Raw genomic sequence first — 121896 nt, 5'->3', positions numbered from 1 at the left:
GATAGAATTTTCTTTTTAGCCGTAGGCATTCCGCTTTTCTGTTTTTAGAAACAAGAAAAACTAGTAGACAGAAACAGTCCTAGGTACATGGACTATATATTTCACATGCGCAGCATAAAATATTTAATAAAGTTAAGAAGGTGCCTGGAAACCAAGAGAATTCAGTAGACGAAGATAGTGTCAACAACTAAAACAGGAACTATGTACAGGATAGGTTTAAAGTGCTTGGCCATATTTATCAAAAGAAATTTTAAAAAGATATTTTCTTTTTATTATTTTTAGTCCACTTTAATAATGAATACCACTTTATATTTTTCAGTAGCTCATGAATTTTTACCTTTGTGTTAATTCTCATGGCTAACTTGATGAACCTGATTACAAATAAGCAAATTTTAAATGAATAGAGATATTATTTTAGGAATAATAATAACTAACATTTATTGTCTGTTTGCTAAAGTCAGCTCTCTACAGGCAATTTCTCATTTAATTTTCACAACTACCCTAAGACTCAGCTGCTATTGTCACCTCATCTTACATACAAAAAAATTGAGATTTGGAAAAGGTAGTAAGAGCTTTGCTTAACTACAAAGGTAGAAAGTGACAGTCAGGATCTGAACCACTGAAGCTGACTCAAGACCACACCATTCTGAATGGATGGGCTAACTGTATCTCACCTGTTCATGCATATTTTCCAGTATGTCCTTTTTGAAATAGCTATGTCATCTTGAATTCTGCCTTAAGTCTTTCCTCATTTTCTCAATTCTATTCAAGCATCATTTAACTTTATAATTATGCAGGTCCACACCTGTCTGAATGATACACTGACTCATTCATTTAGTTGAAAGGTTGAAACCAAATTGACTTTTAAAAATACCATAGGAACCTAATTGAAAAATTTCATGAATCATCTTAATGAGAAAATGGTAGCAGGATATCAAGTACAGAGAACCTCAGACAATTGCTTTTTGAAAAGTGCTAATCAGCCCGTATTCATCTTGAATGAAAAATGCCTCTCTAGCAAGACACTGTGTGACAACAGTGATTACTGAAGTACTGGGTGTGAGAACCACTGCAGTGGCTTTTAAAGAATTGTTCCTTATCCTTTTCTTCTGTTTGAAGATGATGATTTGTCTATTTATTACTGAGGTGGCCAGTATTCTTTCCAGTATTGGGTACATTAAATATGAAGTTGACTTCGTTATTTGCTAGTTCTTGCTTTTTTTCTTTCTTTCCTTTTCAGCTGTCATTCATTTCCTTCCTTAGTTTGTTCCAAGGTTAGGTTATCTGTTGGGGCTTTCCTGGTAGCTCAGATGGTAAAGAATCTGCCTGCAAGGCAGGAGACCTAGGTTCAACCCCTGGGTTGGGAAGATCCCCGGGAGGAGGAAATGGCAACCCATTCCAGAATTCTTGCCTGGAGAATTCCATGGACAGAGGAACCTGGCGGGCTATACAGTCCATGGAGTTGCAAAGCGTCAGACATCACTGAACAACTAACAGTCATTCACCAGGGTATCTACAGTTGTTTAGGTTGTTGTTTACAGTTGTTGTCTAGGGTATGTTACAGTTGTTTGCCCAGAGCCCACAGCTCAAACCCACAGTTGAAGGTATGTTCTGTGGGTCTTTTAAACCCCTTTTTTACGGAAATCCCTTCTGCCTTGTGAAATTTAAATGTTATATTGCTATGATTTATTCTTTATAAATTTATATTCTGCTTTAGTTATAAACTTCATACATTTTTTACAAAGTGAACATACTTGGAATTTTTTGTTAAGTAGGGTCCCTAAGTCACATAGTCAATACTCAAGTGGTTAGTTCAGACAGTTCATCAAAACTGCTCTCTAGACATCAAGTTCTCCTGAGGCCTTAATGCTTGCTGTTGCCATACACCTTGCATGTCATGAACAGCACACTCACCACCTTAGCCATCTTTTCTCTTGTTTTTTTCTAACACAGAAACCATTTTCTCCATTAGTGTTTTGAGAAACTCAAAGTCTACTCCCAAGTAGCATAAAATATTATTTTTTTCTTCTTTTGTTTTTTTACCATCTGGGATCTCACCAAACCCAAAGACACCCCTGCACAGTGGCCGCAGCGTCCACATTCCAGGGAAGGACTGGCTACATAATTTTTGGAGCCTCGTGCAAAACGAAAATGCAGGGCTGTTTGTTCAACAAAGCAGAAAAAGGTGCTAAGGTATTAAAATATAAAGCTTTTTCTTCCTTCCATAGTTTCTCAGAATGTCATGATGTTTTTAACTGGCTATTTAATATCATTTTAAGTAAATACAAATTTAAAAATTTAAGTTATTCGCATGACTCTTACCATTCACCTTTATATTATGCAATGCCTGTTTAAGGTGCAAATATCAGAGCATTTACCTTCTATGTGAAATCACTGAAATAATATAATTCATATTTAATGGCACAGCTTCTGAGAATGCTTCTGAGGCATCACGAGTCAGACTCAGGAAGGCTGGGAGGAGGAAGAGAAGGTTCATCCAGCATGAAGCAAGCCAAGGGCATGCTCCTTCCAGTATGGGGATGCTTCCAAGGTGAGTGTACAGCTCACAGGTGTCCTGGGCCCCATCCCATGACTCAGGGTACACACGCACCTGCTCATGCTGGCTGCTGGAAAGATGCACCAGGCTTCAGCTGGGGGAGCACCTTGGAGGAGTTCAGACAGGTATTTCTTCCTATAGGCGCGGTACCCCAACCCATAGTGGAAAAGCAACCCTCCTGGTATTGAATGTCAAAACTAAAAAGCTCCCAGTCCTCAGGTTAGGGGCAGGTTCATCTGATCAAGCCATGCCCTTTGGCTGGCTGCCTGCTGAGGCACCATGGCATTGCTAGTCTAGCGCACGATGGCCTCCACCATACTCGGCCCCAAGGCTCTGACCGCTGTGGGTGCACTTCCCCATTCCTACCCATACCTACCCACAGACCCCTGCCAAGGCACTGGACTCTGAAGGCAGCTGCTGCTCAGGGTGGGGAGGGTGAAGCTGGGCAAAGGAGAGGGGGGCCAAGAACTCATCCTGCGGAGTGGGAAGGAGGACTGGTGTGAGCAGAGGCTCCAAGCCCCTGCACCAGCTCCACTGTCTCACTGACCTTATTTACAAAACAAAAATCCAAAGGTAACATTATTAACTTCAAGATGGTGACTGCAGGGCTAAGCATTTTATATAAATTTACTTTCTATGAATTATCTCATCTCATCCTTGTAACATGGGGCATATACAATTTTTAGCTCTAATTTAAGAGATAAGGAACCTGATATAGGGAAGGCAACTTGTCTAAGACCAGGAAATGAAAGAATGGTCTACTGCGATCAGAGTTTATTACAATAATGTATGATCATTTAATACTAGGAAACCTATAAAGCAGATACATTGCATGTGGAGATCAAATTGGAAAAATGTTTAATTATCTCAGTTGAAGCTGAAAGGTATTTGAGGTGATTCAACACTCATTCATTTTTACAAACTCATCCAAATTAAGGAAATAAAGGATAGTTTAACAAGATAAACTATTTCTCTCAGATTGACAGGAAAATATTATGCTTAATTTGAAACATTAGATATAATCCTATTGAAACAGGAAATCAAGATTCCTGCTATTGCTATTAGCATTTTACATTTTTCTGAAAGCTATACTCAATGCAATAATAAAGGAAATAGAAATACGAGCAGTAAGATAAGAATGGCAAAGACAGTTACTGTCATTTGCATATAACATGACTGACCAACAGAAAACTCAAGAGAATCAATAGAAAAAAAATGTCAGAACTACTAGGAGTTAAGTGGCTGAATAAATCAAATTGCTTTTACATATACTGACAGTAATCAGATAGAAAATTAATAGGAAAAATTCCAACTCTTAAAAGCAACAGTAAGTATGCAGTAATCTAGAAACATTAAGTATGCAGAATCTAGAAAAGACCTTATAAGTGTGACTTAGATAGCAAAAGCCATAAATCTTGAGAATAAATAACTGAAATAATTGTTCCTGGATGGGACAAAAGTTTTATAACGGCATAGTGTTCCCGAATCTCAGGAAGTCCTAAGGACCAAGAGAGTTGAGGGTTTAGTTCCAGTCCGAAGGCTGGCAGGCTCAAGAGCCAGTGTTTCAGTTCCAAGGGAGGCAAGCAGGAGGAATTCTGTCTTAATTGGGGGAGAATCAGCCTTTTTTATTCAGACCCTTGACTGATTGGATGATGTCAACTCACACGAGAGAAGCAATATGCTTTACTCAGTCTACTGATTTAAATGTTAATCTCATGCAAAAAGACACCCTCCCAGAAACACCCAGAATACTGTTTGACCAAGTATCTGGGTACTCCATGACCCAGTCAAGATGACACCAAAAAATTTAACATTACACCTTTCTAAGGTGAGTTTTCTGTTGGTCAGTCATGTTATGTGCAAATGATAGTAACTGTCTTTGCCATTCCTATATTATTGTTCATATTTCTATTCCCTTTATTATTGCACTGACTGTAACTTTCAGAAGAATGTAAAATACTAATAGTGATAGCAGGAACCTTTTGATTGTCTCAGTAACTTTTCCTTTTTGTGCATCAATTTGGATAGTCTGTATTTCTCTGCCTTCATGTTTATTCATCCTTTCTTTCAACGTCTCAAATCTTCTATTATGCCCATGCGATGAATTTTTACCGTAAATGTTATCTATTTCAATCCTGGAGTTTCCATTTGGTTATTTTTCATAGTTTTAACTTTACTGTATGTAATTCCCACTTCTCTCATTATGCTCATCCTTTCCTTTAAACCTTTTAATATACTGGGTTCACCAAAAAGTTCTTTTGGGCTTTTCCATAACATCTTACAGAAAACCCAATACTTATAAGAGATTTTAAAGTTCGTATCTACTAACTCAAACATTTGTTTCTGTTGACTGCTTTTTCCCCTGGTTAAGGGTCACATTTTCTTGCTTAGCATATATGATACTTGTTTACTTTACAGTGGATACTATGGATATTTTTTCTTTTACTTTTTTTTTTTGTGTGTGTGTGTGTGAGTATATATACTGTCTTTTTTTTTTTTTAAGATTTATTTGTTAATTTGTTTCTGGCTGTCCTGAGTCTTTGCTGCTGCACACAGGCTTTCTGGAGTTGTGGCGAGCAGATGCTACTTTTCACTGGGGTGCACAGGCTTCTCACTGCAGTGGTTTCTCTTGTAGCACCGGCTCTAGATATGTGGCCTTCAGCAGATGCACTTGGGATCAGCAGTTGTAGCTCACAGGCTCTAGAGTGCTGGCTCAGTAGTCACGGCACGTGTGCTTAGCTGCTCCGCAGCATGTGGCATCTTCCCAGACCAGGAATCAAATCTATGTTCCCTGCATTGGCAAGTGGACTCTTAATCACTAGACCATCGGGGAAGTCCTGTTGTGGATGTTACTGAAAATACGGATTTTTGCTATTTCCCTTTAAAGAGTACTGGATTTTGTTTTGGTGGGTAGTTACTATACTGGCAGATCACCTTGCTCTATTGAGGATTAATTTTAGGTTTTATTGTGGTCTAGAGTAGTCTTACTCCTAAGGCATGTCCTTAATTTAATTCTTGGGTTGTTCAGTGAGGACTTACACACTGGATGATTTGAATGCCCTGTGTGACCTCCAGGAGCTGTTTTCTCATCTCATTTCTTCCATCTTCTGTTTTCTGTTTGGGCTTCATTTCTCTCTGTTGCAATTTGGAAAGTGCTTCCAGGCAGCAAGCCAGAGTGAATGTAGAGGTCACTGCATGAATGTCCTTCCGCTCAAGGATCAAAGCCTTGAAGTATTTGTTGCACAATGCTGTAGTTTCTGACAGAACACTAACTCTAATACCAGTTAATCACAACTGGACCCACAACTCTTGATTGAGTTTTTGATTTAATGCCTGCAGGTTCCCTATCATTCTAGTTTCAAGCACCTGTGAACTTTGTTGCTCTAGCCTGAGATCCTCACCTATGTTCCTGATTATTTCCAGGGAGTCCAATTTAGGCTACGAGCTACCTTAATCTATCTAGTTAATTGGGGCTTGGCTTGTGGATTATTTAAAACTTTACTTTTACTTTTTGGGGGGAGGAGAGTCTAGCTATTGTGGAGAAGTTAACTTCTGAGTCTCTTAAACTTCAAATATTAGGGAGCAAAAACACAAGCATTAACATTATAATCAGAAAAATAACAGAAAGGGACAACAGGTATCTGTATGAATTAGTAGTGTACATATTTATGTGGCAATTAATCACTATGAGAAATTGAGTTATTAGTATAATCTACTCAGCATTTTGTGCTGCTTAATTTATTTCTCAAGTTCAGATACTAGCTAAAGGACACTTTCCATAGACTTGAATCTTTGTAAATTTTAGAAAAACATATTTAAGTTGACAAATGAAGACTGACATTTGGCCATGCTTTAATAGGCTGAACACCAAGCAAATCCTATTCCTTTATTTGTTCATTTTGCAATAAGTCTTGACATCACCTTCTCCACTTTCTTAAATTTGCTTACTTAGCAGGGCACAATGCAGTTCTGATGTGCAATCTGATTTCAAAAGAATCTTTGAGACAGCTAATCTTCTGTACACTCACTGTAATTAAATATTACAGCACAAATGGTACATAAGATACTCACCTTCTTGAGAACCTCTTAGCACCAAAGAGCAACGACATAAAAAAAAGTATAGATTTTCAGCTTGTTTTTGGGGTAGATTTTTCAGCTTGAACTTTTAACTCTTATAGCACCTAGAGCTTGCAAGGAATAAAGCATTATATACCATGGATAGAAATATCTTTATTAGTTGTCTTTCCTTCTGTACTAAACTCTCATTTTACTACATTTTAAAACCTGCTAGAAGATGAATCTCCTTACCATCAAGCTGCCTGCTCCATCCTTGAAAATATGCAATAGGAAACGCTGTACTGAATTAGACTAGTGGTCCAGTTCAGTTGTCTCTGTGGTAAATGTCACCAAAATACATTTTATAAGAGAGTATGGCTGCTATCTTTAACTTTCAAATCCAATAACTGATATCCACTGGCTTTCCTTTATCAATTAATGTCTTTCTCATCCCTACTATCCAAGCTTAAATATGTGGTAGTCCCATAAGTCCACAATCACCATTATACTTTAATTTTTCTTAAAACTATTATTATCTGGTTCAAGAAGAGGTAACTTAACTCTGGATTTGGTAAATAAATCCATCTATCACATGACTTTCATGATTTAGTTTCATTTTTTTTCCAGACTGAGGTCCTAAGTTTTTAAAATGTGCTTTTCTTGAAAAAGTAAACAAAGACATGGTGAAAACATTCAAATAGCTCAATAACAGCTCATTAAATATATGAGCTTATGGCTCCCTTCATTGAATATACCTATGGCTCCATCTTCAAAGGGCCTCCTGAAAAAAACAGTAGCTAGGCTGTGACTGCCAGGTAGGAGAAATCTGACCAGACAAAGAGAAAAAGACCTAGCAATACTGATGGTCAAGGTCCCTCACCTGAAATGACCCCGCCAAAACAGCAGTGAGCAGAACCCATCAACCAAAAACTCATTCCATGCACACAGAGCTTCCAATTTGTTTTAAAATACAAACAAAGCAAAAGACGACCAGAGATTTGAGAAAAACCTTTAATATGAGACACCCAAAACACAGAATAAGGAATGAGGCAATGAAGAGAGAAGAAAACATCAAAGAAATTGAATTAAATAATCAGAGAGAATAAAAGCTATGAATATACAAAACAAAAACAGCAGACAATAAAAAGTAGATTTAGAGAAAAAAAGATCTTTTTCCCTATACGTACATACTTATGATACAAATGAATTTACAAATTAGGTACAGAAACTAATAATAAAATAGAACAACTGTAACAACATACTATGATAACAGTTACATGAATGTGGCCGCTCTCTCTCTCTCTCAAAATATCTTCTTATACAAATTAAATGACTTTTCCATCTTAATTGGGCACTTACCACGCTCTGTAACTTTTGCAGCTTGAGGTGTGACAGTAAAACTGGCATGAATTTCTTTTTCCTTTTTCACAATTTCAGGAACAGAAGATTTGTTGTTAGAATGGTAGATCTTAGCAACCTCAGCAAATGATGTGTATTCCTTATTAAGATGAAAACTTTCACCTCACTTAAAAGAAGCACTGTATAGCTTCTTGGGCTTCCCTGGTGGCTCAGATGGTAAAGAGTCTGCCTGCCATGCAGGAGACCTGAGTTCAACCCCTGGGTCAGAAGATCCCCTGGAGAAGGAAATGGCAACCCACTCCAGTTATTCCTGCCTGGAGAATCCTATGGACAGAGGAGGCTGGCGGGCTATAGTCTATAGTGTCACAAAGGGTTGGACACGGCTGAACAACTAACACATTCACGTTCAAGGCTTCTCTTTAACATATTCTCTTCTAAATTGCTTCTCTTTAACAGAATCTCTTCCGAATTGCCAGCATCACTAATCTTGTGCTTTGGGGCCATTAAGTAAAACAATGGTCACTTGGACTTAAGCACTGTGATACCAAGACAATGGATCTGATAACCAAGGTGGCTACTTAGTGACTAACAGGCAAGAGATGCTGAGCAAAGGGCTGATTCACAATTCAGGAAGGGCATAGTGGGATTTCATCCTGCTACTAAGAATGGCACACAGTTTAAAATTTATGGATTATTTATTTCTGGAATTTTCCATTTAATATTTTTGGGCCCAAGTTGACCACGAGTAACTTAAATCATGGAATGTGAAGCCGTGGATAAAGGAGGACTACTGCAGTTTATTTTGGGAACTGGTAGATTTCTAGGAGTGGAGTTGGTAAGATGATGCCTACAAGATACCAACACTAGTCAAATGGGCTGCTGTAGAGTTGGTATAATTATCTTAAGCCATTTAAATGGCCCACCTACAAAGCAAAGTTGATATTCCATTTACACATAAACTTTCTGAAAGTTTTCCAGTACTGATGATAATTCTATAATGTATGACTCCTATTATGCACTTTGAGAGGTTTTATGACTCTGTGATTTATTTACTTACGAAATGTTGATGAGATTAATTTCTTGGCCTGTACTGATATAGCAGACGGCATAAGATCAGTGGAGGTTTGGTAACCAGCAAAGATTTTCAAACTTTATTTGTGACATTTTTCAGAAAGACGTTATTTAGTCCACAAAAATACATAGAAGCAAAGTACTACATTTCTTGATTTGAGAGCAAGTATATTTATTTTATGATAACGTAAGAATGTAAGACAGGTCACTTTACAGTTATTTTTTATAATAAGAACAATAGACTACAACTTAAGTTAAATGAAATTCTTAGTATGAAATGATTTTTAGAAGACCATAAACCTTTTATCATATAGTCTCCTGTAAACAGTATGATACTAAAATTTTATGAATAGTGTCATCTTTCCAAAGAATAACTTGTAGAAGATACTGAGAACTGCATACATGTACTTAGTACAGTACTATTTTCAAAGCATTTAAAATTTTTTAAATTGATGTAAACAACAGTCCAGTGAGATATTTTTACCTCCCATTTTATAGATGATAAAGTTCAAGAGTGATAACATGGAGAATCACCATAATTTACTACTCTTTCCCATTTTAATTTATTAGAATATTTATTTGCAGTTTAATATTATGCTGCAGTTTTAGATGAATATCATTCTGATAAGCAATAAAGAGTAAAGTTTGCATAGGTAGTATTCCTTGGGAGAATGGCAGAATTATTAATAATCATAAATAATCTTAATGAGCTAATTCAGTTTTAATCTTTATTGATAGGACTGTTTTAAATATCAATTTTTCCATGTATGCAAGGTAACTTAGGTTATAATCAAAGATAAAAATAAGTTGCATTATTTCCATTATTATAATTTTCCATTTGTTCCACAAATTCTTTGCATATTTTCCATTATTTTAGATAGTAAATAATATTGAGGACATTCAACGTAAGGTAAAATAAAGCTGGGCATGTTAAATGAGAAGGTATTTTCATTTAGTCAATCACAACCTTCAAAGCAGGTGGAATTAAATTATACTATATGAAATCCTAAAACTTATGAGTCATATATATTTATATCAATATAATAAATAAGTCAGATAAAGAATGTAAAAAGTCTACCAAATGCACTGTCAATGCTAACAGCATTTTCTTGGAAATAATACCTTCATAAATAGGCTGATGCAGAACTATCAATTTCACATTTAATAACTTACAAAACCAAAGTCAGTATTTCCTATTTTCCTGTGCAAAGCAAGGTAATAGTTGGAGTGTGTGCAATTTATATTTAATACATCCTAGAAAAGAAGATAAATTAACCTATCTTCCACATACAGTATATAAATAAATTAAATCCATTGTTCTATTTTTGTATAGTATCCTTTTATAAACTACACATTTTTAATTGAACAGATTTCCAATAAATAGTGTTGAGTTATTTTCTCCATGTGATATTGAATTTTGTTGTTTTTCAAAAGAAAGTTTTTCTTTTCTTTTTAAAGACATTTTAAAATATAAATTATATTTAAATTATTCATCATTACTGGCTGTTGGGCTCACTTTTCCATATGGTCCTTTCACAAGAAACAAAACATTAACTTCTACCTAATATATACATTAGTCTTCTAAACCATTTTATATTAGTCTTTATAATATTCATTTTGACACTACAGACATATAATAACAATATGCAATAAGTTACAGTGCCATAAGATACTAATTTTATTAGTGTTATTAACATGTACCATGTGCTGTCAGGAGCTGCACCATGTTTAAAACAATAATGGCAAAAAAAAATAATAAAAAAACAATAATTGCAATAACAGTGACTACTGCTACAAAAACGACCACTGTTTTCACCATCAATGTATGACTTTTTCTGAGGAAAAAAATCTACATTTTAAATTTCTTTTCTGTACACATAAAAGAATACCAGATATTCTGTTGACCTTGGTAAATGAACAAAAACTTAAAAAAAAACTTTATGTGATTAAAACAATAATGCTAATTAAGTACTTTTAAAAGTTAAAAGTACGATGTAAACCATCATATTGTACAGTAGCTTAATTTCTACTTGTGTTTCAAAATTATTTCAGTGTAATTAAAAACCTGGTAAGTAATGGAGATCTATTAATGATTCTAAGGGCCCTAAGATAAATCTCAAGGAATATTCACTTTCTGAAAATAAGTTCACAGTCCAAAACCAAAGGGCATATTGTTGCTGTTCATTTTTAAGTTATCTAGGTTCCAGAAGTCATACATTATTCAAAAATGAGGCAAGTTTCTAATAAATTAAAAAAACATTTAAAATACATTCTTATATAGTCACTGGAAGAATCTATACACTTCTGAAGGGAATGAAAAAGTGCAGAGTAAAGCTCAACATAACATACATCTGTAATTAGTAAGAAGATGCATCTTATCTGTCTTATGTTCAAGAACTCAGTTCAAGAAAAAATTATAATGAGCGTTTCACCTTTTCCTTCATTTCTACGAGTTCTGATTTCAGGCCTGTTTCCGCCCTCTGAAATGTCTGCTTCTTGTATTTTCAAGTAGATAATAATCCTTTAAACTCTGCTTTAGCAGTACCTAATTAAAAAAATATGTAATAACATAAAAGTAACATTTATTTAGGATGAAATTTGGACATAATGGCATTAATCAGTTATAATAATAATGACAAGAAACAGTAAGGAACATAATAAAAACACCCAACAGATAATACAAGAATCAGACTTATAAACTATTTCCTTTAACTTAAAAGTTGAATGTTTTACTAATTTATCTAATCCTCAGTCTTACAAAGTTCTAGAATCTATGTAGTCATTTTTAGCTATGCTTCTATATTCTACTACATAGAATCAATGATCTTAATGTGACACTATTTTAAGTTGGTTAGATACACTATCTATAGGAACATATAAATAGTACAATCCTACTGCTTTTTAAAAAAAATGTTTCGTTTAACTTTTTATAATAAGGGCAATATAAAATTCCCAGAGATTAGGAAGACCTGACTTCTATTAGCTCAATCATGACAGTTACCACCTTAGCTAAGTAAATAAGCCTACTTATCACTAAACATGAGTTCCATAAAACATTAGGCTTCAAAGTTTTGCAAAATATTGAATACTACTGTTTTCTTTTAGGGAGACAAATCAATAGTGGCATGTTAAGATCTTAGTCCTGTTTAAGTAATGTATTTAATCATGTTTATTATGGTTGTTTATGTTTCTCATAGTTATTTCTAAATAGCTTTTGGTCTTTTAAGTAACATACACTGATATCCTATGCATATGGACCTCATTGGTAATGATGTTATAGACAAATATAAATGCTTTAAGCTTGAGAAAAATAGAAGAAAACAGATATTTGCAAGCATGTAAATGAGCAAAACTTTCGTTTCCGAGAGCTAATCAGCACTCGCAACTGATCAAAATTTTATAGCTGACTTTTCAAAGAAAAAAGAAAAAAACAAAGAAAAAAGGAAAAACAAATCTCTCATTTTGGAGATCATCAGCAAGTTTAAGGTATTTCTCTGGGTTGATACAAACTGAACAAATCTCCTGTATCTTCCTCAACTATTTCATTTTCTGGTGATAGTGCAGTAAATAATAGCTAAGATGGTTTTGTCATCACATAGAATGAGGTTCAAATCCTGTTTTGCAGCTGAGTAGCAAGTTATCTTGGGTAATTGACTCACCAAGTCTCTATTTTCTCTGCTGTTAAATGGGATTTCTATCTGTAAGGATTAAATGAGATACTACATGTAGAAGAACACCTAGTATAGCGCTAGGCACCCAAAATAACTCTAAAAAAAGTTAGTTGTTATTATTGTAGCAGATGTTTGGACTCATGATTCTAAAAAACAGTAAAAGATATCCCTTAGAAGCTGATGATCCTTGATTATACAAATGCAATCTGGATTCATTCTACTGTACCTGCTCAGATACAAAACTGCAGGTTAAACAGAAAATTTTTCAGTCAAGACACTCCATTAGAATTTCAGCTGGATGAGTATTCCAGTTCATTTTTAGATCACAACTTAATAGTGGCAAACTAATGCTTTGTTGTAACAACTATTCTTGAATTATAGTCCAAAATGAAATCCTTAAAAGACTGACTCTGAAATTTAGTGACCTAAGATTTAAAAAGAAATTATAATTCTATTTCTTTTAGTTATTACCTAAATGTTATAATAGAAAAATAAATGACCCCTTTCTTTCATTGTTACTGAGCAAATTTTGACAAATAGAGGTGTTAACATACTTATCTACTATGAAGTTCCTTCTTCAGACAGGATTTGAAAGTGGGATACTTCTGAACTGTTTTATAACCCTGTGGAACAGAGGATTAAAAGTAAAGTATAAATAAAATATTATGAGGTCATAGATATGCAATAAATAAAGCAAAAATAAAAATGCATAACACCTGAGAGAGGAAGACAGTGTCAGGGGTTTATAGCATATACATAATTTATGTGTTAATTTGATCTTGCTACTCTAAAATATTTGAGGAAAAAAATGATTTTCACTTGACTTGTGCCACCAATGCGAATGTTAACAACTAACCACTAGGTGGCAGTTAAATACACAGTATCTTTATCAAGGCAGTTTGTATTAAAACATTGTCTATGATGAATCTTGATTTTTTGTACATATATTTTTTTCTCTTTTAAAATGTATAATACTCAGAGCTATTCTTACCAAAGAAGGAAGACTGAATATTCTAGCTGAATAGAAAACATTTTTTTTTCTTTTTCTATTTGTGGCATATCAAAATAAATTAAATGTGTAAACATGCACTGATTTATGCACCATTTCACTCTTTAAAATGTATTTTTGAGATAAAAATCATTGAATTTCTTGAAATTACTTTGCAGTGTGAGATGTGAACAGGAATGAACAGTTCAACAAACAAAAAAACACTTTTTACCTGATTTTCCATATAAAAAGTACTGAATATGCAGTGACTTAAGAACCTCATGTTGCCTAGTGGAAATCTGCATCATATAAAATGAGAAATGGTGCTATTTCTTTGTATACTAAAAAGTCTTGAACAACCAGTGTTCAGACTGAAGTAATAAAAATGTTTGGCAACATCTCCCCCCCACCCCAAAATGGGATAAATACATTAAACTAATTGAATATGAAAACAAGTTTTTGAAATTCAAACTGATTTTATATTTAAAAAAGCATGACCTTTTATAACCTCAAATTATTTTTGAAAGTAGGTAGGACTTTATGTTTTACTTTTCAAATATATATCATTTCATGTTTATATACTTTAATATTCATATAAAATTATTTCTGAAACTTAGATGGATTTTTTTTTTTCCAGTTTTTAAAAGGAGAGCAATAGGCTTGAAATGTATAGGTTTACCCGGAATCCTCTATGGAGTCTGTCTTTCATAATTCCAATAAATTCTTTATAGCTTAATTGATCATCTTTGTCAACGTCAAAAATCTTGAAGACCGTGTTTACTAAATGTGGTGAAAGTTTGAGGCCAGTGGCTACATAGACAGCACGCTTAAATTCATCTAGATAAATGACACAGAAAAGGAGTAAACCATTAATATTATTTTTATAATATGTGTTACTAGCAAAGTTAAAATGGAAGTCCCCCCCCAAAAGAAAAACATGGGTCATGATCTTATGTTAAGTAATTCTTTTCATTAATCATCCTATCCTTTAGGGAACAAAAAATTTTTGTGGTTTTGGTTAAAAGGGCCTGGTATCAACCACAGATACTTTAGAGGTTATTAAAGTGAATAAGTTCTCAAGGAACTTACAGTTAAGATGGGAGATGAGACACCTGCCCAAATAATCACTGCACAGGACCATGCAGAAAGCAGAAACAGAGCACCATGGGAATTTGGAAATGTACAGTGAGTGTCCTGTAGTGTGGAGCCGGGGAAGCCTGCCGGTTTGCACATGAGCTGAGCCCGGAATAGAGGACTTCAGCTGGCAGAGATGAGGGAAATGGCAGATGACGACACGGAAGAACAAAGGCGGGGGCGGGGCTGTGGGGATGGACAGGAGCACAACGCACGTTCAGAGCATGCGCAGCCTGGACACACAGAGGCTGGGCCGCTTTGACTTTGAGGCTCTGACTTTGAAGAACCTGTGTGTTCTTCAACAGGCAACTGGGGAACTGAAGAGTTTTCGGTGTGTCAAGAGTTGACAAATCTGTTTTATAGGACGGTTATTCCGTGTGTTGTCCAGGAAACATGGAAGAGGAGAGTGGATAATGGCGGGAGTACCACAGATCTGGCTACAGCAGTAGTTAAATTAAGTGGTAATAAACCTGAATTAAGGTGCTAGAAGTTGCAACAGAAAAAGAAAGGAAAAAAAAAAGGCAGATCTATTCCTAGCTAGCACCTGCCAAGATGTTTTTCATTTCCCAGTTCCACAAAGTAAAAGAGCAGCCTTCCATTCTGAACCAGGTAAGCAGGTACTGACTCTTTTTCTCTTTTTAAGGTTGACTCTCTTCCCTTTTTAAGGGTGATTAGTAGATTTATTGGGCTTCCCTGGTGGCTCAGATGATAAAGAATCTGCCTTCAATGCAAGAGACCTGGATTCGACTCCTGGGGTGGGAAGACAGCACCCGCCCCCCCCCCCCCCCCCCCAGAAGGGAAAGGCTGCCTACTTCAGCATTCTTGCCTGGAGAATTCCATGGACAGAGAAGCCTGGCAGGCTACTACTCGTCCAGATTTATCATGGCAATAAAACACTGGTGTGTTAAGGCAGGGCTCCTAAAGGTTTTGGTTTTAATTTTTGAAAAAAAGGTTTTTTGACTGCACTGCATGTGAGATCCTAGTTCCCCAATCAGGGATCGAACCCATGTCCCCTGCAGTGAAAGCATGGAGCTTAACCACTGGACTGCCAGGGAAGTTCCAAGTTTGGTTTTAAAACACTAAAATGCATTAAGAACATCGAGATCAGTCAAAGGGTGAAATATGACAATTTTTCAGGTTTCTTTTACTCAATGAAAAAGTGAATAAAGCTATGGAAGGGATTCATTGTGTTTTGGAGAGAGAATTGTCATGTGGGGGCTCCAGTGTGCCTTCTCCCTAGAACTTGGTAATAAAATAATGAGACTGTCCTCTGAAATTAAACTGGGGGATTAGCACTTACTAGATATGGCATACATAAAATCACTGTAAAGATATAACCAACAAGTCCTTATATGGCAAGAATATTTAAAAATGATATGACCACAAGGGAAGGGAAAATGGTCACAGAATCCTGGGAAAGGACTTGGCTTGTAAAGCCTCCCTACAGGGAAGGAAGGAGCTGGCCCTGAGGGCAACAGCATTCTGAATTCTAGGGCAGCTGTAGTTTTTGGTAAATTAAATAAAACTGTCATTTTTATATAACATTTTTAAAACTCGGTTAATTTAAGTCCATCTCTAAGAGGTGGCTTTGCTGACAAAATTCGGGTTTCTGAGCCAGCAGAGAGTACGGGTCAAGTCAGTAATATAAACAAATAATATGAATGTCAACCTGTGAGGATGTATGTGGCATGGCTGGCTGGCCCTTCTATAGGGAGACACATACCCCTCCATGTTATTGAACGGCCATGAGGTTTTTTCCTCTTTGAACCTTTACAAACATCACTAGCTTTGCCCCATAATATGCGCTGAAAGGCAATAATAAGTTTAATACCAAAATTTAGAATATTTCCCTAAACTGTGCTTAGGGAAAATGAATTTCTCATTGAAGTATACACCAAACTTTAAGGCAAATGCATGATGAATGTGACAGACATATCTAGTTAATTTGCTGTCAAAGGTTGCTAAAGAATTATGGTTTGCTCAATCACTGGTGAGGAGAATGGGCTTCCGCATGGTGACCAATGAAGACCCACCCTCTGTCCTGTCCTAAAGCACATGGTTATGAGAAGGAGGGAAACTGGAAGAAACAGATCTTAGGGGGAGGGGAAGATGGGAGGGAGCAGAAATAGATGCTTGATAATGTCTGCTAAAACACTAAATGCATTTGTATGTGGAGTTAAAGCTAATTATTTGTAGGCTTGTTATTTTTCCTTATAACTTAACCAAATAATTCCCTTTGTCAGAAGGGATATTTGTCTATTTCACCATTCTTCTATTTTGTTTCAGTTTTAAAAATTATCCTGTTGTTTAAATTCAAGTAAAATATTTCTTAAAATATTACATATATTAAAAACTTTATATATATATATCTACTCATCTCTCTATTATTTTATATATATTTATACATAAATAAATATCTGGAATAAAAAAAAAGAATTATGGTTTGCTTTTAATTTTTGAAAGTTTTATTACTTACCTTGTCCTATAGAACGACTTGCAAAATTATACATATTCAAAGCTATTGCAAAGTCTTCTAGGTTGTTCAAAAACTGGAAAAATGACCTGAATTCATCAAATGTAATGCCCTATATTGGGAAAATACATGTAAATATATTTAGCATTATCAAATTAATTAAAATAAATATCCACACTTACTAGAAATAAATACACTAAGCCTCAGCAATATATCTTCTAAGTAAATATTTCCAGGGTACTTTCTGAAACCTTCTTTCTCCAAATGGAATGTAAAATTCCACTCAATTTTTTCCCATGGGTAATGTTGCTACTATTAGCAATGATAGGTGAAAACACTGTCATATCAGCACAGAGTTTAAAAACATGCTACAATAAAAATAAACTTAAAGTCTCAATTTTATTTCAAGCCTGGATTTTTTAAGCCTTAAAAGTAAATATGATGGTTAAGAAAAAAAAATTTACAAACTTTCTCCTGTACATGTATTCTTTAAATTTGGCATTAGGTCATTAATGCTTTTATAATGACAAGGCAAAATAAAAATGTCCAAAACCCCACAGCACTGTGTTTTTACTTCTTCCTGCTATGATAAGGCAGCTAGCACAGTGGAAGGAGGTGCAATGTACATAGAGCTCAGGAGGCCCAGCACTGGGCTTGGGGTAGAATCATGGACAGGACTCAGTAATGTTATTTACATAAAATAAAATCAGTGCCACTGTTAAAGCTGCAGTTCAACAGGAGAGTTACTTAAAGTAAGCACAATGTATCTCTGACAATACAAATTTGGACATGAAGAGCTGTATTCAATTAATGTGTTCTTCTTAGCAAAATGAACAAAACTGAGAGAGAAAAATAAACTGAGGAAGGAGCAGAGGGCCAAGAGCTCAGGCTTAACAAATTCTGACCTTCCTGCTGGGGCAGCAGCAGAGGGGAAACTTATTATATAAATAACATTTACATAATAGGTAAGTATGTACTAGGTTGGAAGGATAGACCTCATTGAGAAGTAATGTAGCGAGCCATGTGTATATCTGAGAGCTTCAGGGAATGTCTATCTCCTTTTCTAGTCCTCATGACCTTTGGTCCTCTTCATAATATTTACCATTATCTGAAAAGATATCATTTACTAGTTTTCCTTTACTTGTTTGTTGTATCTCTCCAATGAAATGTATTTCCTTGAGAGAAGGATTTTGTTATCTTATTACATTATCTACAGTGGCTAGAATAAGGCCTAAGTAAACAGCAGAATGCTGCTGCTGCTGAGTCACTTCAGTCGTGTCCGACTCTGTGCGGCCCCATAGACGGCAGCCCACCAGGCTCCTCTGTCCACAGGATTCTCTAGGCAAGAATACTGGACTGGGTTGCTATTTTCTTCTCCAAAACAGTAGAATAAAACCTAGTAAATACTATAAATAATAGCTTAATATCTCCTAGACAAATGAGTGGAAATGAAAAAGCATTTTAGAAATGCAAACTGCTACTAAAATACAATTAGTTGTGTTTCTTTTGGAGAGATGGAAATGACAGGAGAAAGGAAAGGCAGAAGTAAGATGTGGCAGGAACAACACTGGCTGAGTTTTGGGTTTGAATCCTTGGTGAGTGTCTTAAGTGCCTGAGAGCCTCAGATTTCCATTTTCTAAAAGAAAGTTGTCAATATTTGGAAGGTTGCTCTAAGGATTGATGAGATAATGCAGAAAAAAAAGAAAAAAGAAAAAAATCAGTGAGAATCACTGCTGGTTCACTTGACATATTTTCCTTTCTCATTGTAATGATTTATTACGTTTAAGATATGATATGCTTAGTCGCTCAGTCATGCCTTGACTCTTTGTGACTCCATGGACTGTAACCCACCAGGCTCCTCTGTCCATGGGATTCTCCAGGCAAAAATACTGGAGTGGGTTGCCTTGTCTTCCTCCAGGGGATCTTCCTGATCCAGAGATCGAACCCAGGTCTGCACTGAAGGTGGATTCCTTACTGTCTGAGCCTCCAGGGAAGTCCAAGAAAACTGTCTGTTTAAGATATCTCTATCAATTAAAAGTTTTCAGAAGCTGAATTTAACTTAAAAGGAAACTTTCTATTTTTTATTTTTTTGGCTATCCTACGTAGCTTGCAAGATCAGAGTCCCTGACCAGGCCATGGCAGTGAAAGCACAGAGTCCTAACCACTGGAATGCCAGGGAATTACCCAAAGAAAGTTTCTTATTTTGAAATAATTTTGTGTAAAAAAAATAGTTACAAAGAGTTCAAATGTAAAACTGTATATGTAAAAAACAGTACAGAGAGTTCCCTACACACTTCACCTTAGAACTGAATTTTTTGAATTATGTATTTTTATAATTTTCCACTGGATAAAAGAGAAAAAGCAGATACCTCAAGGCCCTAAATAATACACCAGTAGCTTGAGAAAATAGTACAGTTTCCAATATTCATTCTTAGGGAAGTGTCTATGAATTGGGAGAAATGTAAAACATTTACATGTTCAACATGTAAAACAGATTAAAAAAAAAAAAACCCTAAGAGATTATATAGACTAATAGTCAAAAACATCAAGTCCTTTTTTCCTCATTCCATGGGGACCTGCAGAAATGTTAGCACCGTCACAGTGTATCCATTTTAAACAAAGTCAAACTGTTTGCAAGTTTTCCTTGGATAGATTAACTTGATCCTTCTACAAACACAAATAGAAGGCAATACATCCCAAACATCCCCTGCTTTAAGAGGTGCTTGTAACACCAGTTCTATTCGGTTGCAGTGATGCATTCAAATACCACTAGATAATGTAACTGCTCAGAACTGCTGACAAAATATGTGCTACTAAACAAACAGACAATCAGTTGTCCCAGGTTCTTAACCATTCATGCCGTCCAAACTCTTTGAAAAACCTCACTTCAACTACTGATAAAATCATTCACTCATCAATAGCTGTCTTCCAGTGACCTTTTATTAAGGGTATTAGGGAAATGAATAAAGTGTGACTGAAATGATGTCAATATAAACTATTTTATATGAGGTGATGTTTACATAGTAGCCAAAGCATATAGCTCAGCAGAATTCTCTTGAAAAATGATATTCATAATGTGAATAAAACAACTGTTGATAACATTAAAGGTTTTCAACATGTCTAAGAAAAATAAGGGTAAAAACAAATTAAAAAATTAATAATTTTTAAAAAAGAAAAATAAGGATATGTACCCAGAATTTTAAATTCATCAATTTTTAAAATTTAGCAGAGCACTTAAGACACATAGGAACAAAGAGTGGAATATATTCAAAGTATGTATGAATCCACAGGGGAGCAGAACTATCAGGACAATATATTTTACAGACCTATAGAATTACAAGCTAATAACATACTGTTAACAAAATAAAAATGAGGATCAGATACCTTTTCTTCAGGTATACTGTAACGCACATTTTCCAAAAATACTGATGTATTTTCCACATTTGTATATCGTAAAAGAATATGAGCAAAGTCTTCTTCACTGATAGTATTCATCCCATTAGAGTAGGAAAGGAATTCTATTTCTAAAACTTCTGTTTGGAGGTTATCCATGAACCTATGACAAAAAATGTATAAGCAATGAATAAGATAAGTGAAGAGTGATAGTAACAGATACTTAGCCTCTGAAGACTTTTGCTCCTTACTCTGTAAAATGGGCATAACAACAATACCTTGCAGGGTAGTGATCAGACTTAAAGGAGTTAATGTGTCCTGCTTAGTATTTACTATCGTAAACACTGTATACATGCTTATTATTACTTACTGTCACTGTGGCTTACTAAGACTAAGGAATTGGTAATATTCTTTCTTCTGAACACATAGGAAATAATCCAGATATCTAGACTTTTTTTTTTTTAATCATTCAGTAACTTCCTACTATATTTATCAATATGACTACTGGTACACAGGCACTGATGGAAGTGGATATTTGTTATAGAGAGTATCTTTAGCTAAAATGAAAGCAGCAAAGAGGTGAGTGTCACTGCATTAGATGACTCCTTTCTGACTTTAGCATGTTAACTTTTTCAATATGAGTATAAAAATTAAGCTCACCTATAAAAATCTTCAAAGTTGAGCTCAGCTTTTCCTTTCTTCCCAAAAAAGTGTACAAGAAGTGTAGTATCTGTTACTAAGTTTGTAATGTCATCAGCACGCTTAAAAAAAAATTACAATTTGAAAGTTAGTTACAGCAAAATAGAATAGGAATATCCAATATCCCCCAAAGAATGTAAATATATTAACATTAGAGTAAAAAGCATAAAGATGTATCAACACATGCCATTACAGTTAACAAGAAGTTCAAAATGTGATAGCAGAATTATAGATGAAATTGATGTTTATCTTCAAAAAGCTTAAAGCTCTGATTATTTAAGAAGTATTCAACCTCACATTGTGATTTGAGTCTTTCAAGGCCCTTTATGTGACAATAAAGATACTAAAGTGTTAGTTACTCAGTTGTGTCTGACTGTTTGCAACCCCATGGACTGTAGCCCACCAGACTCCTCTGTCCATGGGATTCTCCAGGGCAAGAAGACTGGAGTGGGTTGCCATGTGTTCCTCCAGAGGATCTTCTTGACCCAGGGATTGAACCCAAGTCTCCAGTATTGCAGGCAGATTCTGTACTGTCTGTCACCAGGGAAGCCCCTATGTGACACTAGATTAGTATAATTTTTGAGTAGTGCTTAAAAGGCTCTACTACTTTTACCAATAACTTTAGGTTGAGGAGGTAGACTTATATAATGGAAAGAAGACAGGATTTGAAATCAGAAGAGCTGAGCTTACTGACTTTTTTGATCATCGGCTTCCTTACCTGTAAAATGGGAAAAACCCTATCTGTAATAACCATTTTGAGGATAAAACTAGAATGTGAGTGTAAATGAAATATACAAATGTCCTTATTGGTAGTCATAAGATGTTTTGGACAAAAGCATTAAAACCTTTGGAGGGGGAGAAGATATCTCCTGTTAATTACAGACATTCTTCTGTGATTGTGCATAATCAACTCTAGTCAGTTTATTATCCAAGGAACAGCTTAACTTAGTAGGGGGAGGAAATATCAAGATATTGAGAAGCATGCCTAAATGGAGCCTAAGAGTGGAGGCTCAAGCTGATCAGAAGTCAGCAAGAAGGACTAGAGTATCCATCTGCAGGCCAGAGGGATGAGCTGTGGAAGGGGTCAGGATGGCTAAGAAGAGGAGCAGGGGACAGGTTTTAGAACAAGTTGCTATTTCACAAATATGCAGTAGTGTGATAAGCAAAGGAATAATGAACTCAAGAGTCAGATTTCTGAGCTTTAAATCCTGACTTTTTCCCTCATTGGTTAAGTGGCCTCAGGGAAGTTAATCTCATTGAGGATATTATTATCCTCAGGAATAACAACAGTACTAACTCTAAAGGGTTGTTGTGAGGATTAGATAACCCGTGTTAGTCAGCACTATCACTGGCATATTGTAAATGCTCAATAAATATTAGCTATTATTATTCATTTCTGTCAAATCTGTATATTCCAAGAAGTTGAAAAAGGACTAGACAAGACAGGAAATAATGTTGGAACTTAATGCAAAAAAATATTTTTACATGGTACACTCTACTTCTTTTGTGTTATTGAAACCACATATATTATACAGATCTAATGAAATGCCTTACAATGAGAGGATATAGGAACACTAAAAGTTAGTGAACTCAGATAACATAATTACTAATGTTTTCCTCTGGTGTTGTCATGTTCCTGACCTCGAGACATAATACACTGAAATGAGATGGCTTTGTTTCACACAGCTTTTAAATAATGACCTCATTCGGCCAGTTTTTCTCATGCCCATTGAGCAGAGCAAATCTTCATTTACAGTCTTTCATCATCAAAATCTTATTAGACTTAGGTTGCACTTATCCAGATAATCCAGATCCACGGAGGCATAAATAACAGTTGGACATTAGAGAGAAAAATTAGAAAATGGAAATGGTGAAAACCTTTTCCCCTCATTCAGTGAAACACAGTACTGTTGGCAGTCATTGAAAACTATACCAGTGTCCTTGGTATCCTAACAGTGTTATATAACTTAAATCACAGGAGCACTGAGACAAAAATAGACTTTATCCCTTTGATTCTTGTGCTTATTGTTAAAATAAAATGAATTCAGGTGTTTTCATAACAAAGTAAAAAAAGAACCCCATGGGCCATTTACATGAAGAGCCATTATCTAACTCTGTTTTGACTAAAAATTACTTTAAATGACTTCATCAAAAATGAAATACATTAAAAAACCTGCATAAAATAAAAATATGTCAAATTATTAAAGAGCTTTAAGAAATTCTTTCAATGTATTTTTATTGATTATTATGTGATATAATCTTAAAAGCTCTATTCAAGGGCTGGAGGAAACCTTCAAACTCTTGATATGTTAGTGAAGGTTTTAAATAACCTACTAAAACTTATTAAGGGTTAGTAATGTTTAAAGCAAATAAGAAAAAAATCTAAATTTCATCTGTAAAGCTCAAAACAGTTTGTATAATTCCAGTTCTCACAGACTGTATTCAACAGTTGCACAATAGACATATTGTACTATGAATTTATTATCTTATTTTGGTTAGAAAGTGGTATAATTTTTCTGAAAGCGGCATACTCAAATTTTCATTATCACAGGGTTTTTCTATCATTGAAAAAATCTATGGTTAGAAACAGCTCTGAAATAAGTGTATGAGAGGCTAATCTCAAGTTTACCTACATTATGTAAAGAGACCTGCTTTACTCTCAGTATTTACATTTTTAAATATAAAAGAAACAAAGAAATACAAATATATATATATATATATCTAAGCTTTCTTTCTGAACTAATCTGAATCCTGAAATACTGATACTATTAACAATTCAGTGTTACACTGGCATCAGTAATAACTGATAAGGAACTATAATGAGTTGGAATTTACAGCTAATTCTGTTTTCATTCCAATCCCAAAAAACTACCGCACAACTGCACTCATTTCATATGCTAGTAAAGTAATGCTCAAAATTCTCCAAGCCAGGCTTCAGCTATACGTGAACTGTGAACTTCCAGATGTTCAAGCTGGTTTTAGAAAAGGCAGAGGAACCAGAGATCAAATTGCCAACATCCGCTGGATCATCAAAAAAGCAAGAGAGTTTCAGAAAAACATCTATTTCTGCTTTATTGACTATGCCAAAGCCTTTGACTATGTGGATCACAAGAAACTGTGGAAAATTCTGAAAGAGATGGGAATACCAGACCACCTGACCTGCCTCTTGAGAAACCTGTATGCAGGTCAGGAAGCAACAGTTAGAACTGGACATGGAACGACAGACTGGTTCCAAATAGGAAAAGGAGTACGTCAAGGCTGTATATTGTCACCCTCCTTATTTAACTTATATGCAGAGTACATGAGAAACGCTGGGCTGGAAGAAGCACAAGCTGGAATCAAGACTGCTGGGAGAAATATCAATAACCTCAGATTTGCAGATGACACCACCCTTATGGCAGAAAGTGAAGAGGAACTAAAAAGCCTCTAGATGAAAATGAAAGAGGAGAGTGAAAAAGTTGGCTTAAAGCTCAACATTCAGAAAACTAAGTCATGGCATCTGGTCCCATCACTTCATGGGAAATAGATGAGGAAACAGTGGAAAGAGTGTCAGACTTTATTTTTTGGGGCACCAAAATCATTGCAGATGGTGACTGCAGCCATGAAATTAAAAGATGCTTACTCCTTGGAAGGCAGTTATGACCAACCTAGATAGCTTATTAAAAAGCAGAGACTTACTTTGCCAACAAAGGTCTGTCTAGTCAAGGCTATGGTTTTTCCAGTGGTCATGCATGGATGTGAGAGTTGGACTGTGAAGAAAGCTTGAGTGCCAAAAAATTGATGCTTTTGAGCTATGGTGTTGGAGAAAACTCTTGAGAGTTTCTTGGACTGCAAGGAGATTCAACCAGTTCATCCTAAAGATCAGTCCTGGGTGGTCATTGGAAGGACTGACGCTGAAGCTCCAATACTTTGGCCACCTCATGTGAAGAGTTGACTCATTAGAAAAGACCCTGATGCTGGGAGGGATTGGGGGCAGGAGGAGAAGGGGATGGCAGAGGATGAGATGGTTGGATGGCATCACCGACTCAATGGACATGAGTCTGAGTAAACTCCGGGAGTTTGTGATAGACGGGGAGGTCTGGTGTGCTGCGATTCATGGGGTCGCAAAGAGTCAGACACGACTGAGCAACTGAACTGACTGAACTGAATGTTAGGAAGGTAGTAACAGAGATAATCCTCAATAATTATTTTACCTGAAAACACAAGTTTTGTTTTCTTTTCATTTTTCTTCATACTTCCCTCCATCCAATTTATTTTCATGATGTTTTAATTAAATTAGCCGGCTTATAGCTGTGGATTGATTACAGTCAATGGTGTGCTAGTAAACTAGCTTGCAAAGGGGAAAAAAAGCCAGATTTGTGGTGTTTGCCAATGTCTAATACACTCCTATCACGGCCACTTTGAAGGTACCAATGGAATGTCATGGAATGCTGGGTTGGGAAGAGATGTGCTGTAAAAGCCAGCCCCAGCAGAAGTCTGAAAGAGCGATAAACATCTTCAAGAGAGCCTATGCGAATCTTACATATAAGATCTTTGGGTATATGTACGAGCCAACTGGCCTTCTGATATTAAACCTCCCAAGATGTAAATCAAAGCAGATTGTGTTTAGCTGCAAGAATTTCTTTCTAGCAGTTAAATGAGATTAAAGACAGGCTGGAGGCTGAGAGGGGAACAGTCCGTGGTGGCGAGAGAGCAAGACAGAACCGCAAATTTGAAGCTGGGCACAGCTGGCTTGTAGGGACTCTAAGGACTAGTGTCCCCAGTTGCTCTTACTTTTAGGCACTGACTACTATGTGCCTACATAAATGATTACAGAATTAAGCACTTCTAAAATATGTGTAAGTGGAATATCCATTAGCACTTTATGCCCCAAAATAGCTAGAATTTAAAAAGTTGATTTTTAAACATTAATAATTACTAGCCATAATCATCATATTTATATATCACATACAGCCTAAATATAGGGCAAAATGCTTTCGTTTACTTGTTTTAGGATTTTAAAATTGAGCACAAGTGGCAAAATTAGCATTTCTAAGTGTCTACCATGCTCTCGAGATGTCAGTTGAGTAACACTGTATATATGGGTAACAGAAGTGATCCAGTTTACTTCTCTAGATATTTTTAAGTGTAATTTTTAAAAACAAAACTTTAGAAAAAGAAATGAGAAGCCAACTTTAAAGACAAAAAGATAATGAAAAAATACATTTCTTGGTATTTACTGAAAAAGTCCTTTATGATAAGCCAGCCAGTCATCTCTAATAAACTTTTTAAAAATTCTTAATAGAAAACATAGAACAGTATTCAATCTACAACACATAGCCCATCTTTTAAAATGACAAATTCCTATTAACGGGCAAAAAGAGAGTGAGGTGGTAGGAGCCGTCAGCCTGAGTGCAGCAAAAAGGTACATGTCTCTATGGAATTCAAAAACAATAATGAATGATGTAATGGTCGGTCTGCTTTTCATTTTCCATGCACTGGCAGTCCTAACCTATGTCAAGGAAAAATGTTCCTCCCTTCCTGGACCGACTGCTCTTAGCACAATGGCCCCATGCCCACCCTTGGTAAGCTGCTCACTGTGAATAGTGGGAAACTGGATTGTTTAAATCTACTGTAACTCTAAAGCATTAGATGTCTTTTACTAAGTTCATGTAACATTGAAGTTGGTAAGGTTAAAAGAGTCAGTGAAACTATAAACAGTATTTTCAAATTTCCTGAAAGTGATTCTAAAATGAAAAATAATATTTCCTTTTAATTAGGTTGGAAAGTCAAGTTTTCTACAACAAGCAGGTAGATTTAGACAATTAAAGGTGACCTTGCAGCCCCTGCCAGCACAGCTGACATATTCAAACATACCAATTTACATATAGGAATTATTGCTTTCCTGGAGAAAAGGGAAAATACAAAATACATTTTTGGTTTCATCACTGTGACTCTAAAATGAAACAAGGACCAGATTAAGAAAGTGGCACGTGGCACCAGGACCTGGCTGAGGTTCGATTATACCTCTGCGAGGTCTGAGAAGAGTGCTTGGCTTGTGTTACGTCTCAGTGTATCCCAGTAGCTTCTGGAGACGAGTTCCTCAGCGTCTGTTTTAAGTACCTGTGGAAGTTTTTAAGAAGCACAACTGAAATCTAAAGAACAGTCCCAAACAGTGATAATTTATACATCTAAATCTCTTCTAGCCAAACTTGGAAAGAAAACACATTAGCTTACCTTTTTTGTTTTCTGCTGCACACAACAGTATTGTATTACATCGCTGGTAAACCCAGGCCATTTTCAAAGCGGTAATGTACATAACCACCATTCCTAAGTACAATGTGGCTTTGTAAAAAATCACCTCCTTCACTCCCCGGCCCATGCCCTTCTACTGAGACATATATCACTTCTAAGAAAGTATGAAATAAAAATTTTATTCACACCTGTGTGAAGTAAATTCATTTGGAAGAGACTTTGGTAATTTTATAGCAACCTAGGAAAATTTTGCTTAACTTAAAAATGAATTGTTAGCTAGCATATGTTAGTGTATCAAAGAATCAAAATGACCACACCCATACGTTAGAGAAAATTTAGATTAATCCAAAACTTGTCAGAAAGAAGTATGTGAGTTTCAGGCAAACCACTCAGAGCTAACCAAGGATTTGGTAAGTGTGTCTATGGTAAATAGATCAGGTACTTTCTGGTTTAATCCCAAGGACACAGCACCAGCTTCTACCTCAGCACAGGCTAGTCTGAAGGTGATAATCAAGATGAAGAAGTGTTGTCTAATCTTCATATGAACTGTAGAACTTCAAGCTTAACTTGGGCTGTATAAACAAAAGTAATTAAATCTGGTTTCTGTCAGGATTTATCAGGGAAGATTTCACAGATTCTCAGGCTTGGTCTTCTTTGGGTTACTGTGAGAAGAAAATGCTGCATAATGAACTTAGGAGTGAGTGGCTGACGATGAGAGAATTCTCATTTCTTGTGTGTGTTAATTTTCAAAAGTCCAGTGCCCCTAATGAAATTATAAGCATCTGGGAATTATTTCAAAGACCTATATTTTAATTCACTATTATGAACTAGAAAACACTGCCTACTGCCCATATTTTAATAAACTCTTAATAAAATGTTAATAATAAGGTATCATTGAGCAGGAGTCACTTATATAACATAGATGTATTTACTACCATAACAGGAAATATAGTAATATGGCAAGAGAGTGTGCTCATCACCCCCTTCAGTAACTAAATAAGCTTTTACCAAGCAAAATTAGCTGAGTAGAGAGCTAACACACTTCTTTTTCTTTTCCATAGATATAATAGAACTTTGATAAATGGTTACTAGATTAAATACTCTGCCACGTTATCTAAATATTTTGACTGTGGATATATTTTTAAACTGTAACTAGAAAGTTGGTATACAATAAAGAAAAGGATTGTTAAACCAATGAAACTAGAAAATAAGGCTTACTGCACAATTATTAGGAGGATAACAGGAGATTTGTTTTGTGAAGCCAGGCCTCTCCCCTACTTTCAAACACTGGTCACCATCACCCCTCCCAGTCATCATACACAGACTTTGATGACATTAAAAATATTTACAACATATGAAAGGATAAAATTAGTTTGAAAACCTATATTGACATGGATCACTATAGGAAAAAATGTATGTTCTGAGAATAGAAAAGAGAGAGAGGAGGAAGAAAGGAAGGAAAAGAGGAAGAGAGAGAGAAAGGAAGAAGCTAGAGTATGAAGAATTCAGGTACTGGAACCCTAACCCCCAAGGCGATGGCATCATGAGCAGGTGGGGCGTTTGGGAGGTGATTAGGTCATGAGGCCAGAGCCTGCAAGGATGGGATTGGTGCCCTTAGCAAAGAGGCCTGAAAGACCTCCCTTCCCCTTCCACCACCTGAGGACACAGTGAGAAGGTGCCAGGAAGTAGGCCCTCAGCAACTACCACACTGAGGCTGCTGGCTTGCGGACCGTGGACTTCCATAGCTCTCAGAACTATGAAAAAATGATTATTCATCATAAGTCATCCACTTTATGGTATTTTTTATATTGCAGTTCAAAGACAGTAGGAAAGAAGGAAGGAAATAAAATGAGGGAGAATGGAAGGACAGAAGAAAGGAAGAAAAGAGATGGTTAGAGGGAAAAAAAGACTGATTTAGAGATGGGAATATACCACTGTGGGAAGCAGAACAGTGGTGCCCTCAGGTTGTTCATGCCCAGATAGGCAAATAAACTATATATATAGTATATTTGAGAAAGGTTATACCCAGCAATAATGCAAACTAGAGGAAAAAAAAAAAATCCCAAAATAGCAGCCCATAGAATTGGGCAGGAAACTGTCTTTGCTATTAGTGATATTTAAAAACACAGAAAAATAGAAACAAAGAAAAGAAAATTACATCTTTATAATTTGCGCCAATATGACAACTGTGCCCTGAGACACCATAGTCTGAGAACTGTAATTTAAAGTCACACAGGACTGCAGGTCTCTGCAGTGTATCACAGAAATACACCCACACACAAGTCTTCCTGGAAAACACACGCCCTTAACCCAGCCCTGCAAGAATCACCACAGACACATTCCAACAAATACATGCTCATAATATGAGACTGCATGCTTGATAAGTCACTTCAGTCATATCGGACTCTTTGCAACACCATGGACTTGTATGTAGCCTGCCAGGCTCCTCTGTCCATAGGATTCTCCAGGCAAGAATACTGGAGTGGGTTGCCATGCTCTTCCATGAAAGATGACTTGTAAGTCATCACAAGTAGGAACTAGCAGAAAAAAAAGAAACAATAGAACAAGAGCTGCAGATTTCAGATATTGAAATGACAAAATATGGAATACAAAATAAGCTTAATAAATTTAAAGAATATGAAGTTGCATGTGACAGGATTTTTTTTAGGAAAAACAGACTACTGAAAATTATTAGGGTGATCAGAAAAAGTAAAACTTCTAGAAATGAAAAACGAACCACTGAAATTTAACTGAACTGAACTATATACAGCTAGAGAGAAAATCATTAAACTTAAAGGTAATGTGAATAAACTATACAGAATGCAGTGTGAAAATAAATAATGTGGCAAATTAAAGAGGAGTTGACAGACATAAAACATGAATATCTATGAAAGCTCTAGAAAGTCACAGTTGAGAAAATGGGAGAAAGGAAACATTCAGAGAGACACTGGCAGTGAATATTTAAGAAATAATGAAAGCAAACAATCCTCATATTTGAGAAGCCCAATAAATCTCATGATAAATAAAAGCAGAAAGATTGTAAGAAAATTGTAGAATACCAAAGGCAAAGAGAACCTTAAAAGCACCCAGAAAGAAAACAGATTAACTACAAAAGAATAATTAGACCCAGAGCAGACTTCAATTTCAACAATAGAAGCCAGAAGACTAGAATGACATCACAATTTGCGGAGAACAAATGTCAATCTATCTAATAAAATTATCTTTCAAAATAATGGCATGTATACATATATCAAATCATTATACACCTGAAGCTAATATAATATTACATGCAAATTATGTCTCAATTAAAACAAACAAACAAATCCACAGAAATGGAAGAGACTGGTGGTTGCCAGAGGCAAGTGGCTGGAGGTGGGAGGAAACTGGGTGAAGGTGGTAAAAAGGTACAAACTAACAGGAATAAGATAAGTAAGTCTTGGGGATGTAATTAACATACAGCCTGTAACTACAGTTAACAATACTGTACAGTGTACTGGAAGCTGCTAAGACAATACATCTTAGTTTTCATCACAAGGAAAAAAAACTGCAACTATGTGATGGGACAGATGTCAACTAGACTTACTGTGGTGATTATTTTGTGATAAATACATACATCAAATTATATTATACACCATAAACTGATGCCATGTTATATGTCAATTATATCTCAATAAACTGGAAAAAAAAATAAGGGCAGAATAAAGAGATTTCCTGAGAGAGGGTTTTTAAAAAGTTATCAGAAGATCATCACTTGAGGATACACTTTGTGAGTATAAGATTATAAGATTTAAGAAGGGGGAAATTAAAGAGGAAATTACTGAGAAAAGAATAGCAAATATATAAGTAATTTGAAACAAACATGGCTGACACATATTTTAGAAGTCTAACTTGGTGGATTAAAAAAGACAAGGGTAGATAGACGTTGTTTTAAGTACACGTGACAGGAGCAGAAAGAATGGTACTAAAGAAATTTTAAACTCTATTTTTGAGAAAGAGAATAAAGATATGGTCCAATCTAAGACTTTATTATTTTAAGTATATTTACTAAAATTTCAAGAATAACTACATAAAGAAAAGAAATACAGTGAATGTCTTCTAAACTAAAAATAAATCCAGGTAATACAAACAAAGAAAGGAGAAAAAAAAACAGTATATAGAAAGGCTAAAGTAAACCCAAATAGGTTAGTCATCACAGTAATATAAACTGAATTTCCAATTAAAAAGCCCATGTTATCCACCCAGAAAAAAGAAACTGATAAAGTACACAAGATACACTGAAAATAAGACGTATCCAAAATATAAGGAAAAATAAACCAGGCTTCTAGTAACGAGAAGCTAGAAAACAATGCCAATTTTCTCACTGAGAACAACTGAAAAAACTAGACAAAATATAATGTAGATGTATCTTAAAGACATTATCTGCCTTTTGTACTGTATTTTCAGGTACAAAAGCAATGGTGGGTAAAATTTCTGAAGCCTTAGTACAATGACAGTAGTGGGACCAAAGACAAAAGTCATTACATTCTTCAGACACTGTCACATTCTTCAGTTTCATATACTCACATTAAAATAAAACTCACGTAAGGATATACTTGCTAAAGAATAGAAATCATAATTTTGTTAATTTGATCTTTGAGCACACATCTTTTTAACATTCAGTGTGAAGGGAAGCAAGCATAAAGCACTTCTGCTAATGAAGTACTATGGCTGTCTGAGAAAAAACATCCAGGTGGTGATTTGTGTTGCAAGATAAATTAGTCACTTTTTTTATGATCCTTCATTTTTACTTGAAAGAACAACTGATAAGACAAAATATGGTTATTTAGACCTTGGTATATGGGAGACATCTTTTTGGAAAATGAACCCAGTAAGCCTGTTGCTTCAAGGGAAACAACTGATAGTATTTGTTGCCAAAACAATATACTGCAACAGACTGAATACAGAAGCATCTAAGAGAAACCGGCTGTCTTCTATTAAGTCAGATGTTAAAGAGATTTGAAATGACTGTAAAAATACTACTTTCCTCATTACATTTTAAAAGTTATTTTTCATAAAAAATGTTTATGATAACAAGTGAGTTTTTATTATTTTTAAATATACGAATAATTATTTTAAAATTTCTGAGTTTTAATTTCTAATATGGTAAATATAGATAAATATATCCAAAATATGAACAAAACTTCTTTGGGATTCTCAATAATCTTCAACAACGTAAAGGGGTCCTGAGATCAAAACATTTGGGCACTGTTGCTTATAGTAATAAAAATGAATGAACTAGGACCATTCATTAGATTCAATAACGTAAATGAAGCTGACAATCATGAAAATAAGTCAAAAAAGCAAGACACAGAAGAACTCATATAATATGATCTCATTTAATTGTAGATCAAAAGTGGGCAAAACCAAACTGTATCATTTAAGATACATAAAAAGGTTGTAAAATGACAAAGGAGTGACTGACATAAAGGTCATGATTGTGATTATCTTTTCCAGGAGAAGGAGGATTATGACTGGAGATATATGAAGGGGCTTCTTGGGGTATAGTAAAGGTAATGTTTAATTTCTTGATCTATATTATATAGTAAACTTCTATTATTTTTTATTTCATATTTACATTCTATCAGCAGTAAATTTCCAAACTAAAATATGTATTTTTAAAAAATCAAGGAAAGCTTCATCATTACTAGAGGTAAAAATAGATAGTAAAAAACACAAAAAGGGAAAAGTCATATGTTAACAAAAATAAGGGTAGTATATTTGACAACTAAAATAGATTTTTAACACAAACACATTTCTAGAGATCTAGGGATAGTATTTAATCAAAGATTTAATTTGCTAAGATGATTTAAGTGATCTAAATATATTCCTATAGAGGCAATAACAAGGCTTAGAAATATATGAAATAAAACTGGAATTACAGGTAGAAATTCCTATGTGTAATAATAAATTACACATAGGAATGTGTAATTTAACACACTATTTGACCAAACAAGTGGACAAAAAATTAGTAATGATAGAGATTTAAAACACATACTTAATATGTTTGATCATGCATATATTACATCCCTGTACCCCAAGTTGGAGAATACACATTATTTTCAAACAAAGATCATTTATGAATATTGGCATTGTTTTAGTCCATAAAACGAGTTCAATGCATGTTAAAAAATTATATAATAACTGGTACATTTTTGGACTCCAATGAAATTTGGATAATAATGTTTAAAAATTTGTCAAATATAAGGCATGTCAAAGTCATGCCTTGACTTTGCATTAGTGACCTCATGTTTGTATTATTTATTCTTCTGGATGTTTTACATTTCTTTTCATCACCATAGTAAGATAATCAAGAGTTGACTATATAAGAAATATGAAAAGAATTAGGGTTGTTTTGAACAAAAAAGGCTATAATGTAACTATCTTCCAGAATAACAAAGAAGCATGTTCAATCTGTAGGAAGGGATAATCTGTAGGATTCAATCTGTAGGAAGGGATAATCTGACAGAGTAAAGGCAAAATCTACCATAGGAATGATTAAATTTTGGAACTGGCTACTACAGACACCACAGAACCTCCATCTGTAATAGTAAAATCCAGAGGTACTGCATTTCCTGAAGGAACTTATTCCTAAAGGTAGAATCTGAGGTTATAATTAGTTCCATGAACTATACTCAAATTAGATACTTTATCACTCCAGTTGATCTACAGTTCTGGAAACTAGCAGATAATTGCCAGCTAAGTCATAACATTATACTATTATATTTGTATGACATATATCACTGATATTTCATATAAATGTTCAGGCTTTTTTCTAATTTAAATCAATTTTCCTTGTTTGGTTTGGCTGTTTTTCAAAATAATCATTCCTTTCTGAGCAAAAATTTCCTATTAGTTTATACAACTTGAAAAATCATGTAATCCAGTGAAGACTGGATAATAAAATGACATCATGTTACATCACTTTATATGTATTTTATATTCTTAGATGGAAAAAAAAGATGTTTTAAGTAAAAAATATATATATATATGTAACCACAATAAAATGTAAATTACCTTCTTATTAAATAAACAAGCATAATATAAATGAAACATGTAATTTAAATCTGCTTCTCAATATTATTCTCTTAATGTCTAAGTAACTATAATTTGTATATGTGGTTTAAACTAGAACCATATTAGTACCTGTTTCCTTTTAACAATACTACTCTGAAATGTATTATTTTAAAAAAATGCTTGTCTCTTAAATGAAAATTATTATGAGTTTAAAGGAAATATATAAATTGCCACAGTTGGAAAAATGGCTCATGCAATGACATATTAGATTAGAAAAATAAATAACAAAATCATAATTATTATTAACATTTATTAAGCTTCACAGGGCATGTGGCATTAGAATCTCTGAGATTTCCATCTTTCAAATTCTTATATATTTTTGAAATAATTAACAGAGAAATCTTTTTAAAATTTTAAGAGAGCAGTAGGCTTTATTTCATGGAAAACAGTGAATTTTGCAGAAAAATTTTTAAGTATCTTGTAAGGAATCAAAACAACTAGTCAGTCATAAGATTCCCATGGACTTGGCTTGTTTTCCAACCCATTCTAGGTCCATTCCTTGTGACTTAGATAAGATATTTTAGGTTTATTTTATGCTGCATCAGTCTTTAGTGTATACTTGAGTCTCAAAGAGAATTAGTTTTTATAGTATGGAATTTTTATTAAATATCAATTTCAGGAGGCACACAGCTAGAGTCTACACTATAGTGGAACCTTTCAGTAGGACAATACTTAGTAGGTCACTGTAAATTCGAGAGTTTCTCTCAGGTGGATTTGTATAATTTGAGGGATCCAAGTGACTTAAGGACATCAAGGAAAATCAAATGGACTGTGCCTTTTACATTCAGAAGAGACCATGGCCTATTCTCAGTTGTGTAGCAACTGGGCTAATCCACAAGCTATGACTTTCTGGGAGAAAGAAAAGAACAAAAGCGCAGCATGAGAAGAGTACATCTGGAAGATTATTTGCAAGAACTCGCAGCTTTTTCAGGAAAAGACGAGTTTGAAGATCATAATCCTCTTTGAGAAACAACATGATACAGTGATATATTGAACATATCAAGTGCCATCTTATCCAAGACTTTTGTAGAGACTAAAGGCAGTAGGCAGGCATCAAAAGTTTTAGAAAAAAAAAATGGGGAGAAATACTGAGAACTAGCAAAAGTTTATCCATTAATATCTTTGGTTAAAATTAAGAAAAGACTGTACATCAGATGGAGAGATCTAGCTCTCAAAATACCTGTGTCCTGCAGGAGCATAGTCTGAGAATCTGCTCCATAAATTGTATTTAACTCTTCAAATACCACTGAAAAATACAAAAGGTCAATTACTCTACCAGAGTTTTGGGTTCTTGTTCACTCACCTTCACCTTATTTTAATCTAAAGCTAAAGAGAAAAAATTGCTCTGTAAGTTTATAGTTTTCTTATAAATCCAGGAAGGAAATAAAAACTGGGGGCTTGGTTTCACATTATTATATTCAATAAATTCCTAAACAGTCTCGATAGTAGATCTGACTTTATAAAAGAAATAGCATTGTCAAGTATAACAGGTGAGGGCTATTTACATAAAGAACATTTAAAGGGTTGTACATACACTATTAGTAGGAGAATGGTATCCATAAAGTTGAAGACGCTGACATAGAGCACAAAGGGCCAAATGAAGTGTCACATTTCAGAATGAACCCAAGTATAGCAAAAGAAAAAAAAGAAAAAGACGACAAAATAATCAATTAGGAAGGGCAAATCATTATGCTACATTCTCTATAGAGCACGCACACAGTACAAGTGGGATAAATGTTAAAGATGAGTAGCAAAGTTTTTTAAATCTCGTATAATTAAACATTAAGTGAACCTGTGCTCATTTCAACCACTTTTACTATAACTTTTTGATGGAACTACGGTACTCCGAAGTACGCAGCTTTCCTGAGACATGCTTCAGCAATTCCATGTGCGATGAGGGGGCAGACCTCGATGCAGCAGCATGGCAGTGGGGATGGCATGAGACCTATGCTGGAATCCTGCTCAGCGCCTGTCAGTGCCGTGGGCCCAGGCAACTTAATGAACCTATCTGAGATGGTTTTCTCTTCTGTGCAAAGGTGTGAAGACTTACCTGAGAGAAATGTAATGAGGACTAAATGAGAGTAACATGTATAATGGAGATAGTACGGACCTTAGCACATAGTAAGTGTCCCAAGAAATATGCTCATTTCTCTCTTCTGAAGCATAGTTCATTTTGATATGTAAATATTTTAAAATTTAGTCTTGCTTAATTTTTGATTTGGGGATGTACTATTCAGTTTAAAATATTCTACTAATTAAAAGAGAATTTCATGTTTCACAATTAGCTAATCTTTTTGAGTATTTATTATATTTCATACCCTGTTAAGTGGCTACACGGTTTAACTCATTTAACCCCCATAATCATCATATGTGCTCATTACTCCTATTCTAGTACAAATGAAGAAACTGAGGCACAGAAAAATTTAAGGACCTGGTTCAAGGTCACAGAAGTAATGAATGGCAGAGCTAATAGTCAAAACTTGAAAATCTGACTCCTACAATGTCTAACATAATCTATATATTTTCACCATAAGCTAAATTTCAGTTGTTTCAAAACTCAAAAATCTCATCAGTTCAGATATGCATTGTTTAAAATATGACAGCTATTAACAATGTTACCACTAATTATTACTATTATTGTAGAACACAGTAAAAAAATATTTGAAGAGAGCTGTACTGTCCTAGAGTGTTGCTTAGTTCAGAAGCTGAACTAAAGATTATTTCTGGATTGTTTTTAAGAAATAGTTCAGATAGCTAAATTCTATAAGTGAGATTCCAGGAGCATTAATTGAACTCTAAGATAAATATCTCTGGGATACCTATGGAGATAGATCAGTGTGTCTTTAGCAAGCATTTGTTTCCATATAAGTAAGTGATAGAATACTTATAAGTTATTTTTATCTGTTCTTTAAAACAAGTCTCCTTCCCCATGTATTTGCTAGATAATGTTTCACTGATCTACATATGTTCATATAAAATAAGACAATTTATAATTTAGATTTCATAATTCAGATAGACTTTCCCTAAATAGCCCAAGTTAATAAAGTTTTACTGTATTGCCGTTATGAACTTACTTGCATTATATCGTCGGTATTAAATTTACCTCACTGGGACGCAGTGGAACTTTTGTGCTGACACGGTAGCTTTTCCCAATGTGGGTTGTCTGCTATTATTACTCCCTTTCCTCTCCCTTTGTTACTCACTTAGGTATTAGTAAAGGTTACTGATTAGAATAGGATTGTTACTTTATTGGAGATCCATAAGTCTTTCCTGGAATTAGTATAAATAAACAAACAATTAAATCTGTATCCACTGAAACACTATCTACTTTATCACTGAGGTATACCAAAAGATTCATTAACATAATTCAACCTCCTAAATGATATTTTATCAACAACTTGCCTATCCAGTCAATCACTGGCAATCCATCAAAGTTAAAATAATTGTTTACTCTTTTAGTATATTATCAATAGAGAGTGTCTCTACAAGTGTTTTCTATAATTTAGTCTGTCGGGGAGGTTAAAAAAATACTGATAAATATACCATAGTCAAATATTCTGAGAAATAATAAACATTCATAATCCTGATAATCTGCTTTTATTAATATAAATACATACTTTGTAAATCTACTGGGATGAAAATGACACTAATCTGCTACAGATAACCCATGTTTAAAAAAACCTAATATATATGCTTGTAACAGTGAGAAAAATAAAGTGTTGCAACTCTTTGAAGTTAATAATTTGAATTCCAGATAAACCAATTAAACTATTTCAAAGGGCCACTAATTTGCAAATGAAACAATTATCATTTACATACTAACAAAATTCATCATGTTTCTGCTATCTAAGTACCAGAGGAAGAAATATGATACAGTGGGTAAAAGTATAGGTTTTGGAGCTGGCCAGCCATGGGTTCAAATCTTGGCTTTGCCATTTAATAGTTATGGAATTTTGGACAAGATATTAACCTTTCCAAGTGTCAGTTTTCTCATTTATAACTATAGATAATGAGGGAACTGTTTGGTAGATTAAAAGAGAAAATGCATGCAAAGCATCTAATATAATGCCTCATACTAAAGTCTTAGTACCTGTCTGTTATTTTTATTAAGTGAACCTGGGATGTTGTCAGGCTGAAATATTTACTTGGGACAAGCAAAAAGAAAACTAGAAGGAAAATGGAGGGAAATGTTGCTTAACTCTACCTTCAAAATAAAATGAAACAATACTCTTCCCAGAAGAAGAATCTATAATACGTATTTCTATGAATGCAAAGAAATGTATTATTTCCTTGTTTTTGCTTCAACATTCATATTATTATAGTACCACTAAATTTACTCACATGTATAATTAAATCTTTGCAATTCACCTTTAAATTTTTACATGCATAATGATCTGTATTAACCTATTATATGATATACCCTTCAAATCTCATGGATAACAATATGGATGAAAATGATTTAATGAATATGGTTATGGATACAGATGTTTAATATCAATACTTGATATAAATATTGATATCAAAGCATATAAATACTGAAGTTTTTCTACATAAGAACTTTAGAAAGTTTTCAAGAAACAGATCCAAAGTTAAGGCTTTAATTACTATTTCTCAACATGAATAAAACAATTCTTACCTAGAAAACCCACCTGAAACCATTATAAATTATTCTTACCAGCATTGCACGCTTTTCTTCATCTCCTTTAGTTTCTCTCTTTTCATTTTTTTTCCTGAATATTTCCTGAAGCTGAAAAGAAAACCAATCAAAAATCAAACACCTGATAAGGGTTTCTGGGAACCTATCTAACACCCCATGCTAGATAAACTCTAAGAGCAAAGAAAACAATTAGCTTCATTACACCAGGAACATTAAAACTAGTGTGAATACATTTTCTGATACCAGTTTTTTCCCTAAGAAAAAGGAAATAGCGCCTTTGGTCCACCATATAGTTTTACTTTATGATAGTATCTCCTATAGTTTAACTTTATTGCTAAGACACAAAGACATGGAGCCTGTGGCATATACATAAAAAGAGATGAAGCCTACTGAGGAATCAAGGACACTGGACCAGAAGTCAGGGGTCTAGGCTTGAGCCCATCTTCTGTCATAAACCAATTTTATGGATGGGGACAGGTCATCACTGGGCTCCAATTTGCTCATACATGAAATGAAGATGGACTGAATGACCTCTAAGGTCTCTTTCAGGTAATGGTAGGAACATGGGCTCTGCATGTCTAACCTTTTGAGCAAGTTACTCCAATCATTTAAGGCTTGTTTTCCATATGGGGAATATGAATAATTTCTTACCTTAGGGCAATATTTTTTTCTCTAGCTTTAATGAGATATAATTGATAGGTCTTATAAAAATAAATGTTGTGCAGAGTAAACATTACAAGCAATTACTCAGCACGTTGCCTGTCACACAGTAACTTCTCAAGAAATGTTAGCTACTGTTACACATGGGCTTCCCAGGTAGCTCAGTGGTAAAGAACCTGCCTGCCAATGCAGGAGACTCAGGAGACATGGGTTCAATCCCTGGGTTGGGAAGATCCCCTAGAGGAGGATGTGGCAACCCATTCCAGTATTCCTGCTTGGGAAATTTCATTAACAAAGCCTGGTGGGCTACAGTCCATGGGGTCACAGAAGAGTCAGACACAGCAACTGAGCACACACACCCTATTATACATGGCATTATTTCCTGTTTAAAATCCTCTTTTACACATGGAAGCTTAATCCTATCTTTATCTCAGTTTTCTGGTGAGGTCACTGCTCTTGTCTGTGTAATTTGAACAGCTATCTCAATTCTTTTACTTCGCACAGTATGGCTAGAGCTGAAATCCAAAATGTATTCCAAGATATATAATAACAATTTAAAAATACAGTACAAACTGTAAATTATTTTATTAACACATATATTCTATACTCTATCTTAGTGAAAGAGTTTTTCTCTTTAGCAAGCATTATTAATATTCACTTTATAAACAGGCAGGAGGATCACAGATTTTACAAATCTATTTTACAAATCTACAAATAACTCTGCCCAACTCCACCTCTGCTTTTGGGAAGTCTTAGCTGTTTATGTGCATGTGTGCTAAGTCACTTCAGTCGTGTGTGACTCTGTCCGATGCTATGGACTGCAACCTGCCAGACTCCTGTGTCCATGGGATTCTCCAGGCAAGAATACTGGAGTGGGTTGCCATTTCCTCCTCCAGGGGATCTCCCCAACCCAGGGATTGAACCCGAGTCTCTTACATCTCCTGCACTGGCAGGCGGGTTCTTTACCACTAGCACCAGTTTGGAAGCCCTTAGCCATTTACAAGCAACAACGAACAATACAACATTAGTACGGCCACTGCAGAGTAGACCACTCCTTTAAAGGAAGAGCAACTTATTTCAAGAGTGTAGAGTGGAAACAAATTGAAGTTCTACAAGAATGTTTTACCTCCCACCTCCACAAACAGATAAGAGTCCCAAAGACATCTACACAAGCAGCTTCCAATGCACTGAGTTCCAAAAGGTAACCTTTAAGACAGTGGGGTGGAACTTGGCCGTGTTGCTATAGAAAGTCTGTTGGATACTGTTTCGATTATAAGGCCCATTCTGAAAGTCCTAAAGTACAGCTGTACACTATCATGACAGGGCTCCAGTGAACTAAGTCTGCCCATCTTAGGATGTTAGCAACATCTCTCTCTCTACTGCAATGAAACTCCCCACCTCCCCACCATCGCAAGCAGCACTGCAGTGAGGGACCCTTTGTGGGTCCAGCTCCCCAGATGCTCAGGGGCTATACTCAGCCAAGGGCTACATGGAAGCCTTTTGACAGATCCCAGTAGTTAGTTCCCTGCTTCCTTTTGAGCGGCTGCTAATTTGTTCTGGTAAGGATTTCCCTCTCACCTCTTTCCTACCATGGAAAAGAATGGTTTCATAATTTCTCTTCTGTGCTCCAGCCTCTGAAGAAAATACTAAGCTATCTAAGAGGCTTTCCAAGGGACTTTTATTGGCTTGTAACAAAGGAAAAACAGAAAATGAAATGGCTATTTATGTTATTTTCCCCTTCTCTTTTTGCTAAGCAAGTAGAGGTAAATATTGAGTTGCACATAAAGGCTAAAGGAAGACCTTGTTACTGGGAGGAGTAAACTAATGTTAACCTCTGTTTTGGAGAAAATCAGAAAAGGCATTTTGCCACAGACATAGATACAGGATACATGAGTAAAAAGAGAAAAATTCCAGAAGGAGAGGGTGGTTAAGATGAGTGAGTAGCTGATGATGCTGCCAGACCAGCACCAACATGGGACCAGGTAGTTAAGAAAGACTGGAAGACAAATACCAAGAACACGCTTATCAGCCCTTGGTCAAAGACAAGGGAAGGCAATGGGAGAATGGGTTAAGACTGGAATACAAGGCAGCAACTAATGGAAGAGAAAAAAAAAATAATGTAAATCCTTTAAAGAGAAGGAAGGGAAGTTTCATGGTAAAGAGCTGCTTGTGGCTGGATGGCTAATATGACAGGGTCTGGGCGTGTACAACAGCCCAGGCTTGCCTGTCACTCACTCTGTGGAAAATATACATTTCAAGCCTCCAGAATATGAGTAAACAATTATAATCATCTTCATGTGTGTGTGCTCAGTCACTCAGTCATGGCTGACTCTCTTGAGACCCCACGGACTGTAACCCACTAGGTTCCTCTGTCCATGACATTTTTCAGGCAAGAATACCACAGTGAGTTGCCATTTCCTTCTCCGGGGGATCTTCCCACCCAGGGATCAAACCTGTGTCTCCTGCATTGGCAGATGGATTCTGTATTACTGAGCCACCTCAGAAGCCCTATAATCATCTTTATACACTGAATAAATTTATATTTTTATAGTGTAAAAATAATTCAAAATAAAGTACATGAATATAATACATTTTATTAAAGTAAAAGCATAATACTTTTACTCTTTTTCAACAATGTGCTGTGCTTAGTCACTCAGTTGTGTCTGACTCTTTGCGACCCCATGAACTGTAGCCTGCCAGGGTCCTCTGTTCATGGGGATTCTCTAGGCAAGAATATTAGAGTGGGTTGCCATGCCCTCCTGCAGGGGATCTTCCCAACCCAGGGATCAGACCCAAGTCTCTGGCATTGCAGGTGGATTCTTTACTGTTTGGGCCACCAGGGAAGCCGTTTTTCTACAATAGTTATTCTAAATAATGCAAAAACATAAAAAATATAAGTAAGCAATATATGTATTGATAAAATGTAACCAATAATATACATACCACCAAAAACTCCTTTTTATCCACCATCTCATTGCCATCTGTGTCAAACATGTTGAAAGCTATTCTAAACCCTGCATGTGGCTCTGCCAGACAAAAACAGGAAAGTATTTGTGAAATGGAAAAATGTTTTCAAAGTTCAAAATCCACATTAGTTGTAAACAATTCATATTCTGTGCAGAAATACTGTAACCAAGAAATTAAAAGCAACATGTTACTATTAGTTAAATATAATAAAAACTATAAGTAAGTATATATACTTCTGCTTTATATATTAGCACACTTAGTAACACAGTTGATAATATACTTGAAATCTACTTGTGTGATACTTGCTGCATATCATTGACAGTAAAATCTGATTACCTTCCTTCCAAAAATAAATATTTCTTTCTTATCCAAAGTCTGTCAGTTTGTTTGAAAGGAAAATATCATCTCAGTACATTTGAAATATTTTTAATATGTCAGTTAGTTAGAGCAGAAGAAAAAAAAAATGCAACACAATGGACCAGCCTAAAATCCTGGGGAAATTATAACTGAAAAAACCTACAAAAAAGAAGTCAGGTATGAGAGATTACATACTTGGGGTTGAACTTCCAGAGGCTTCAAATACAGAAATATAAAATAAAAAGGACTTGAATAATTAATTCATTATTTCCCCCCAATATAAGGAAAAACTGCTTTTCTGAGAAAGACGTTTATACACTATGAATTGCTGTAATTGTATGAAACTTTAAGATTCAATACCTCTTCTCTTTTCACTTCTAAAGCAGAAAGATGAATGCTTGGACAGACGAAAACTTCAACACATCCTTCAAAGTGGATCTCAGTGTACATGCTTTTTTCAAAACATTTGACCTCTTTTGAGATGACTGGCAAAAAGTTTAAAAAGGGACCTCCCACAGGTACACTTGCCACTACGTATTTTGAAATTGTGAACCCAGTAAAAGCAAAGCACATAGACTTGCTTTCTTAACCAGTAATAGCTGTCTCTGAAAATAATGGAAATGAAAGCCTTTTATGCAAGTTCATGTTTTGCATGTATTTTAGGAATCTGGACTTACTTTCATTCTCACTCACTTGAGGAAGAAATAAAAAGTTACAGCATCTCCGATGACCAAGTTTGAAGCTTTAAAAAGATCTTGAAGATACACACAGAAAGAAGTCCTCACAGCATTGTTCGGAAGGGAAAACAAAGCCAAAGTAATAAAGGGGGAACCATGGACAGCTAACGTGGATTACCTAGCTCACTTCCTATGCGCTTAGTGGTTCAGTCGTGCCCCACTCTTTTCAACCCTGTGGACTATAACCTGCCAGGCTCCTCTGCCCATGGGGATTCTCCAGGCAAGAATGCGGGAGTGGGTTGCCATGCCCTCCCACAGGGGATCTTCCCAACCCAGGCATCAAACCCAGGTCTCTCACATTGCAGGCAGATTCTTTACCGTCTGAGCCACCAGGATAGCCGACGAATACTGGAGTGGGTAGCCTCTCCCTTTTCCAGACGACCTTCCCGACCCAGGAATTGAACTGGGGTTTCCTGCATTGCAAGCCGACTCTTTACCCGCTGAGCTACCAGGAAGACCCAAACAACACCCATAATTACAGAAAAGTTAGGATCTTTGAGTGCTGTGACTCTTCATTTGGAATTCAGAACTCATCTTAGAAAAAGATTCTAAATTGAAAAATTATAATTAAATAAAACCCATAATGTTTTTTGGGTTTTTTTTTTTGTGAAGAGTCACAGCACTCAAATATCCTAACTTTTCTGTAGCAAGCAAAAATCACTATATGGGATTTTTTCTAACATGTTAAAACCAATCCTGTCCAAACTCAATATGTGGTTTTCCTCACCAGTTTTATTTTACTCGTACCTACCACTCTGCTGGTTCAGAGACTTATAGCTTCTAATTTTGCATCCAAAGTTGTTCTAGCTAACAAGATAACTTTTGAACAAGTCTCTGAGACACTCCTTGGCACCTACTCCTCTAATTTCCATGGTGACATTCATCCTTGACCAGACTCAAACCATCAGAATGGCTTTCCAGTCTGGAATGTCCTCAGGCAGTACTATTACTAACTGCACAATACTTACTTTTCTTCAGTCATTTTAAATGATTTTGAGCCAGGAGAAAAAAAGGGGGAAAAAAAAAAGGCAGTAATTTTTGAAACACACATGTGTGCACACGTACACACACATTTCCCAAACTTCCTGTGCCAGAACTCCAACATAACATCATCCATCATTAAATTCAGAATAAAACAGTGGCTGTGTTATCTTCGAATCATAGAAGTATAGGAATTTTAAGACTGGTTTCTAATGATGCAGTTTTATTGATGTTCTTTTTTCCCATAAATATCCATAAACATCTCCATAAATATCCATAATTGGAAATCCCACTAGTCACTTTCTTGCATTCATTTGCCAGTTATTTTCTGAGAGGCTACCATGCGCCTGACACTGTTCTTGATACAGAAATGAACAAAAAAGATAAAATCTTTGCTACTATGGACCCACACAGACAAAAACATGTAAACAAATAAACAAATACTTTCAAATAGTTTCCATGCTATGAAGAAAATACAATACCGGACAGGGAGAAAAAGGGAGAGATGGAAGAGGGAGCTATATTAAGGAGGGTGGTTAAGTAGGGCATCCCTAAGCTTTCATGTTTCAAAGAAAACATGAATTATTTTTATTATCTGGAGGATCTTGAGGAAAAGCATTGACAGTAGAAGGAACAGAAAGTATAAATGAGACTTCAGGGATTTAAAATGTCAGATAGATGGTTGGAGCACAGTGAACTACAGGGTGTAAGTTCCCCCATTAAATGCAATGAAATTTAACTGTCACTTTAGTAAACTCTTCATATATTTCAAAAGAATTGCTGTATATGAAAAGAAAAGAATAATGAAGCTGTTGGAGGATGTATGATGTGTCTCCTGATAGACTCGGTTGTTAAAAGACTCATTCTTTCACATTAGTCTTGCAGAAAATGTGATTTGAATGAGTGTAGCAGAAAATTTACATATTATTACCTGTCCTTACCTTTAGGCTCCCACATAGATTAAACCACAAGGACTGATGTAGGATATTAAATTCTTAATTTATGGGCATTTTATTACTATACCATAAGCCATAATCATATTTATGGTTTTGACACTTGATAGTACTATGCTTAGCATTTTCCACTGGCATTTAGACATGAATTTTGCAAGACAGCATGGATAGAACTAAACTGATTTTCAAAGTAAGAGAATCTAAAAAAGGATTTATTTCCCAAGGTTATGCTTGAGAAATAAAACTGCATCCAGAAATAGATTTAAGGAGTACACTTACTTGTTAAAATACATAAAAGAAAAAGATACTCTGTGTAAGAAATCACACCTAGAAGAAAAATAGTATTAGTTATGCTATATATAAAATATTTCTTTCATATTTATCAAGTAAAATATTATTCTTATAATAGCAGTAAGTAATAGTTACAAAAAAATTCAGACTTTAAAGAAGATGCTAAATATTGTTTTAAATGAGACTAAACTATTACCATAAGATCAGAGCAAAAGAAGAAATAAATTTTACTTTGTTTCATATGCCCTCTTAAGAAACAAAATTCACATTAATGCTTCCAGATATACTGACACAAAAGCAAAATTAATAATGTTTATATATAGCTGTAAACTTTAAATGTGTTGCTAGAGCTTTCAACATATGAACCCAACGAAAGATTAGAAGGCTGAGAATGGTTAGCTCTGTGAAGGGCTTAATGACTTCTTGGAAATCCCTGAATAAAACATTTAGGTATTCTTGCTTAGAGATTGGACTGCTGTATTGCATTCAAAAAATACAACTCTATAGTTACTACTTTTCTGCCTTTAAGTTATCATTCATTATTCTTGACACACTGCATGCTTCTATTAGGTCTAAGAAATTTTAATTTTAATTAAATGGCTTACACTTTCTGCATGTTGCATCCTGAGTTCTCTGTAATCTCATAATAAACTTTAAAAGGAGTTTGTTTAAAGTAAAGAAAAATATATATTCTGTTACTCAAATTCTTGCTTTTGAATGATAACACCCAAAACTAGAATTAATGCCTTAATCGATTTTCCAAGCAGATCCTGAGAATATTAAAATCAGGAATAAGCCAATAATACTTATCCAGATACTAGACAGTCCTCATGTTTGGTAAAACAGTATAAAAATTCTTAAATGATCAGATCGTAAACCTTAAAACTCCACTTTACCTGATGTTCTTTGAGGCTATCCTCTTTGTTACAGAACAAAGAGAAGAGGAGGCACTGTCAGGCGGTCTGTCAGAAGAGGTGAAGGGACAGAGCTAGGAGGCCTGAAAGCATTCCCGTCTTTTGTTTATACTAGAATATTGTGACCTATGGACATAGTTCTGGTTGATTGCCATGAATGTTATGGGAGAAAGATTCTGGAATGGTCAATGTGTATAAAGATACAATACCTAGATTCCATAGGGATCCCTCAAAAAAAAAGAAAAAAAAAAAAAAAGAATTGGAAATGGGCTCTGTATCTCCACAATCCAGTCTCACTGACTTGTTCCAACTGATGTGGTGAATACACAAGAGATGCCGGTTAGTGAAAAGAAGTTTAATATCTGCTGTACATCTTTTACTTGGTACTCAACTTAAGAGTCCCCTCAGTGAAGGATTACTTAACAGTAGGTGTCCTGATCATGAGTATTACAGTAGACACTTGTTGGAAGTTCGGAGTTTTGGGGGTGTTTTGAGGAGTTTTTGGTTCTTGAGGTGGTGTCATCCACAGCAGAGAAAAACAAAGTGAGAAGCTCATGATAAAATTTAATAAAAATGGTCAAGGAGAAGAGAAAATACTACTAAACATGAACTGTAGATTCATAATGATTTTAATTACAAAAATGGAGAATCATTAGACTAACCTTTCAATTTGTTTTAAGGTCATCCAGAGTCAAAAATAAAATAACAGTAAATGCTAAGCATATAGTAAACTTGTGATCTTTAGAAAAAGAGGATAAGAAAGATGCCAACTAGGTTTCCTTTGAAAGTTCAATTTAAGAAAATTCTAAGGCATGTTCCTTTAAAAGCACCACACTGTTTAGTTCCTATATCCTGATACATTACAGCTGGCTATTATAACTAAGTCTGTGTAAGTCATGTTTTTTGTAAATGTTACATACCAATTAAATTTTTGTAAAACTGTCCAACATTTTATGCTGGGTTGTATTTTAAGCTGATAGAATTCTTTCGTTAAGTTAGTCTTCAGCTCTAAAAACTTAGCTTTAAGATTCCTTTTCCACCTAATTTCTTTATTAAAAAACAAAACTGTAACTCTCTACTTTACCTACCCAATGGTTCTAAAACTTGGGTACATGGATTACCTAGATAGTCCCATCACTATGACATAGATCTGCCCTGTTCTACAGGGTAGCCACTGACCACATAGGGCTACTTAAATTTAGAAATAATTAAAAGTAAACAAAATTAAAAACTCAATTCCTCAGATACAGTAGCCCCATTTCAGGTTCTTCATAGCCACAAGTGACTCCAGGCTATGGACTCTAGGGATATGGACATTCCGGCCACAGTAGACTTTTCTATTCAATAGCACTGAATACATCATATTTCCTGAGAAAAATATACAAATCTGCATACAATTTAAGAAAGATTCAGTTCAGTTCAGTCACTCAGTCGTGTCCGACTCTTTGCGACCCCATGAAGTGCAGCACGCCAGGCCTCCCTGTCCATCACAAACTCCTGGAGTTTACTCAGACTCATGCCCATAGAGTCGGTGATGCCATCCAGCCATCTCATCCTCTGTCATCCCCTTCTCCTCCTGCCCCCAATCCCTCCCAACATCAGGGTCTTTTCCAATGAGTCAACTCTTCGCATGAGGTGGCCAAAGTATTGGAGCTTCAGCTTCAGCATCAGTCCTTCCAATGAACACCCAGAATTGATCTCCTTTAGGATGGACTGGTTGGATCTCCTTGCAGTCCAAGAGACTCTCCAGAGTCTTCTCCAACACCATAGTTCAAAACCATCAATTTTTTGGCACTCAGCTTTCTTCACAGTCCAACTCTCACATCCATACATGACCACTAGAAAAACCATAGCCTTGACCAGACGGACCTTTGTTGGCAAAGTAACGTCTCTGCTTTTTAATATGCTATCTAGGTTGGTCATAACTTTCCTTCCAAGGAGTAAGTGTCTTTTAATTTCATGGCTGCAGTCACCATCTGCAATGATTTTGGAGCCCAAAAAAATAAAGTCTGACAATGTTTCCATTGTTTCCCCATCTATTTCCCATGAAGTGATGGGACCAGATGCCATGATCTTAGTTTTCTGAATGTTGAGCTTTAAGCCAACTTTTTCACTCTCCTCTTTCATTTTCATCAAGAGGCTTTTTAGTTCCTTTTCACTTTCTGCCATAAGGGTGGTGTCATCTGCATATCTGAGGTTATTGAAATTTCTCCCAGCAATCTTGATTCCAGCTTGTGCTTCTTTCAGCCCAGCGTTTCTCATGATGTATTCTGCATAGAAGTTAAATAAGCAGGGTGACAATATACAGCCTTGATGTACTTCTTTTCCTATTTGGAACCAGTCTGTCGTTCCATGTCCAGTTCTAACTGTTGCTTCCTGACCTGCATACAGGTTTCTCAAGAGAGAGGTCAGGTGGTCTGGTATTCCCATCTCTTTCAGAATTTTCCACAGTTTATTGTGATCCACACAGTCAAAGGCTTTGGCATAGTCAATAAAGCAGAAATAGATGTTTTTCTGAAACTCTCTTGCTTTTTTGATGATCCAGCGGATGTTGGCAATTTGATCTCTGGTTCCTCTGCCTTTTCCTAAAACCAGCTTGAACATCACGGTTCACATATTGCTGAAGCCTGGCTTGGAGAATTTTGAGCATTACTTTACTAGCATGTGAGATGAGTGCAATTGTGTGGTAGTTTGAGCATTCTTTGGGATTGCCTTTCTTAGGGATTGGAATGAAAACTGACCTCTTCCAGTCCTGTGGCTACTGCTGAGTTTTCCAAATTTGCTGGCATATTGAGTGAAGCACTTTCACAGCATCATCTTTCAGGATTTGAAATAGCTCAACTGGAATTCCATCACATCCACTAGCTTTGTTTGTAGTGATGCTTCCTAAGGCCTATTTGACTTCACAGTTCAGGATGTCTGGCTCTAGATGAGGGATCACACCATTGTGATTATCTGTGTCATGAAGATCTTTTTTGTACAGTTCTTCTGTGTATTCTTGCCACCTCTTCTTAATATCTTCTGCTTCTGTTAGGTCCATACCATTTCTGTCCTTTATCGAACCCATCTTTGCCTGAAATGTTCCTTTGGTATCTCCAATTTTCTTTCCCATTCTGTTGTTTTCCTCTATTTCTTTGCATTGATCGCTGAGGAAGTCTTTCTTATCTCTCCTGACTATTCTTTAGAACTCTGCATTCAAATGGGAATAGCTTTCCTTTTCTCCTTTGCTTTTCACTTCTCTTCTTTCACAGCTATTTGCAAGGCCTTATTAGACAACCATTTTGCCTTTTTGCATTTTTTTTTTTCTTAGGGATGGTCTTGATCCCTGTCTCCTGTACAATGTCACGAACCTCCATCCACAGTTCATCAGGCTCTCTATCAGATCTAGTCCCTTAAATCTATTTCTCACTTCCACTGTATAGTCATAAGGGATTTGATTTAGGTCATACCTGAATGGTCTAGTGGTTTTCCCTGCTTTCTTCAGTTTAAGTCTGAATTTGGCAATAAGGAGTTCATGATCTGAGCCACAGTCAGCTCCCAGTCTTGTTTTTGCTGACTGTATAGAGCTTCTCTATCTTTGGCTGCAAAGAATATAATCAATCTGATTTCAGTGTCAACCATCTGGTGATGTCCATGTGTAGATTCTTCTCTTGTGTTGCTGGAAGAGGGTGTTTGCAGTGACCAGTGCGTTCTCTTGACAAAACTCTATTAGCCTTTGCCCTGCTTCATTCCGTACTCCAAGGCCAAATTTGCCTGTTACTCCAGGTGTTTCCTGACTTCCTACTTTTGCATTCCAGTCCCCTATAATGAAAAGGACATCTGTTTTGGGTGTTAGTTCTAAAAGGTCTTGTATGTCTTCATAGAACCGTTCAACTTCAGCTCCTTCAGCATTACTGGTTGGGGCATAGGCCTGGATTACCGTGATATTGAATTTGCCTTGGAAATGAACAGAGAGCATTCTGTCGTTTTTGAGATTGCATTCAAGTACTGCATTTTGGACTCTTTTGTTGACCATGATGGCTATTCCATTTCTTCTAAGGGATCCCTGCCCACAGTAGTAGATATAATGATCATCTGAGTTAAATTCACCCATTCCAGTCCATTTTAGCTCGCTGATTCCTAGATTATGACTTGCCTAATCCTATAGCCTCCAAATTTAAGCCTCCCTTTAACTAAAAAGAATTTCCTTCTTCCATCCATTTATCTTTCTTAGATTATATTTGATCCAATTTTATTTTCCCATGAGAGGTATTAAGGAAATACTTTTTACATTCACCAATTTACCCCATTCTTCTGAGCTTTGAACTTTCTTGATCCTATCATTCCACTCTAAAATTTGAATGGCAATCTTAACACAACTTCCAGAAAAAAATTTCTAAGAACTTTAAAGATATCAAAGCCCAGACTTCACAAAGATATATAAACCCTAGTTATGAAAAGCCTACAATTTAAGATAAGGTGTCTCCTCCATCCAGAGTCCATGAGATCTAGGTATAAACAATTTGAATTTCTAATTCTACTTAGATAAACATATATGAATTATAGTTATTCTTTTAAAGTATTTATCTTCATGTTAAATATATTATTTTCAAACCAATATTGGTTAAAAGTGATAAAAAAGAAAAAGTTAAGTTTATACAATTGCTTTATATTTTTATTTTGTATATTCTTATATTTGAATATAAAAATATATATTTCTAAGAAACATTCCTTTCTAAGATTAAAGAGATTACATTGATCAGTTTCTACTATAAATATTTATAAAAAGCTCACTGTAAAAGAAAAGTGCAGTAACAGCTATATAATTTGACTTCAAGGACATACATGAATTAATGAGTTAACATATATACAGATGTGGGTAATACAGTAAGTTGAAACAACTGGATTTTGCTGTGAGTTTTGCCTTTTAAAAAATGCTCAAATTATACAGCCAAAAGACATATCCAATGAGCTTTCTACTGATTAAATTTAAGAAAATCTGGAAGTAAATGGAATGAAGAAAAAATAGATATTTGGAAATCATTATTTCTGAAAAATGCTTTCTGTAGGTAAATATAATGTATACTTCTCAATATGGTTAAAAAGGTTTTTTTTAAACTGTCAAAGTTCACTTTGTTGGAAGATATGAATAATGTATCATAAATAAAGTAACATAAAAACCACCTTTAACCTCACTACCAAGAAACATTCATTATTAATATTTTGGTAGTTTTCTTTTTAGTTTTTTTCTCTCTGTACACAGACACATATATAACTGCAAAATTATTTAAGCATGAGGAAAATATGCATGTATAAATAGTATAAACAATACAGTGTCAGTACTAAAATACATAAATACTAAAGTTAACTTACCTTTTTCTTTAAGATTTCGAAATAGCTTTGATGATCCTTTCCAAACTGGTGGTGTTTCTGATAGCATTTGATTTAATTCCTGTTACATAAAGTATCATTATACTGATTAACAGGTAAGCCACTTATTTATAAAATAGACCAAAAATATTTAAATGCCTATGCAAAAAAAATTCTCTGCTTAGAAGACCTCAGATAATGGGTGTATTTATACTACTTTCTCTGTGGTCTATTCAACAGTAAAACCCAATATTTGACCAAAAGTGCAAAAGTAAAAATGAGTGATAAAGATGCTACATTAAATTCTATTAGAGCTACCAAAATTTTCAGATAAATGTATTAATTGGAGATATATAGGGCTTCCTAGGTGGCGCCAGTGGTAATGAATCCACCTGCCAATGCAGGAGATGTAAAAGATGCAGGTTTGATTGCTGGGTAGGGAAGTTGCCCTGGAGTAGGGAATGGCAATGCACTTCTTGCCTGGAAAATCCCATGGACAGAGGAGCCTGGATGCCTACAGTCCATGGGGTTGCAAAGAGTTGGACACGACTGAGCACCAGCACCACCACATATACATATTATATATGTATATATATGACAATCTAAGATAAAACAGTGAATTTAAGTTCTGGGGCCAGTTAGAAAAGGATGGTTCCATGGAAGCCGTAAGAAATGGTGTACTCCTAATGCAGGTCAGATAGGATCAGCAGGTTTCACATACTGTCTGTTTTCTGTAGCCCATTTGGATTTAGGCAATTCTGGGGTTGATGAAGCAACTGGGCAACAGATTATATTGGGAAAGAATGAAGAGTATTTTATAGTGACTTAAAGAATGATGACATCAGATGAAGTGGGAAAACAGGCTGTTATTACGGTCACTGTTGCAATTTTTTCCTAATTTTAACCTAAATATTCAGTAAAGAATACACACTCCAATAGCTGATTAGTCAGTTTTTTTTTTTTTAAACCAAGCAGAAGCGAGACTATTTTGGAACACTTAAACATTTGACTCATTGCTCAGATACCAAAACAATCTTGTATTTGTTGTGCTTACTTGTGTTAAGAGCAACTAAGTGAAAATTATAAATAGGTTAATTGTGAAAAATTATTAAAGGATTTGGTGAGATAACTTGAAATAATTTGAAATTTAAAAAAAAAATTAGTCTGCTAAGTAACACACTGAAAAAAAACAAACAAACACTAGGAAGTGCTTCTTTTCCAGATCTGATTTTTGCTACTCAAAAGTGTGGTTCCCTAAAGGCCCTGGCATCATTACCTTGCCAGACAGCTTGTTAGAAATGCACAATCTCAGATCCCATCCCAGATCTACCGAACCAGAATCTACTTTTAACAAGATCTATGAATGACTTTTATGTACACTCAAGTTTGAGAAGCACTTTAGATCAATCCTTTCCGATGTGTGTGCTAAGTCACTTCAGTCGTGTCCAGTTCTTTGTGACCCTGTGGACCATAGCCCAGGTATATCAAAATGCTGTCCATGGGATTCTCAGGCAAGAATACTGGACTGGGTTGCTGTGCCCTCCTTCAAGGGATCTTCCCTCCTTTCCCGATGTAGTTGTACCTTAAAAAGCCCTGTGACATTTATAAGCCATCTTTTCATTACAGAGCTGAGTTAGCAGACAAATAGGGAATCTCTGGGATGGCAAAAGCAGGAGAAGTATTTTTAGGGGATCTGTAGAGGCCCTGAAGTCCATCTGTGAGCCCTTGCTCTCACTTCCTTCATAATGTTATTCCGCAGAGCAGGTAAGAGATGCCACCAGTGCTGAGCACTGCTGACTAGGACAGCAGTGGCACGGAGGTTAGGATTCACAACGACTAATGATGTTTAATGTTTAAGCAACAGTCAATTCATAAAGATTTCTGTTAAAACAGGAGATTAAAAAGTATTTTGAGTACACTTTTTACACTTTCATTTATACTGTCTCTATTATATTGATATTACCTCTCTTTCTCCCTTTTAACTCTTTTCATGTATTAAACTCCATTTCTTCTACTCAGCAAAAATTTAAGACCAAAAATTCAGAGCCACCCTCTATTCTGAGTTCCCTCTATGTGCTTAGCAATGGGCTAATACACACCTTGTTTAATTCTAAAAATTAATTCTCATTATGCATATATTACTGAGTCTTAAAGAAGATAAGTAACTCACTCAGGATCACACAATTAGTCAATGACTGGCCAGATCCTTACTCACTCTAAGCAGTTTATTTTTGTAATAATTTAGTTCTGTGTGGTCTAGATCATCCAACTGACACACGGATCTTTCATGTCAATTTTAGGGGCTTTTAAATTTTATTAAAATTTGTATTTCCACTCAGGCTCGGACTCTCTCTCCCCACTCCCAGTGCCTATCTTAGCCTCTTAAAGGCAGTAGTATTAAAGACAGAGAGTTTGATTGGCTTTTGTCCCTGGTTTCTGGGGGCAAGACTCCATCCACATCCTTAGACCACACCAAAGTTTATGCCAAGGAGAAGAATCAGGATGGGGGCTGACCTTCAAAAACAACCTCATGACTCAAGGGTTGGGGGTGTGAGCTAGCCTGACCTTTGGGGAGGGGGCGGGGGAGAAGGAACGGAGATTGAATTCATTTGTGTGGTCAATGATTTGATCAATCACAGCTATGCAATGAAACTCCCAATAAAAACTCTGGACACCAAGCTCAGCAGAGCTTTCAGGTTTGTAAACACATGGGTCTTCCCAGGATGGGGCCATACCCTGATCCCTCAGGGAGAGGGTACAGAAGCTGTGTTCAGAACCCTTCTATACCTTGCTGCATGTGTCTATTTGGCTGGCCTTGATTTGTTCCCTTATAATGATAATTATAAATTGGAAATCTAAGTGTAGAATGTTTCTGAGTTCTATGAGTCTAACAAATTATTAAACTTGAGGGAAGTTGTGGGAACTATCTGAATTTGTAGCCACTTGGTCAGAAGTGTGGGTGGTCTGGGATCCCTTGAAATGCAGCTGGCATCTGAAATGAGGGCAATCTTTTGGGGGATTGGGTCCTTAAATCTGTGGGGTCTGATGCTAACTCTGGATGGTCAGTATCAGAATGAAACTGCAGTACTGCAAGTAAGGACTAAATATTTGCTGGATTGAATTCATTTATCTAGAATTATAGATGCCTTTTAAAGGATTTATACAATTTTCCTGAGTACAATTTTTTAAATTAAATACTTAATATATATGTTATCGGAAAATTAGGAAGTACAAAAAATAAAAACAGATTGTGATCCAGGGATTAACCACAATTAAAATTTTTATTTAATCTCATTTAATTGCATTCTTTATTTTTGTCATTCTTGTTGTAAATATTGAATAATTTTCTATGTAAAGTTTTGTAACTTACTCTTTGCACTTAATATATCACGATCATGTTTTCCTGCCAAACATTCTTCATTTTCATTTTAATGGGTACACAGCAGTTCTGATATGTAACTCTTTATATTCTTAAAAACTGAACCCAGAAGAGATATTGCTTATGTGAATTATATTTAATTATATTTAATGCGTGTGGAAATAGAAATGATACTTTTCTTATTGGTCACACCCCATAGCATGTGGAATCTTAGTTTCCTGGCCAGGGATTGAACCTGTGACCTCAGCAATGAAAGTGCTGAGTCCTAACCACTATGGTGATTTGGACACTAAGTCATGTCCAACTCTTTGTGACCCCATGGATTTAGCCTGCCAGGCTTATCTCTTCATTGGATTTCCCAGGCAAGAATATCAGACTGGGTTGCCATTTCCTCCTCCAGGAAATCTTCCTGACGCAGGGATCAAACCTGGGTCTCCTGCATTGCAGGTGGGTTCTTTACCAACTGAGCCCCCAAGAAGCCCCCTAACCACTGTGCCACCAGGGAATTCCCAAGAAATGATATATTTTTAAAATGCAAAAATACATAAGCACATATTCTATTATCTCTCAGAGTACGATGTCATCACTCATCAGGAAGCCTCTGGTTAACTCCACTGTACCCTTGTGAGAGAATGAGATTAACAGAACAAATAACTTCTCAGTATTATTATGAAAATAGTCTTGACTTTATGGATGCCCCTAAAAGGTCTTTGCATGTTAAGAAAAATCAGTTTATATTACTTTGCAATGTGCTGTTTTATTCAACCCTATGTTTTTCAGGCCTATTCATAGTTCTCATTTTAGCTCTTCTTTGTCTTTCATATGCCTACTTCACATTCTTTTCTTAATCTTCTACTAATTGACATTTATATTGTTTCTAATTTTTTCAGGACTCCTGGTATAAGCATGCAATGTTTCTCTTATAAACATATCTAGAAGTAGAATTTTTGATATGCATAAGATATTGCCAAATTTCTCTCAAAAGAGAAAATACCAACTTACATTCTCATCTGGTTCCTCCTTTCTATCCTTGATATTTACTGGTATTGTTAGATTTCTGGAAGCTGACTACCTGATGGGTGTAAAACAGTATCATATAATTGGTTTAATTTGCATATCCCTGATTACTAGTGAGATTTGCATATCCCTGGTTACATACATTTATTGGCCTCTCTGGCTATGTCCATCCATTATTTTCTTATTGATTATCTTTCTTATATTGATTTACAGGAGTTCTATATAAGATACTTAGCCTTTTCTGTTAATAGGTTGCAAGCATATTCTCCCACATGTCATACCTCTTTTAAGATTGGTGACATTGTCTTTTGTGTGCCAAAACTGTTAATATTTAATTTAGCAAAATTTGCCAATAATCTCCTTTGAGTTTAGCTTTATGTATATTTATATCTGTACATATCACAATGTATGCATCACAAATATATATACACATATATATACACACATTTAATTGTGAGCATGAATATGTATACCAAGAGCTTTAACTTACCTGTTTGGAAAGTGACTTCCATGTTTTAGCAACTATAAAAAACAAACATAAAAAAGTGGATAATAAATACTTCATATAATATATACAAAAATCTAGTAATCATTTACATCATAACTCATGACACTGACTTTTATATCTAAAAGGCAAAGTTTTTTTTAACCTCAAGATGTGGACCTGTGTAAGTTATACATTTTGTATTTGTCTCATGTACTATATTCATAATAAATAATATCAGTGGAGTAGAAAACATATTTTCCATAATCATCATCTCACTTTGGGGATTTCTGGATTTACAAAGTAAATTAACTTATCCCAAGTTAAATGTCCTAGGGCTAAAAACACAAATAATGATATTCATTAAATGTTGTTAGATGATGTTAGAATATAAAATAATAGAGAAATTATAATTTTAAGGTGCTACCCGTGATCTCTGCTGTGTTAGTATCTCAGATTATAATTCGAAGGTTGGGTTTCTCTACAGTGAATGGGAAGGACAGGGCAAAGATAAAAAGAGATGAAGGAGAGAACAGGCGATGTTCTAGGAAGACTTGGCCTGTTTTCCACTCTTCTCTAAGAATGTTACAGTTGAATAAAATACCAGAGGTCACTTTCTCTTTCTGATTTCTCCTCACATCCCTGAAGACCTCAAACACTATAAATCTCATAGTATTAAAACAAGCGCAGTCAAGAGTGCTGTTTCTTTGCTCAGATTTGAATACTGTGACTATACAATGCCTGTCCAAGAATTATCTCCAGGTTTGGATGTGATTAAGCCCTATAATACAGCTGTATTCAGTTTAGTTCAGTTCAGTCACTCAGCCGTGTCCGACTCTTTGCGATTCCATGAATGGCAGCACGCCAGGCTTCCCTGTCCATCATCAACTCCTGGAATTTACTCAGACTCCTGTCCATCGAGTCGGTGATGTCATCCAGCCATCTCATCCTCTGTCGTCCCCTTCTCCTGCCCCAATCCCTCCTAGCATCAGGGTCTTTTCAAATGAGTCAACTCTTCACATGAGATGGCCAAAGTACTGGAATTTCAGCTTCAGCATCAGTCCTTCCAATGAACACCCAGGACTGATCTCCTTTAGGATGGACTGGTTGGATCTTCTTGCAGTCCAAGGGACTCTCAAGAGTCTTCTCCAACACCACAGTTCAAAAGCATCAATTTTTCAGCGCTCAGCTTTCTTCACACTCCAACTCTCACATCCATACATGACCACTGGAAAAACCATAGCCTTGACCAGACGGACCTTTGTTGGCAAAGTAATGTCTCTACTTTTTAATATGCTGTCTAGGTTGGTCATAACTTTCCTTCCAAGGAGTAAGCGTCTTTTAATTTCATGGCTGCAGTCACCATCTGCAATGATTTTGGAGCCCAAAAAAATAAAGTCTGACACTGCTTCCACTGTTTCCCCATCTATTTCCCATGAAGTGATGGGACCAGATGCCATGATCTTAGTTTTCTGAATGTTGAGCTTAGTAAATATTAACTATTTCAGCTACAGCACAATAATGACAAGCAATAATTTTTCTCCATGGTCATGTGGGTTTTTCTATATAATTAACAGTTGTTAATGTAAATAATATATCAAATTCAAGATTATAAGATAGACATTTTTTGCTATGCAATTTTCTCTTTTAAGCAATGTAATAAGTCATTTTAAGATCACAAGGGAAGAACTATATTCTAAAATTTAGCAAACTGATTTCTATGAAGATAGTTTTCCTTTCTATGTAGTAACAACATCCTTTCTTTACCTGAGATAGTTAATATGGAACCCTGTAATCAAGTGATTAAAATCACAGGTCTATAAGGTAGACTTCAGCATTTAACCTTAATTATAATACTTTATACATTCATTTGATAGACATCTTCCTTTATATAGTGAACATAACAATGTAAATAATTTTATTATTCTGTTGCTTTTGAAATATAGCAGTACAAAGGGAAGAAAAATAAATGGTACAAAAGTACATGCATATGCTCTTATGCAGTGTTCAGAAGGCATTTATCAAAGAGGAAGTTAGACACTCTTGAGTTTTGTAGGGTTTATGAGATTTCCAGGGTAAATTATTCACAAAAGACATATTCATTCTGCCGGATATGTCACCATGTTCAGTATTACTGGCTTTTTTAAAAATAAAACTAAAGAGCCTTTAAGATTGTTCTTCAAAGGATTTTCTGATTTTCTAAATTCTTTATTTCAAATGAAGTTACTGCATATATAAGGTAAAGAGAGACTTCATTCTTTTGGATATATTTTATTTCTTAGGCTATAGGTTGATGTTCATTATATTTTTGATACATTTATGTAAGTCTGAACTTTTTAAACAATAAATTCTTTAAAATTAAAAAATACTTGAAGCTACATGAAAATAATTACTTATTTTAGTTCCAGATGGAAAATTTACCTTTTAGGTTCTATTTAAGTAGGTAAAATAAGAAATTTTCTTGATTTCAAACACAAAGTTATAATCAGTGATCTGATGTATATCTCAATTAACATTTATTTGAATCACAATTATTAAGCAAATGTTTACATGGCACAGCATTTTCCTGTTGATATTGCCATAAAGTTAAGGATTTTAAAAATAATGGTTCTGAATTCAAGTGATAATGATGATGATAACAATGACACCTAGCAAAGCTTATTAAGTGCCTATTGTATATTGGTATTACACTAAACATAACTGATATCATTCATCCTCAAAAAACCTCCCAAGACTTTTTGTTACTTTCACTTTTATAAATGAAGAAACAGAAGACTAAATAACTTACTCAGGTTCCCAAAGCTCATAAAAATTGCCAAGGTCTAAACACAAGTTTGTCTAACTTTAATATGCTACTTTGATATATATGAATATTCCATCTCTGAAGCATATTTTCTTTTTTGAGGTAAATATTTCTTTTTAAAGCCCTATACTTTAAAAAAAAAGTTTTTGCAAATATCTTGATCTTCAGTTATCATTTTTAATTACATCTTAGAAGTACTGATTAGATAATAACTGAAGTTGACAGAGAAGGAAAAATATCGTATGACATATGACATGTCTTATACGTGGAATCTAAAAAGAAATGATACAAATGAACTACTTACAAAACAAAAAGAGAGTCACAGACTTAGGGAATGAACTTATGGTTGCCAATACACACTGTTGTTCTGTTTAAAATGGATAATCAACAAGGTCCTATGTATAGCACATGGAACTCTGTTCAATGTTATATGTCAGCCTGGATGGGAGGGGAGTTTGGGGGAGAATGGATACATGTCTATGTATGGCTGAGGCCCTTTACTGTCCACCCCATCACAACATTGTAAATTGGTTATACCCCAATACAAAATACAAAATAAATAAATTAATTAAATTTAAAAAATAAACTAATGTTAATCTGAGTTTCTTGCTTAAAGAAAACAACTGACAATATTTGTTATCAATAATAACATCTGAGATTTCAAGTGAAAATTAAAATTTTGGAAAGCTTGTATACACCATGCATCTGACAGCTATCCAACAAGCAAAGACTTTTCTGATAAGATTCTGATGGTATTAGTGTGATTTTTAAAAAATATTATACAATGAAATATGGCAACATTTGACAGATCGGTGTAATTTAATGAACCAATATTTTCCAGCTGATAGTACAAAATTATATCAATATAAAGCAAAATGAGCCATTCAATAAAGTAAATGTAGGTCAATGGATTTTAACAAAACAGATGACAAAAATGTCAGAGTCCACATTGCAAGTAAACTTTAAGAAACTACCAGCAGCCAAGTATTGATATAATACCAAAGAAGAATATCTATGATTATTTGAAAAAGCTTTTGTAATACCCTTCCCTTTTCCTCCTTCTATATCTGTTAGGCAGATTTTGTCCATATGTCAATACTTTCTGAAAACAAACACTGCAACAAATTGAACACAAAGGCAGATATAAGAATCTAGATGTCTTCTATTAAGTCAGACATTAAAGTGATTTTGTAAGAAAGTACATAATGCCAAAAAGTTTGAGAACCACTGCCCTAACACATGGAAGGGTGAGAAACAATCAATCTACATTTACACTGCAGGAGCCATGACAATATTCAGAAGAGATACAGGAAGAATTCTTGTCCAAATCTAACTGCAAAATCAGTCCTCTGAGTTTTTCTGTCCAGGCTGTATATAAGAACTGATTTGGCAGAATAAGAACCTTTATCAAGAATATTAAAAATAAGGTGGGTGTTTATTCTGATGTATGAGAAAGAGGGAACAAATGAAATTTCTGAAAAGAGAAAAGATACCAGTAGGGGTTTATTAAGTATTAGTCTGGTAACATCGTATCTTTTGATACACAGTATCAAAACATCAAAGCATAGTATTGTTTGACGTACCACATTACTTGGTTAGTTGTTTTGAAAAACTTACACTGCTCCACAACTTTAAAAAATAGAGATAAGAAAAAATGTCATAACAGTGTTGAGATAAACTTGAGAAATATACTTACTTTTGGGCTCGTCTGTTGTAACAGCCAAAATAAAATCATATGGAGTCATGAACAACTGCCCTTCACATTCTATAGAAGCAAACAAACGAAATCGCCTTTCCCGAGACGTAGCATAGAGGTCCAGGTCTTCGACTTCTGTTCTGCCAACAGCAACCTGAAGTTAAGAAAGCAAATAAGTCTGGACTGTGTGAAGTGACACCTCCTTCTAGAAGATACATGTCTTCAATTATGCTGATAGGGAATTAACAGAGCAAAAGAAAAAAGGTGAAAATACATAACCATAAACAAATATCCACATGAATAAAGTGAATTAATGTTCAAAAGATCTTACTATGATTATCATTCAGATTCTGAAGACTTTATTTACACTGGCTCTTTGAAGGACTTGTGATTTCTTTCTTTAGTTTCAGTCTCGGAGAACGTTAAGTTTCTGAGCTAGTAGTTTCTTCAGAAGGAACACCAACACTTGCTGAATGCCTACTATGTACTCTCTATATAGGCCTACTTATTTAATTAGAACTCTTTTTCTGTAGTCTATTAATTTTCTAAAAGAAGAAAAGGAAACCATGATAGGCTGTTCATGGCAGCCATTAAGGAAACCATTTAGTGGCAGAGTTTAGATTTGTGCTGAAGTTGCTAACTCTAGATCACTATGCTAGAGTTACCACCAATGATCACTCTGAATTCTACCCAAGGTTAAGATAAGCAGAATGAGAAGTGTGAATGGGCAGAAGGGAATCTCTTTTGTTTTCCTTAATTTTAAAATCTTTCCTTGTAGATAAATAATTTCTATTATTTATTTTCTTTGAACTGTAACAAAATTTTTAATGCTTTTTTTCCTGATTCCAAAAGCAATGCATAGTTACTGTATATAATTCAGAAGACAGAATTGAAAAACTTATAATTGTTTATGCTTTGCCAAAAAATCAGGGTTATACTATACTGTCTGGTTACCTGATTCTTTTTACTAATTAATAAATCATTTTTCCATGTGACTAAATAGTCTAGTAGACCATTTTTAGTAACTATGCACTATTTCATAGTAAATGTTTGTTGCCTAACTTAATTAACTAATTAATTCCACATGGTTGAATATTTAGGTAATTCATAGTACTTCACTACTATAAAACAATGTTATTAATAATATAATGGCCAGCCTTGAAAATATTTAGATATATCTATAAATAGTTCCTTGGGATTAATTCCTGGGAGTAAACTTGATTGGTCAAACAGTCATTTCATACACATTATCAAGATGCTTCCAGGAAGCTTATGGCAATTTACATGGCTAATAACAATAAAAAATTATACCTTTGCACATTTCACACAAAACATTTTATATAAGAAAAAATTCTTATTTAGGATGACAAACTTAATCTCCTTATTGACTCTTCTAAGTCATTATGCAAACTGTGTACAAACTTAAAATTATTTACACATACACTATTTTGAGAAGTTGTATCAAAACAGACCATAAGAACTTCCAGTAAGGAAACTACATTTTATATTTCTAAGTTACACCTTATTAAATGAAAAGCCAGGCAAATTATTAATCTTTTTTCTACTACTCTGAAGACTAAGACTTTTTAAAACATAATGGAAATAGTCAAATAAAAAAAAATTTTAATGCCTTTTTTAAATGGCTTGTATAACAGGTAGAATCTAGTCTCAGCCCTTAAAGAATATATGATCTACATAGGTGGACAAAATGCTAGCTGGAGAGACAAAAGGTACAAACATGGAAAAGAGTAACTCAGAGTAAAGAGAAGAAAAGTACAATAGATTGAGGTTATGAAGAAGGCTTTAAGAAGACTTCCCTGGTGGCTAGGACGGTAAAGAGTCTGCCTGCAATGCGGGAAACCAGGATTTGATCCCTGAGTTGGGAAGATCGCATGGAGAGCATAGCAACCCACTCCAGTACTCTTGCCTGGAGAATCCCACGGACAGAGGAGCCTGGCAGGCTACAGTCTATGGGGTTGCAGGAGTAGGACACGACTGAGCAACTAGGCGCACATGGGTAAGGAGTCACTCAATCACTCAGTGTCAATAATGAGCAATAATTTCCCTGAATACTCCTCAGGGATCCATCTACCAATTAAGTCCCCTCTACACCTATTATCTCAGGGGGTTTTCTTCCTCTCTGGGCAGGGAAACCAATCTTGTCTGTGACCACAGTTTACTCTCCTGTTTTCTTCTTGCTAAGCCATTTCCTTGGGCCAAGGTGGCCCCCATCAACCATGACTCATCTCCAGTGAATTTCCTGGAGGACCACTTGATGTGGGGCACTCACTGCCTCTGCACCATAATTTGAAGTCATGCTTCACTCTAACACCCGGAACCACAATTTTTGCCTATTTCCTGTGACCTAATATGCACTTTATGTGTGATTTCTGCCCTTACCTGTTATCATTACTGCTCATGGGGTGCCTGTTGCTTTCTCATCAAACTATCCCTCCTTAGGCCTGGTCCCAGCACATCAAGCCTGCTTGACTGCTGCAGCTGGCAGTCTGATCTACCTATGAACTAGTGCTGACGACTCCTCCTTTTCCTTAACTTCTACCAACAATCAATTAACAAAGTCTGTTGTTCTCCCTCTAATTTCTCACATCCACCCACTGCTGCTACCTTTGTTTAAGCAATCACTGCTGCTGCTGCTGCTAAGTCACTTCAGTTGTGTCCAACTCTGTGTGACCCCACAGACGGCAGCCCACCAGGCTCTGCTGTCCCTGGGATTCTCCAGGCAAGAACACTGGAGTGGGCTGCCATTTCCTTCTTCAATGCATAAAAGTGAAAAGTGAAAGTGAAGTCGCTCAGTCATGTCGGACTCTTCGCGACCCCATGGACTGCAGCCTACCAGGCTCCTCCATTCATGGAATTTTCCAGGCAAGAGTGCTGGAGTGGGTGCCATTGCCTTCTCCGAAGCAATCACTACTTCCCTAAAATTTTAGTCATGGCTTGTGGTTTTCGCCTCTTTTCCATCCTATGTTGAAAGAAAGAAGAAAAAAAAAAAAAACACGCAGAACTGTGGAACAATTTGAATTCTTTAAACACAAGAAACAGTTTCAGAAGAATCTGAGTTAAAGGTTTTCATTAAAACATCACTGTATGTATGAGTTCTACCTCTTGTTGCCTTAACAAAAGTATCTGTCATTTTTTATAATGGCACTAGGTGCCTACTGGTCTATTTATCACCTTAAAAGAAGGTGTGGGGAGGAGTTTGGGAATGGTTTGTGCCCCAGACTAATACATATATTTATAAATATATATTTACATCCCTAAGAGGGCTATATATATACACATATATTTGGTACACATATATATGGCATATATATATATATCCTAAAGGGGAAGAATATGATTTACATATAAAAAAGATAACCAGAGCCTGAGTGCTTAAAAGGGCCTCCAGCTACTGCAGTTGTGTAAGTTCCTCCATCACCTCTGCTCAATTTAGTGTGATAAATCACATGGTGTAAAAATACACATTGTTGTTCAGTCACTAAGTCGTGTCCAGCTCTTTGCCACCCCATGGACTGCAGTACGACAGGGTTCCCTGTCCTTCACCATCTCCTGGAGCTTGCTCCAAACTCACGTCCATTGAGTCGGTGATGCCATCCAACCATCTCATCCTCTGCCTCCCCCTTCTCCTCCTGCCCTCAATCTTTCCCAGCATCCGGATCTTTTCCAATGAGTCAGTTCCTGGCATCAGGTGGCCAAAGTATTAGAGTTTCAGCTTCAGCATCAGTCCTTCCAATGAATATTCAGAGTTGATTTCCTCTAGGATTACCTGGTTGGATCTCCTTGCAGTCCAAGGGACTCTCAAGAGTCTTCTCCAACACCACAATTTGAAAGCAACAATTATTTCCCATTCAGCCTTCCTTATGGTCCAACTCTCACATCCAGACATGACCACTGGAAAAACCACAGCTTTGACTAGATGGACCTTCGATGGCAAAGTGATGTCTCTGCTTTTTAATACTCTGTCTAGGTTTGTCATAGCTTTTCTTCCAAAGAGCAAATGTCTTTTAATTTCATGGCTGCAGTCACCATCTGCAGTGATTTTGGAGCCCAATAAAATAAAATCTGTCACTGTTTTCACTTTTTCCCCATCTTTTTGCCATGAAGTTGGCACTGCTCAAATGAACCACAGATTGGTAGTAAGTAAAAGACAATTTTCTCATGCGATCACAGTAAACCGGCCTGATCCTAGAGCATTCTAGTTATCATTAGCTGGTAGGACTGGGGTCATCTGGCTGGAGGATGTGATGGGACATAGAGCAAAATGGAAAATCAATACTTGGGTTGGTTTTTATACTTTCTGTTCATTTCCACTGACTGATTTGTCTCTTCATACTCAAATACCATAATGCTTTAATTGCTATAGCTTTTGATTATGTTTTTGACTTTAGGTAAAGCAAGGCTCCATATGACTGTCAATCTTTTAAAAATATTTTTGCTGACTGCTATGCAATTTTTTCTTCTATGTGAGCTTTGAAATTAATCAGGTTCTATTTTTTAAATTCCATCAATACTTTGGGAGTACACTGAGTTTTGGTGCAATTTAGGATGACTTGACTATAACAAAAAAGAAGCAGATTCACAGATACAGGGAACAAATTAGTGGTTACCAGTGGGGAGAGAGAGGGAAAGCACAGTATAGAGGTGGTGGAGTGTGAGATACAAACTCTTGGATGTAAGATAAGTTACAAGGATGCACAATACAATACAACATAGGGAATACAGCCAATATTTTGCTATAACAGTAAATGGAGTGCAACCTTTAAAAATTGTATAAAAAATTTAAATTTTTTTTCAAAATTGCCTTTTCATTTTACAGCTACTAGGAAATTGCATTTTACACTTTTTACGAAATTATTTCATGGGATTTGCTTAACATTCTTTTCAAGTTTGCTGAAAATGTTTAGGGAATCTTCTTTCTAGCTCTAAAAAAATGCTACCTTTTATTTTACTGAGAAATTGTAAAACATTCTACATTCGAGTTCTATAATCTCAGTGTTGTTACTTACAAAAATAGAACATATACATGTATATATATATGTGTGGAAATAAAATTTTCAAACATACCTGTAAAATAAGTCATAATTTAGTCATAAAAATAAATAATGATCATTTTCAGGTAACTGTGGATCCTCTAAGTCATGCCAACATAAGACAAGTAGTTTAAGAAATGGTAGAAATGATAAAAGTTACATTTTTTAATTACCTCATCTTCCCAAAAGAAATTAAAAAATACTGTGTCAATGCAATTATTTTCTCTGGAATTTCCAAGCTCAGACCTTTGCAACTAGTACTTGGATGTTACTTCTTAAGGTACTGAAACGAGGGCCTTCAGGCCACATCATTATCCTTCCTGTGAATAACAGAAAGCAAAGGTTCACTGCCAAGGCACCGGCTCATGTTACTTCTGGTCAGCAATTTGAAAATTTACTCTGTAGTAAGGTCTGGTTTTCCCAGGGAGGCAAGATTAAATGCCAGATAAAGGATTCACTACTTAACAATTAGAGAAAATGATGCCTACAAGCCGATAATACCCTAAAGAGGTAACTTGAAACAATTATATAAATTATCTAAACACCATATAATGCATTACCTTTTAGCAGCTGAGAAAAGGAGACCCAAGAACAAAGGATGGAAGAAGGAAAAATAAAAACCATTTGTACTGAGCAAAATTATTTCAATTACTCATGCTTAGTAGTTTATTTTTTAAATGTTTTATTAAATAGAATCACTACTAATTTTTTAAAGTAAACAATGATTAAAACATGCATTTGACTTCATATAGGATGCTGATCATTTGGTATGAGGCCCTACCTGATATTGGCAACTGTACCAACATTTTTATAAAACATTAAAGAGCAAATACCATTTGAATTTAGATCTTTATTTTATATTTTCTGGGCAAGAATCTTATGAGATGTGCATGAGATTCTACTCACGTTTATTTTTATTCTAGCTAAAAAGATGTTCATGGAAGTACTACATTTGGCTTTCTCAAATGGCTTCAGGCTGATTTAAAAGCTTCTAAGAAGATAAAAGGGGTAACATTTTCTTTGCTTGTTGGGTGGTCGAAAGGTTAAACATCAAATTCTCAGTGTGGGAAAATCCCAAAGTCCTCTAAGAGAAATGTTTTGATGCTTGGTAAACGTGTCCATTTGGAAATACACACAACTGAAGATCAATCAAGAAGCACTTCCCTGGCAGAGATCACACTGGGAAAAAAAGTAACTGACCACTTATTTTAAAGTTTCCACTTGCACTATTACATTAGCTTATATATTACAGGATTCTTTACAAGTTTATAAAGTACCTTCGTATATATCATCTCATTATTTGATAGGACGGTAGGTGAACGTATCTCTGAGGTGGCAGTAATTACGGTAGTTTGATACATACATCTTGCCTCTTCCTGCTATTCTAGGGCCCTGCTCCAGCAGTGGCCTCCCCTGCCTTTCCTGCTTCACTGTTTTCCCCTCTTCCATGCCCATTGAGTGCTTCCCTTCAGCGCACACACATTTCTCCCATCTTGGAAGCTTTCTGGCCCACCTCTCCATCCAGATTGTCACAATGTGTTTCCTTTGTTTCAGCAAGTTCTCCCCTTCACCACTCCACTAACGCTGCTTGTCAAGGTCACTGATGACCTCCATGTTGCTAAATCCAGAAGTCAATTCTCAGTCTTCATCTTACAGCGTCTGACCCAGTTGATAACTCTCTTTTCCTTGCAATAATTTTTCCTGTCCAAGTCCACCCATTCCTCATCTCCCTCCTATTACCCAGGCAGTTCCTTCTTGGTACTTTTGTTGATACTGCCCTAGGCCAGTCCTTGGACTTCCTCTCTTTGAATATATATTCACCTCCTTAATCATCTCATCTAGCCTTTACAGATTATAAATATACTGACAAATCCAAAATTTCCATCTCCAGCCTTCTGTGATAATATAAATTCCACGAAGGCAGGAATTTTTGTCTGAGTGGTATACTTCTGCTTCCCCAGTGCCTAGAAGAGTCTCTGGCTTGGAGCAAGCTCTCAAATATTTGTTGAATAAATGAATGAATGAATATGGTTATAAAACTTACTCTAATTGGTAAATAAGGATTCCCTTAAAAATTAAAACACAATATTAAAAAACCAATAATTACCTGGTGCTAACAGTGTAGCTGACCTCAGAAAATGTGGAATGGGGAAGGTGATACAGAAAAACATGTTCAATGATGTGTCTTTTTTTGGAATGGTAAATTTTCTGATACCAATTTATATCAAATTTCAGATATATATATTAAAATATACACAGTTTGTTAAAGTGATATGTAACCACTTGGAGACTAGAAATATGATGTATAACTTTCAAACCACTAGAGGAAGAGAAATGATAAAGGAAGAAAAGACCAATCTAATGCCAGGTGATAAGGGGAAAGAGATAATAACACATACACATAATACAGCAAAAATACATGCAAACATGTCTACAATTATAATAAAAAAAGATTGGGTTAAACTCCTCCATTAAAATGAGCAACTCTCATATTGTGTTTCTTAAAAAAACTATTAAGTTTTCCTTACAAGAGTAAAACATTACCAAGAATGTTTGGAAAATACATAGAATTAAGAACCAAAAGCGGTAAATGGGACAAAGAAAGATTCACCAAGAAGGTACTACACACATGAACAAAACAGCTTAAAATTATATGGTGAAAAAACTGTTAAAAGAATGCAATCTGATCAACTCACAATCGTGGCTGAGATATCAACACTTCTTTACTAGAAATGGATAGGTCAAGTGGAGAAACAAGAAAAAGGATCTGAGTAACAAAACAAAGAAGGTGCTCATTAACTTTGATTTTAGTAAACACAGAATATATAAACTGTTTACTAGTCATCATGAAAACATCAATAAGATAAAACTGTGAAAGTTATATAGGTTTAATGAAATATTCATACAGTAGATCATTATACAGGAGTGGAAATGAACTAGAAGTACATGCGTCAAGATGGATAAACTTCTTAAACATTAACTTAAAGGACTAATTATAAAAAGGTAGGTACTGTTTACATAAAATGTTTTAGTTGCAAAGTAAGTGTATACTATTCAGAGATACATCCATTTGTAATAAAACTATGAAAACTTATGGGAATGCTAAAATGGTTATCTCTGTGGGGAAGAGAGGATCATGACAAGAGAAGGTACATATGTTGGTAGTTAATTCTGTAAACTGCTAGTACATACACAGCTAATATGCACTATAGTATTACTGTCTATTTAAAAGTTGGATATGTTCCATTTTAAAAAACAAATTCTTTCAAGGCTTATTCCCTGATACATATGGGAAAATGCTAAAAGACTAAAAGGAAAAAGGCCACTTCAGAAAATTTAAGATACGCTGTTATGTAAACAATGATTAGATTAAAAAAAGAAATAAAAACTGAGACTATAAGCTTTTTGAAAATAAATGACACTTAGGAATTTACAAAGAGCCTCCTGTATAATTTGGTCAATGCCATTATTGACATAAAAAAATTCATCTATGTATTTACTATAAGAATAATTAAGAATTTAAAATAAATGAACTAAGTATTTATTGACATAGAAGCTAAAAAAGAGGATAAGAACTCAAGAAGTTAAAAAAGAAGATAAGATAAATTTGATGAAAATAGAAGGGAATAGCCGATAAAGATAAAAGAAATAAACTCCCCAAATGAAACAGTAAACACAAAAAGTGGCATTTGAAAAGACATAATAAAACACAAACCTCTATCAAGTCTGATTTTTAAAAAGAACTGAAAATGGAATAAACATTAAACTTGAATTATGACACATCCACAGTTTGGAAGAGCATCCAAATATAAGAAGAGACCTATAATATATTGATCTCTCAATATAATATCAGTTTAAAAGGCAAGAACAATATGTACAGTATAGTCACATTTGTGCTAAAAAGGAAATGATATGTGTTTAGTTTATAGGCCTGTGAAATACATTTTTAAAAGCACTGAGGGCAGAAAAGCATTTGTGACCTATGAAGTAGAAACAGGATTTAATAGTTTGGCATATCCTAAAAATCAGTCAATAAAAAATAAAAGTTGGCAAAGGATATTAATGTGCAATCTCCAGGAAACTATAAACAAACAAAAAATTCTCCACCTCACTAATAACTAGAAAAGTGGAAATTATAACAATCATGGTAAATCATTTTTGATACTCAAACTGGGAAAACAGTTAAATTTGACAAAGTGAAAGGGGACACTGGAAGCCCATTATTTATTGCTGGCAAAAGTATATTTTAGTATAACCATTTTGAAGAACAACTCGATAGAATCTATTAAAATATAATAGCTATGGACCCAGCAACTTAACATTTGCATATACAAAGAACCCTGGATACTCACTATAGCACAGTTAACAGTGAAAAAATAGAAACAATCAAAATTCCCATCAGTAGAACAATGGTTAAATAAATAATGGCACATCACTGGAGTGGTCTGTGGTCATTTAAAAAGAATTCAATTTGGTAGGCCTCGAGGTGGTTTTATGGTAAGAGCCACAAGACACACAGCAGGAGTGAGAAAAAGCAAGTTACAGAAGAATGGGTAAAAAATAAAAAGATAAAATAAAAAAAAGCTCATTCTTAAACATAAATCATTTATACATGTCATATATTATAGATACATACACATATACACACACATACATAGACATATTCTTATAGAAAGAAAAATTGTGGAATGGTGTATTATTTTTTAAAAAGCAAACAGAACATATACTAGCTCCAAAAGAGTTAGCTTAGTCCAGCATCTAGGGAGGACTTAGTCAGGGCCACACATGCAGGAAATGAGTCTGAGACCAAAACTCAGGTGTTAGGACACCCAACTGAGTGTTCTTCCACATTATACAACTTGGTACACTGAAATACAAGGGCACAGATTTTACAATCCTCCAGGCCTATGTTCTAATGCCCGTTTCAACACTTCCTAATTAGGTAAACGTGGGAAAAAGAGATTTCTAAACTTTAGCATTTTCACTGTAAAATGGACAAATTAAGACTAACTCGGCTGGCTTCCCTGGTGGCTCAGTCGGTAAAAAGTCCATCTGCAATGCAGGAGACCCAGGTTCGATCCCTGGATTGGGAAGATTCCCTGGAGAAGGAAATGGCAACTCACTCCAGTATTCTTGGCTGAAGAATCTCATGGACAGAGGATCTTGGCAGGCTACAGTCCATGGGGTAGCAAAGAATCAGACATGACTGAGTGACTAAACAGCAAACATTAACCACAAAGTGTAAACATTACGTGAAAATTAAATGAGGACACTTCCATCTCCTCTGGTCAATAAAAGCAGTTTATGAAGAGTATCCTGTTAATCAGCAGGGTCCAGAAATAGTCGTTGACACCTCAGCTCCACACATATATTTGCCATCTCGGTACCTTCCTGTCACTCTAAGTTGGGAGTTCTCTAAATACGTCCACGGTGACCAAACAATTCCAACCGCCTGACATTTCCTTGTGGCTCCCATCTGCTTCATGGGCTATATGACCTTTCTCTCAATCATCCTGACTCAGCTCCAAACATCTAGATTATGCAATATGTGCATATTGCACATGTGGTATTTATGCAATACCACATATTCTACTGATTTCTTGAGAGTGACAGCTGACCCTCAATGACAAAACCTCTGGCTATTCAGACAGCCATTGTCTTTGGGGCCTGATTACATAATCACTCTAGTTTTTCTAGATTACAGCTGAAAGAAACAAACACACCATACCATTAATAGTCGGCTATTTTTCCTTAAATAAGTCACCTTGAACTTACCTGCAGCTATAACAAAATAGCAGAGACTGGATGGCTTAGTGACAGAATTTATTTTGTCACAGTTCTGGAAGCTAGGAGTCTAAGATCAACGTGCCAGGACAGACGTGGTATGATCTCTCTCTCTCTGGCTTGTAGATTGCCATGTTCTTTCTACATCCCCACATGGCCCTTCTGCAGGGTGTGGGCATAGAGAGAGAGGGCAAGCTCTCTGGTGCCTCTGCTTACACTAATCCTATCAGATCAGGAGTCCACTCTCCTGACCTCATTTAACCTTAATTACTCTCTCGGAGGTCCCACTTCCTAATACAGCCCCAATCGAGGGGTTATGGCTTCAGCATATGAATTTTGGGGAGATACATAACCATTCAGTCCAGAACACCAACCCCAGAGCAACCCTTCTGCCTTGTCCTTTACTCATGTATATTGTCCTTAAAAATGTTCTTTTATAGGCCATTCCCATCAAGTTGGCAATTTACTCTCTGGAAGAACTTGAATATTTGGAGATTTAACTATGTTTCCTCTCTTTTGGATAATTTATAAACCACCAAACAAAAAACATTAAATAAAATCAGTCTCAGACTCCTCAATACACCTGTACCCCAGTGGGGGTGAGGGTGGGAGGATCCCTGCTTGCTAGCTACAACCTGAGATTCCTGGCCCAACTAGCCTTGGCCTATATACATCCCAGCTGGGGGTAGGGGGTGCGGTGGGGGCAGGCATTTCCGGTCCAAGATTCCCTGTCTGCCAACACTGGCCCAGTGGTACCCCAGCAGGAGGCTTCCAGGCTGCCAGTCCCAGCTTGTGGTTCTTTCTCTGCCAGCCTCGGCCCAGCAACTTGGACAAATTCTAGCAGTGAACACACCTCTTCCAACGAGGCCTGATTCCCACCGAGGGAGGGGGCTGCTGCTGCCCTTCCAACTTTGTTCCTTCCTTGGGTACCCTCTCAGCCCAAGGGTATTCTTTATATCCCGATTCCTTCTTAGTAGCTAATCCCCTATAAATGGTTAATATTTCTTTATACTGAGCCTTAACTGTTCAAGTTACCATGTGGCTTTTGTTTCTGACTGCTGAAATTATTATTGAAAAGGATAAACAAGTTTTAAAATGATGTAGTTTGGGTAGTTTATTCCCATTACACTGGCATTCAATTTTTTGGAAGAACTTAAATGTTACCTGAATTTAACAGAAAGGAAAGCTGAAAAGGCATTATCTGGGACAAAGTTTATAAAACTACTGCCTTCATTTATAAAATATTTAAAAATTAAGTTTGGAGAGGATTAAGGAATGGGAACAAAATTAAAGCAACTACTAATAATAAACCAATAAAGTATTCAGTTCAGTTCAGTTCAGTTGCTCAGTCATGTCCGACTCTTTGTGACCCATGGACTGCAGCATGCCAGGCTTTCCTGTCCATCACCAACTCCCAAAGCCTGCTCAAACTCACATCCATTGAGTCAGTGATGCCATCCAACCATCTCATTCTCTATCATCCCCTTCTCTTCCTGCCTTCAATCTCCCAGCATCAGGGTCTTTTCAAATGAGTCAGTTCTTCATATCACGTGGCCAAAGTTCTGGAGTTTCAGCTTCAGCGTCAGTCCTTCCAATGAATATTCAGGACTGATTTTCTTTAGGATGGACTGGTTGGATCTCCTTGTAGTCCAAGAGACTCTCAAGCGTCTTCTCCAACACCACAGTTCAAAAGCATCAATTCTTTGGTGCTCAGCTTTCTTTATAGTTCAACTCTCACATCCATACATGACTACTGGAAAAACCATAGCTTTGGCTAGACAGACCTTTGCTGGCAAAGTAATATCTCTGCTTTTTAAAATGCTGTCTAGGTTGGTCACAGCTTTCCTTCCAAGGAGTAAGCGTCTTTTAATTTCATGAGTGCAGTCACCATCTGCAGTGATCTTGGAGCCCAAGAAAATAAAGTCTCTCACCGTTTCCATTTTTTCCCCATCTATTTGCCATGAAGTGATGGGACTGGATGCCATGATCTTAGTTTTCTGAATGTGGAGTTTTAAGCCAACTTTTTCACTCTCCTCTTTTGCTTTCATCAAGAGGTTCTTTAGTTCTTCTTTGCTTTCTGCCATAAGGGTGGTGTCATCTGCATATCTGAGGTTATTGATATTTCTCCTGGCAATCTTGATTCCAGCTTGTGTTTCATCCAGCCTGGCATGTCGCATGATGTACTCTGCATATAAGTTAAACAAGCAGGGTGACAATATACAGGCTTGACGTACTCCTTTCCCAGTTTGGAATCAGTCTGTTGTTCCATGTCCAGTTCTAACTTTCTAATAAAGTATTAGAAAGAGTAAAATGATTTTGAGATTAAAAAACTATATAGGTGAAATAGACCTTACAGATTCAAATCAACCATCCCTACACCTAATTGGTACAGTATGTTTCACTGTAGTTTTATTTCCCTATTGCTAGTGATATTAAGCATCTTTTCATGTATTTATTGGCCTTTTGAATATCTTACTCTTGAATAGACTATTCAGACCTTCTGCCCATTTTTCTATTGTGCTGTTCTTTTTCTTATTAATCTGTAGATCATCACTATATATTCCAGATACTTACTTCATGGGAGTGCTATGTATCTTAAGTATCTTCTTCCATTCCAAGACTTCTTTGTATTTTCATAGATATTTTTGTTTTAATGAAGTGAAATAAGGCAGTGTTTTCCATCTGAAATTGTGTTCTTGGCCTTATTTTGAAAATCCTCCTCCTCCTAGGGTCAAAATTTCATTTTAAGATATTTTTCTCTAAATATCTTAAAGTTTCTCTTATCACCTTTAAGGCTGTAATCCACCTGGGTTATTACTGCAATGGGGTAGGCATCTAATTTTACTTTTGCTTCCCACACAGAACACTTCAACTCTAATCAAGTCCTACTGTTTTGTATGTCACTGTTATCCAATATTTGAGATCCAGTTTGGTTTAGCTTTCGAGATAATAATAATTATTGTTGTTAATATGAAGTAAATATTTACGATTTACTTCTTCTTTACCAATTTATTTACTGTTGCTTCTTAAATTTCACCCTTTTTTCATGTTCATTTCTTCATGATAGTCACTCTTTACTAGTTCCTTTGATGATGATCAGAGATTGGTAGGCAATCTCAGACTTACAAAAAATGAATTTATCCTCATTCCTAAATGATAATTTATCTAGGTAAAGATATCTAGTGGTAGTTATTTTCTCTTACCTCTTTGAAAATACAGTCTAGTATCTCCTGACTTCTATCCATTATCAGAAATTAGTTTTCAGTCAGGCCAACAGCCATGCCTTTCTAGGAAACTGGTTCTATCTTCCTTTATTTTTGATTTTCAGTTTCACTATAATCTGACCATTTTTATTTATCCTGCTCAGGACTGTTTATGCTTCCTGAATCTGAGGATTAATGTTTGTGTTCCTTCTAAGAACTGTTCAGGTATTCTCTCTTAAAATACTGCCTCTCATTCTCTCTGTTCTCTAAGCCTGTAATCCCTAATTGAGGAATTTTAGACCCTTTCAGTCTATCTTCCACATCTCTTAAACACGCCTTAGTATTTGCCATGTCTTTTTTTGTTGTTTGTTTCTGGCTGTGATGGGTCTTGGTCACTGCACGGGCTTTTCTCTAGTTGAGACAGTGGGGGCTACTCTCTAGTTGTGACCTCAAAGGCTTCTAATTGTGATGGCTTCTCCTGCTGCAGAGCATGGACCCTAAGGTACTCGGGCTTCAGTAGTTGTGGCTTACAGCTGTAGAACACAGGCTCAGTAGTTGTGGCACATGGGCTTAGTTGTCCCACAGCATGTGGGATCTTCCCAGACCAGGGATCTAGTCCATTTCTCCTGCATTGGCAGGTGGATTCTTTACCACTGGACCACCAGGGAAGTTCTGCCATTTCTTTAAAAGTGTGTTACATTCTGTGTAGTTCCTCAAAATTATCTTCCAGATTACTAATTGCCTCTTCAGTTATGTTTTATATGCTGCCTAATCTATCCAACCTCAAAGACCATAGTTTACATTGTGAGAAGTTCTACTGGATTCTTTATTATAATGTACCATTCTTCATACTGATTTTTCACTATGTCGTTAATCACTCTGAATATCCTTAATTGACAGACTCAACCAAATGATCCTATTATTAAACTGTGAGGAATAGAATTACTCAGTTTACTGAGTTTATCCTCCTGGAGGCCTTCTCTGTAGAAATTACAGGTGGCCGGTGTTTGAGGCATCTCCCTCAAAGAAGTTTTGCACTTTTTTCTGCCGGCTTTATCAGTTTGTTTTTTTTTTTCACTCGGGGTAATAGAAGTGCTAACTCTAAACCCACATGAGACAGTGTTGTTGTTGATTTGCTAAGTCATGTCCAACTCTTTTGCAACCCCATGAACTGTAGCTCACCAGGCTCCTCTGTTCAGGGATTTCCCAGGCAAGAATACTGGAGTGGGTTGCCATTTCCTTCCCAACCCAGGGATTGAACCCGCATCTCCTCCATTTGCAGGCAGGCTCTTTACCGCTGAACCACCTGGGAAGCCCCGTGAGATAGTGTGGGACCATTTTTATACACTCTCGGGAGAGACCTTTTTTCCACTTAGAGCCCACGCAGACATCCTCAGGCTTCCCTGTCATTGCCTCTCATTGTACCAGGAGGGAGGGGTGGGGTCTGGGGAATCATTCTTTCATCATTTGTTCCGCTGCTGTAGGCTCTGGCTTTAGGGAGATGGAATTTCAGCGCCAACTTTCCAAGGTCTTGTCTCCTGTCCCCATGAAGGCCTTAAAATCCAAACCCCCAGAATTCCATGAATAATGACTCACTGCTCTCTCACTGAAGCCACAGCTCACACTATTCTAGCTCCTAGTTTCCTCTTTACTTCTGCCCTGGCAATTTCCTTTAGTTTCTTAAAAGGACGGAATGGTATTTAAAAGGATGTTTAAAATATTTTGATGACAGATTATGAAGCATGCTGTATGGATAAAACCAGAAGTCTAAACCATTTATTTTATTAAGTGAACATCCCATAATTTATTTAGGAGCATTTTCTTTTCACTTAAAAGCTGTTCTCCCAACACAATATATTTCACAACCAACAAAGACCAATATATACCTACTGCTCATTCTCTAGTTTTTCCTTAGAAAGAGAACTCGTGCTTAGCTGGGCCCAAGAGCACACAGAACAAGGTCATATCTCTCAGGCTTTGTTGCAGTTGGATAGGCTGTTTGATTAAGTTTTGGCTAATGTAAATAAAACTGTTTTTTGAGACTTCCTGGAAAGTCAACTTAAGGGCTGCTGACTCAGCCAGACAGAGCACAGGAGAGTAAAGGCAAGGTTATCATCTTGACTTCTTTCTCCTGACCTCAAGCCAACTGCTCCTCATGGCACTTCGCTTTTATTTATTTCAATCTATGTTATTTCCATAATCACTTTAATCCCTGAGTTTAAAGCTGTGGCACATGACAATGTACAGATGTGAGAGTTGGACCATGAAGAAGGCTGAGTGGCCAAGAATTGATGCTTTTGAATTGTGGTGCTGGAGAAGACTCTTGAGAGTCCCTTGGACTGCAAGAAGATCAAACCAGTCAATCCTAAAGGAAATCAACCGTGAATATTCATTGGAAGGACTGATGCTGAAGCTCCAATACTTGGGCCACCTGATGTGAAGAGCCAACACACTGGAAAAGACCTTGTTGCTGGGAAAGACTGAAGGCGAAAGGAGAAGAGGGTGACAGAGGATGAGATGGTTGGATGGCATCACCAATTCAACTGACATGAGTTTGGGCAGACTCTGGGAGACAGTGAAGGGCAGGGAAGCCCACCGTGCTGCAGTTCATGAGGTTGCAAAGAGTCAGACACCACTTAGCAACTGAATGACTACAACAGGGCAATCACAAGCAGCCTTGGGCAGAGATCACTGTAGAGGGAGGACAGGAGGGAAAGAAAGGGGAGGAAGATCTGAACTTTCCCAGGCAGAAGCTAAACATTAAGATCAAATTGCTTCTGACTAGTATGTGGTACTGTGAGTGAATCAGAAGTTACACGGAGTGACTCCATCCATTTTTCTAGGTCAGGTAACTGTCCCATTTGTCCCCCAGTACCTTGTTTTTCCAAAGGAATTAAACTTCCTGGGGAGTCACTGTACTTGCCTACAATTAAGAGAGCACAGCTGCAGGTACCTGAATTACATATGCATTGAAGAATGCCACTTTCTCTACAGATTCTAAGAGAATCTAAGTCCTAAATAAAACATATTACCAAAACATGGAAGAGTCGTGTTTCTAGAATTTTTCTATCAGCCGATCATCAAACAATGCACCCCCTATAATCCCAGCAACTTCTGCCCTTATAAATCTTGACATTTAGATCACTCCGCTCTGCTTCACTTTTCCATATCCTCCTGGTTTTCACCATTCTGTTGAAGATCAATGTTCAACTCGATCTATGGCTTCAGCCAAGTTTCAAATTCTGAGAGATGAGGGGTGTGGGGAGAAGACACAAGTGCTATTCTTTTCCAGTTTGCCAGCAGGTGGCATGAACCTTGAGAAGTTTGCCTCCTTGCCTACAGTTTTATAAAACCTTTTAAGTAACTACCATAATGACTCAGGATAAGTTCTAGATTTTAATTATTTGGTGATATATAGGTGCAATATTCTTGATAGTTAAATATTTAGTTCATGATAACACTTTTGAGTAATAAACTTTAGAATATTTGAATTGCAATCTTTTGTTGGCTTCCACGACCTTCCTGGCTTTCTTTAATCTGTCTGGGTCTCAGCTTTTTGCAGAGTTCCATTTCTCCGTTGGTATTGTAAATTGTTGATGCTCACCAGGGCTCTCTCCTTAAGTTCTTTTCTCTTGCTCTGTGTATACTGAATAATGTCATACATTCTTATGACTTTCAACACTTGACGACTCCCAAATCAGTATCTATAGTACAGATTTCTCTCCAGTGCTTCTGACCTATGTATCGAGCTGGAAACATCCCTTCATCTGTGCAAAGATCCTTTGATCCACTGTGCAAGTTAGAAATTCATCATCCATGTACACTACCCCTAACCTGTCTTTGTGTTTTTTCTCCTGAGAACCTAGTCTCAGTGACCTGCTGTACTACCCGCCCAAGTCACCCAAAACAAAAACTTGAATCTTATCCTAGACACTTCCATCTCTCTTATTCCTGAAAACCAATCAACTGCCAATCCTGTTGACCTCCTAATCTCTCTCCAATCCAGCAACTTCTAAGTGCCTCACTGTCATTTTCCTAGTGAAGCCACAACCATCTCTTGTCTAAAGAAATACCACTGTTAAAAACTGCTTACCAGGGAAATTCCTTGGTGGTCCAGTGGTTAGATCCCATGCTCTCGCCACTGAGGGCCTCGGTCAGAGAACTACCATCCTACAAGCCGCAAAGCACAGCAAAAATGAAACAACATAAACTGCTTGATGTGTATTTTCTTTTTAACCAAGAATGTGGAGAACCATACCCTCTAACAGTCTCTCCTAAGAGGCCATAGCATCTCACCTGGCCACCCTGTGACAAATAAATCTACCAGACTCTGAAAGTGAAAAAGTGAAGGTGTTAGTCGACTCTTTCTGACCCTATGGACTGTATGTAGCCCATCAGGTCCCTCTGTCCATGGAAGTCTCCAGGCAAGGTACTGGAGTGGGTTGCCATGCCCTTCTCTAGGGGATCTTCCCAAGCCAGGGATCAAACCCAGGTCTCCTGCATTGCAGGCAGATTCTTTACCATCTGAGCCACCTGGGAAGCCCAGATTCTACCAGGAAAACAAAAGACAGGATCACTTAGTTTAGCTTCCTATACAACTAGGTTAGTCTATACAGAATCTACCTATCTTCAGTTTCCCACCTATGTGACTCCTCTCATAAAATTCTTCTGCATTTATACATCCGGCAAGTTCTTCAATATTCTGAGAAAGAAGCAGCATTACCTCAAGTATCAAAATGCGTTGCCTTAAAAAGAGGCTGGAAAAGGTATACAGCGAAAGAAACTTAAAAATACATGATCACTGGCCATTATTATAGAAATACACAAAAGAGATAAAAAATTAAAAAATATTGTTCTCTTTTCTTCTTAAGATGAACAAATCATAAAATAGGTCATGCATTACAAATAATATATAAAATAGTAGGTTAAGGTACGTTAAGCAACCTAGCAGATTTTAAAAATTCTGACCCTGCAAGAGAAAGGCAGTTTTAGAACAAAAATTTTTCCACTGATAAAAATAGTGCTTTAAGGTTAACTGTAGGGTTCTAAAAAAAATCTTGTCAACATTTCTCTATAACATTAATAACATTCAAGTCCATATTTACAGAAAAATTTTGGCAAGCCAAGCTTGCACAATTAAAATAAATACAATGTCACGTGATCTGGTCTCCCAAAGCCTGGAATTTTGACCTTGGCTGAAGTCTTCCCAATTCTAACGCTATAAATAACTACTTAAGTTGAACAAAATATTAAACTATTAATTCTCACAGAATGGGGTTGTGTCTTTTCAATGTGTATGTCCTGGGCAAATATTTAGCACGGGTTTATTTGCTCAACAAATATTTACTGTGTGCCTACTAGGACTCGAGGGCTTCCCTGCCAGCTCAGTGGTAAAGAATCCGCCTGCCAATGCAGCAGACACAAGAGATTGCAGGTTCAGTCCCTGAGTCAGGAAGATCCCTGTAGGAAGAAATGGCAACCCACTCCAGTATTCTTGCCTGGAGAATCCCATGGACAGAGGAGCATGGCAGGCTACAGTTCATGGGGTGGCAGAGTCGGACACGACTTAGCGACTAAACAACAACAAACCAGGACTAACTCCATACCAGGCAATGAAGATATAAAGGTGATCAAGACCAACACTATGCTGCTCCTTGAAAGACTAAGACAGCAGAGAAGACAGTTAACAAAAAATTGCAAAAAGTCATCATCTGGGAATTTAGGATAAGCAGGGGTATTTGAACAAATCTATCAGGGAAGGTGTTCTGGAGGAAGTTCAGAGGCAGTGTCTTTAAAACAAACATCTTCAAGGTAACAGAAGTGTATGTCTGTAGGTTACTGCTGTTCACTCCCATCAGTTATATTATTCTCATAACAGCTGCAGGTTAATTTATATGCTAGGTTTATGTTCAGTATAAAATGAAGCTTAAAAGAGGCTTTATAAATCAAAGTTTCTTAGCTATAGTATGAAACATCAAAAGGAATCACTTCTACCACTTCAGGGAAATCAAATATAAGCATAAAAAACGAAGAGGCAACACGAGTTGAAACTATTTCTGACACACGGCAGACTGAGCTCATGACTTTCAGCCCCTTCCTTCTCTAACCACATTAAGATCACAATAAATGAATCTCTCAAAAGGTGTAAACACACAAGGACTAAAAAAGCAAAAAAGGAAAGGAGACTTAAACACTCAAGAGAATTCATCAGACTTATAAAATTGAAGACCTAGAGGAGTGATAATTGACCTAGAGAAGCAGAGGCACTCCCTGGGTAGCGTGGAGGAGGAGCCAAACAGAAGTTAGCTGATTTTCAGCACAGACCTGGGAAAGGATGAGGCCCAGGGAACACACTTTGTGGAAGCAGAGCAAGCAGTGGGGCTGAAAAGACAGAATGAGATAACAGCATGGAAGCCCATCCCTGGACACTCCCCCAGCACACACGGTCTCACACGAACATGAGCCTGTGCCTGAATTCAGAAGACAACTGCTCCTCCCAACTCACCTATTCTTTACAGAAGTGTAATGATACCAGAGAAAAAGACTTTAAAAATACTGACATTTGGATGCCACCCTAATGAAAAGCCCAGATCACCAAATGAAAAGTCATGCTCAGGTATAAAGAGCTTCTCAAATTCAGACAGGCAACAACCACAGATAAGCAAGGAAAACCTCCAAAAAGGAAGTGAGAGCTTAGAAAAAAAAAAAACCTGGAAGAAACAACACAATGCATGGAGTAGTAGACAATTTTTAAAAACCCTATAATTAATATCCTTATGATACAAAGAGAACTTTATCAGCCATAAAACAAAACAGAATGCTGAAACACATGAATAGCAGACAACACAAAATAGTTCTTCTAATTAAAAAGTTAGGATAGTTGAAATAAAACATTGAAAAGGCAGGTTGGAAGATAAAGTCAAAGATACCTCTCATTAAAAAAAAAAAGCTAGAATTTAAGTAAGATTAAAATTTGAATTAGATTAGGATCTGTCAGGAAGTGTAACTTCAGACTGACACACATTCCAGAAAAAGAAAATAGAGAAGAAACTGTCCAAGAAATAATACAAGAAAAGTACAAAGAACTTCCAGATGTGAATTTCCTTACTGAAAGGATCTTTAAGTATAAGACACAATAAACGAAAAAATGCCCATACCAAAGCTGATTATCCTGAAATTTTCAAACACCAGGGATATAAAAGTTTTCAGAGGGGGGAAACATAAAATACAAAAGGAATAAGGGTAAGACACAACTTCAGTATTATTTGATTTTTAAAACAATGTACAGGAATTTTTATAAACACCAAGCAATAATAATGTAGGTAAATAAATACAGACAATAAATAAGTAAACAAATGAATAAAATAAAAATACAAATTTGCTGAATGCTCACTACATGCTAGGAGTGCCACTCTTAACTCCTTTAAGTATATTAACTCATTTAACTGTCACAACTCTATGAGACAGACTCTATTAACCTCATTTCACAGATGAGGAAACAGGCATTGAGTTTCAGTAATGACACAGCTAGGAAGTGATAAAACCAGAGTCCCAGCTTTCTGAGTGTGGGCTTTCAAAAACTGCATGACACTCTCTCAACTTTAAAAGTAAAATTGATTTTTTAGAAAGAAGAAAATACCATTTGAATCTTCAATGTTCCGAGATAACTGTGGTTGATTAAAAGGTTTCCCTTGTGGCTCAACTGGTAAAGAACCTGCCTGCAATGTGGGAGGCCTGGGTTCAATCCCTGGGTTGGGAAGATCCCCTGGAGAAGGGAAAGGCTAGGCACCCCAGTATTCTGGTCTGGAGAATTCCATGGACTGTATAGTCCATGGGGTCGCAAAGCCTCGGACACGACTGAGCACCTTTCACTTTCACTTGGTCAAACAGGACACAAGCTTAACATGTGTTTGTGGCAGGGAGGAGGGGCGGGTGGTAGGGGTGGCGGGGTGGGGGGAGGGGGATATTTGCTAGTATTTTAAGTATTCACTGTATAAATATATTTTGCACTATGTATTTGTGATTTGCTACTACAAGGTCCTTAATATAGATTCCCTGCTCTAAATACATCAACAATCTCCACCAAAAGAACTGATGAACTTACATCAGATCACCATCACCTATTTGGGCAAAGAATAAAGGGTATATAAATTATATTAAAGTTAAAAATAGAACAGCTGTCTCTTTCCCCAGTTACTGTCATCTAAGCCCTTCACACTCTGTCTTGCAGGAATTTTCCTAGATGACTTCCTAGTCATGCATGACTCTTAATACACCAATAAGACAAAAGCTTCTTGCCCTCTTCTCACTCTTGCCTTATACTCACCTTTACCTTATATTGTCAACTACATGATGATACCTGAACAGTTTCCTCTGAAGTTCCTCTACAAGAGTTAATCCTCTTTCAGTTTCCTACTTCCACTGTCCTATCCATCTTCTCGCTTGTTGACTGTACTTAAAGAGTATCTGGCTTTACTGGGGGAGGAGGGAGGGAGAGAAATATACTTCTTGAATAATTGTTATCGTTGTTGTTTTTTAAATCTGGTGACATCTTCACTCGTTCTTTCTGACCTATGATAAGGAGGCTACACAGTTTTGGCAATTCCCCTCTTGGGACTCATAAACCTCCAAACAATAATGCAGTGGCTTTTGGGATCTCAGACCACGCCTTTGATGCGCTCCTACAGCACTGAACCTCCTTGATCATGCGCTGAGGCCCAGCTCTGCCTGGAAGTATATTCTCTAGAGTATGCAGCCCTTGTTTCTGCCATGACTTTCAGCCTGTCTTGCCCTTGGCTTCTGCTGTGTCGGTTTTTTGTTTGTTTGTTTGTTTGTTTTATTTTGTCGTGGGTTTGGGCTTTGGTGGCGGCTGCAGCAACCTAAAGACCCTGATGTAATGCGTCAAGACATGTGATGCACCAAATGTGTCTTCCCCACGCTGGGTGAACAGACCCGGGGCTGCCCGGCCTAGAAGGTTTCGGTCTCCCTCACAGGACGTCCCCGATCAGCGGCCCCAGAGTCACACTGCGACAACCCCCAACGTCCGGTCTCACGCGCGCCCCGCGCGGCCGTCACCCCGTCTCTCCCGGCGCTCAGGTGTTAACACCTGGCGGTCCTCACCCAGAGAGTCACCTGCCAGCCCGCCCAGGCGCGCGCAGGCGCTCCCACACACGTACCGTCTCCTTGGCAGCGGCGACCGGGATGGGAAACAGCCCCCCGCCGCCGGGCGGGTCCTCGGGCTCAGCGGCCGCGCTCTCCGAGGGGAGCCAGGGGCCCGGCGCCCGCGCGGAGTCGGCTCTGGGGTCCCCGTACAGCTGGTAACATACCAGGCCGACCAGACCCCCGCCGGCCGCGGCCGCGAAGCTGAGCTCCCGCCAGCGCCGCCGCCGCCTCCAAGCCGCCTCCGCCACAGCCCCCTCGTCCTCCTCCCGGCAGGAGAAGGGCCGGCCCGGAGGGCCCGGGGCTGTCCCCGCAGGCCGCCCCCACGGCCCAGGGGCGGGATGATGAGGCGAGCACGGAGGCGGCAGCCGAGGCGGCGGCCAGAGGAGCCTCCGCAGCGCAGCCATAGCGGGAGCTGCCGGCGCCTCAGCCAGGAGGGGGCGGGTGAGGGGGCGGAGGGGGCCCCGAAACCTCGCGAGAAGTCGGTGCGACGAGCTTCGCCGCTGTCCGAGAGCGACCCCTACGATTGCTGCCTCTCACTGGAGTCACCTGTTGGAGCGCTTTTGGCTGAGGAGGGTCGAGGGGGGCGTCTCTGGCTGTGGAGAAGCCTGGGGAGGACGGGGCACAACCGGCTGCTCCTCGACTCCGCATTCCCCGCCCAACCCCGCGGTCATAAATAACTTGCGCCTGCCTCCGGAGACACCTGACTGCGTGAGAACCCAACACCGCAGGCGACAGCCGGGTCGGCGGGGCTGGGCCTAGCCCTCGGTTGCCAGGGTGTCCCGACGCCCCTCCGCTGACTGGGTCCTCCGCCTCTGCTTCGCGGGGGTGGGTCTCCGTCAGCCTAGCGCCCCGCTAAGAAAGTCACATTCCCTAACGGTATCCTGATCTTCAGATATACCGTGAATAATTTACAATTGTGTCTTCAGGTGTTGCGACAAAAATGGCACATAAAAATTTGGTTCAAGTCATAAAACTAGCAAATTAAGTCAAAGAATTTTTTTTTTATTACGTGACAGTTTCTGATATTTTGATGGGAGAAGGCTAATACTGTTTGAGGGGAGAAGGCTAATACTTTTTTTTTGAAGCGGGGGGTACAACTGCTTTACAGTGTTGTGTTAGTTTCTGCTGCGCGACAAAGTGAATCAGCTATACTTAAACATATATCCCTTTTGAGCTTCCCTCCCAGCCACCCCTTCCCATCCCACCCATCTAGGTCATCAGAGCACAGAGCTGAACTACCTGTACTGTAAGCAGCTTCCCACTAGCTATGTGGATGGTCTTTAAGTCTTGTCACTCAGAGTTAAGTAAGTCAGGGAGAGAAAAACAGAGTATATTAACCAGTATATGTGGAGTTTAGAAAAATGGTACAGATGAACCCATTTCCAGGGCGGGCATAGGGAAGCAGAGTAGAGAACAGATAGGTGGGAGGCGTGGAGAAGGGGAGAAGGATGATCTGGGAGATTAGGATTGGCATACCTGCTGTTTTTTAGTTATCCTCCATGTGTTTAAAAAACATTGTCATACCTGCTGTGACTTCATTCAATAAAACAGAGCTGTCTTGAAAGATACTTTCGGGAGGAAGCTGTTGATATAAATAATGAGTAAGCACATTGTGTCATTTTGGTTATTTCTGTACTTGTTTGCTACACTTCATGTGAACGTTTTTAAGGTATTTTTATCAATTTCCTACCCCTGAATGCAGTTTTGGTAACTTGGTTACCTAGCTCTGATATTTATATTCTGGAATATTTAGAGGAGCCCTTCAAATACTCTGGATCTAGGGATATGAACAATTAAATTCAGTAATCTCAATTGAGCTGTGGTCACAAGGGGTTTGAGTGCGTGCTGTGGCTTCAGTGGTGTCTGACTCTTTGTGACTCTATGGACTGTAGCCAGCCTGGCTCCTCTGTCCATAGTATTCTCCAGGCGAGAATACTGAAGTCCGTTGCCATGCCCTTCTCCAGGAAATCTTTCCAATCCAAGGATCGAACACCCAGTTCTCCTACAGCTCCTGCATTGCAGATGGATTCTTTACCACTGAGCCATCAGGGAAACACCCACAAAGGGTTTAGATCCTGGCAATTCTTATGAAGACTAAGGGTTTCCAGAGGCAAACAAAATGAGATTTTTCTGGCCCAGATTCTGAAATTGCACTTCCTAACAAAGCCCTTGCCTGTAAGTAATCTATCAGATACACCTCAATTACTTCTTATTTTTAATATAGGCTAATTGCCAACATCTGTTGGATCATCCAAAAAGCAAGAGAGTTCCCGAAAAACATCTGCTTTATTGACTACGCCAAAGCCTTTGATTGTGTGGACCACAACAAACTGTGGAAAATTCTTAGAGATGGGAATACCAGACCACCTGACCTGATTCCTGAGAAATCTGTATACAGGTCAAGAAGCAACAGTTAGAACTGGACATGGAACAACAGACTGGTTCCAAACAGGGAAAGGAGTACATCAAGGCTGTATATTGTCACCCTGCTTATTTAACTTATATGCAGAATACATCATGTGAAATGCCGGGTTGGATGAAGCACAAGCTGGAATCAAGATTGCCAGGAGAAATATCAATAACCTCAGATATGCAGATGACACCACCCTTATGGCAGAAAGTGAAGAGGAACTAAAGAGCCTCTTGATGAAAGTAAAAGAGGAGAGTGAAAAAGTTGGCTTAGGACTCCACATTCAGAAAACTAAGATCATGGCATCCAGTCCCATCACTTTATGGCATATAGATGGGGAAACAATGGAAACAATGATGGACTTGATTTGGGGGGGGGGCTCCAAAATTACTGTAGATGGTGACTGCAGCCATGAAATTAAAAGACTGTTGTTCCTTGGAAGAAAAGCTATGACCAACCTAGACAGTATATTAAAAATCACAGACATTACTTTGTCAACAAGGGTCTGTCTAGTCAAAGATATGGTTTTTCCAGTAGTCATGTATGGATGTGAGAGTTGGACCATAAAGAAAGCTGAGCACAAAAGAATTGATGCTTTTGAACTGTGGTGTTGGAGAAGACTCTTGAGTGTCCCTTGGACTGCAAGGAGATCCAACCAGTCCATCCTAAAGAAAATCAGTCCTGAATATTCATTGGAAGGACTGATGCTGAAGCTGAAACTCTAGTACTTTGGCCACCTGATGCGAAGAACTGACTCATTAGAAAAGACCCTGATGCTGGGAAAGATTGAAAGCAGGAGGAGAAGGGGACGACAGAGGATGAGATGGTTGGATGGCATCACTGACTCAATGGACCTGAGTTTGAGTAAGCTCCGGGAGTTGGTGATGGACAGGGAAGCCTGGAGTGCTGCAGTCCATTGGGGTTGCAAAGAGACACACGACTGAGCGACTGAACTGAACTGAACTGAATGGAATTTTTCTTTCTTAAAGCCACTAAAAGTGATAAACAGAAAAGTCCTCTATTACAAGAAACAAATGTATCTATTTCAGGATGCCATCTCTGTGTTTCTTTTACTTTCAGCCTGTTGGCTTTATGTATTCAGTACCATAAGGAAAACTGGTGGCTCCTTGTTTTAGCACCAGGATTCCCTCAATTTTTGCTTCCTCTGAATTCTGAAAATTTCCACAGAAGTATTTATTCTCTGGATATATAATGCAGTTCTTCTTCTGGCATTGTTTACTTTGAGCGAAATACAATTTGTGGATTTTCTCATAACTTTCTCACATGGCCTAATAGCAGAGTTCTTGGACAGACTGATGAATTTTTATTAGATGCATATTAAAAGCCAGGTAGCTATAAGGAGAATTAGGGAGGTAATAAAATAAGGTATTACAGATAAGGAACATGACAGAAATTCTCTACCTAACATGATTTAAGATATATATCTAACTCTATATAATTTCTCTCTAGTTTAAAAAAAAATTTTATAGAGTTCCTGCAAGACATTTCTTTGGCTCAAAATCAAGTTCTGCTGTGAGAGTTGCTGGGTTTAGTAGGTTCTCCAAATACTCAGAAGGCTTTAGGTAAAAGGTCTCTCTGCATGCAGAAGTTATTCTAATTATAACTTTCCTTTGTACCTCCCTCCTAAAGGCTGTGGTGGTGTTGATTTAGTCACTAAGTTGTGTCTGACTCTTTGTGACCCCATGGAGGTAGCCTACCAGGCTCCTCTGTCCATGGGGATTCTCCAGGCAAAAATACTGTAGTGGGTTGCCATTTCTGCCTCCAGGGGACTTTCCTGACTCAGGAATGGAACCTGCATCTCCTGTGGCTCCTGCACTGGCAAGCAGATTCTTTATCACCCAGCCACCTCGGAAGCCTGCTTTGCAGACTCGTTTCCTATAAAATAAAGGAATATAGGTGATCACCTTCTGAACCCATGAGCCTAATTAACCAAAATGCTCCAAGCTTATTAGTAAACCAAATATAAATACTTTCTTCATAGCATTTTTCATATGTCATTTCCCTTCTCGAAATCTGTGCTGCTGTGCTGTGCTTGTTCGCTCAGTCATGTCCGACTCTTTTTGACCCCATGAACCGTAGCCCACCAGGCCCCTCTGACTATGAGGATTCTCCAGGCAAGAATACTAGAGTGGGTTGCTATGCCCTCCCTCAGGGGGTCTTCCCAACCCAGGGATGGAACCCAAGTCTCCCGAATTTTAGGCAGATTCTTTTACCGTCTGAGCCACCAAGGAAGCCCTTCAAAACCCATAATTGCCCTACAGTTGCTTTTTTCTTTCCAATTACAATTTCACCCCATGACCCAATTATTTTCACCTTTTAATACTTTTAAAATTGCAAACAAAAGGAGTGACTTTTAAATTTCGAAAAGGTGAAATTTAAGTGTAATATGTGTCATGCCTAGGCAGAAATGTCCTGTTTAACAAAAACTCCTATTGAAAAAAATCCTGCTTGTCTAGTTGTATTCATTCTCAGCACTAGAATCTTGACTCCTTGGAAGAGGAGCAATTATATCTGAGATCCTACATCAGGGCAGATGAGCCCCGCCTCCATCCTCAGGCCTACTCAATTCTGACAGAGGGAGGCCACCAGCCAAAGACTGCAGCAAGCCACTGCTCTCTTGGGAAAGTGGTCCTCATCTTCAGTGCTGTTTTCCTTGGGGGAATAATTGGCAGAGTCAAAAGGGAAAGTGATGGGAAAGTATGTTCTATGGAGTTGCAGCCTTTTCTTGGTCATTTGTCTTCAGAGAGCCAGCCTCTAGGAGCCTGGAACTTTATTCCTCAGCATCCAGAGCCATGGAAACCCATTTATGGAAGGTGCTAAGGATTCTTTTTCTATTTTGACCAGCTTCCACTGCCAAAGACAGGTTGATAATGGTTTGCACTCTGACCTCTCCCCTTGGTCAAAGTAAAGCCTCCTGGCTCCATGAAGCCAGATCATCTACTTAGTCCAACTGCTTGCACATAGTAGGACTTCAACAAATATTTATTAAATGAAGAAGGGAATTTATCATTGTTGTGAGGGGCAGGAGGAGAGGCTAAGATAGGAAGGTGAATTAGGAGACAAGAAAATAAAGTAGGTCATCTGATGCTAAAGAAGTTGATATAAAGTAAGCAACACAACCTAAAATGCAATTAATGCAAATAGAAGGATAAAAGGAGAAAGCAAGAGGTTGGCATGGAAAGGTTGTGGTCATGAGGAAGGGCAGATTCAGAAACAAATTTTGTGATTTGAAGCCTTCCTCTTACATACTATAGTTTGGCATAATCTAGCAACATTTAGTGGAGAAGGCAATGGCACCCCACTCCAGTACTCTTGCCTGGAAAATCCTGTGGACAGAGGAGCCTGGTGGGCTGCAGTCCATGGGGTGGCTAAGAGTCGGACACAACTGAGCGACCTCACTTTCCCTTTTCACTTTCCTGCATTGGAGAAGGAAATGGCAACCCACTCCAGTATTCTTGCCTGGAGAATCCCAGGGACGGCAGAGGCTCGTGGGCTGCTGTCTGTGGGGTCGTACGGAGTCGGACACGACTGAAGCGACTTGGCAGCAGCAACATTTAGAGCCTTAAAGCAGTAGGCTTCTGCCTGGTTCTTTTTGTGCTGTGAGAAATTCCAGCCTGCTCCATGGACAAAGTTCAATGACTTGACCTTGATACTTTCCTTTTGTTCTTACATGTCTCACTGGTGACACCACCACGCTGTCAGTGGTATACATTTAAATACCTAACTTCAAGACCAGTGATAATATTACTTTGACCATTACATCTGACCTATCTAATTTATGTAATTTCTGGTTTTATATAAGTTCCACGATCTTTGCTGATAGTGTATCACCGTTCAATTCTTATTGTCTTTATCCTTCATTTGGTGGCAGGGACATCTTTTTTTATGTCTTTTGGAAACAAGGAACAGTAAAGCTGGCTGCCTGAAACATGTGAGCCCTTTCTCAATTGTCTTGTTCTCATGCCTGTTAGTAATTAAAGTTTCCAAGCCCACAAAAAGCTGTCTTCTAGTGAACAATGGCCTCTGAGTAATATATCCATCATCCATTATGCAAGCATGACACTTGGGTAAGAAAACAAATACCATCTTTTTAAAAGTATTGGCTGTAACTACTAGAGTTTAGCATATGCATACCCTATGACCCATTAATTTCACTCCTAGATGAAATATTCAACAGCAATGAGTATTTATGTGCATCAACAAACATATAGAGGAATATTTGTAATTGGCCAGAAACTATTCATAAGTTCATCAACAATGCCCTGAATTTTTTAAAATTGTGATATAGTCACAAAATTGACTGTGGTATAGCAGTGAAAATTACTGAAATGCAGCTCTGTGTAATTACATGGTTCAAAGAAGGCAGGCACAACAGAACTGTGTTATTCTATTTATAATGTTCAAACACAACAACATATATACATATACATGTGGTGTCAGAAATCATGATGGTGGTTTCTTTGGGCACAGGGTAGTGACTGACAGTGGGAGAAGGGGGGTCCTAGGGTTCTGTTCATGTTCTATTTCTTTATATGGGTGCTGGTTAAACAAGGATATTCCCTCTGTGAAAATTCCTAGAGCTATCCAGTTACAATGGCTATTTGTATATCATTTTAATGCATATAATACTTTAACAAAAAGTTTATGTATTAAGTCAGTTCAAACTTAACTGTGGTTTTGAACCATGAATTTTAAATCATTGCAACCAGGCTCAAACACACATTTATTAATCAAAACAGGAACCAGTACAATCAACACACTTTTGCCAATGAGGAAATAAGTTAGTTTATTCCTGCAGTGTAAAAATCCATGCTTTGAGATTTGACAAACTCTTGGAATATTTCTGCCTCCTGCTGGTTGTGGAAGCATTTCTTCTGCAAAAAGTTGTTGAGATGCTTGAAAAAGTGGCAGTAGGTTGGCAAGAGGTCAGGTGAATATGGCGGATGGGGCAAAATTTCATAGCCCAAGTTGTTCAACTTTTGAAGCTCTGGTTGTGCAATGTGTGGTCAGTTATTGTTGTGGAGAAGATTGGGCCCTTTCTGTTGATCAATGCTGGCTGTAGGTGTTGCAGTTTTCAGTGCAGCTCATCAATCTGCTGAGCATACTTCTCAGATGTAATGGTTTCATGGGGATTCAGAAAGTTTTAGTGGATCAGATGGGCAGCAGACAACCAAACAGTGACCATGACCATTTTTTGGCACAAGTTTGGCTTTAGAAAGTGCTTTGGAGCTTCTTCTTGGTCCAACCACTGAACTGGCCACCACTGGTTATCCACTTTTCATTGCATGTCACAAACGATTGAGAAATAGTTTGTTGTTGCTATGTAGACTAACCAAAGACAATACTTCAAAATGATGATTTTTTTATTTTCAGTCAGCTCATGAGGCACCCACTTACTGCGCTTGATCTTTCCAGTTTGCTCCGAATGCTAAATGACTGTAAAATGGTTGCCGTTGAGTTCTTTGGCAACCTCTTGTGTAGTTTTAAGAGGATCAGTTTCAATGATCCTCTCAATTGGTTGTTGTCAACTTCCCATGGCCCACCGCTAGGCTCCTCATCTTCAAGGCTCTTGTCTCCTTTGCAAAACTTCTTGAACCACCACTGCAGTGTATGTTCATTGGCAGTTCTTGGATCAAATGTGTCGTCAATGTTGTGAGTTTTCTCTGATGCTTTACAACCCATTTTGAACTCAAATTAAAAAAATTGCTCAAATTTGCTTTTTGTATAACATCATTTCCACAGTCTAAAATAAATATAAAATACACAGCAAGTAGTAACTCATTAGCAAAAAAAGCATAAAGTGAGAAATGCACATTAAAATGATGTGCACTTTAATAACCATATTTATTTAAGAATATATTCCAACATCAAATGCAAAGTTTAACAAAAACTGCAATTACTTTGCACCAATCTAATAAAAAAAATAGATTTTCTTCCTAATGCTCTTGAATGATATGCTACTTACTATAGTGTGTTTAAACTTGCTTAGTTATGTACTATGTGACTTAAAAGAAATTGAGCTTGTAAAGCATTAGGAGGAAAAATTGATTGAAGAATTGGAAACTAACAGAAAAGGTAGATAATCTCAATACAGATTAAAGAGATTTTTTTTAGCATCTATAATGATATCTTCTGTTTAATTGTTTTAAACTTTTCATACTGTAATGAAGTAGAGCCAAATAACAGTGTTGTGATAGTTTCAGGTGTATAGCAGAGTGACTCAGCTATACATATGCATGTATCCATTCTTCCCCAAACTCCCATCCCATCCATAGCCTAAAGAGATTGAATGAAGGAGCATCTTAAAAAGTGTGCTAATAAAAACAAAAAGTTTTAGTACCTGAAAATCCTTAAGAAGCTGCTCATGAATGATTTTCCTTATTTAGTAAGGAAAGGTATTAAGAAGCAAACTAGTGTTCTATCTTCTTTGACTTCCAGCACTTTCTCCTGTGAAATGTCCATATGGACAGACTCAGTAGGTATCTGGTGGTAGGGCCTAGTGCAACCAGTATATACCCTCATCTCTGGCTTGAACCCCAGACTGTCAGGTGTTGGATGGGAAATTGTTTTAAGGGCAGATAACCAAACATAAGGGCAGCCTTCAGAACAGATGGAAAGCTCAGCACCAAGAGGGAACCATTAGAGAAATCAAGCATAGCATAAGGTAAGTCTGTTTATGTAGGTGCAGAAGCTTAGCGGGACAGCAAACCAGTCTCACTTCTTGCTAGCTCCAGTTGATTTTTACATGTTACCCAGAGCACTGTGTTGAGCAATGTTTTCAGATCAGGTCCAGAATTTCCAGTAAACAACACCAGAATGTCTCTAGTTGCAAACAGGAGGACATCTGGATCCTGCCCACTTAAAGCTCTCTTTAAACACCCACAGTCAGGCCTAAAGCATCTTGGTACAATCTTTGGACTTAAAAACCATGAAAATGTGCACGCCTCTTGGTACAATCTTTGGACTTAAAAACCATGAAAATGTGCATGCCTTTAATTTTTTTCTGATGAGTGAAAGAAATAAAGAATTTTCTGTGGGTCATGCAACCAGAACTTGAGCCTTCATATTCTGCCCTCCATCTACGTAGTTTCTATATTGCAATCAGAAACTAAGAATTTAAGACAGTTTCTCTTAAGACACATTAATTTGTGAACAGTAGAATAGAAATTGCATTAGTTCAAATAAGAGATATGCTTTATGGATAAAATCCACATCAAATTGGGGGAAAGTGGTACCATGAGATAAAAGTGGTACTGTAAGTATGTACACAAACATGTTGCTCATGTCTGACTCTTTGCGACCCCATGGACTGTAGCCTACCAGGCTCCTCCGTCCATAGGATTTTCCAGGTAAGAGTACTGGAGTGGGTTGCTATTTCCTTCTCCAGGGGATCTTCCCCACCTAGGGATCAAACCCGGGCCTCCCACATTGCATGCAGACACTTTGCCCTCTAAGCCACCAGGGAAGCCATAAGAATGTAAGTAAGTGTGGTAATCAGGTAGGCTCTACAAACCCACATAGGAAAAGTTCAAGGACATTTGTTCTAACATACTGCTGTGACCATGTCACAGTCTAATTTCATCAGTCTCTATGAATCTTAATTCAGAGCCTAAAGAGAGAGTATTGGTTTGGTTTAGCCTAGAGAGGCTTTCTATTTTTGTTAGTTCCTTACTCTAAGACTGATCTGCTGTGCCTGGGATGAAAGAGGTGGAGTCACATGTAGGAACAGTTTTTGGAAAATGCAGGGATTGCTTTTCTTAGACAGCTCAGTGTGCAGGCCCCAGTGGTATACTGGTAAAATTTAACAGCTGGTTCTGGGGTAGAAGGCAGGAGAGTCCTGATTTGTAGTGTTTACAAATTTCCACAGTATAAATACTCCCACCATGGCTGATGTCAAGCTACCAACATGACATTACCAGTGGTAGAGTTGTAAAAAGATGCACAGTAGCACCACATTATATAGAATTTGCATCATACACATATCAAAGAGGTAATAGGAATAGTAAAATAATTGGAGAGTGATGAGTTTTTAGCACTTATTACTTTTGATTTTAATATAATTTATCTACTTATAAATTTATATAACATTTTAAAATAATGCCTCTTACAACTTGGCTCACTAAATGCCTGAAAATTTAACAATCAGTTCTATTGAGCTTGAGCGAGCAGGCTGCAGAACACTGCTACCAGGTATTTAAAGATTACTATATCCATTAAGGAATCTGGGAGATCTTGAAGATCAGTGTTTGACACCAGAAAGAAACAGAACAAGAAGGATGTATTGTGTAGCACAGGGAACTCTACTCAATGCACTGTAGTGACTTGAATGGGAAAGAAATCCAAAAGGGAGGGGATATGTGTACATATGGCTGATTCATTTTGCTATACAGTAGAAACTAACACAACATTGTAAAGCAACTATACTCCAATAAAAATTAATTAAAATAATTTGAAGGATTTAAATAAAAATATGAACACAGTATGGGGAAAAATAGAAGGACACAAAACTTACCCAAAAAAGATCAGGATTAAGAATTTGCCTTTATCCACAAATGACAATTGAATTTACCCATCCTTTAATCAAGAAGAGGGTTAGAGACTTCCCTGGCAATCCAGCAGTTAAGATTCCACACTTCCACATGCAGGGGCTGCAGGTTCAATCCCTGGTTTCTGCCTGCTGTGAGGTGCAGCCAAAAAATAAAACTAAAATTAAAAAAAAAAAAAAGAAGAAGAGTGTTAACAACCTTCTCTTACTTCTTTGGGTTGTTAATTGTTTTCAAGCAACCTGCATATAGATATTACTATGGAATTATTTTTATTCTTTCCTGTTAATTCTATTTGTTTTTACAAAGAGTTGGAGTTAAAGAATCATCCCAGGTTTAGATGAATACAACTGACTACCCAGAACCAAATAAAGACTATTTTTGTTTTGAGTTTGCAGCTACCTAGATGAAAAGCATTACATTAACAGGTGATACCAAATAGGGACCAACTTCATTTGATATTGACAGGTTGTTAGGTCTTGCTGTATGCTAATATTAATCTTTAGGTTTGAATAAAATATATTATTTCAAATTTAAAACACAGCAAGATAATATACCTAAACAATACTTGAATTTATTATGTTTAAAATTCAATCACAAGAAGGTATTCACTCTTAAACCAAAGTAATAATAAAGTGGTTTTGGTCTCTATGTAGTATCTTTTTATGTTAGAATAAATCAGTTTGCCTCAAACACTAGATATTAATCTAAAAGCAAAATGTCTTAAAATATGGGTGTTCATAAATTTCTTGGCAACTGAAGCATATCAAAATTCTTGTGCTTTGAAAATGATTGTTATTTTTTTTTTTAGGATTGTCTCAAATCTTGTGTTCAGGAACCTGTAAACCTCAAACCACCACATCAAGGGAAATAAAGTGAACCTTTCACTTGGTGACAAGACTTTATAGAACATCACTACACAAGTTGCTCTAAGATCATCATGCAGGTGCAGGGGGCTCCTTGAACAAATTATTCAGGAATAAGGAGGTCTGTTCCTCCATCCTTCCACTGTTATACAAGACAACAATGTCTGATTAGAATTTTATTGTGTGCAGCATTTGTTTCAGGGCATATGCTTTGATCAAAATCTATGTAATGGAAGCCTGTGTTCTATGATATCCAGAATTAATCATTGAACTCTTGACTATAGTTAAATATAATAATTACACTCACTTACTTATTAAACACCTATGAGCCTGTGAAGAGTTTGTCCCTAAAGTGAGTTTTAAATAAAGAGGAACATCAAACAGCGATAAAACCAACATATGAAACTCAAGGTCATTATACAAACCAGGTGCTTTCTCAAAGTGAGAATGAATCATATTAAGAAAGAGAAAGAGCTAGAAGTTGAACAGATGTACTAATTAATCATTTTTAGTCTCTTAAAAGTAAAAACAAATGAGAAATAAATTTCAGAACACGGTGTGAAGATTCGTTTTTTCTCATTTCCAGTCTGTAGGTTAAAATTAAATTTCCTTCTAATCTTTCTCTGATAATTGTGTCTGATTGATACAACATCCAACTGGAAGAGGCCACCAGGCAGTCAGAGATGGGAAACTACAGAGAGATCGTAAAGGTGGTACTACTATGCAGCTTTGTGTTGAAACTTAGTAGAGTTTTAAATGTGATTTTAATTAAAAATAACATACTTTGAAAGAAAGCTTATATATACTGTAAGTGGATTATGTCAGAGTCAAAAATTATAAAATTATGTGATATTTACATAATAGTGGTAGCTTGCAGGTACATCTAAAGAAATACTGTGTTGTGTTTAAGAGCACTTCAGAAGTTGGAAGTGCATGTATAAATATCTTTATGTACACACTTGTTTTGCTAACATATCAGTATTTGAGTCTCATAATTAGGACCACTCATCTTCTTTACTCTCTAGTTTTAAGGGATGAAGAACTGAAGTAATTTGAAAAAATAGGTTTGTGAAAATCAGTTTATAAAGCAAAGTTACTGAATTCTATCTTTCACTTAAATTTTACCTTGAAATTTGGATAGAGAGTCATAAAATGTTAGGTTGAATGGGGCCATGGGGATAATTTAACCAAGACCTGTGTTTTAGAGAAGGAAACTGAATGGATCGTGCCTTACCAGGGGGAATGTTATTGTCTGAATTCTGTCTGCTTCCCCTCTTTAACAGGACTCTGCTGGATTCAACTTCTTCCTGAATGCTTCTCCTATTCCAAGACTGGTTTAGTCTATCCTGCCACCTGCTTTCAATGAAATACCTTGAACTTTCCCATCATAACCGACCCCCTCCACACACACACACTATAATGTTCTTCTCTACTTGTTTGTTTATCAGCCAATTAGACTGTAAGGTACAGGAAAATGGTGTGGAGATGGTGTTTTGCCATTTAACAAACACAGACAGTACTTATTACATAGTGAGAATGTATGCATTTTTTGAATGAAAGGCAAGTAATTGTTTTCATAAAATTATGTAGAAGGCATGCAAATTTAACATAAACAGACATTCCTCGGGATATTAAAGATATACATTAAATTATTCAAAGTTCCGAAACCCACTAACGAACTACTAGGTTAAAATGATTCCCTTGAAAAATATGTTACAATCATAACAGCTCGTTGAAATACAATATGTTATATTGATAACTTTGAGGAACTTGTAGTGGGTCTGAGTTTACTGAAGTCAGTCGTGAAACGCTGTTTCTGAAGCTTTCATCTCTTATTTTTTAAAAAATACTCATAAAGTTTATTTGCTGTTGTGATTGTGTCTTTTTTCTTGCGTATTTTGGTTCATGTAGTTTTACGGGTAATACAATTCTCAAAGAAAAACTGCTCTTTGAAATTTCCTGGCCATCCAATGGTTGGGGCTGTGCGCTTCCGCTTCAGGGGCACAGGTTCAACCTCTGGTGGGTGAATTAAGATCTGGCCTGCCCCGAGACTAGGTCAAAAAAGTCAAATAAAAAAGGAGTGCTCAGACTACTCTAGAATCCAGTTCCTTACTGTTTCACTTACTTGACTCAGCTCTTTGTCCTTGAACTCGTTTCACAATTTCATTGCCAGAGAGAAACGTACAGCCTTGTTCATAGGAACGGCTTCAATCAAACCCTTTCAGCGTCAACATTTTTGCGATGTCCTGACAGCTGCACCGAATCGGCTGAAGCTGCGTTTTATTCCCCATCAGGATTATTGACATTTTCACAACTTTGCCTGGATTTTCTTTTTCCTTCGCCAAGGACCTCCTCAGAATGGTGATGTGTTTCTGTTTTCATATTTGGAAATGAGATTTCCATGAGGAATTTACCAACAGCAAGCCAGGAGCTGGAGAAGTGAAACTTGGCAGAATTCCTTCCTCTCTACCGAGGTCCCTCTTGGCCTTATCAAGGGTCTGGCAGTGACTGTGCCCACGCCGTCCCCTAGTGGCTGGCCCCACTGCGGGCCCCTCAGGGCCGGGCATCTCCTGTGTCCTGGTGACTGACAGCTTTCTCTCAGAACATGGCTCTTACGCCCGGGGGCGATCTTTCAAGGATATATTATCTCTTGTGAGCAAGAGGAAATGTATAAATATTTCTCTTGTGTTTTCTGATAGTTTTACATCTTTGAATAAACATTCTATGACTTAGAACCTTTCTTAAGGGAAATAGAAAAATAAATTCAAACATCGTAGTGTTTACTTCAGGTTTCTGAAAAAGGCTTAGAGTGCCTGTCAATCAACCAACAGATATTTCTCAAGCACAAAAAGTATACCAGACACTGTTGTGGGCGCTTGCTATACATTTATGAACAAAGCGAAGACCCCTGCCCGATGGAGTATATGTTCTAGTATCAGAAAGTATAGGAAGAGCACTAATAATGTACTTTTCCCTAGAGTAAGATTCAAACCAGGTTACTTGTAAACGTGGGGTATTCAATAACTGTACTATTGTGAGCTGTGTTTTTGCATCCAATGATGTAGTTGATATTTGTTTCTCCTTCTCTAACTTGCAGTCAGGGTAAGCTGTGGGTGACCACAAGGTGTTACTCATATAGCTGGTACCTGCCCCAGTCACGCCTTGCCATACAAATGTGTTATTCGGCTCCCACATGCTAATTTTCTCACTCTAGGGTGGCCATTATGAAGAGATTGGTATATCTTCCTAAGTTCAGTTCAGTCATTCAGTCGTGTCATACTCTTTGTGACCCCATGGAGCAGCACACCACGCTTCCCTGTCCATCACCAACTCCTGGAGCTTACTCAAATTCATGTCCATCACGTTGGTGATGCCATCCAACCATCTCATCCTCTGTCATCTCCTTCTCCTCCCACCTTCAATCTTTCCCAGCATCAGGGTCTTTTCCAATGAGTCGGTTCTTCACATCAGGTGGCCAAGTATTGGAGTTTCAGCTTTAGCATCAGTCCTTCCAATGAATATTCAAGACTGATTTCTTTTTGGATTGACTGGTTGGATCTCCTTGCAGTCCAAGGGACTCTCAAGAGTCTTCTCCAACACCACAGTTCAAAAGCATCAATTCTTTGGTACTCAGTTTTCTTTATAGTCCAAGTCTCACATCCATACACAACCATTGGAAAAACCACAGTCTTGACTAGATGGACCTTTGTTGGCAAAGTAATGTCTCTGCTTTTTAATATGCTGTCTAGGTTGGTCATAGCTTTTCTTCCAAGGAGTAAGTGTCTTTTAATTTCACGGCTGCAGTCACCATCTGCAGTAATTTTGGAGCCCAAGAAAATCAAGTCTCTCACTGTTTCTCCATTGTTTCCCCATCTATTTCCCATGAAGTGATGGGACCAGATGCCATGATCTTAGTTTTCTGAATGTTGAGATTTAGGCCAACTTTTCCACTCTCCTCTTTCACTTTCATCAAGAGGCTCTTTGGTTCCTCTTCACTTTCTTCCATAAGGGTGGTGTCATCTGCATATCTGAGGCTATTGATATTTCTTCTGGCAATCTTGATTCCAGCTTGTGCTTCATCCAGCCCAGCATTTCGCATGATGTACTCTGCATATAAGTTAAATAAACAAGGTGACAATATACAGCCTAGACATACTCCTTTCCCCATTTGGAACCAGTCTGTTATTCCATGTCCAGTTCTAACTGTTGCTTCTTGACCTGCATACAGATTTCTCAGGAGGCAGATCAGGCAGTCTGGTATTCCCATCTCTTTAAAGGCAAATGGTGTGTCTTCCTAAACTCTGTGCCAAAATGTAAGTGGTGCCCTTCCAGTCTTCCCTCCTGGCCACTTTTCCCAATACTCCACCCTCCAGGGGTGGACACTCACGGCCCCCCTCCTTCAGCATCACTTGCCTCAGGAACTCCTGGATAAGCGTTGCCTGGGGCCAGGCTCTGGTTCACATCAACAGGCTTAGTTATCTCAGGCCTCTATGGTTTAAAAATGGGTAAATAGGCTTTAGTACTCTTATCTCATTACTGTGCTTAAAAGACATGAAATTGCAAAGTAATTTAATAAATTGCTTTTTCATTTTCTGACTTTTAAAGGAAATAAGTGCATGTGTGCCTGCTCAGTCATGTCCAATTCTGCGACCATGTGGACTGCAGCCTGCTAGGCTCCTATGTCTATGGGATTCTCCAGGCAAGTATACTGGAGTGGGTTCCCATTACCTTCTCCCCTGGATCTTCTTGACCCAGACCCAGGGACTTAACCTATATCTCCTCCATTGGCAGGTGGGTTCTTTACTACTGAGCCACCTAGGAAGCCCAAAGGAAATATAATAATTTATATTATTAATGTTGTAAAATATTAAACACTTGTATCTCCATTCTTGTAATGATGTCTTTTATTTCTAACTAATTCTAGGGAAAAACAATGAACAAGCTCATTAATTGTTTAAATTTATTGATTTCCTAAATTTTATAAATAGATTTTCTTATTTGGAAAGGTGTCATTCAAAAAAAATCAGATGTCAATTCCATGCCCTCCAATAATATAATTTATTTTTAATATTGATGGTTGAATTTTATTTATTATAATAAAATATCCTTTAGTGTTTATATGGCATTATATTTCAGTAGGCTGAAGCACATTTTTGTAATTTAAAATAATGTTTCTTTATTTGTTTTTTAGAAAAGTATTTATTTTTATTTATTTATTTGGCTGTGCCTTAGTTGTGGCATGTGGGACTTTTGTTGTGGCATTTGAACCCTGAGGTGCAGATTGAGAACTCTTAGTTGCTAGGATTCATTTCCCTGACCAGGAATCGAACCCAGGACCCATCCATTGGTTATGCAGTCTTAACCACTGGGCCACCAGGGAAGCTCCTTGTTTCTTTACTTTGAAAGTGGAGAAAGGAGAACAAAGAGGTTTAGTGGCATCTGTGGATACATTCATAGTAGTTCAGTTCAGTTTAGTGGCTTAGTCATGCCTGACTCTCTGAGAACGCATGGACTGCAGGGTGTCCCTGGTTCCACGCCAGGCCTCCCTGTCCATCACCAACTGCCGGAGCTTGCTCAACTCATATCCATCGAGTTGGTGATGACACGCACCCATCTCATTCTCTGTTGTCCCCTTCTCCTCCTGCCTTCAATCTTGCCCAGCATCAGGGTCTTTTCCAATGAGTTAGTTATTCATATCAGGTGGCCAGAGTATTGGAGTTTCAGCTTCAGAACCAGTCCTTTTGATGGATATTCAGGACTGACTTCCTTTAGGATGGACTGGTTGGATCTCCTTATAATCCAAGGGACTCTAAAGAATCTTCTCCAACACCACAGTTCAAAACCATCAGTTCTTTTGTGCTCAACCTTTTTTATGGTCTAACATTCACATCCATACATGACTACTGGAAAAACCATAGCTTTTACTAGATGGACCTTTGTTGGCAAAGTAATGTCTCTGCTTTTTAGTAAGCTGTCTAGGTTTGTCACAGCTTTTCTTCCAAGGAGCAAGTAGCATCTTTTAATTTTGTGGCTGCAGTCACCATCTGCAGTGATTTTGGACCTCAAGAAAATAAACTCTCACTGTTTCCATTGTTTCCCTATCTATTTGCCATGAAGTAATGGGACCAGATGCCAAGATCTTCAGTTTTTGAATGTTGAATTTTAAGTCATCTTTTTCACTCTCCTCTTTCACTTTCATCGAGAGGCTCTTTAGTTCCTCTTGGTTTTCTGCCATAAAGGTGGTGTCATCTGCATATCTGAGGTTATTGATATTTCTTCTGGCAATCTTGATTCCATCTTGATTCATTCAGCCCGGGATTTTGCATGATGTCAACCAGTCTATCCTAAAGGAGATCAGTCCTGGGTGTTCATTGGAAGGACTGATGTTGAAGCTGAAACTCCAATACTTTGGCCACCTGATGTGAAGAGCTGACTCATTTGGAAAGACCCTGATGCTGGGAAAGATTGAGGGCAGGAGGAGAAGGGGATGACAGAGGATGAGATGCTTGGATGGCATCACAAATTCAATGGACATGGGTTTGAGTAGACTCAGGCAGTTGGTGATGGATAGGGAGGACTGGCGTGCTGTGGTTCATGGGGTTGCAAAGAGTCGGACATGACTGAGTGACTGAACGGAACTGAACTGAACTCTCCATAGAAGTTAAATAAACAGGGCGACAATATACAGCTTTGACATACTCCTTTCCCATTTTGGAACCAGTCCATTGTTCCACGTCCAGTTCTAACTGTTGCTTCCTGACCTGCATACAGGTTTCTCAGGAGGCAGGTCAGGTGGTCTGGTATTGCCATCTCTTTCAGAATTTTCCACAGTTTGTTGTGAGCTACACAGTCAAAGGCTTTAGTGTAGTCAATGAAACAGAAGTAGATATTTTTCTAGAATTCTCTTGCTTTTTCTATAATCCAAAGGATGTTGGCAATTTGATCTCTGGTTCCTCTGCCTTTTCTAGATCCAGTTTGAACATCTCAAAGTTCCTGGTTCACGTACTGTTGAAGCCTAGCTTGGAGAATTTTGAACATTACTTTACTAGTGTGTGAGATGAGGGTAATTGTGTGGTAGTTTGAACATTCTTTGGCATTGCCTTTCTTTGGGATTGAAATGAAACTGACCTCTGCCAGTCCTCTGGCTACTGTTGAGTTTTCCAAACTTGCTGACATATTGAGAGCAGCACTTTCACAGCATCATCATTTAGGATTTGAAATGTCTCAGCTGGAATCCCATCACCTCCACTTGCTCTGTTTGTCGTGATGCTTCCTAAGGCTCACCTGACTTTGCATTCCAGGATGTCTGTCTCTAAGTGAGTTATCACACCATTGTGGTTATCTGGGTCATTAACATCTTTTTTGTATAGTTCTTTGTATTCTTGCCACCTCTTCTTAATAATCTTCTGCTTCTGTTAGGTCCATACCATTTCTGTCCTTTATCAAACCCATCTTTGCGTGAAATGTCCCCTTGGTATCTCTAATTTTCTTGAAGAGATCTCTAGTCTTTCCCATTGTATTGTTTCCTCTATTTCTTTGCATTGATCACTGAGGAAGCCTTTCTTATCTCTCCTTGCTGTTCTTTGGAACTCTGCATTCAGATAGATGTATCTTTTCTTTTCTCCTTCTACCTTTCACTCCTCTTCTTTTCTTAGCTATTTGTAAGGCCTCCTCAGACAACCATTTTGCCTTTTTGCCTTTCTTCTTTTGGGGGAAGGTTTTGGTCACTGCCTCCTTGATGTCCATGTGTAGAGTCACCTCTTGTGTTGTTGGAAGAGGGTGTTTGCTATGACCTGTGCGTTCTCTTGGCAAAACTGTCAGCCTTTGCCCTGCTTCACTTTGTACTCCAAGGCCAAACTTGCCTGTTACTCTGGGTATCTCTTGACTTCCTACTTTTGCATTCCAGTCCCCTCTGATGTAAAGGATGTCACTTTTTGGTGTTAGTTCTAGAAGGTCTTGTAGATCTTCATACACCCATTCAACTTCAGCTTTTTCAGCATTACTAGTTGGTACATTGGAGAAGGCAATGGCACCCCACTCCAGTACTCTCGCCTGGAGAATCCCGTGGACGGAGGAGCCTGGTGGGCTGCAGTCCATGGGGTCGCTAAGAGTCGGACACGACTGAGTGACTTCACTTTCACTTTTCATTTTCATGCATTGGAGAAGGAAATGGCAGCCCACTCCAGTGTTCTTGCCTGGAGAATCCCAGGGACGGGGGAGCCTGGTGGGCTGCCGTCTATGGGGTCGCACAGAGTCGGACACGACTGAAGTGACTTAGCAGCAGCAGCAGCAGTTGGTATATAGACTTGAATTACCGTGGTATTTAATGGTTTGCCTTGGAAATGAACAGTGGTCATTCTGTTGTTTTTGAGATTGCACCTAAGCACTACATTTTGGACTCTTTTATTTACTATAAGCACTACTGCATTTCTTCTAACATTCATAGTAAGGAGGTAATAAAGCAATGAAAAAAAAACCATAACTGTTCTTCCTAATCCACTATTTAGTTGCTGCTCCTGGGAGTAACCAAATAAAGTATTGTATATGAGCAACAATATCAATTTTTTGGAAAAAGGTATGTACTTCAGTTTTGCTAGAGAATCAGCTTCTATTACACTTTGGGTATTTGAAGCATTATTTGGTGGTGTTGGAAATGGATGTGAAATATTTAATTAAAAGTTATGATGTTTTCCCATTAACTAGGTGACATTTGCAAGATGAAGATGGTCGGTTGAGGTAACTTGGCAAATTCCTTCCAAAAGAAGAAAAATATAAATTACTTTCATACTGTAATTTGGTGGTATATTCAAATGATGACTGAAGACCTTATAAAAGACAAATAAATGATGCAGAGTCATCCAGATGCTGTGGCTAGTTCCAAAACATCTTGTATTAGAAGCATATTTCCTTCCAACTCCTCTCAAAATACTATTAGTTAAAACTTTCAACGATGGAAGCATAAATATCATTTTTTCTTTGCTCCAAATAAGGAGCACTGTAAATCCCGTAAGTCTTCTCTTCCTGCAACTTTGAGCAGAACATGGAATTTCAACTGGCCCCAAACCCAGGGAAAATAGATACTGATTATCTTCATTCACATAATTACTTAGATGTTGTGTAACTAATGGAACTTCATATGCATTTATCCACATAGTTCCTATAATACTTCTTCATGCTAGACACAATATACTTTATCTTAATTTTATAGAGGAAAAACTGAGCTCCAGGGAGGTAATGTAATTTTCCCAGGGTCGTGTAACTATCGAGAGGCAAATATCTTGCCTGCATCTAGCCAGGCGAACAGGAAAAAAAAAATACAAGGCCAAAATCACACTATATTTGTTGTTTATTACTCTTGTTCTTTGTGGTGGGGAAACTGAGAAATGGGTTTGGATTACAACAGTTGACATTCCTGATCTAAGGAGGCAATAACAAAGATATTCAATTTGTGTCAAATTTTCATTCTGCCGAAATTTGATCCCCCAAATTATATGACTTCATGGTGAGTTAATACTCCTTTTTCCGTGCATGTTCAATACTATGCACAGGAAGATATCCAACCCTGTTCTGCTCAAGATTTGAAATTTTCTGCAGACTGAGACCCTTCTATGCACATAGCTCAAATTCAGGAATTCTGATTTATCTCAATTACTTTACATAATAGCTGTTGAATTTAGATATTCTCTCCTACAACCAAAGTACTTCTAATATTTGTTATGAACTTTCAAATTTTACCTTAATAATAATGTCATACTTACAGAAAAGTTACAAGAGTACTGCAAAGAATTCTGCATACCCTATACTCACTTTCTCTAACTGTTAACATTTCACTCACCTGCTTTATCATCTATTTTCTCTTTTTTTGTATATAGTTGTATACACACTTTCCTGAACTATTTGAGAATAATTTTGCAGCTATCATGTCTCTTTATCCAAAAAGTTTTATTTTGTATTTTGTAAGACTTTTCTTTATATATTCACAGTAAAACTGTCAAAATTAGGAAAATTAGCCTTGATACAATACTATTGTTTCATTCACAGTTCATAGTAACCGTTTCCCCATTGTCTCAATAAAGTCCCTTATGTTGGTTTATTTGTTTTTCTGTTTTAGGCTCCACATCAGGATTATCATTAGGTTCAGTTTTCATGTCTCTTTAGTCTCCTTTCATCTGGAGCAGGTTCTCAACCTTTGTCTTCTTGACAAAGCATTTTGGAGGAGTATAGATCAGTTGTTTTGTAGACTGTTCCTTATTTGGGGTTTAGCTTATGTCTCTTCATGATTAGACTCAGGATGCATTTTTTACGGTGACATCAAATAAGTGACGATGTATTCTTCCCAGGATGTCAAGAAGCACATGGTATTGGTTTGTCCCATTATTGTTGTTTACATTTATTATGTGGTAAAAATAGTTGTTGTTGTTTAGTCACTCAATTGTGTCCAACTCTTTTGTGATTCTATACACTGTAGCTCGCCAGGCTCCTCTGTCCATGGGATTTCGCAGGCAAGAATACTGGAGTGGATTGCCTTTTCCTTCTCCAGGGGATCTTCCCAACCCAGGGGTTGAGCATCTCCTGCGTTGGAGGCAGATTCTTTACTGCTAAGCCACTGAAGAAGTCCCGGTTAAGACAGGGTTTACTACATTAATCCATATAATGTTATTATTTTCTCTTTATGGTCAAGAAACAATTTGTAAGAAGATGTTTGAGACTATGTAGATAGCCTCTTCTTCATCAAGCTTATAATACACTAGTATAGCCCCAAACACTGAGAAAAGCAATCTTTTGTAACTTAAGTTCAGAATCAATGCATATTTTCATTTTTAGACTTTGATTGTACAGCACAAAAATTGTATTTGAAAGTTACTTAGTTTTTTAAAAAACATTATCATTCCCTTCGTTGTGGTTAATGTTATTCACTTGAATTTAGTTAGGTTCATTTGTTTCTGGTTTTAACTCATCCTCCCTCCCTCCATTCTTATTTATTTATTTAAAAAGATCTAAAATATTAACATTTTTCTAAAAGTCCAAACTCTATAAAAAGTTTTCAAAGATAAGTCATTCTCCGTCTCTTCTGCTCCGTTCATATCCAACTCAGGTAAACAATTAACAACATAACCAATTTCATTATCTTCTGATTTACCCAAACTGTATTTATTTTTTGGGGAAAAAGCATATGTAAAAAGTTTTTTATTTTCCTTCTTTATGGGCTTCCCTGATGGCTCAGTGGTTAAAGCATCTGCCTGCAATGCGGGAGACCTGGGTTCGATCCCTGGGTCAGGAAGATCCCCTGGAGAAGGAAATGGCAACCCACTCCAGTATTCTTGCTTGGAAAATCCCATGGAGAGAGGAGCCTGGTAGGCTACAGTCCACAGAGTCACAAAGAGTCGGACATTACTGAGTTACTTCACTAATTCTTAGAGAAAAGATAGCACATTATTTATAAAGCATGCTAAAATTTTGCTCTTTTATAAATAATATCATTTTCTGGGCCCATTCCATGTTAGTTTATAGAGGTCTATCTCGTCTTTTTTGATCACCAAGGAAGGCTTTCTTATCTCTCCTTGCTATTCTTTGGAACTCTGCATTCAAATGGGTATATCTTACCTTTTCTCCTTTGCTTTTTGCTTCCCTTCTTTCATCACGAGAAACGCTGGGCTGGAAGAAGCACAAGCTGGAATCAAGATTGCTGGGAGAAATATCAATAACCTCCGATATGCAGATGACACCACCCTTATGGCAAAAAGTGAAGAAGAACTAAAGAGCCTCTTGATGAAAGTGAAAGAGGAGAGTGAAAAAGTTGGCTTAAAGCTCAACATTCAGAAAACTAAGATCATGGCATCCCGTCCCATCACTTCATGGGAAATAGATGGGGTAACAGTGGAAACAGTGGCTGACTTTATTTTCTGGGCTCCAAAATCACTGCAGATGGTGATTGCAACCATGAAATTAAAAGATGCTTACTCCTTGGAAGGAAAGTTATGACCAACCTAGATAGTATATTAAAAAGCAGAGACATTACTTTGTCAACAAAGGTCCATCTAGTCAAAGCTATGGTTTTTCCTGTTGTCATGTATGGATGTGAGAGTTGGACCATAAAGAAAGCTGAGCACCAAAGAATTGATGCTTTTGAACTGTGGTGTTGGAGAAGACTCTTGAGAGTCTCTTGGACTGCAAGGAGATCCAACCAGTCCATCCTAAAGGAGATCAGTCCTGGGTGTTCATTGGAGGGACTGACGTTGAAGCTGAAACTCCAATACTTTGGCCACCTGATATGAAGAGCTGACTCATTTGAAAAGGCCCTGATGTTGCAAAAGATTGAGGGCAAGAGGAAAGGGGACAACAGAGGATAAGATGGTTGGATGGCATCACCGACTCAATGGACATGGGTTTGGACGGACTCTGGGAGTTGGTGATGGACAGGGAGGCCTAGCATGTGGTGGTTCATGGGGTCGCAAGAGTCAGACACAACTGAGCAACTGAACTGAACTGATCTCATTCTTTTATTCCAGCTATATAATGCTCCATTGTGTGAGTTTACCATAATTTATCCATTCAGTTTCCCATGTGTAGAAATTTATATTGCTGCCAATAACTTGTAATTACAAATAATAAACAATGTTGGGTGAATGTACTTGTAATTTATTGAGAGTATAAGCCATGACTTATACTGTTAAATCAGCTCTTTTCTTTTTCTCAATTTAGACACATGTAGAATTATTGAAAGACATTAATTCCTTTTTCATGTGCAAAAAATTCCTTTTTCATTGATTCATAACACTGTGCTTGCTGCAAAACTACATCAGAATCATATAACCTGGAAAACTGTAGCGACATTTTGTGGAAGTAGAAATTGTACCATGTATTTGTATAACAGCAAGGCAAGTGTGGTCTCTAGGAAGTATAGGTAAAGTTGATTAGATTGCAGTGTATACTTAAAAGCTGAATAATGCACTCTTGTAAAACACTCTTCAAAATTATTTAACTTCCCATGATATCATCACAGCATGTGCAAAAAAAATCTTTAGTGTTATCTTTTCCTGTCACATGACTAGTGCAAACAAAAGAAATCCTTATCTTTTTGTTTCTATTCTGGCCCTTCATAAAATGGCATTAAGCACCATTCAAAATTTACACAGTAAGGACTTAGTTTGAGGAAAAAAGGTTTATTTTGTATTTCAAACAAATTATACTTGCTAAATTGTAAAGCAAAAATTTTCTCAACAACTGTAGGTTTCTAGCATTTTACATGTGCAGAAAATGTTTTAGTTTTAAAACCAGTTTCCTAGATATTTTTACATGTAAGTCTCATAGCAAACCTTGGCATAGAGAACTAGGCAGGAGTTCTTATTGTATAATAAGAGTTCTATAAGTACAATATATTATACTTATTTTGCAAAAGAGGAAGAAGAGGCATTTAGAGAGTTTAAGGAAATTTCTTTGGGAGGTAAGAATCTGAACTAAACCCTGAACCAGAATCCAGGACATTTTTTTTTTTCTTTAAAAAGTGGAATGTGCCTATTTCATAGCATTATTGTGGTGACCAAATAACGCCATGGACTTGAAAATGTTAAAGTTGTACAGAAGTAGTAATTTTATTATTACAGTTTTGGGGCTTTTGCAACTGTGGGTAAAATTTCTCTATATTTTACTATTTTATATACATATATATTTGTATACAAAAATGTAATACAAGAGACTTAACAGTTGGAGAGAGAGAAACTTCACAGCAAGACTCAAAGTGTTCATGTGGGGAAATATTTTATAGATTGAACTGGTACCTCTAGGAGCAAATGATGATGTTATATATCCACTGTGGAATAATTAACAGCATTATATATTGTATAGAAGTTAGACCTTGAAACAAACCTCATTAAAGGTACTTGATCTTAGTTTTAAACCTTTAAGTATCTGCTTTAAAAGTGATCAATGTACGTACTGGCTACTTTAGTTATCCTGCTATGAGATTCATATAACTTTGATCTAACTTTCTTTGATTTAACTCTGCAATTAAGAAGATTTGGTTCAAAGTAAAAGCTCATTGGTTGATGTTTTCCACTGATGTGATAATGTTTACACAGATGTGCTTTGAAATCTTGATTATGGTGGATTTGGGGGTCCTACCACAAGACAGGTTGCTGTTATTTGAAAGGTGAAATAATATGACACTTACCTGGTACAACCTTTAAAACAGACTTAGCTGTGTACATTTCTAAAGTGATTTATTTGTTTATTGTTTTAAGTCACTGTTTTTGTTTTATTTCATATCTATCAACAGTAAATCACTTGCTTTAAGGACCCTTTTATAATTTGGCTGCACAAGGGTCAGTATTTAGGGCCATAGTGATGAAAAGGTATAACTTTACCTACTTTAAAGCACCTGCCAATTAATTAGCAAAAATCCCTTCAGAACAAATAAAATAAAAAAAATCCCATCCATCCACACTCCCAAGTTGAGGCCTTTGTTAAGCAGACCGTGAAATGGGGCTGAAAAACTCATTTTCAGTGAGTCCCTAGAACTTTTTTGCTTAGAGGAAGCATAAAAACCTGCCAAATAATCTCAGCTCTTCAGACACTGAAAAACTGTAACTTAAAGATCTTAAATTTAACTCGTTGTACAAAACCAGAGTTTGACTTGTACCCAGCTCCTTCACCTCAATGACTTTGGAGCTGACAAATATGCACTGGGCAGTTCCACATGCTACCAGCAATTTTCTGCGTCTCAGAAACACACCAAGAAGCAACACCATTTTCCATTTATTTGTTTTTGTAATTCAAATGTGAACAATCAAAAAAATTTAGTCTGAAAGCAAATGCAACTAAGAATAGGGAGGTACTCTTAGATTGGAAAAGGGCCCCAGAGGTCACTTATCATTTATGACCCTATCACAGATATTCGTTTTCTATTTGTGGCATCTATGAAATATGGAATATCCCTTTTCAGCCTACTTGGATTTACTCTTAATCCCGAGACTCACAATTAGATTATGTTATTATATTAAGTTGCTTAAAAGTTCACAAACTTAGCACAAAATTTTAAATTTCCATGCAGATAGGTTATATCATGTGTTATCTGAGTAAAGATAAACATTAAAGAGAACCTGGGAAGGGGGGGTGGTGGTGTGTGTTCCTAACCTAACCTTGATTATGTAAAGAAAATCCCCCATCTAAATGATAAAAGAAACGAGTAATGCTTGTACATTTTATTAGTGTTTTAAAATTAGTGAGTTAAACTGTCAAAGCTTTGATTTTCCTTTCATGTGTGTCTGGGCAGGTCTAAGCCTCGGGTAACGCCCTTTTTCCTTCTCCCTCTGTTACCTTTTTTTTTTTTTGCACCTGTCCACTGCAGGCTCCCAGCAGCTCCCAAGGGGTCCAATTCTCTCCTTTCCTTTTCCTCCTCCTACCCATCCCCTCCTCCCTGCCTCCCCGCTTCCAGATTCTTCCCCCCACCTCCTTTCCCTTCTTCAATCTACCTGCCAAGTTGGGCTCCTTTCAGCAGCGATCTATCACTGCAAAGGAGCTCACATCAAAGGCGATTGCACGGCCGCAGCCGCACGGCATCACGGTTGTTGCAGAGACGACCGCAAAGAGGGGCCTTGACTGCGCCTCCCCGAAGTTGCTGGCCAGCTCTGGCCAATGGTGGGAATGATTTTTTTTTTCTTTTTTTTTTTTTACGACTGCACTGATACAGAGCCGTCAAGGGCTCCTTCTGGTCACTTCCGAAGAGCAAAAACGTGTTGAGAGGAGGCCGGTTTAAGATTTCAAACGGAAACCTCCCCAGCGCGCATGAAAGGACTTGATTAGCATATGTCAAGAGGACCCGCATATATACTGTGTGTATGTACACAGGACTCTGATCTGATCAGTTTGCGGAGTTGAAGCCCCAGCCCCCAGCCCCAGCCCCCGTATTGGCAGCGGCAGCTTATAGATGTTTCTGCAAGGCCAGCAGCCGGCTCCCACCTACCCGGGAGAGAAGACCGCTCCAAGACAGTGAAAGCGTCCCTGCTCTGAGTGCAAAGTCCATCCTGCGACCTCACGGGAGTAACCGGGCCTTAACTTTTTTTTTTTTTTTTGGCGCTTGTTTGGCCATCATTTTTTCTCATCCACCTCCCCATCCTCGCTACCGTTTTGCTTGTAGGGTGGGGGTGTCTTTTGTTTTCCGGATCGGCCGCCTCGCCCTCTGGCCGTTCCATGGCTCCCTTAGCCGAGGTCGGGGGCTTCCTGGGCGGCCTGGAGGGCCTGGGCCCGCAGGTGGGCCCGCACTTCCTGCTGCCTCCTGCCGGGGAGCGGCCGCCTCTGCTGGGCGAGCGCCGGGGCGCGGCGGAGCGCGGCGCCCGCGGGGGCCCCGGGGCGGCGGAGCTGGCGCACCTGCACGGCTTCCTGCGCCGCCGGCAGCTCTACTGCCGCACCGGCTTCCACCTGCAGATCCTGCCCGACGGCAGCGTGCAGGGCACCCGGCAGGACCACAGCCTCTTCGGTACGTACGGCCGCCCGCATCCCGCGCTCCTCCCTGCTCGCCTGCTGAGCGGCTCCGGCTTGCGCGCGGCCGGAAGCCCCAGAGACCCTTTGGGTGCCAAGTGCGGACTGGGACTTAAGGGACCCCAGGACTTTGCCTGTCCGCCGGCCTCTGCGATCGCCGGCTGGCCTGCTGCTCCAGACGCTGGAGGGGGCGGGAGGGGAGAGGGGGGTGCTCCGCCCGCACCTGGCTGCCTGGGACGCAGAGCCCTGGACTCGGAGTCACATCTTTCCCGCACTCCTTACCTCACAGGCAGTAATTTTTTTTTTCTTTAATCCCTATTATTTTCTTCTGCGCCCCGCACGTTTCCCCCAGTAACTGTCCACTTAACAAAAGTTAACAACAGAAAGCCTGCCGCTTCTTTCGACCTGCCCTACAGCCAGGCAGTTGGTGATGCTTTTATGGTTACTGCTCAAAAATAGGAAGCGAGCTTTTACTTGTCTACCTAGAGCACCACACATGTTGAGCAGGTAACAGATTAACTCTCCCTGGGCACCATCGCTCCTGTCAGACTCACCTGCCTGCAGTTCTCTGCGCTGTTAAAGTTTGGTGAGAAAAAAACAGACAAAAAGCTTATTGGGCTACAGAGCATGCCTAGTCCTTTAACCAAGATCCTCTTTAGAAATTATGAAATCCTGAAGCAAAGAAGCAAAGCTCTTGGTATTGACCATAGGTAAGAGGAAGTAGGGAATCGAAAGGCGATATGGGTGGGAACACAAAGAGACATGTTTCAGAATACCCCCAACGGTGCCTGGGAGCAGAAGGAGTTAAAAGAAAGGAAAAAAAAAAAACCAAAAACAAAAACACCAAAACCCCAAAAAACCGGAATGATTGTTAAGGCAGATTGCTAAGAGACTAGATTGGGAAACCATAAAGTCTCTACTGTTAATTCCTCCTTACCTAGCTGTGTGAATACTAGCATGTGTTACCAGTGAGCCTGAGTTTTCTTTTCTTGTCTGTACCATGATGGGGTTAAATCAGGTGATTCTTTTAAGATGCTCTCCTGTTCTAACAGCTCAGGATCTTTCCTCTACTGTGGATGTGTTCATATTCGAGTTAACTGGCTAACACTCTGAAGGATTTTGATCATCAAACTTGGAACTTCACTAGATAGAATCAGTGTATCTCTTTTTAAAGACTCCGTTTACCCATCAGCAGCAATGTGAAAGGACCTACCTAACATAGTGTCAGTTTTCCTTCTCCCTTCCTTAGCAGTGGAATTCTTTGAGAGTCTTATCTCTGAAGGGCTCTCTCGTCTTCATCCCTTGTTCTTATTTGGCTTTCTCTTTTTGACTTGAAGTCCTCATTAAAACTTTGGAAAAGTGTAAATCTCAGTTTGAGGGGGCATCTGTAACCCTAGATGTGGAAATGAGCATGTGGTGGTCATTTGGTAGCACTTAAAGGCTTAGAAAATTAACTTTTTAAACCCCACATGTTTGCAACTTCCACTGATCTCTTCCAAATTCCCATTGACTATGAGTCCAGAGTGTCATGACCTAGTGGCCAACCTTGGGGTCACTTTCAGAAAGTGGTTTCTAAATTGAAGAGGCTGAGATTCCATGTCTAAAGAACTTTGCTGACACCAGGTGTCTCAGTTCCCTGGCCTTGAGTAATTACTGCACTTCACTTGTTACAGAAAAACTCTCCAGCTACCAGAAAGATTTAGAAATGAAGGCAAATGTGTTAATGCCTGTAAGTAGAACAGGTAGAAGTTAAACTTAGGTAATAGTCAGGCCCCCCCCCCCCATACATAGTGGTGGTGGTGGTGAGGTTACTAAGTTCAACTCTTGCGACCCCATGGACTGTAGCCCTCGAGACTCCTCTTTTCATCAGATTTTCCAGGCAAGAACCCTGGAGTGGGTTGCCATTTCCTTTTCCAGGGCATCTTCCTGCCCCAGGGATCAAACCCACATCTCTTGCTTGGGAGGAGGATTCTTTACCGCTGAGCCACCAGGGAGATCCATGTGATACATGGTGTAACTTTGGAAATTCTACTTTTAAGATACTTGTAATTCAACTGTGATCTCCCCAAAGTCAAGTAGTTGCTTCTTCTACTCTGTGTCTTTTTATAAGAATGACTCTATGGGAAGAGATTGGTAAATATTTGTAGACTTGATAACATTCATTAAACTGGTATTTTATTCCATTCTTTAAGATGTAAATGTTGCCTATCAGAATGACCATCTTAGTAGAAATTTTTTTTTTTTGCTAAAATTTTGTATGCTTATTTAGTTATTGCAAAAATATGACTTGGACTGATTTTTGTACTGGGTTAAGTCACTCTCTGGTGCAGGGGTACCTATAGGAACAAAATATTTACTGTTACACAAAGGAAAGATAACTCAGATTAGTCTGGTAGCTTAAATGAGTAACAACCTCTAGAGTGCATTACAGTGCATCCTAGTGGCATTTGATAGCTAAAGCATCATAATTTACTACAAGGAAGTATAGGTGAGAAGAAAGTATATATTCAGCATGCATGCGTAATATTAAATGGACTTCCCAGGAGGCTCAGTGGTAGAGTCCATCTGCTAATGTAGAAATGAGTTCTATCCTTGGGTCAGGAAGATATTCTGGAAAAGGAAATGGCAACCCACTCCAGTATTTTCACCCGGGAAATCCCATGCACAGAGGAGACTGGCAGGCTGCAGGCCATGGGGTCACAAAAGAGTCAGGCATGACTTAGCAACCAAACAACAACAACAACAACAACAACAACAACAACAACAACAACAACAGCATTATATGATTCTCTTTATATTTGCCTTCTTTTCTTAGTTCTTCAATGATTGACTATGAAATTATTTTCTCTCTAAAATTTATTTCTATGTCATCAAAGTAAGAATTCTGAAAATGCTTGGATGTACTATTTGAGATGTTAAAGTAGATGACATTTTTTATAATTTATACTAATTTGACCATGATTAAATAAAAAATTCAGAATACTGTGTTTTAAAACTTCAAAACCACATCAATAGAATAAAAACAAAAGGTCCCAGTGATGCTTAAAAAATTCCCTATCTGAGTTAGTTCTGTATTTATAATAGTTTTTCTGCACAGTAGTATCGTAGAAAGATTTTACCTAATACGTAAACATGGAATCATTACTTTAAAAAAAGGTTAGCCTGAGATCAAACATATTCCTTTAAAGGCTTTTCCTTTCTTCTCCCCTATTCTCCATAGATTTGTCTGATGTGGTTGCATTGTGGGTTGACTCACCTGTTTATTATGATTTTTTAAAAGGCTGGCTTTGAAAATGATACCAGAAAGACAAAGTACCTCCAAGTCTTTTTATGGGACACTGGGCATTAGAAAATCTATCTAAAATCTGTGATTACCTCTAAAGGAAAGTTTTTCATGTCTACTCTTTGTTAAGGAATTAGCTTAGTTGCCACCTCATATTATAAATAAGAAAGACTTGTCAAATCTCATTTAAGAATCAAATGATTACAAATTACTGTGTGGTATACTATTTCCTTGTGGAGAAAAAGGATCAGAATTTAAAAGTGTGGCTAAAATCTTTAAGAGGAACATGAAAAGCACATAACCTTTTCCCATCAGCCCCCAGGAGCCACCACAAAATCATTTTGACCTTGTTATATGTATATGAGGCTTTGCATATCATTTAATGAAGTTGAAACTATTGAATATAATTATTCTAAGATATATATGTAATTGTCTTTCTACAATTAACATGTTTTTTGACAAAGTAGCATTATTTTAAGATTAGAATTTAAGTGCAGGTGGTTTACGATTTAGTTGTGAGAAAAACGAATACCTTATAAGATCTGTTTTATAACTAATTTATATGGAAGTGAAACTTTTATTGTACTTGAAACTAGTTCTACTATGCAGTCTAATCAGTTAATCAGTTCCTGTTCTTTGAAAGACAAGAGTGTCTTAATGTAAATCAGATACCTAAAGAGAGTTAAGTTACCAGTGAACCACAGTACACTTTTCAATTTGAATGTAACATTCATTACAACTTCAAGCAATTTATAGATTGTAAGTATATCCTGAATGAAATTCCATCAGTGTGTCTTCTTCTACCAGTCATGTTTTGGGTCTTTATTTTTGTTTCTAATGGGGATCACTGATGAGCTTGACAGTAAGTTTAATTTTCCTCTAATTCCTACCTCTCTATCAATTATTATAATGGCTATCCTCTGGGATCTGTGTCTTCCTACTATATCTTTTCTCCACTCAGCCTTGGGCAAGTCACTTACAGGAAATTTGACAGTATATTGTTGCTGTTAGATCCTTGTTAGGTCTAGTGTTATACGTGATCTCCTAATAGTTTGAAAGAGCTCCTTTGAGCTCTTAAGAATCTATGTTTAGAGCTTAAGCATCTATGTTTCTGCCAATGAATGAATTAGGATCTGGGCAGAACAGAGCCCTTCATATAAGCAAATAGCCAGATTTTGTACTTTCCCTTGGCCTTGGTAATATCATGTGTCCAAACAGGAAGTTGTAGTACAATAAATCAAGAAATGACTTAAGAGCAATAGTTAGGCTACACGGTACACATTTATACTGTCATGGATCTTAAAACAAGGTGAAGGGGTAAAGGTGGAAAGCTATTGAGGAAGGCAGTTCCAAGCATAGAAAGTCTGTCTATATACTTTTTCAGCCAAGAGTCTAAAGAGAAGAACAAGACAGAGACACCATCCAAAGGGTAGTGTGTGCAGGGAAAAAGAATGATGCAGAGGGAAGCAGTAAGGGTTTTTATTTGTTGTTTTTTTTGTTTAACTATAGTGTATTAATAGTGTTGAGTGGAGAGTTTTTGGTACTAATTTACCTATTTGTTGTTATTTAGTTGCTCAATTCTGGAAAGTTTCTGAAAGTGAAACCTACTTACATGTTAAATTCTTGGTGTTTGGCTATCACATTTCATGAATTATAAATTCATTTAACTTTTTCAACCATAAAATTTATCTTTAAGAATCATGGGATGGGAACCAGCATATTATATAATCTGTAAATTTTGAAACTACTTTCTTGTCCTCAAGAAGCAGTGTTCCAAAGTATAAACATTGGATTAGGGCTCAGAAGATATGACTCCAAGTATCTGTTCTGTTAATTACAAATGTCATTATCTTTAGGCAGACCAGACCTCAGTTTCTTTTTATGCAAAATGGGATAATAATATCTTCCACACATATTTTAGGAGGTTGTTTTTGAGGACCAGATGGGAAAATAAAAGTAGAACCCTTTATAAACTACCAAATACTAATGCATCCATATAAAGTATATTGGCTGCTGCTAGAAAAAAATTTACTTAGTTCATACTAAGCAAAAACAAAGCAAAACAATTAACAGGGCATGGTTATAATTGGTGGGATCAAGGAGAACTAAGAACATCTCTATTATATTCTAATTTATGGTAATAATAGCTTCCATTTGTTGGATGCCTAGAAATGTTAGTCCTTACCACTCTCCTGTAAGGAAGCATTTCACCCTTCCATGTATGAAGACATTGAAGTTCAAAAAAGACAAATGACTTACGTACTCAACACTAATCAGTAAGTTACTAAACTAGATTCAAACCCAGGTTAATTTTGTTTAAGGTTTTATACCCTTAATGTTATATCACAATGAACAATTTTTTCTTTTTATCTATAAAATGGGAGCCTCATCATAATGACAATTGTACATCTCTTTTCAGTTTATGAAGGACTTCCACATACAGTATTATATTTAGCAATTTGACCTACTACTCTGGAAGATTTTCATTAGTTGTATGTTCTTTAATAAATGCAAATCATTGTTTTGTTTATAAATTCAGGTATCCTGGAATTCATCAGTGTGGCAGTGGGACTTGTCAGTATTAGAGGTGTGGACAGTGGTCTTTACCTTGGAATGAATGACAAAGGAGAACTATATGGATCAGTACGTATTTTTTTAAAAATTACTGTAATTCATTAAATAATGACTATCCATTTTTTAAGTAAAATAGCTACCAATAATGCATATCAGAAGAAATATATATACATACTTAAGTAGAAATGAAAAATCTTTATCTTGATAAATTTCCATATATCTGGGCTGTAGTATAGCATTAATAACTCACTTCTACTTCTTAAACCCTAAACCTTTATTGCTTTTAGTTCACTAGTTCTTTCTGCCCATTATCCTGGGACAAGAGATATGAAACAGAGCAGTTTCTTCTTGCCTTGTTGAATTCTTTACATTCATTTAACATAAGTTTTCTCTACCCATTACTACCTTTGTAGGTAGGTAAGTATACATCACTGACTTGCTGACCTTTGCAATATAGAAAATGATTTAATAAAGTCTTAGGATACTGTGAACAACAACAGACAATGGCAACATACTAGTTGGGCCATATCTGATGTCTGGATAAGTATAATAGCTGTGTTGTTACAATTGCATTGGGAAGTTTTTAAGCTCATCACTGGGGATATGTGCACACATTTGTAGGTCTACCATAAATATTTTAAATATGGAAATACTTTAAAAAATTTAAACTTTTCAGGTTAATAGTTCATCAGTGTAAGATTTTTTCTTTTCTTTTTTAAATGAAAAAACAGCAACAACACAAGAAAGAGAATAACAGGATAATATAAAACTCAATCTGCAGTATGATGTAGATCTTTATCTTTCACTGGTAACACTATTTATTTGCTCACAGTTGCTTATGTTGATATAATTTTAAGAAAATTGTTAGTGTAAATGTGTGCCACTCCCTCCCATCATCTCACATGAAATTCCTTCTTAAAGTATAAGTCTCTGCAGCTATTTCCAAAGAGAATTTAGCTTTTATGGTTTATCAGATGACACTATTGGGTACCTTCTTTTTTCTTAAAATCTCAACTGAGACCACAATGTACAGTTAGAATTTTAATATACACTGAGGAAAATTGGTTATCATATTTCAGTAAATGGTATTCTACTTAATATCTGTCCTTTTAAAGGTAAAACTTGCCCTTTTGGGGCTTTCTGTCAGCTCAGAAGAAAGAAAAAGAATGCATTTTGTAATCTCATAAAAGTAGAATCACAACTGAAAGAGAAAAACATCACATATGGCTCAGACGATAAAGAATAGGCCTGCAATGCAGGAGACATGAGTTCAATCCCTGGGTCAGGAAGATCTCCTGGAGAAGACAATACAGAATTCTCCAGTATTCTTGCCTGGAAAATTCCATGGACATAGGAGTCTGGTGGGTTACAGTCCATGGGGTTGCAAAGAGTCAGATACAACTGAGCAACTAACATTTTCACTTCAGTCTTCCCTCTTCATGTATATGTCAGATTAAAAAAAAGCAACTGTAGTCAATGTCTTGGGATAATATGCAGTCCATCTTGAAATGACAAGAAATTACCAGGCTTTTACTACATTTGGTGCATTTACCAAATAGTAATATCCAGACACAAGTTAATCATGGGTATTGTATAATTAGATAATTAATTCACAAAGGGAGGATATATGATTTGGAGTGGTGATATTGAATTAGGAATTTGAATGTTAGCAAGGTCTTGAAATGTTTCAAGATGATAGTAGAGATTTGCTGTGTAGAAATTTGGCATCTAATGATGGAACAAGATAAACTACAAGTCTATTTGGTGGCTATGGTGTGGGAATTGAGATAAAATGGAGCTTGGGCAAATTTAGAATATTTATTAAGTACTGGGTTGGCCAAAAAGTTCATTCGAGTTTTCTGTAACAGCTTATAGAAAAAACCAAATGCACTTTTTGGCCAATCCAATATTTGGAAATAAAATTGAAAATTGACATTCAACTTAAAGTTCTTTGAGCTAAATAAACTGCTGGATGGAGTCCCATGGGAGAAAGAATTCCAGGTAACATGAGAACTAAAACAGAACAAAGCAGAAACAGTTTATCCTTTCTCCTTCTTTGACGAGGATATAGTTATAAACAAAGGAATAAAAATAGAAAAGTTGAGATTTTTCTAAGGAAATGTTCTTAAAGATGTCATTTTTAATGGTAGCTATCTTCTCTCCTGTAGGAGAAGCTGACTTCTGAATGCATCTTTAGGGAGCAATTTGAAGAGAACTGGTATAATACCTATTCATCGAACATATATAAACATGGAGACACTGGCCGCAGGTATTTTGTGGCACTTAACAAAGATGGAACTCCAAGAGATGGTGCCAGGTCCAAAAGACATCAGAAATTTACACATTTCCTGCCCAGACCAGTGGATCCAGAAAGAGTTCCTGAACTGTACAAGGAACTACTTATGTACAGTTGAAGGGGGTTGGTGTCTTTACTGAAGAACCAAACTACATCTCTTCTTTCTTGTTTCAGTTCTCATCATAAAACAGGAACCCAGGACAACATTCAGAATGTTATGGTGTCTGTTTTCCA

General features: G+C 37.2%; 2 protein-coding genes across 5 annotated transcripts in view; one reads left to right on the top strand and one right to left on the bottom strand.

The window, feature by feature from the left end:
• Positions 1–9089: 9089 nt before the first annotated feature.
• MICU3 (mitochondrial calcium uptake family member 3) lies at positions 9090–85985 on the bottom strand. Of its 4 annotated transcripts, none has more exons than XM_070459975.1 (15): positions 85740–85985; positions 61994–62147; positions 57501–57532; positions 52618–52696; positions 46340–46387; positions 43009–43091; positions 39424–39495; positions 36283–36321; positions 27408–27503; positions 21363–21463; positions 20694–20865; positions 17313–17421; positions 14382–14539; positions 13269–13337; positions 9090–11588 (listed from the first exon to the last, which is right to left on the bottom strand). In XM_070459975.1, exons 1-14 carry the CDS (start codon positions 85839–85841, stop codon positions 13269–13271), a joined length of 1314 nt encoding a protein of 437 aa, XP_070316076.1. In that variant the 5' UTR covers positions 85842–85985; the 3' UTR covers positions 9090–11588. The 4 variants fall into 4 exon arrangements, with proteins under 4 accessions (XP_070316076.1, XP_070316077.1, XP_070316075.1 ...); XM_070459976.1 differs by lacking the exon at positions 85740–85985 and adding an exon at positions 85208–85707; XM_070459974.1 differs by lacking the exons at positions 46340–46387; positions 85740–85985 and adding an exon at positions 85208–85718.
• A 27114-nt stretch (positions 85986–113099) lies between these two features.
• The window catches only part of FGF20 (fibroblast growth factor 20), a 9565-nt gene continuing 768 nt past the window's right edge, over positions 113100–121896 (top strand). Inside the window, exons 1-3 of the mRNA XM_020883476.2 lie at positions 113100–113507; positions 119332–119435; positions 121535–121896. The exon at positions 121535–121896 is cut by the window's right edge and continues 768 nt beyond it. Coding sequence (XP_020739135.1) covers positions 113222–113507; positions 119332–119435; positions 121535–121780 — 636 coding nt within the window. The 5' untranslated portion in view covers positions 113100–113221 and the 3' untranslated portion in view covers positions 121781–121896. The remainder of the gene's footprint in view (positions 113508–119331; positions 119436–121534) is intronic.

The sequence above is a fragment of the Odocoileus virginianus genome, chromosome 32 (assembly GCF_023699985.2).
Source record: "Odocoileus virginianus isolate 20LAN1187 ecotype Illinois chromosome 32, Ovbor_1.2, whole genome shotgun sequence".
Classification (NCBI taxonomy): domain Eukaryota; kingdom Metazoa; phylum Chordata; class Mammalia; order Artiodactyla; family Cervidae; genus Odocoileus; species Odocoileus virginianus.
Note: the sequence above shows the minus strand (reverse complement) of the source record. Positions and strands in the feature narration are given on the sequence as shown.

Excerpts from the sequence above, each read along its gene's own strand:
- MICU3 (XM_070459976.1), bottom strand. The coding sequence starts at position 85,597 with ATGGCTGCGCTGCGGAGGCTCCTCTGGCCGCCGCCTCGGCTGCCGCCT. Across the intron at positions 62,148-85,207 it reads TCGCCGCTGCCAAGGAGACG|GTTGCTGTTGGCAGAACAGA; the intron begins GTACGTGTGTGG and ends TCTTAACTTCAG. Across the intron at positions 43,092-46,339 it reads TCTTTTATGTATTTTAACAA|AGCCACATGCAGGGTTTAGA; the intron begins GTAAGTGTACTC and ends TTTGTCTGGCAG.